Raw genomic sequence first — 144,179 nt, 5'->3', positions numbered from 1 at the left:
TCACTCTTATTCCTCTGGCTTTCTTGAAGGCGTGCCTTCTGTATCAGTGGCACTAATGGAAACGGTTCCTCCTGAAAGGGTTGTTCTACTGTGGACACAAAAGACTGCTCGGAAGAACTAGTGCTTCTTTTGCCTTTTATTTCATTGCCAGTTACTAGTATACTGGTTTGGTTCTCACTGTAAGGCACATCCTCTGCTGGTGAAAGTTGGTTTGGGAGTGTTTTGAAGGCAAAATTTTCATTCTGATTATCAGTTCGTCTCTCATTTTCCTCACCTTGGAAACTTGGATTTTGCATTGGCTGCCCAGCTGTTGTATCTGCATTGTCTCTACTGTATGGTTTCAGTGTTGGATAGTACAGACTTTTTCTTAAATCAAGTTCTTTTGATTGATGTCTGAACAAGGGGAAGTTTTCATTACCTCTAGTGTTTTTAACAAGATCTTCATGTTTTGAATCATCTTGCTGCAAATTGTCTCTGGTTTGGTAAAACAAAGGATCTGCTGTTGTCTGGGGTGAACTCAAAGTCAGATAATTATCCATGAAGGATCCAATTAAATCAGCTTTATTGTCCTTTTCATGAACATTGTCAGATAATACAGAAGGTATGTCACTTGTTTCATCTTTTTCTGCAATCTTTTTGTTACTGTCTTCTTGCAAAGTCGACAGCAAGTCATTCAGTTTTACATTCTCCTGTGTAATATTTTCCTTAGTCTTATTTCTATCCTCCAAGGCCCTTAACAGAGGAGAAGGGGTATAGATGCTTTTAACACGTTTACGGACATCCTTCAAGTTGAATAACAAACTTGTTGCTTTAGATTTGTAACTATCCCGAGATTGGTAATCAACAAACCCACTTCCCTCGGGTTCTATCCCTGCCACACTCTCAGCAGGAGGAGGCGTCACTGGGATCAGCTCACTTTCCGTGGGGTCTGCCTCTTGTTTTGGTGGTATGATGGGTGTTAAGAGTTCAGTGATGTTGAAAGAGGGACTGCTCGATCCCGGGGAGTTTACCTGTTTAGTCCAAGGAGTTGTGTCCAGGAAAGGTTCAGCCACACCAGCCTTTTCAGACAGCAAGCATGCCTTGCTATTGGGCATGAACATCTCCTTTGAAGTCTGTCTCCTCTCTGCTGCACCTTTTGTAATCCTCTGTCTCCTCCACGGCGGACAGGTACTACCTAGCTGGGAACTGAGGGCCTCCTCCTCAGTCAGTGCAGCCGGGGGTCCTGGGGCAGGCAGGCCAGGTGCCTGGGATGGGGGCGATGGAGAAATGGTCCTGTAGGACACAGACTGGGGTGAGACGGAGGCCTGGGATACAACAGGGGGGGGAACCAGGGCTGGAGGCACAAGAGGGGCTTCAGGGACAGGGGGTTTTGGAGGAGGGCCCTGGTGTGTGTGGATCCTAGAGGGTGGTGGAGGAGGAAGAGCAGCATGAAATTTGGTTCCTGACAGGACCGGAAGAGGACCCTGAGGTACATATACAGTTGGGAGAGGGACACTGAAAGCAGTTTCTGGTGGAGTTGGCTCAATTTGAAAATCTTTCTCCTGCTTTCTAGCAATAGTGGTCTTGACAGGTGGTAATTTATGTTCATGTGTGAGGGATCCTTTAATAAATGGTGCTTCTTCAAGGTACATAAGAGCTTCTTTTTTTGTTATTTTATCAACAAATTCCTCTTTTTCAGTCAGTTTTTTATGATGGACATTCCATGATTCAAAAGCACTGTTCTCACTGTGAAGAAAATTACCTTTTTTTGTTGGCTCATTAACTTTCACACTTCTGTTTTTGACAGCCTTTTTAGAAAAACGGGAGAAATTTGACTTGGCTACTTTTGACATCTCAATCAGCACAGGATAATAACTATCGGGATCACAATAGCTCTGATCTGTTTTATTAGGCCTTTTCTGTGACTCATTTTTGCCACTGAGATGGTGGCTATCTTGAGAAGCATCAGAAAATTCGGAAAGTTCCTTCTGGATGCTTAAAATGGCTGTGTCATCCCAGCAAGCCATATCATTTCCATGATTTACTTTACATTTTTGAAAGCTATTTTTAATGGGCTGCTTAATGGCTACCAGAGAACTTCCTGACCCTTGGTTTTCAGTCTTATCAAACGTCTTAATCAGAGAGGACACTTTTGAAACATGTTTATTGTTCCTTGGCCCAGGGGCTGGCAAATTCAGCTTTCTCCTTTCTGTGCCAAGGGTGCTAATTTTAGCAGTCTTTTTCTCTTCCTGAGCACACTTTGGTAACTGCTGGAATGTCGAAGCCCATATTGTTTGTTCATTGTTTCTTGCTGTTAGCTTGTTGCAGACATTGCTCTTCTTGATGGCATGGTTTAACGTCCCTGGGTGAAATTTAGCAGAGAACTGGCGAGTGAAGTCAGGTGAAATGGCAAGATCTGGTTCATTGCAAGAGTCTTCAAGTTCTGCCACACACAAACTTTTGAAAGCCCGGGCTGTGAGGCTGCTCACCTCTCTGTCTGTGTCATCCAGGAGACTCCCAATACTCGAGGAGTCACTGTGTCCTTCTGTATGTTTCTTATTTCCCTGCATTGTTTATGTGAGTCATGAATGAATGATCCAAATGGTTATTTTCAGGTGTCAAATAAGCAGATGACTGTGTTGGGTAGTTCCAGCTGTCTGCAATTCACAAGCATAAAGTGATTCCTCCAGACAGTGGGGCTAAACGTTGGTTCATCTTATGGAATAGCTGAAGGAAACTTTCTTCTCTGAAAAGCCAAAAATTACAAATTATTATTTTTACATATTAACTCTATTAGACAAAGAGCATTTTCCAGATATATCAGTCATCGGCTAATTTGATCCTACATGTATTCTGAACACAATGCTAGCAACACAATAAACAACACGAAAAGCAGTTGTTATTCTGGTCAGTTCAAGTAGTTATCAGTAGATAGTAGTAGGAAAGTGCCATTAAAAAAGTGTTCTCACCTCAGATTCTTTATTTGGGCTCTTAAACAAGGATTTAAGAGCCAAATTTCAAGTACTTCTGTTTATATACCTCCAACCATAAACACTTCCAAGTGCTGTGGATTTGTTTGGCTAGCAAGGTTAGCCATTGTTGGCCAGGAAGAATTAGCTGTAATAAAAAGGAAGCAAACTGATTTAAAAAAAGAATGTTGCCAAGTACTTTATAGCACACCATCTCCTACTGTTTAAAATGAAAGAAAAGGTGGCAAAACATACTTGGCAACACATCATAACTATAATTAAAACACTGTGTGAAAATTAAAGTTGCTAAAGAAGATTCTATTCTCACTCTTCTGTTAGCTCATGACTATGGGAAATGAAGTCCGTCATGATGAACCTGCTTGTCTCGGGCTGGAACTTGCCTGTGACGATTACCCTAAGCAGGACTCTTGCCTGAGAAAGCACAATGGCCCGGCAGGTAAGGATGGTCTACTGCGCATTAGCATCTTCCAGACAAATATTGCTGGGGTAAAATCTTTCAGCCGCCCATATCCAGATACAGTTGGGCTGGTATATTGAAACTGAAGAGGCTGCTAATATCAACTTAGCCAGCAGAAGGCAGGAGTGCCTAGGGGACTCTAGCAGACCCACTAAAGGAGCATTTGGTTTCAGTTCCAGAAGTGATGAGAGCAAAAGGCAACACTTTCAACACAACTATAAAATATCACAGCCTTCCATTAATCCCTGGGCACGATGCAAAGGCAGAGCTCATAGCACTGCAGTTTTTGTCTCTCTGCATCAGTCTGAACAAAGGATGTGAGGTCCTTGAATGGAATGAGTCTTTACAAGCAAAATAAACCTTCAGCTATACTTGAAATGTATACCCTACGACTCCTCAGTGTTTACTCTGTAAAATCTTTAGATGCTTATTCTGGCACTCAAAGGCTTGAGCAGGCTATTGACTGAACTGCAGTGAGACTCAGTTTAAAAGTGTATTCAAAAGCCAGCTAAAACCTACTGCATAAATAAAGTCTGATCTGTATCTCTATTTCCTAGTAGACTTGCACCATTAACTTCTGATGTGCCCAAACTCCAGAGTTCACATCTACAACAGGTGGGGGTTGTCCCCATCTAGAATTTGAATCCACACTAGGGCTCAGCACTGAAATCTAGATCCAGATTTCAGCCCCTCCAGTGTCCACATCCACGATTCCACTTTGGCCTGTCTCAGACTTTCGGAAAGGGCATGTTTTTTCCCCATGATGACTCAGTGCTGGCCAAAGTATGAAATGTCAGAGGAATTGGGCTTACTCAGCTGAGTTACTCAGACAGTTCTTTCTTCAAATGAAAACACTTCTGACCTTCCTTTTCTATTTAGAAACCCTACCAACCTATTTTTAGATTCAAGTTATCATAGTGAATCTTGATTCTGTTCTCACAGCCATATAATTCCAATGACTTATACAGAAATATGGCAGATTTACACCTGAAATAAAACAAGCCTAATTAATAGAGTTTTTCTATTTTACTTTGCATGGAGATTTTTCAAGAACACAAATCCATACCCCCACATACACACTCTGAATATAATCCAGCAAGAAAAAAAAAAGAGAATATAAGTGAAAGGCCATCCCAGTCTTGGTGGGATTCTTAACTGTTATATGAGGAGGTAGTACTGGTGCATACCTGGCATGTAATCTTGCTTCTCATCTTTAGAACTTTTCTTCATACTGTATTTCGCTTCATTTCTGACCATCTTTAGTGAGGAGGTAAAAATAGTCCAAGGATGTGGATTCGGCTGAAGTAGTGTCCTGGGACATTTCTGATCTTCAGCATTTTTGACATGAAGCAAGCTCTGCAATTTGAAAATAAAGGCATTTGTTCGTATGAGCGGAAGATCAGCTCACATGCTGTATTTATTCATTCACATTTTACAATCATTTTAGGAGTGATTTACATTATTTCTCACCAAGAGACACAGGTATCCAGTGCAGAGTGATAATAATCAGATAATTTGAGGGCTTGGTAGATTGTGGAGTTCAGTCAGGTTTCTAGCAGACCACTGTCACAAACCCCCCAGCACTCTGCAGTAGTCCCAGCAGAGACTAACAGCTGAGTGAGCAATGGTTTCCCAGCAGCCTTCCCACCCGAATGGCGGGTGACACCTCCAGGTTAAAAAGAGCGGTTTTGCTGGATGACTTCTTCCCTGCCGCTGTCTACCTCCATGCTGTGCCACCCTTCTAGCAGAACCACAAAGGAAAATGCATGCCTCCCCTCCAGCTGCATAGGACTTCCTACTGTCAATGAAGATAGACAGACGTCAATATGCTAGACTGTGAGCTAAACTGGCTGAGGTGTGAAAAATATTTTTTACTGTCCCTGTTATAAAGGAGAGGAAAGGTAGACAGCTCGGATGGTGATGGGCAGTAAACAAAACAACTTTTTTATCAAAGAATCAGAGCCAGAAGATACTGAAAAAAAGCTCCACTACGGTGGACATACGTTGCTGCTGCCCTTCTGCTGTGGAGAATTCCAAGGATTTCAGGCTAGTTTATGTGTCCTGGTGAGACAGTATCTATTTCCTGGAGTTAGAACTGCCTTGTACTGAGACAACGTAAACAGAACGTAGGAACAGATATGGTAGATTTTCCCGGACCAAGAGACTCCTCCGAGAAAACTTGTCATCATCCTGCAGTATCCAAAGCACACTGGCAAAAGCAGCAACAAGGGCTCACCCACTGGGATGGTCTCTACTTCTCGTCTGGGGATGGATGGGTGTTAGCAAGCTGGTTGTGAGTGCTAGTTTAGAGAAAGCCTGTATCACTCAGAGCTTTTTGTGGTCTTTTAAAGATTTCTGACTAAAAAAAGGTAAAAGCAAAGAAACAAGGAAAAACTCTATTATTGTAGCCAGGAAGTAAGTATATAAAAAGGGCATCTTCATTGCACAGAGCCGTTCTCAGTTTTCTCCTTGCTCAGAGGTTAAATTAAGATTTTAATGCTTCTGTGGTACACTGAACTGTGCAAAGCCAGCCCCGCTGTGGGAGACTGTGCTGATTATGTTTTGGCTCAGTCATCAACGGAGCTGTTGACTAAATTCCAACAGCACAATGCTTATCACTATTTATTGGTGATGATGCCTGAACCAGGAGGAAGCTTGGCTTTCAAATCTCACGGACAGAGGTCTGAAGAAACATCTTGTCCCTTGTAAACTGAGAACATTCGCTGAAAAGTGAGTAGGGTAACAATAAGCATGGAGATCATGATGTAATCTCAGCAGTTATTTTCCTAGATGGAGTCACTATTATAAAAACAACTCAGCATAACTGATTAAAGAAGAATAGTGACTGTCACTGTCTCTGAAATCCCTGTGAAGATCCTTGTCTCGCCTGGCCATAATACTAATACTTGGATAGTGTAATGTTTCAAGCTGGAAAAGCTGTATCTGTACATGTGTTCAAGGGTCAAATCACTACAAGGACTGGAGGAAAACAGGAGCACTTTACTGATCTGCCTATCCCTTGTACAGGCATGATGGCAGCTCCTGAACTGCTGGGCAAAGAAGCTGTTCATAACTAGCTGATGGAAAAGTCACATTTCTCTACCTTTTTGGACAAGAAAGCAAGGTGCGAGGTTCAAGCTTAGCTCAGGATTTAGCTAGTTCTACAATGTAGGGGAAGTGAGTTTAGTCTATTTTCCAGGTAGACAAAAGCAAGGCTGAGCATTTGGAACTGCTTGAGAAATGCTGAGAAACACAAGGTGTTTGCGATAGGTATGATCTGATCTGAGTTACTGAAAAAGCTTGCACAAATGTACAGATTTCAAGGAGCTTAACCAGAAAGCAACTTCCCCTCTCTTTAAAATAGGAGGGTTTTTTCAGTGGCTCTCTTAAGTGCCTAGCAAGTTGTGATGAGGAGGTTAAGTTACAGAGACTATTTCTGGCCTGGCACAAACTGAATGTCAACTTTCTTCACTAGACGGGAGCTACACAAACCAGCAAACTTGGCTGGAGTGTGTGACATCACTGCTGCTGCAATATATAAAGGGCTGGTTGGTTCCCCCACCTCCCTTGGGCTGGTATTTGGCTGAAATGTTGTGCCATGAGACATCACTGGGGCATTTTGGCAGCACCTCTGGGAGTTGCATTGCAGTCTCAAGTCAACAGCACTGCATTTCCCTTGGGGGTGAGAAGGGGGAGGATGGGAAGGATTTTTTTTTTTTTTTAATCTTTGCGAGCTGGTTTCTTCATGTGATGCTCACTACATGGCATTCTTCCACAAGGAAGCCCAGAACCAGGAGCCTTGTGGTGACTGCTGGCTGAGGTTTGTTTAGCAGTGTGCTTTACTCACCCACCCACCCCCCTGCTACTACGGCTTTGGGCTTTCAGGGACTCATTATTACAAAGCATAATTAATGCTGCTTACCCCAGGAAATAGGAAAATCCCTAATGGATTGTTGATTTTTGCATGTGCATGTGTGTTTGTCCGCAACATGCACATGCAGGCTCATAATGGAGCGAGAGGGCCGGCTGAAGTAGACCTGTTCAGCTGTGTGTTGTCCAGCTTAGACGAAGCTCACAGCCGACAGCAGCTCCCCCCAGCTCAAGCGGGCTATCTCAGAGTGCTCTCTTGGCTGTAGCTGGAAAGTCCTGCATGACAGCAGGGTTCAGTATGTGAACGGCTGATGTCAGTTAACAATTACGGCATCACTGTATTTCCCCAAACACATTTTGTATTTGGGGAAACTGAGGCGCAAAGGTCTCAGTGAGTTGAAGGTCACCCACTGAGTTCCTGTCAGAGCTGAGAAAAGGAGCCAGAGCTGCCTTACATGAGAAAGAAAAGATACCTGTATTCTGGGGTGGGAACATCCTGAACATCCCCATGCTGGGCTTCTTGGCCTGCAAGGAGCGTGTGGGCTGGTCATACCGGGCTGCATCAGAACTAAACACCTTGTGCACACCCTGAAGCACATAGATACAGGGGGGGATGAGAACACCCTCGCCAAGGAGGAGAACTGCCTGGGAAGGGCAACAGCTGTGCTCCAGCCAAATTTCCCTGAACTGTGAAGAAAGGTAATTTCTGGATTAAGATGATAATAAGGGGAAAACTATTAGCACGAGTCTCCATTTTCCTCATCCAACAGGATCACTTTCATCTACACTTTGCAGCCATAACGGGCAGCCAAAGTCAATTCTCCTGTTTGGGGGAAAGAGATCCACTCAAGTACAAATCCCTGCTCCAGCTGGTGGAGGATAGAGAACTGGGTCTGCCTAGCTTAGAATGAAGATCCCAAACGCTGACAGAAATGACTAGAATAGAATGAGGTGACTTTGACTATTCCAACATCAGACCTTTGATTACTGCATGGGGTAGCAAGCAACCATGTGTCCGATTCCCAGCCAGCATAGACTGGGGTCCATTCCCCTTGAGAATTTGGTCCAGCAATTGTGTCTCGGACAACTTGTCCTGGGCCAGAGAAGAGGAGAGACTGTTCTTGACTTTGGGCCAAATTCTGTTCTCAGTTACACTGGTATAAATCTAGAGCCATTTTATTGACGTCAGCAGAATAACTGAGAACAGAATTGGTGACTCAAAATACATCTACTTCCTAAGCCAACACTGGTGCTTTATCCAGGCTACATAAGTAACTGTAACCATAGTAAAGCGAAATCCAACATCTCTGCAGAGCCAAACCTCACACCCATATGGCATTGGGACCAACATGTGAAGGAAAGAGATTTGGAACCTACATAGCATTGCTATGCCACCAAATTGTGTTCCCCAGACAATTCTGATTTTCTAGCCTGCATCACTCACCACTGAAAATGGTAGTGCATTTGGGATAAAATAATTTTACTCTTTTCTACAACTGTCACGAGAATATCTAGACCTAAGAGCCGTGTGGTACATATTGCATAGTCGCAGCCTGAACCAGTAGGGCTGGTTGGAAATCTGAATTGTCATTCTGTCAACAATATTGCCATTTGGAAATAGGTTTGTATGCATGTGTGCATGATGGGAGGATGTTCTGATTCTGATGGTTTTTGAAATTTCACGTGGAATAAAAATTCTGAAGAGAAATTCAATTCAGCAAACTTTTCCCCCAAGAAATCTTCAGAACCTTGTTCTGATTTTCAAAATTTCATTCAGCATTTTACACAATTTATTTTAATTTTAGATTTTTTTTAAACTACTTTTACATTAAGGTCATGAAAAGTAGTGCATACCAAATAATAGTTAGAATAGTCTCTTATTATCTTTAAATCAGAAAGGGCACATGCTATTTAACCTAACCGGAACTTTTCATTTTATTTTCTATGTCAAACAACACTTTGATGGCATTGTAATAGAGAGCGTGAGGCTGTTTTGAAATTTCTGTAAGTAAATATTTCAAATGATTAAAAAAAAAAATTCTGAATGATCTTTTGAGGGGAAATGTTGTCAAAATCAATATGATAGTGATTTTTTGTTTAATCAAAACAGTTTTTTCCTGAAGAAAAGATAGTTGAAGTCATTTTCTCCCAGGGAGCTCTACTGAAGTTGGCATGTGTGTTGCTGGGAGCTGGATCTGAGGCTCATCAGACTCATAACTCAAGGAAGGTCAGTGCAGCTTGGTGAAGTATCTAGCTGATGACTGCGTGTTATGCATCTTGCTCTGTGTCTTCTCCCCAAAGGACATGAATCTCTTCCAGGCACCAGCTGGAATGCTTACCTCTTCAGCTCAGACCACAAAGCTTCAAGCACTGGAAGATGAAGACCTCACATGAGGAAAAGTAGAAGGGAGACTGCTTGCGACAGTTATGGAGAACCATGGTCAGTCCCTCTACCTTTCCCTTTCTGGTTCAACGGCAAAGACCCAATTGTTATTTCCAGCTGCTCTCCAGACTGCCTTTCCCAATGTCCTCCAAACGCCCCATCCTGCCAAGAGGCCTGTCAAGTCTGAAAGAAGGAGATGTCTCTCAGAAAGGGTTGTATCTAGACTAAGGCTTTCTTGCAACTCCTATTTACCCCTGCCATTACCTTAGCCCTACCCACTGCCTTTGAAGAGTCAGTAACATGCAAAAACGATGGAGGAAGTCAAAGGCATAAAGAACATTAGTAACACAGGCAAAGGGCAGGTGCAGCACATGAGAAACAGTAAAACTCTATGAGAATCATGGGGCAAAGACCTGAAGTCAGCAAACACAAGTGACATTTAAGCAACCGAACCCAAACAGCGCTTTTCTTGGCATTAAATAACTGACTAGAATAGACCACCGTCTATAACTAGGTCAGTTATTATACACCGAGATATTTATACAGCTTCCCACTAGTATGGTACATGAGCACCTCATGGCTATTTATGCTTACAAACTCTCCTGCTGCAAGCAGGATTTCTGTCTCATTTACAGATGGGTAGCTAAGGCCCAGCTACAGCTGACTGACTTGCCCAAGATCAAACAAGGCATCTATGGCAGCACAGGTAACCAAGATGACAGGTATGTCTTCTGAGTCCCACAAGAAGAGCTTAACCTTTGGCAGTTAAGGCAAAATGTGCCTTCCCACTTCTCCACAGGGCATGGTACTTTATCATGAGCCCCTGCAAGAGCAGGGAAGAAGTTTTATGCCATAAAACCCTTCAACTGAGTATAGTGGTGGACTTTGGCATTACATTATATAATGAAATCCATACAGATTTCCAGGTGACTTATTGCAAAGACTTCCGCTCCTCCTCAGGTTCCTGATACCTCTCTTTGAGATCATGAAGGTTCAAACCTTCCTCACCATGCTGAGGTGACAACTGGCATTGCATTGGTACAGCTCCTCCGCTGAGCACTGACAGGATTTTGGCTTACAAGATGGGTTTTCATCTCCTTTCACTCGGTCTGGAGCAAGTCCTAGAGGATGAAAGTTTCTGAGCTTCTGCTTCCTGAGTGGAAGAAAGGAAATTATCTCACAGTAGAGGGGGAGTTGTAGAGTACTGAAGCATCACAATGGCTAGAGACAAGAGATCACATGGAGGAAAGGGAAGAAAAAAGCATGGACAGAAAAACAAATGTAGTGGCCTGGACGCCTTGCGAAGCAACACCCCAGATAGTCCCTGCCCTAGTCCCTGCCCTAGTCCCTGCCCTAGTCACAAGAAAACTGTAATGATACCAGCAAGTATGCTAGACAAGAGAGAGACCCTAGGGTACTCTCCTCTGTGATCTACACAAGGAAATGTGCAGCTAACATCCAGCCATGTTGCACTTCTCTTTCCAAGCTGGGGAATCTGAAACTGTCCCCCACTTATGCTGGCCCTCCTTGTTGAATGCTGGGGCATTGGCATCATTGGCATACCCAGTATGCCAACACCCTCTGCGCTGTCAAGTCCACGCTTGGACCATTCAAGCTTCTTGACAAGGAAAGTCTGACTCACAGTCACTCACACAGGACACAGCCTTAGGAACTAACAGGCTTGCAGAAAACAAGTATTATTCTTTTACTGGTAGTCTCACCTGCTCCTTTCCTTTATATCTTCTGCATCTTTTTAGAGGTTTGGGCAAGGATTTTGCTGATTCTGTTTTCCATAAAAAACAAAAATGAAAAAACTCAAGTCACTTCTAGGTGGTAGGTTCAAAATTGTTTCAAGTTCTAAGTGGTTTTATCACCCACTGAAGTCCATGAGATTTAGGGACATGCAATATCCTGAAAGACTTGTCTGATGTTACCATAGAAACCTTTCAGATATGTTCATCATGACTTGTGAAACATGCAGAACTTTCTAAAGATCCTGCAGGACACAGAACATCACAGGCTTTTATAAAACAAAACTTCTAACTCAAAATGGACATCAAGATTTGCAGCTGGTGTTTCAAGATTTCATCCACAATAATATGTAACACATTAAGGAATCCTTCCCCTTACCCCAGAGTCCAGTGCAGCTAGTAATATCCCTGTGAAACACATATTCAAAAGACAAGCCTAAAGACACAAGACAGTATCAGAGGATATAGAACGATGCTTTGAGGAGCATATCAGCACACAAAAGTCTGTGACAGGCACAGTGCCTGCAGGTTGCATCCTGTGCCTTGCTGCCCAGGGCCAGTCTGCCTTGACTTGCAGCTAAAGCAGTCCCTCCAGACGCCAGGGTGCAAGTCAGTGAAGAAATCGTCTGTAACTGGACGACAAGAACTCACCCAATCTTAGTTCTTCACCCAATCTTCACATGATCATGCAGCAAAGTCTGAGGATCATACCCAGTGAGGTTGTCTAACGGCATTAAAATCAAGCCCCAGTTTAATTCTCTTTACTCCAAATTTGCACCTGAATGAATTCATCAGCTCTAGTTAACCTCCATCAGGTTTACAGGAGATTAAGCCACGGCTGGACATGACACAGAAGGAGGGCCTCATTAGCATGACCTGTTAATAATATCCAAAATGATGCAAAACAAATCTAGAAAAACAGATTTTAGGGGAGACTCTTTACTCTGAATTTCCAGGCTGTACTCTGCTCTAGTAATACCCCTGCAAACATAATCAAACCCCAAGAGCTGTCATGGCAAACAGCTCCAGCCAGCAGATAGGGATATGCACCAGAGCAGGGAAGAGAAGGTGAAGGATTTAGTTTTAAAGGTTTTCCGACTCAGGCTGCAGGAATACAGTTATTTCTTACCTATGCCTTGCTGTAGTTTTCAAGTGCAGCCAAGAGAGCTCAAGTTCTACCCACCAAGCTGCGCAGCAGGGAGGGAAACACACATTTATATACATGCCAGAGCATATGACTCAAACACAGAGTGATCCATTTGCTTAACATCTTTCCCCTGATGACAAAGTGCTCCTCAACCATTTGTGATGATAACAGAGCTGTTCCAGCTGAAGGACAAAAGCTGTGGCTTGCCATACTCCTGCCTGTCATCCAGAAGATGGCCATGGGACAGTTACCCACCCATGGGAGGACATTAAGAGGGTAGGAAGGGGGGCTCCCCTCTTTTGCCCCCCTCCCCCTCTCCCCCCGTTATTATCGCTGAAGGCCACATGACTTTCTTTGTGAGAAGTAAAACCCAGCCAGCAGTCTCCTGAGTGAGATGGAAGCTCCTTCCAGCCCCCTCTTCAGTGTGTATCAGGGTTCATTTTTTTTCCTGGGAAATGAAGACTTCTTGTTCCTATTCAGGGATTGATTCATGGCTATGATTAAATGGTGTGTCCCTGAGGCACTTCCTCATTCTTGTACAGTTAATGCATATGCTAAGGCTTTTCCTGTGATTGTCTGGTAAAGGATATACATAAAAGAGAGAAAGAAAGAAAGAATACAGGATTCTCAGTAGAATTTGCATCGGTTCCCAAAGAGAGAGGCACTGACCCTGGCTGAATTCAGGGTACCCCAGGGTAGCCCTCTCAGTGCCCTCTGCTACCTCAATGTTACTGTCACCACAGTGCTTTTCCAGACCTGACAGGCCCTCTGCAGAGCCCTGCAGACAGGCAATAGCACAGCCCAGAGCCCAGTGCTGTCACAAGCCACTTCATCTTGCCCTCGCCCTTATCCTCATTCTCCCCTACACCCCAAGCAGTGAGTCTACCTACCTGTCTACGGCTTCATGCAATTCCCAGGCCTGGTCACAAACTCCTGTAGCTCAATGAATCATTTCTCAGTTTTGGAGAAACAGATCAAGTCCTAATGGCCCTACTTCAAAGTAGATCAAGCAAAACAATGAGTCTCAGTGAGCCACAATTTCGCAATTAGGAATGCTGCCCTGTTGCTCCAGCATAAAGCCCAGACACAGCTTGCAGGCAGCGGACGCTCTGAGCATGCCACAGAGCTCACGTGTGCTGCCTCTGCACAGACGTCCCACACAGATCCTGGGGCACTTGCTCCAATTTCTGTATAGTGGAGCCCCATGATGCCAAACATGTAAAGGATGGGGACAGAGACACACACAGAATACACCTTGACCCATCAGAAGTCATCCAAAGTGGGCTAAATTGCACAAGGGCCTAAAATAAAGCTGACAGACAAGCTGAGTTGACCTTAAGGTATGACAGCTTATGCATGATCCAGCTAAAGCTGACAGACAGAGGCACATCTGAGACTGGGGATCTACAGTAGCTGTAAACTGCCAGATACTGCTGTTTGCTAACTCCACATGTGAAAATGTAGCCAACTGTTAATCACACACACCTTTTTTAAACACTTTTCCAAAAATTGCATGGATTTTCACCTCTGTCTTGTTCAAGTAGAAAATTAGAGTTAGGTGGCGTTCACATACCTATCTCTGTCAAAATTCTAGCACACGTCCCAAAACAGCTTCAGACATAATGTGCAAGTAACAGGGAAAGCATCTCTGAAGCTACCAGGAGGTAGCTAAGTGAGACCTCAAAATAAAGATGCATCACTATTGGACTGGCTTTGTTTGTGGGGAGGTTGGTCTAACTCTGTTACTAAATGATTTACATTAATCATTACTTGTTAATGCCTTCATGTACGTCATTATTTGCAAGCACAGGAGATGGAGAATAGAGGATAATTAAATATCTACTTTCTGTGCCTCTCTAAAGAGAATCATTTGGGAGGGGAATCCGAGGGAGAAGGAAACCTTGATTTTGGGGAAAGGCTGTCCTCTGATGGCTTCAGCGCTGCCTCAGTTTCCCCGAGACTGCCAAGGGCCTCAGTGGCAGTCTCTGACCATACAGACCTGAGAGCCATAAAAACCTGGCAAGCAGCAACATAATCACAAAGCACTAGGCTTAATACACACAAATATATGTATATATCTATAGATATTTATGTATAGGTAATCACTGACCAACCCAAAACCCACCCACCCAAAAACACATGCAGTCTAGATTCAAGAGGTACATATGCCCAAGGGTAAGATTTCCCTATCAGGACACACATACAGCCCCCACCATACTCCCTTTCACTGCACACCTGTCAGCTAGTTCACAGACTGCTGGTCCCAAAATGAGACCCTGCCTCAAGCCACGTACACTAGCTCTAAAAGCCATGAACTCCCCCAATTGCTCAGAGCAGCCAAAGCTGCGTGTGATCTGGCACCCTGGCCGCACACAGTCTAGCGCAGTGGAGCCTACAGCTAAAAACCACTTGCAGAATTTGCCTCTGCCAGCAACTTTCTGTATGCATAAATTCAGCTAGACTGGAGAAAGGGAAGATTAATGCAGCCGAGTGACATTTTCTTCCATTCTGGCTTGCAGGGTTAGTTTGCTTTTTTCCAGGTCTTGATGGGATTTGACTTTCTATTGCCTTTTACACAGCTCTAGTAACACAAGCACAGACATTATCAAACCCTGAGCACATATAAGAAACATTTTAGGGAAGCGGAGAGGAATAAAAGGCTACAAGATGAAATTTCCGTGTTTTTGGTTGGTGATGCAGGGATGCAGTTAATATCTTACCTCCTTCTGGCCTTGGCCTTCAAGTTCGCTGGAGAGTGCCTGTTATAACTGTTTTGCTAAGTTGGGAATGTATATGTAATTTAAATACTCTTTCAGTGACAAGCATTGGAGGATGAAGAGATTTAGTCGTTTGTGGGTCCAAATAGAGTAGGAATCTTTCATTTGTTAGTATTTCCCCCAGGCCTTATCTGTCAGGCATTTAACTAAGGGCATTTGCTTTTTACATGGTCACTTCTCCAAAAAACTGAGGGAAAAGAGTTCCATGGCTTTGATCCTGTTTGGAAAGCTTATTTCTCCTTTTTACTTCTTCTCACTTTTCCTTCTCTCCAGCCTTTCTCTCAAGCAACGGCAGAAGATCAGTGAGGAACCCTCTAACTGATACTGTTACAGAGTCAGCAGAAATAGGTCATTCAGCCTGGTGCTAGAATGTTTTTCCCTATCCAGATCAAATCGGATTGCCTGTTCATAGACCATTTGAGAAAAGCATACACAGTTTGGATTCTCAAGCACCATTTCAATTATTTCTGTGTTTTTATTTTGCTGTTGAGTTTTGCAGCTGGGGTAATAAAACATAGTTCCTTGGGATGGCAGATTAAGAAGCCCTGCAACAACTGGACTCAGAAAAGCTTATGCCATTTAAGAAATTTTCCAGTGATTAAAATTGGATACAAGTCATAGTCACAGTCATTTATACTGGTCTCTTAGCACTGCCTAGGTATTTGAACTATTTTACTTTTTCAGGCTCTATAGCATACTAATTGCTGCCTATAAAATATTTAAATTGTTTTCTTCCTATTTGTTCCAAAAAAAGAAATAAAAATGCCTTCAAACTCCTACACAAATCACTAAAGTTTTTAGAAGTATCTTATCTGTAGGCAGTAATCGTCTAGAAAATAAAATCAATGTATATTTGCTTAAAGTTGCTTACAGCACAATGTGCAGGACAATTAAATGGAACTTCATAGCAATTTAATGAGCTTTTAAAAAGATTATACTCCTTCACCAAATAATATAACATTACATGTGTCATAAGCAGTATTTACTACATACTAATCTCTATGTATGTCTCTTTCTACATACAGACTTTCAGAAATAATCCTGCATTTTTCAGAGTGGAAAAAGTTGGACAAAACGAAAGGACTTTCCACCTCTACTCACTGAAGAAAAAATAAAAATTCTGTTTGATTTCTCTCATCCGATCAATTACACAGTTGATCCCTGGGTGCAAACACATTCACTTACTTAGACACCACCGTTCTTAACCATTTCCCTGTTTAAAAATGCCCATACACTTCCCCCTTACCTTCTATGTTCCAGTTTCCTGATCAGAGACAGTACAGTGCTGTGCTTTCTTCCCTTAAGTCAAAGCCCCAGCACATTTTACAGCAGCCTGCTTACTATTAACAATTCCCATTATTCATGTGTTTCCGACTCTCCTTCTGAACATGGTTATCTTAATAGAAACAATCACTGAAAAACAAGCAAACAAAAAACAAAGTGGAGGAGCTAACCCCGGAGCCCTCGCAGACCTGCCCAGCCAGGTGAAGTGCAGTGAGCAAGGAATCCAAAGTTAGTAAAATGTATTTAAATAGTTATCAGGCAAGGGGAAACCGAACGGAGATCACGGTGGGGAAGAGGCAAACATACGTATTGGAATAACCATGCGGTGTCAAGTAACAGACAGATGAAACAAACAGTCATCAGCTATTTTTACATTCAGATTCGCCATTGGTAATGCTTCAGAGATAACTAACACAGAAAGTCATGTTGCGTGATTGGCTCGCTACTGCCAGTGATTCAAACCTTAAAGCACTGCATTTTTGTAACTGCAGGTGGGAGTGAAAATGTGTATTAAGGTCACCATTAAAAACACTGTGTAAAAAGTATGTTCATGAGTAACACATTGCTTTCCTAACGAAGCCTTTTCATAAATAGCTCATTTCATCATCAAGCCTGGACAAATGTATCCAGTGTTGTTAGAGTAAGGACCCCATTCCAGCGTCCTTCCAAAGCAAACAACACCCGCAGCATCCTGGGAGGCACATGCCAGCATTGGGTTTCACTGGGTGAACTGCAATAGGATATTCAATAATAGGGGAAATATGCCCTGAAGTCAGCAAGCTAAGCTTTTGCACAGCAAATAGAAACAATGGATTGCATCCTGTGCAATGCTGAGGGCACACAGCCCCTTACTGAAGTCACAGGGATCTCTCGGGGCTCAGCGTCATGCTGGACTTGAGTTACAGACCGCAGCAAAATTAAGAGTAGAATCTCTTGTGATTATGGCCCAAATCCTGCTTCCATGGCAGAGCCAGGCTCGGGGTGAGCCCAGGGCTCAATCACATTTTAAACAGAGTTGTTAAGTATATTGTTACAGCATGAGCGGAGTAACAACCCTGCAGTATCCTCTGTGGAGAAGCCCCAGGCACCGGGAGGACTGGGATGAACTAATCCTCCCAGCGACCCAGGAGCAGCCTGAGCTCGCATCCTCAGAGAGCAACGGCTTATATTCTCCAAAGCAGCCTTTGGCATTGGAGTCCCCTTTGGGGTAGGTGCATCGCTTGCCTCAGCAGGAAGATTTTGCAAAGCCTACTCTCCTAGACTCCAGGTTTGGGCTTCAGATGATCAGCTGCTTCTTCTAACTTATCCCAAACCAAAGCCTGGTCTCACCAAAGGCCAAGGCACGTCTGTAGGGTTCTGGCCCACAACTGCACACCTCTAGCAGCCACTTGCCTCCTGCACCCAGGAGAGCGCATTCGCACTAACACCTGGTGCATGTGTGAGTCACAGTACCTATGATTCGAGGCACCTGTGAGAATTGGTGTGTGCTGCAAAAAAAAAAAAAAGAAAAAAAAAAGACTTTGGGTTAAACAGACAGTGGAAAAGTTGTTTTCAGGCACCCACTGACACTAATGTAGGCAAAACTGTCTGTATATGCATGTCTGTCTCTCCCACATATTTCTGAAGAGGGGTGGAATGTATTTCTGGAATACTTGTGCTAAAAATAAACCCATCCCTGCTGTCTATGAAGAGAGGCAGGTATAGCCTGGTTTCTGTAAGCCCATGAACTTCTGAACTACTAAGAGGCTGAATCACAACTAAAAGGACCCCTAGGGAAATGGTTATGACTACTAGTGTGGGAAGGGTGGCTGATTGCTTCAAAAATCCAAAACAGGCCTCTCCCACAAAAGCAGCTGGAGTTACTGCTACAACTAATAATGAATATGCTTTTCAGACTCAGCTTTGAAAGGGCTCAGACCTTGGGATAAGCTTTTTACTTGTTCAAACATGCTGATAATAAATACTTATATTTGCAGATTCAGTGCTCAGATGAGACTCTGGGATCAGATGGCCTGTCATTAAAATAAAACTACTTCTGGGGGAAATTATTGAATAATACACAGCAAACGCAACCCAGTGGCACACAGATGTTGTTATCCTTCTCCCAAGAAAGTTAAAGTAACTGCTTCCTGCTGCTTCCTTTCAGTGAATGTGGAGCAGTAACAGATCATGTTGAACTTTTGTAGACAGGGATTTGGACTGAAATTCTAAGTTTATATGAAAAGAGCATACAACTTACACAAATATGCCAATGGAAAATGAAAATATGTAAGTATAAAGAACTGTAGCTTTTGCAGACACACATTTGAAGATTTAAGTTCTTGGCGAGGCTGGGAATACAGATTTATGCAAGAGCAATAGTTTTCAGCCTTTTTTGACTTGTACCCCATTTCGTAACACTTTCTCCAGGGCAATAAATGGAGTTCAGTCCTATGAAGAGAGCCATTTTTCCTTTGTTACCTTAGCTGCAAATCCCAGAGAAGTAGTATGCAGACCCTGAGAGGTCAATGGATCACATGCAAAAAAGCACTGCTACCTGGAAGCCAGAAAGCAGAATTTATCATAAACAGAAAGGAAAACAGGCCACCTTAGACCATCAGGCAAATGAACGAAAACGCAAGCAAACTGCTTTGGTTGTAGAAAATAAATGGTTTATAACTCTCTTGGCATTAATAAGCAAAGGGCCTATTTAATAACCCATGAGAGCGATATGGCTGTATTGAGTTTTCAGCACTCCTTTGCCCAGCAGAGCAATGCAGGTTCAGTTCTTACCTGGCAGCCACAGACTGAATGATTTGTTGACTGCTACCGCAGTCAGCGCAATAACTTGATTGCTGGGTACCAGACAAGCGCAGAGCATCACTGGACAGGGCAGCCCCAAGGCCATATCAGCTGAACATATGCTACAAAAGCAGTGAACCAAGGATGAGAACATGTCCCACACAGCAGGACATAGCACCTCAGTCTGGTCTACATGTCAGTCCCCAAACCCACATGTAGATGATGCTCAGCCGCACATAAAATCTTGCAGGCCTTCCGTTTCTCTGGGAAAGTTTTCTAGTACCTGCACATCTGCTCCTAGACGTGCTCAGGAGTGCAGCAGCACTACAGTGCAGGGCAAGGAGTCACAGCGCAAACGAGGCACTACCCCCCATCTCCCCTGGAGAGCCCAGGCCCCTGAGCTTGTTTGCTAGCAAGGGGGCTTCACCTCCATGTGTCTGGATGGGGAGATGGAAGCGCCAGTCCCATCCCATTCCTGCAGCATGTCAGCAGCCTGGATCCAAATCCCTTCCATGATCAAGCTGATCTGAACACGCACTACATCTGATGATGGAAATGCTTCCAGTTTCTGGAGAAGGGATGCTACACTTATTCCTCCTGTTGCAGTCACTGCATTTCAAACCTTGCCAGAGGAAAGAGAATGCCGGAAAATGAGTTTCTGTCTTAAGTTTGGTGTTCTCCTCTAGGAGGCAGTGGATGAGCGTGAGCATCTGCATGTTTTCTACTAAGTATGAAAGCATCACCACTTCCTCCTGCAGCTGGACCTTGTGCAATAGTTCTGGTCAGACCTACCCACCCCCCCAACTCCAGGAGACAGCAGAGACCTGAGGGAGGAAGATGCCTCACTATTGCATTAGGTGTTTTCTCACCCAAAGAAGAACAATATCAAAGATTCATATTCTGCGGAGCACCTTCTGTGAGCCAGCACAGGCCATGCCACACTTGCTATGGGAGGAATGACAAGTAGATTGCTGTCATATTCCTCTCTGCCTGTATCCTCTTTTGCATCCAGACTTGAATGAGTGATAAAAGCCATCCACGTCCAGGTTCAAACCAACTTATGTCCTGACAGACTGAGTAGAGCAGATGCAGGTGATGACGGAAGGAACCCCACTTCCTTTGGGGCCATTTCTCTGCCTTGCTGGACAGGCTGCTCATCCACACCCTCTCTGCAGACCCTGAGCAACTGGACAAGTTCAGGACTCACCCCACGGCCTCGCTCCAGGGCTACTGCTCTGGATTCACTCCTTGACAGTAACTAAGGTTTATTGGTCCCAGCTCCAGGGACTCCTGGAGCTCTGATGAGAGAAATTCTAATTTATGAAGCTCTTAGAGGTTTCTCTGTTTGTCCTTATTCTCACTTGGAAGGAAGCCTGGCAAAGGGAAAATTCTCCACAGGAGAAAGCTCTGGAAGAAATTGCAGCATGGATCAAGCAAAAAGAAATATTTCCTTGATTTCATCTTTCAGAATTTTATAACACAGTATTTAATATAACAACAAAATTATTTTCAGCCTGTCCTCTGAAAATAATAAAAGATACTCTTTTCCCACAAATGAAATCCTATGGTTCTTCTCTGAAATAAGACTTCTCATGAAACCACTGAGCTCTCTACATTTCAGCTTTGACTGCATTTGTGATCCATGGCAGACTATTTCCACCACCGTCTTTCTTCTCAGCTCTACAGATACAACCTTACATGCAATTTTAAAAGAATTTCAACAGCCTGACATGCTCTCTCTGCTGCTGCCCTGTCAATATCACCCAGGCTCGGCTGACCCAGAAATGATTCTTCTGGAGTCCAGCCCTGAACACTCATCCTAAAGCTTGGGGAGGTGCCTACTGGCTGCTCTGCAGGTGGGACCTTAGCAGTGCTTTTACAGCTTTCAGATGCAGAACTTACACTAGAAGGACTCTGAAGTCGCAGCTGGAGCGACAATTTTGGCAAGGATCAGTCACAGCCACATCCTATCTATTTCCCCCAAACTACACTGACTCTGCAGTTAGGAGCTAAGCCTTGCTTTTTTCAATAAATAGCAGCCTTTGATGATGATCAGCATACCTTGATCATATCTGCAGAACCCCAAAAAGGTATTTTTGCATAGCTGTTTCACTACTGAACACTACCAAGAGCAGAAGGCACACGTGGCAGAAAAGAAACTTACTACAGGAAATGTTTATACACCAAGAAGATGGCTAACTTATTCTGCAACTAAGGGTTCAATCCTGCAAAGTGCTAAACTTCCTGGGCCAAGTTTTCGAAGGGTTTATGCTATATTAAATAGCAGAAAAATGCATTAGGTACCTATTTTCCAGTTTACCTTGGAAATCTAGCCCTTCAAAGCCATCATAAATCATCAGTGAGATCAGCAGGAACTGACAGCACTTTGCATTTTGCAGGAGAGGTTCAACCTATTCCAGGATTAGGAGATGAAGCAGCCTTTCAATTAAAAATTAAGAAATGAGCACACTTGTGACAGATCAGATGAGGGAAAAATGCCTGTGAATAGCATGAGTGATCTAAAAGACAGTCCTCTTTAAAAATGTTATTTAGGAGCCAGTGACATTTAGAGATGTTAAAAAAAAAATGCATTTGGCATTTTATAAACATAACTCTAATCCATCTGAGTTAAGAAAAGAGTCTGGAGGAATGCAGAGTTACTGGCCTAGCGTAAATATTTCCTATTTACAAATCACAAAGCAAAAGGGGAGACCACAGGCTAATTAAAATAGCTGGATAGCAATGATGGGAAACATAAGGCACTATTTTTAGGGAATCATATGAGAGCCTGACCAGCTAGAAGTCTAGTCAACTTGGAGGTGTCACATGGCTGCTCTCAGAGTCCTCTGCATGGTATCACTCCACCGAGACAAGGTGAAATAGCTAATATGCTTTTTGTTCCAGTCACCCATGTCCCCCACCCAGATTTCATGCAGTACTTTGCCTTTTACGCAACATGGTAGATGAATTTCCAAGGAAGTTTCCACAAGACCATTGCCCTGTCCTGTGCCCAGATTCCTTTGCAACTGAGAGACGAGTTTGGGGCAGTGCTTGTAGAGCCGACTGTCCCCAGCCTTTGGGGAATGCCAATGCTTTACTACAGGAAATTGTGTTATACTGCAGTACAACTGGTACTGCAGAGGTATTCGCAGTTCAAATGCAAGGCTTACCTCCAGGTGGGGAGGAGTCAAGATGAAAAAGATAAAACAGGAGAACTTGTTATAGGCTAATGGGTTTGCCTGAAGCACATGGTTTTTCATTTTGTGGTTTGCAGAATATGCTTGCTGTGGGCCAGGAAGAGGAAATGGTGAAGCACAGCAGAGCAAAAGATGAGTTTTGTTCCCCAGCACATACTGCAGCTCCAAAACATCTCTTCCTTCCTCCAAAGCTCATAGCATTGCAGGATGCTTGCGGGAAATGCAAGGGTGCAAAATGTCTGTCTGTGTGGATTTGTGCTGGAGCACTGGCAAACAGTAAGGGAAAGGCCAGTTTGGTTTAGGGGAGAGATTTCATCCCAGATGAGATTCAGACAGGGAAGGAATTTAAATTTGCACTTCCTCCTTTCCAAACCAACTCTTTCTCTACATCAAAACTTTTCCCAGAAAAGGACTACTGTAAACCACCAGAGTTTTTGAAGATTATTTCAGCTTTACATTCCTTGGTGACATTTCATTGTATGAAAAATACTCCAAGCTACTTTACTGCAGGATTTCAGTCCAGCAAACATGAACAAACACCAACCCCCCCCCCCAAACATGCCCATGCCATCAGTGCTTACAGCTCTGCTAATACCCAGTGGGCCTGAGAAAAGACTGTGTCTTGTCCTCCCTAGAGCCTGCCCCTCTATGCCTGGCACTTCTGCCACATTCACTGCCAGGACAGGATGCTGCAGGGCCAGTAAAATGGGAACTGCTAGTATGCAAGCCACAGCAAAGGAAATTGCCTGTTTCCAGTCCACTAGCAGAATGGTGCACATCAGGTAAAGAGTGACAACTGGGAAAAACAACATAGCTTTTTGCCTTTTTCCCATTACATTAATATGAGGAATTATAATACTGTATTTCTAAAATTATATGACTTTAAATCCTGTTAAAGAAGAGTAAGTAATCTAAATTTGGCATTCAGTAAAAAAGGAAACACCAGTGAGATGACTAGAACTTTATGCCCAGCCTTTTAGAAAAAGCCAATGTGTAATTGTTCAGGGTTTCGCTGAATGTCATGAATGGAAGATTAACAGGCAAACAGATGGTGACACAGTGAGATTATCACTGTTAAAGAGGGGAATTCAGACAAACATAGAAAAGCCAACAACAGCTAAAAACCTGGTCTGAAAGACAGCAAATGTTCTTCTCTGCAGAACAGCGCTAAATAATGACTGAGAAGAAAGGAGCCAAATGAGGAACAGAGAGAGACTGCTGCAGAAAAGCGAGAAAATAGAAGTGCTTTTTACTACACAAGTCAGCCGCAGCCCCTCTGGCTGCTGCACACCTGGGTTGCTTGACACAGTCCCGGACTTGGCTGTAACACCCCTGAGACAGCCTAACTAGGAAACTAGGGATCATCAAACTTTCTCTGCAGCTGAATTTGGAGAGCAAAGTCAGTGTGGGTATGCAGTCAGACTCCATCAGAGAACCTCCTAATTCCCAGGCCTAAATACTATGTCACAGACCCTTAATGGGGATGGCCCAGAAGGGTCCCAGGTAATCAAAGATTACTCTTAGCAGTAAAGTGATTCCTGGAACTGAAACTTCCTGTACCCAATGTGCTAAAATGGCTAGAGTTAATAAACTGACAAAGGCAAATAAAAGATTTTTTCTTTAATATCATTACAGTAAGGAAAGGGCATGAGATTTGAATTATGATGATATAAACCACTCACTTCAAGCACTCAATTGCGGATTTTTGAAGGGCTGTAGTCCGCAAAATTTATTAGAAAATTTGTGCTGTCAAATCTTTGAACAAAAATATACTAGAAATAAAGAAATAAATATTGACTTTTTTTTTTTTTTTTATGTCACAGTTGGTTTCCTTTAAATTTTGCAAAGGCTTTTTAAGCCAAAAGGATAAACATAAACACATAATAGAATGATTACCGTTGAAAGCTCCAATCATGCAAACATGCATGTGATTAATTATCTTCCTACAGAGCTCAATGGCCCTTCTCTTAGGAACAAAACTAGGCATGCTTGCAGGATCATGGCCATAAGCAAATCCGTAACTTCACTCATACAGATATTGATTCAGTAGAAGTGTTTACACACTTAATGTAAAGCACAGACTGAAGCATTCAAGCACTGCAAGCTCAAAGTGCATTTTTATTGCAAACTTTTTTGTTAGTGGCATAAAGCATTCCTCTTTCAAAATACAGCAGTAATTCTCAAATCCAAGGTGCATCTCCAACCCATTAACAAAATATCTGTGTATGCAGACAGGCCAAAATGAGGGGGTGAAGTTTGATATTTCCACCGATGACATTTTCAACAACATCATGTCATTTGGGAGCACAAGTCCCATTGACTGCAGTATTCCAGCCCTGCTGAAGGACAATAGTCCCTCAGACATTTCAGCTTCCTTGATGTGTGGAAGCTGAATATTTTGTGAACTGATACTGACTGCAAGAACAGCCTGGCAGATATGGCTGAGCCAGCTTCAGGCAACAGAAACCCTTCCAGAGACAAGAGTGGGAGCTAGAACATGCTCTGTTTGCTTATTGCTTTAGAGGTGGAATTTGTGCTGTTCTCACAGAAAGGATATTAATGAGACCTTGGGCTTGTCTTTTCCCAGCCTAGTTGAGCATGACAAGTATGAAACATCTCAGCAGAAAAAAAAAACACTCTAAGTCTAAAACTCTACCAACTTTTAGGAAAACAATTCAAGAAACAATTTCAAAGTTATTAATTCAAGACCAGAACATAGGAAGAAAGCAAGAAACTGGTGGTGTAAATAGAAAAGAGTAAAAATTAAACAACATTATTTAAACAACATTAGATGCTCTGCCGTATGGTTAATTCCAGTGTCCAGATTCACATTTAGCTTTGTACCTTCCATGGCTCAACTACTGATGTTGGCATCAATGTCAAAAGTGATACTCACCAAACTCTCTTAGTCTCCTTCAAAAATCATCTGCAAATTCACTATTTCCACAAAATACTTCAGCTATAATCACACAGTCCATATGTTCGCTATTTGAGTTATATTAGTTTGCAAAGTCTCTTATCCATTCACTAGATTTTAATAATAGCTATTATGTATCTCAGAGGTTTCCACAGTGGCAAATACCAGAGTAAGGAAGCACCTAAACTAGCACTCGGAATAGAAGACCTTTAAATTCAGGCCCCCGTACACCTTGTCCTTAGCTTAAGGCAAAAAGAAACAATGGTCAGCTTGAATTAAGTCATTCTGCAAAACAGATTTACACCAGGCAGTTCTATCAAAATGATTTACAAATCTCACCTTCAGTTAAACAGATAAAAGATTCTTGTGTAGATATGTTGTCAGAGTTAGAGTTAGAGCAACTAAACTATATGCTCAAGGTCACACAGGAAATCTATGGAAAAGCCAGGAAAAAAATCCATCTCTCTCTTCTTCCAGCATTATGGACTATTCATCAGATTATGCTGAGTCTTAGATGGGAAAATCTCCAAGGAAGGATTTTCATTAGCACATTCTGCCTTCTCCAAATTACTATGGTATGATCATAATGCTTTTGTGCTTTTGTCTACCTACTGGTAGTATTTAGAAAGTGCCTATTGCTCTTGAGTTTAGAGCTGCATAAACAATAATAATTAATAACTTTTGCAATTATCTTCTGCCAACTGAAATCTCATCTTTAGTTTCAAATGGATACATTCATCTGTTTTAAGTTGTTGTCTAGGGTTGCTGTGCACTATCTAACAGTTGGTATGTTCCATCCCAAAGGTGGCTCTTCGGGAAGCTTTGACACTCTATAAATAGAAGATACTATTATTATTATTATTATTATTATTATTTCTATTATTGGGAGGGAGCAGGACTGCAACAATTCACCCTCAGGGAGAGAGACACTCAAGAACTCTTGTTTCAGCATTTGAGTACATGGATAGTTTGAAATCGGTGACGTGAGGGAGAGAAAAGCTGTAACAAAAAAAATCCCATAAGAGCAAGAAGATGAGATTCAGTGGATGGAATTAATCACACCCAGCAGTGGCTGTTTACAAGTTAAAACTGATCATCTAGGCTCCCTTTATCATCCATAGAGGGTAGTACTTCTCTGGGAATGAGTCAGTTCATCTGTTTTAAATGCCTCTCTTCAAACAGGAGGAATTGCAATCTCATGGTGCCAGGTTTTCTCCACGGATGGGAGAAGAAGGATTCCTGACCAGCTTAGCCTGGGCACCTGGTGCCAGGACAGCTGCAGAGCGGTGGCAGGACTCTAGCCCCATGAAAGAGGACTAAAACCCAGCAGTGGCTGAGATCCCTGGAAGGAGGAAATAGAAGTGAAGTACACACAAGAGGACAGATGTAAATAAGGGGGAGGATATCAGGGATCTCCTGCAAAAATAAAGAACAAAGGTGAAACTAAGAGCAACAAAATCCTCCCAAAATTGCCCTTCTGGCTTCCAAGCTTTGTGTGTCTGATCCTATTTCTGCTGATTCCTTGGGAATTCTCTGGCAGAAAATATGAATTGCTTAAGATTTTATAGGATCGGATCAAAGGCGCCTAAGTGAATTAAGCATTCTTCTCTACATTCCTTCATTTCAGACTTCCAACGTCTGACTTGAATGACTTCCTAAGCAAAACACACCAAGCTTTCAGTTTACCTGAGCGGCCCTGTGAGCCGTCCTGCTGTGCTCTCGCCGGTTGCCCTGCTAGCGCAGGACAAACACGGCACCAGCGGGCTGCTTTGCCTAAGTTCCTGCTTTCATAGGGAAGTGTCATTCTTGACCACTCCAACTAAATAGAATTTTAGAGCAAAGCTAAAAAGCAAGGGAGGATGGGGCAATTGAAACCCCTGGCAGGTTTGAACCAGACAGGGCGTGACCGAATAGCAACAAGTTTACATGAACAAAGTGTGTTACATCTCCCTTCCAATACAGGCAGGAAATGCTATTTCACCCAGAAAGATGAACTGAAGAGATACGTACCCAGTCCTCCTCACAGAGGAAATCTGCTTGTGTTGATGCTCTCCTTCCCCAGCGTGGCTAGGAGAAGGGCTGCAGGAAACGCTGCACCGCTGCCCAGCGCCCCGCATTGCGAGGGGTGCCGGGCAGCGCTTGCGAGCGATACCCCTGAGGACTGATACTTAACCCGCCTCCCCTCACCCCATGGCCTGCCAGCACTTTGCTGCGGGTGTCAGAGCGTGGGAACAGCACTCCCTCCTACATAATCAGGTGCCTAAAGGGCCTTGCAGGCAGAGCCCATGCTGCTGACCAGAGTGACAAGCAAACACTGCTTTCTCTTAAAAAGACAGCTGCTGTTTTCCAGTTAACTGAGCCTTTGAGTCTGCTTCCTTTCACTGTCCATTTGAAAGAGCCCTGGAAAGAGTACACATCCTTGGCTCTCATGGCTGAGCACAAGGGCTGGAGGATGAAGCAGAGGGTGGCAGCGTCTTTGCCCCACTTTGGTTGCTCCCTGTGTCTGGAAGCAGCGAGGGGACTCAGTAGTTACAGTGCAACCCCTCTGGCTGCCCCATCTTAGTGCATGGGCACTTCTTTGCTACTGAATGGCTGCAACAGGCGTAAAATATTAATATCTTCCCCAAAAGCTGGCAATCAACCTCAGCTGAAGGTTGCTGCCTGCACAGTAGCACTGGCAGGGCAGAACAAGTGCTCCTCCATGCTGCCGGCAGCTTGGACTACTGGTGATGGTGGGGTTCATGCTGACCTGCTTGGGAAGTGCTCTTCTGTCTTGTTCCCCTGTCTCTGATGCAGAGGCAGTACCTGCAGAAGGCAGGCAAACATTTCTCAAGACTGCTGTGGTGAGAGCTTGAGAGTGTAGCTGGCCACGTACTTGCATTTCACCACAGCAGCTAGGGTGTCTGAACTTTGCCCCCTCCCTGTCCATTTCACTTCCCAAACATGCTTCCATAAACACACCATGTGGCAACTTCTCAGCATCACCTGCAGAGCCTCACCATGCCTCAGGTACTCCCCAAAGGCTGATTCTGACTCCCCCAAACCAACATAAACAATTTGGTTTAACTATACCTCATTCCTCTTCAGGAGAAATCCAACAAATCCAGCAATGCAACCTGCCTCTGCCCAGCCATCAGCAACGAGAAGACCAACAATCTCCGCTCCTGCTTGTGCCAAGAGTCAGGGAGCTCAGCTGTCAGGCACACGCTTACACAGCCAGCACTAGGGCTAACAGTCTGACCAGCAAGGCCTGAATAGAGGGTGAAAAATTAATAACTCTAAGAATTGTCCATTAGCAATTTGGCTTCTAAGCAATGCTAGTAGTTAGAAAATCTTTGGTTAATACTACTAAACCCTATTACTCAGTGTCTCTTAAGAACATCATAAAAATGGACTAGACTGCATCAAATATCCTGTCTCTGACTGTGACGAGAATTATCTTTCCTCTGGTATTCATTGCATGGCTTGCAGTTCCTGGATTGTGAGAACTAATAAAAAAATCATTCCCTACAAGTTGCCTCTCTTCTAGGCTGAAGAATCCTATTTACTTAATCTCTCCTCCTGGAAAAAGATATTCTGTACTCATCTGGACTTCTGTTGCCCTCCCTCTGCACCTTCTCCAGTCTACTATTAAATCCTTTGTGAGATGAAGGTGATTACCACCATACAGCATTCAGCATGGATTTGCACAGGGACACAATACTACTCTTGATTCCTTTCCCAGTCTTCTCTTTGCCTTTTTGACCGCTGAGCGCTAAGCAGATATTTTGGAGGGATGAATCTAGCCCTACCAGCACAGAGGCAGACATCAAAGCTAACACAGCAATACAGTTCAGAAAACTGTATTTGAAAACCTGACTCGTCCTAGTTCTCTGCCAAGACAGTCTCTCCAGGGTACTGCATGAGTGCGTTGCATCCACAGCAGAGTCGAGGCCTCAGTAACCCCAATGCCTTGTGTGGAACACACCTCCCAGCTTAGCATGTCCATGATCTTCTTAACTGCACACATTCCCAGAGCCTAATACTAACCCTGGCACTAATCCAAGCATTAATAAAAAACCTTTTTCTTTTTCCCATGTATTTGCCATTCATTGTCAAGGCCCCACAGATAGGGAGGACTGAACTTGTGCCTAGTAAACTGCATTCAGTGGAAACTGTGCCGTGGTTGTGGGACCAGTCCTACAAATACATAAGCACAGGGATAAAGGAATAAGTCACATATGGAAAGTTATTTTGGAAGTACCTGCAACCTAGCCTGGCACTAGTGATTTAAGGCCTTGATCCTACAAACACTTCAGGGTGCAGCCCTCAGTATACTGTACCTCATAGGTACAACATGAAGCAGGGGCTTAGGTGTTTCTTAGTCCTGGAACCATTCGCAGAGTTAGAATATTTGGTCTAAATTGCATTGAACTGAATCTAATCCTGCTGAATGCTTTTCAGCTACCTGCCACTGGGTTCTGGGTCACCCAGACAGGTAACATCCAGGTCATTTAAGAGCTGAGGTGCCACTTTACCAAGTGACTTCTGCCAATGTACTTTGCACTGCTGGATGTGCTGCAGAGACCTTAGCCTGGTACCTCACATGCTCGCTCCTGGACAGGAGGGCATCCAGGTGCACTAGTAGCAGTGTTGGTCAGAGCGAATTAGCTGTGTCAAGTGCCTGTGTCCCAGGGGTTGAACCAGCTCAGCTGGTGGTGTCCGCAGGTCTCTGCACCATGTGCTGCACAGAGGAGACATGCTGCTGAGAGCTGGAGGCCCACAGGCTCACGAGACCTAAGGCCACACATCATGCTAAGACACCTGGGAAAACTTTTGCCTAAAAGTTCTTGCATATCTGTCATGTTGCTAATCATTTTAATCAAAGCATGATCTGTTTGCCTTGAACTCTGAAATGCCTTCCATTTGTGGACTTAATTCACAGTCTTAACAACACTAGAAGGCAGGTTTTTGTGGTCAAATATATTGCCACATTAATAACTTCAGAACATTACATGAAGCACAAAAAGAAAAGAAAAGAATAAATTAACAGAAGAGGCCTGCATGGCACACTGGAGAATTAAAGTGCCATTTTATTACACACACCTCAGAGTTAAAGTTTTAATTTTCTTTTAAAAGACAGTAATATATCATTTTCATCCTCCACATTCAAAAAATACTTAGGGAGGATGATTTGTTCTTTGCTGTAATCTATGGGAAAAACAAAACTGTAGTCAAGTGACATTGACCAAATCCCTACAATTTCACAGTGATAATGGAATTATTATTATTGATCTTATTCATTACTGCTCTAATAAAGGACTTTCCTCCAAGGATCCTGGCGTACTTTAAATACAAATAAATGAATCTTCCCTAGTCTCTTGTGATCTGTTATATAGCCCCATTTTACAAAGGGTTTATGAAGGGGAAAACTGAGGCACAGAGGGGCTACTGGTCTTATTTTCCCAGGAACTGACTTTGAAACAGTTCCTAGTTAGCAGTTTGACTCAGGTCAAAGCTCCAGTCAGAGGCAGCTCCAGGAATAATTCCCAGGCCCTGCCTGGGGCATGCATTCCTGTCTAGATGTATGGCCACATATGTTCATACAGTACAAGTACAGTGAAGGTTGTCAACTTGTGGGTTTCACTTGCTCTGCTGAGCCGGCACCTCAGAGCCTTTAAAAGTGGAAAGGCATTCAGAGGCATCTTTTTCTTTTACAAGCTGCAGACATTTGCCTCTTAGGAAAGAAGGTCACCACCTTCAGGCAAAGAGATCTTGGTGGATATCACCCCAGCACAGCCTCCAAATGGCTCCTTGGTCCAGCAGCTCTCCCCACTGCCTTATATTGCAGGCCGGCAGGGCTATATTTGGAGACAGACTGGGGGATATGTTCCCAAGAGCCTCGTGTGGAGTAAGTTCAGAGCATGTTGTCATGATGGACATGCACACGTGTGCCCTAGTGGAGCAGAGGTCAGCCATCATTCATGAATACGCAGAGGCCACTTACAGTCTTCTTACAGCATATACTAGTGACACGCGTTCCCCACCCACGCTGCTTTCTCCCAGTAAGCCGCTACATTTTTAATGCCTGCATTAGCTCTCGCAACAATTGACAGCTCCAAGTCTTTCCCTGCAAAGGGCTTCAACGTGGAAATGCCACGCCATGCAGCTTTCAATCAAATGCCAAATGGCTAAAGATTTTGAGGCAATATTTCAATTCCAGATGAGGAAGCCTGCCCAGTCAACCCTACACCTTTAATATAATTATTAATTATTTATAGACAACTATAAATGCACCCGGCTCCTGCAGTGCCATTCGTCTTTGGAAAATGCACTTGGTGAAATTGCAGGTCTCTGGGTTTTTCTCTTTCAGTACATCTACATCTAAGGCAAGGTTGCCGGCCATAATGCTTTTATTGAGAGTCACAAAATTCAGTGTTTAATGCAGAAACACCACCATGCTAATTTTTACATTTCTTTTAGCACAATAAATGACTCTCTTATTTAAGGAGATGACAGTGCAGTTAAATGGTTTCTACACAAAGCAGTCAGATCCCACTCCCAAAAAAGTCACATAAGTTGCTTGCGTTCACAGTTGCAAAGGAAAAACTTTGAGCTGGCTGTGTTGCAAAAGTTCAAAACACCAAGGAAAATGGAAAAAAAATACGCTTTTCCTAAAATCTTGTGTTTTTAAAGAGACACTGCTGATTTGGAGCATTTGGGGCTGGCAATGAAGGATGTGCTCTGTTATGAGATATGTTTCTTTAAGTGGCACGTGATTTAGTCTGGAAGCAGAAAGTCTCCCAAGGCTCTTAACTGAAACATCACTGACAATTATGGATTTGTTATCAAAAGTTGACTCAGTTTGGTGAAAATGCCCAGATATGGAGAGACTCGAGGCTGGCCCCTCTCAGGCGGTTCAACTCTGCAGAGCTACCAGGAATCAGAAGAGGTACAATCATACCTCTGCCACCGAAGGAAGCCATGCACACAGTTTGAACACCAATTTAAATCAATTTAAAAAACAATTTTGTTAAATCAGATCCCTCCCTTGGTATAGTTACTTTGATTTGAGCTTGACAGCACTATTTTGGCTAAGGGGCTGACTGAAGGAAGAGCAAAGCAGGTCACTCTGAAGCTGCAGTTACACATGTTGTGCTGCTTGCTGCTGAGCCAGTCAGGAAGATAGAGCCCAGCAGTTTTCCGGCTTAATCTTAGTGCCCCATCTTCCCCCTCTGGATCTTACTGGCCCTTTTGGATTCCCCAGCCTGATTCTGCAAAAAAACAGCATAGGTTGAGAGACCTCCTAGTAAGAATTTAAATTTTATCTTTCTGATAGAAATAGGTTAGGGAGAGATCACAACTCCCTGGTAAATAAGTAGTGATATGTGGTAACCCATAAGCTATAGGAACTCAGACCTTGGTCTGAGTCCTAAGTTATACTGCTTAAAATTTTGTGTGTAGCTTGCATTGGTTCAATCTCCTGCCACAAGCCTTAGTATGTCACACTAAACCTTCAGTGGCAAACGAGTTTATCACCACCACCGTCACCACATATCAATTAAATCACACCAGCTAACCTGCTCATTTGTAGCTTACAGCAAACATGAGGTAAAATGTGTTAGCTTAAATTCCAGTGAAATAAGTCGTGTTAAACTCATTTAAGTTAAGCCAAGTTGACCTTGAGGATGGACATATTTGCATTAGTTTAAACCTTGCTGGCATGCTCAACCATAAATACAAGTGGAGCTAGAATGTGACAGGTTCAGCTGCAGCTAGCAGGCACCCGCAGTGCACTTGTTCGTTCTGGTGAACTGTTAACTTGAGCTCTTGGGAGGCACCAGAGGGTTCCCAGAGGTGAAAAGAGACATTTTCTCATAGGAAAAGGCAGCACAGTAAGAGATGTGTGGTGAGCTGTGGCTAGCTGGATGTGATAAGAGAGCTTAATAAAAAGAATTTTAGTATTAAATGACAGTTGCATTTGGAATAAGAAATGTGTCTGAACTGCTCATTTCCACGCTGTGGTTCTGTGAAGCCTAGCAAGGCACTACAGGGAATTCTAGTTACACGAAGCCTTGGGAACTTACCTCCCTTTTGCTAATGCACTCCTTTCCTGATGTGGCCTGGCAGCGAGGCACGCTTCCAGGCTGGGGGACAGGACCTCCATCACACCACACGCCTGCGGGCGCAGGCTGCAGGGCTCCACTCCTGCTTGCATGGGCTGCTCAGCCTGGAGCGATGTCACCCAGTGTATTGGGTGTCGAGGCTACAGGCAAGGGAGAAAACACATCTACTAGGAGGGATTGGATTTGTCAGGGTAATTTACAAGCTCTGAGGCAAGTTTTATTGTGCGTCGGGACAAAAAAAAATTGCTTTTTGCTAGCTAATACTGTACTGCTGTAAGCACTTGTCCTACAGCCCTCCAGGGACAGTGCATGAGCTCTAAACCTGTCACGCTGGCAGGATACAGCCCTGGTACTGCTTGCAGCTCATGGAAGGCTTATCTCCACCTTTTTCAAAGGAGCAAAGAGATAGTGTCCTTTCTTTCCCTGTCTCCATCTCTTCCCCTTCCATGCTCACAGAATTGCTGAAGGGGTAACAAATGTTCTTGTTCTTTTCCACTTGGGAGCAAACAAATTGGTTATTTACAACTGCCCAGCAGGAGCACTTTGAACAATTATATTTCAAGTTGTGGGCTGTCTACTTTGGCATGTTACCATTTACTGTTGTCCTCCAGCACAACAACAGAATGATAAACTCTGAGAAAGGAAATCAGTAAGAAAAACAACACGAGAGCATTTCCAAAACCAGTTCACAGATATGAAACTTGAAGAAACTTCTGCTGTAAGGAAATGTTCTGGCAACCCCACCCCCTCCACCCCAGGCTGAAGTCTTTCCCCTGAAAGATCACAAAAGCTAAGAAAATGGATCATGAATAGCATCAGCCGAGATACTGACCTACTCTCTATTCAGTCAGCTGGGAAGATGGAAAGACCCTATGGCATTTAAATACAGACGGATGAAGGCAGGGAGTTTTACCTTTACAATCCCACACAGTCGGAGCGAGCCTTGGGACCACCAGGCGAATTTCAGCTGTCGGTACCCAATCTTTTCCCTGGGTAATTCTCCCAGCTCCAAGAGTACCTGGGGTGTTAGACAGTGATCACAGAACTCCTTGCCTGCACATACCTAATCATTCTGATTTTCAAGTAAGTCTCCAGTAACACAAATGCTTGATTTAGGCATAACGGTATGGAAGCAGGCAGATGTTTAGCACACAGCTGGCTGGATAACATTATAAGGGAAGATGCGCTGTGAGGACACTCCTCTTCAAGAAGGGGTGAGTTGGGGATAGCGCACAAGGAAGGATTGTCTATCTCAGTCTGCCAAAGCAGGAGTCCTGAATAGGGCACTTCTGGCTCCTAGCTGCCTGGGTCATGGGGCTGGCGCTCTGCAATCCAGTCACTCATTGCTCTCTTGAACTTATACCCTGAAGGCAGCACCAATGCAAGCAATCAGACCTCAGCCCTTAATCTTAATGCACACACTCCAAAGTCCTATTTTCAAAAATGATGTGAGCACTCAGAGTAAACCTCAATGAAAATGAACCTTTGAAAGTGGCACTAAATCTTTTTGGCATTTTCAACACTGTACCTTGACCTCTGTTTGTGTAACAGGCCAGGTAAAATCCCTTTATCCAGCTGCTGACAGCCTGTGCGAAGCACAGCTCCTTGGGCTCCTAGAAGAGGTTCATTTCTGAGCCAGAAAAAACCATAACTGACTTGGTCTAGTGTTGGGAATAGTCTGGCTCCAAGGAGAAAGTTAGGCAAGAGACTTCTGGTGGTTCTTCACTACCAATTTTCCTATGATTTGTATGGCTTAGGAAGAAAGCACTGGCAATGACTCCATCTCAATCCTTTAGCACAGGAGAGCACAGTCTTCTCTAGCATCCTTCAGCACGAAGATCCCCAGACTATCTACAACCTACTTTATTTCAGTCTCTACAAATCATGATGAGTCCAGGATCTAAAATGCACCAGAAGGTGACAAAAAGACTGTTCTCTCCAAGTCTTCCCTATCAGGCATTTCAGAAGGAACTGTGGGATGCTCCTAAGTCTATTGTGGTAGGACAAGACTTTAAGAGGTGTATTCTCTAGACCTATGCTGGAAAGGGCAAGGCATACCCTTCTCACGGAGAAAAAGGAGAGAAAGAAGGTATTGTCGATAATGACTAACAGCTTAGACATTTCTGTTGTATTACCAAGGAGTTCAAGAGATATTATGCATGTGCTCAGAGGAATAAGCAAATCTTTGTAAATGCTGATACACTGTAAATAAATAAATGAAGTATTAATCATCACTGTCAAACAGAGAGATCTATCTTTGTATTATTTGGATGAGACTCTGATTAGTTCAACCCTGCCATTTTTAGAAATTATTAGAGTTTTATAGCAGGTCTGAAACTCTATGCCAGTGAGACTGTGATTTTAATGCATATTAATGGAACGAAGGGGGGAGGGGAAAGGAAGTTGGTGCGATTCCCTTATAGAGCAGAATGCTAAATAAGAAGATTCCAGCTGTGCAACAGGAAAGTCAAAACGGTTTGTTTGGATCATTAATATTGCAATGAAAACTAATTAAACCTAGAACTATAAGGAGGAGCTCATTAGAGATTTGAACAGAGGCAGCACAGTACTCAGCAGCCTCTAGTTTTAGCAGTTTCTTTTATCACACCAAGTGGGATAGCAAGAGTTCATTGAACAGAGGTAGGGATAGTCTGAAGAGCCATTGAGATGTGGATGCCCAGTCCAGAGAATACAACAGCAAGCAGGTACTCGACTGCTGCAGGCCCCCTTTGGAAAACTCTGCGCAAGTTTTGTAGCTCTCTAGACTGAGACAAGCCTTTTCACTGGGTCTCTGCTCAGATGAAAACCAGTGTGCTCTCTGCTTTCACCTTCAACTCCAGTCTTGCCTCCTGCAGTGTTATGTCTTTGTCCCCTTGTCTGACCTGACACTCAAAACTTGGGACTTTGTCTAAAATTTCCTTAGCCAAAGAGCCCCAAAGGCTGCATCACAAGAAACATCTACTACATATCATTTACTACTAGCATATCCCTGCTCCTGTTGTGACCCCCCTTTCCATGGGACTTCACGGTCCATACTTTCAGTGTTACCCTCAGCTTCATGTTTCCTTTTTTATACCACATCATGCTGCTTTTTGCTATAGCCACAGAGGGTGTCCCCATCTTTGCTCTGGAACACCAGCATCCTCCTACAGCTATTTAGCTCTTCTCACCTCCAATACTGCCTTTCCCTCCCCCTTGGCCTCCCAACACCCCAGGCCACCCAAAACCCTTCTCACCGCTCCCCACGGAAGTCCAGCAGTACAGGGCTATACCAGCTTCTTCCTTAGACACTTGCCTTGGGAGTGGATACTGATTAGATTGGGCTTCCCTAAATCTGCCTTGAACCGTCAAAGGATTACTGCAGCCCCAGCAAGACTGTTGCTTATCCTGGCTAAGTATTGGTAACAGTGGCTGTGTTTCAGCCCAATAAAGAGTACAAGGGTGAAAGGATGACCTCTTAATGCCATTCAAAAAGGACTTTGTGGGGATGGTCCTCACAAATGAAAGATAACGTACAACTGTAATAGTGTTGTCTAAATGCTGGGTTGGGCTTTTGCTGGTGACCTGGAAAAATTTTAAAATACTTAGGTCATAGAGGAAAAAATAAGACACTAAACCAGTGACACACTAAACTGTGCAAGTGTAACTTAGACTATAATTTTCCTTGGAGAGTTAGGTAACCAAAAGCCAATGAAACATGATCAGATATGAACCCTCACCTCCCTTAATCTCACTGTCAGACCATTTGAACAAGGGGATAACTGAAAATCCTGCCATTTTCATGTCAGAACCCTCCCACCACTATAGGAGGTGCTGACTCAGGGTTTTTATTAATTTCCTCCATCTTTGAGCTTCAGTAAATTTTGCACAAAATCTTCTGCTAGAAGTACGGTACAAAAGATGGTACATCCAAAGGAGTTGGCAGGAAAAAAGCTCAGAGAAGGAAAAAATGGTTAATTAATAGTGAAGAGCCCAAGAGATTAAAATGGACCCAGGCAAGTCTGCAACAGATCAATTCCAGACCAGCCTGCATTTCCAGGCAGGTGTTCAGCAAGGTGTGGACTTCCCTAGATAATCAAGGAGTAGAAAAATATAGAAAAAATGCTGTAGAAGGAAAAAAAGTCACTGGAGATGCAAAATTTGCTTTCAAATACGACATATAGACATCAATCTGATCCAGCTCTACCAGTGCAGACCTGCAGAAATGCCTCTGCAGCAGCATTTCACGGTGCGAGGCACACACAGGCTGTCGGACAATGAAGGATATTCCACACCTTGCAGAGTCAAATCCATTCCCAGTCTGTGCCGGCAGCCATGAGGAAAAGAGACTTCCATGGAGGCACTGAGGAGATGACAGATGTCACCTGTACATTTAGTACTGTGTAATGAAACAAGTTGAAATGCTTTGCAGAAAGGCTGCCAGGAAGAGCCCAGAGCTGTATGCTATGGGCAGAAAATAGCCCCAGGGCTGGAGGATTGGCGCCTCCATGAAGACCTTTACCCCTGGCATCCCAGGAGTGGATGGTGGCATTTTATGATGCTCATCTCCAAAGGGGGATAATTTTGATTTTCTGTGGCCAATGCTTACATAAGCAGAGGTGATCTCTTCCTCAGTCTTGCAGTCTCTTTGCTCTGCCCAACCCATTGAGAGGTTTGCTGTCCATAGGCAGGCTCAGGTTACAGCAAGCCCACAGATGGAGTAAGAGCCCAAATGAGGCAAGAGTATACTTCAGATGGCCCTTGGACACAGGAGCCCCAATCTAAATTTAGATGTTTGGATTTACACTGCACCAGGTTTATATGAACCCTGCAAAAATCACTCCAAGAGACCCAAGATAGTGTTACCTCTACTGTTTTCACTTCATCTTTGGGTGAGAAATAGGTTAGTTTGTGATGGTGGCATTTCTCCCTCTTAATAGGTTAGGAACCCGAGGACCTACATTCCACTTTCCATTTTCCCCTCTCTGCTGCTCTTCGCCAACCAAAGTCCTCAACAGCATAGTTTTGGGATGACAAATATCTGCCCAAGCGTGAGTGACTGCAGTAACCTCACATTCCCTTTTCTGCAGTAGCTTGCATAGTATGAATTCACATAGTTCAAAGTCAGCCCTTGAATGTTTCACATACTGGTTCTGCTCCTTCCTCCCCAGACATCAACACGTTTAAACGACCCCATATTGCCTCGGAACTGGTGTGTCTGATGTAGGCTTGATTGAAAAGAACAGTGACAAACAAGGGGAAGGAAAACAAGAAATGTGTTATGGCCATAGGCTTGTTTCCTGCAGAGCAATGAAGAACAGAGAACACATTTACCTTCACATAAATGATAACCAATGGCCAACTTGTGTCATATGGGAGATTTCTTGTGTATCACATACAGGCATTTAAGGACAATTTCTTCAAATTAATTTATTTCACAAGGTGCTCTGTATAAGGGGAAGTGGGGGAGCTGGGGACCCTCTGCAGGCTAGATACAGATGGACAATGCAGGAAAATGGTATCTACCTGAATTTGTGGGGATTCAAGGATTTTACAGGAAAGGCAATTTCTTCTCAGATCCCTCACAAAATTAATTTATGTTGCCATGCAGGCAGAAGTTAGTAATGTAGTCAAAGTTGAATACCTTGGCTGTCATTTAGTCATGCATAGTGATGATTTTACTAGCAAACTGACTATGCACTGAGATGCTGCTTGTACTAATTGCCCATCATTAACACTGCCTCCTTTGGAAAGACCTCAGGCTCAATCATTCAGAAAGAAACAGCACTGGTTAGATTTTGAAATCTATTTTAAGTATCTAAACCCTAATATAGGTGCTTAAATTCCTGCTGAAGAAATTAAAATATACGTTTACCTACATAAACCAACATAAATGCTGAACGAAAGCAGAGAGGTCAGTAGAAGCATGTTTGTCTCTCTCACTTTGGTCACCCAGATTTGGATTTTGGTGCCCTCCTTTCTCATCTGTCCATGAACATTCCTCCACTCACCCTGCATGGCATGCCAGGGTGAGGCAGGCATGGCACCACCATGCAAAGAGACACAGATTTTTGAGGAGCCTCTGGCAGGGGCTTAAAGCCTTCAGCATTCCCCAGCACTATGCCTGTGAGCAAAATGACTGTCTCCGCAGGCAGAGTATTGGGGAAACCTGCGTGGAAATGAATGATAAATGATTGTTTTATTTTAACTTGGTGTTTATGAAGATTGCCTAATGACTTCTAGTGCTTTTCAGTGTTCGTAAAAGGAGAAAAATCACATAATTCTAATCCCAAAGCAGGGCAATTGGCTTGTTTATGCCTATTAAATCCCATTAAAGATGCAATATCTGCTTCGTCTCAAGAGAAGCCCCAGCTTATTTATGCTTAGAGTTAGGGCAAATATTAGTTAGCATCAAAACAGGATGCAGTTAAGTCTAATGTGATGTCACCAGTATGGCTCAAATTATAAACAAAATAAGTGGCAATTACTTTGAGGCAGAACTGCATTGTTTGTTCAAGTGGCTCTGTTTTATGTGCATTCAAAATTTCCCCTTTAACAGGATTTTAAGAGGAAAGTGCAAAGTATTTATACTTTTCAGAAACAATATAAGCATGTTGGTTGGTTTGTAGGAGCTAGTTTCTCTGCTGTCTGCTAAGAATGGCTGCCCTTGACCAGCAGTCTGACATCAAATAATTCCCTTATTCTTTGATACGCAACCAAAGCTGCTCAAGATTTATTATTATTTTTATAATAAAAAAGGGGGAAAAATTCCAAGCTGAACATTTCTACTCAGAAACTTACCATGCTTCCTTGTGGAAGTTTCATCAGATGCTTCATGTCCACCTCCCTAACTCACTAGTTAGAAAAACATATCCAAGGATGCATCAAACTTTTGTTGTGCCAGTGCAATGCATCATACTATCCTCTGATTACAGTGCATCATGAGAATGCAATTCAGCTGGTGAACCAGCCAAGAGAGGATAACAGGGATATGAACTACCTGAATTACAAGTCCTATGAGGCACTGCATCTACATTCCCAGAAAGGAACGGCTGGTGTTTTTCAGGCATTCATTTCTGAAAAAACCTCAGCCTTTCCATGTTTTGGACATGTTTTGTAGAAAAATTTATTATATTGAAAACCCTATTTTATGTCAAAAAGCAGTAGAGACAGAAAAGTTTCATTCAGACCAATACCCATATTCCCTGGCAGGTCGCTTGGAAAAAGTGACCTGTAGATCTTTGGACATAAAGAGATTAACTTCTGTCCAGACCAAAAGCAACAGTAGACTCAAACCTCCATACATTGCCTAGCCACTAAAGCTACAAAGTGACTTTGGAAGAGCATCATATACCTATAGTGCTACATACACGTAGCAGCAGGTACTAGCTATGAGCAGTGTGCTATGATCTTATTTCCTGAAAGAACATATTACTGAATGCATCTGTCACTTTTATATTTAGTTATGGCCCTGAATTTCCTAGTCCATCACTGGTTATAGGTTGCCAAGTGGTCATGTCAGCCATGATGACTTACACTTATTCTTACCTTAGTGAAGTTCTGGGTTGAAGATGAGGTAGTCAGACAAACAACAGACAGTTTTCTTCCTAGTAAGCTAGAGAGGTATATGGGCAGCTTTGCTCTCTTACAGGTACATCAGTATTAAGGAGAACTGCTGTAAGCACAATTTTTATGAGAGAAATCGATAGTCTCTCATTGAAGGACATATTCACTTACAAAACCCTCTGCCTTCAGAGCCAGATGCCAGATAAATCTTCTGATGCCGTGCCTTTGCCACCATTATGCTTGAAATGGTAATTAACCATTTAATCACCACACCACAGAGTTGCTTCCCCCATGTTCAACAACCAGCACAGCAGATGACCTTTCTGCCACCTGCAGAGGCCAGTGAATGCAGATTCCCTCTGATCAACATGGGGAGAAGCCAAACAGGAAATCCTCGCCTCCTGCCCTCCCCTCCGAAACAACGAGGCCGTTCATTCAAGTGCCTCCCTAGGCAGCAGCTGCTGCAGGGGAAGAAATGGTCTCTCTGGCTGTGTCTTGATTAGCAAAAGTGATTAAACTAAGGCTGGGTTTATCACCACAGAACCTACACTCAGATTTTGTCCTGATTTAAAAATGCTGTAACAAAGGCAGCTTTCTGTCACTACAGTTACACAAGTCACTTCATTATGAAAACAGTTCTATCAGTGTAAAAATGCTTGATACCCATAAAGCCTCTTTCTTCTGCTTCAAAGGTATAAGATATATGTTTATAAGCACATTTATCCTGTATCAGTAGGACAGCTGCAGATTTTCGAGGGTAAGAGGGGGATATAGCCAGCCCAGGAGCTTCCGTTTCTTGCTTCCCTACACTGTCACTGGCAACGTTCACGTGCCCCTCTTCTCTCCGACTCTTTGATCTGCCAGTCACTAAAAGGCCTGCCACGTGATCAAACACAGCGCTCACTGCATACAATGCGACTCTGGCCATGAGTTGTGCACACCCTCTCCTGCATCCCAGTTCTCCCACCATCTCCAAAACTGCACCCTGCCCTAGGCAGGGCTCAGAGGACCTACTTCATTTTCACACCAGCATCATTAAAATAGGACAACACTTCTGTGCAGACTAGAGCAAAGCATCAAATCGCTTCTGCTATGGCAATCAACAGCAAGAGCAAATCAGTCAGCTCTGCCCCCTTCTGCTCCCATTCACATCCCTGGATTCTTCCCTTCAATGTCCAATTGATATATTAAAAATAAACATTGTTATAGGTGGGCAATATATTTTTCTTATCCTCTCATTGTTCACTTTTAAGAAAAAGGATGCTCTACAGGATCCTCTAAAAACTGTAACTATTCCCTAAACATTAAGAAGCTGCACAATTAAAAGTCAACCACATCAAGAAAAGGCAAAGCTTTTTTTCCACAGTTCACAGGAATTCCATCTACATTGGGTGACCTATCTTGCTCTTTTCATATCCTCCTTTAAATAAGGTAAGTGCTAATGTACTAAAACACAAGTGGTTTAGAAAAACAGTAACAGAACAACTGTTTTGGTACTGTCCCACAGTACCATTACTTTCATACTATTTAACTTTCTCACTTCTTTCCTAGACACCCTTAGCTTTACCATTAACACAGCTATTTATGTTTATATTGTAATTGCTAGCTAAAGATCATGCTCCATTATCTTAAGTTATACAGAATACAGGTGGGCAGGAGACACAAGAATACTGAATGGGAATTGGTCATACTTTATCCTTTCTGTCTCCTGCTCTGAATTTTCCTGAGCAGTGCATTTTGCCCCACCACCACACATGCCACCTGCAAAGAGTGAACACCCAGCCATTTTTGGAGGCTGCTTAGGAAGTTATCATCGTATACTTCAAAGGTATTTTAAGACACAGCTGGGTGTATCAGAATGTGCAACAATGACAAAGCCAGGCTGCCTGGGATGTTTTGTTCGTGTCATATGAAAATCTGCATAGGAAAAATTCCAGTAATGCTGCCTCAGTAAAGGAACTTATCAATACAGAGCCCTCCAGAGATGGAAAGACACTTGAAAATCAGAGGAGCAGACAACATCGCCCAGCGAGTACTGCAGCCTTTATTTAGGGTCACCCAACCCTAAACTCACTGCTCAGAGCAAACAGCCGAGCTCTCCCAGAACAACTTTCATTTGGAGGGGCTGCACAGCTCTGTGCGACTGTTGCTCCTTCCTGCATCCTCCCAGCTCCTGTAGCTCCATTTCCAAATGCTACAGCATCTTTACCGTGAGTTGTAGTGCTTCAAAGAATATATAGCACACAGAGCAACCTCCTCCACCAGATAGGTCCGAGCAATGAGACAAATGCAGTATAAAGAGGTTTTCCTACAGGATGCTGAATGTATGGAAACGCATGTGGTCCCCGAAGAGGGTCCCTTCTCCCCTGAGCACTGACTCTTAACTCTAGCCTGGAGCTCCCTTGTACAGGGATAAGCTGTCAGCCAAAGCTCACCAGTGAAAACGTACAGACACCCCCCACTTCCATGACCAAACCTAGTTTTCCGATGGAGTTGGACCAACTGGTGAAAGGCGCTGGCCTGTGACAGCAGGGGACTGGGCTCAGTGACGCAGAAGGGCCCCTCCAGCCCTGCTCCCTGCTGCGGGCTCACCCGCAGAGGGTGCTGCCTGCACTTGCTGGTCCTTGTCTGCCAAAGCACCTGCCTATGCAAGGTGCGGCTTTGCTGGGATTAGTACAAGCTTGTTCCGTGTTCAGCACAGGGGTTAGATGATAAATAAGGCATGGGCTCCATACTGAATGATAGGGATAAAGGAATATGTTGAACAACTGCCTCCTTTCTCTCCTCCATTTGTCACGTGTATCAGAGGAGGTGATGATTTGCTGTAGAAGACAGGCAGGAAAGGGACAGGGAAGAGGGGACACAGAGGACTGTATACCATGAGACCACATTACTAAGGTCTGTGCTGTCATGGATATACACACGAGGTTGAATTAAGACATCTTATATCTGAAATTTCACATGATAGCACAAAACAGCATTTACAGGAAGCTTATCTTTGTAATACAGAGTTCTTCTAATTTTATTTTTGTTAGAGTTTCCTGGGTTATTTTTGGTTTTTAATAAAGGCAAAAAAATCCAGATCTGCTTCTTTGCCTTTGTAACAGCATTTATTCAGGTAACAGCAGCACTGGACTATTGAATTTTCCATACTGTAATTGATATCTTCTACTCAACACAAGAAATCTGTCCAGGCAGTAGAGAAGGACAGACAGTCAAAAAGAATCTAATAGGTTATCAACACAGGAGTAGACATATTCCTCAGAATGACCAAGCCAAAAGTACTGCATGATATTTCCAAGAGACAGTGTGGGTGAGTGGCAGGGACAGAGGTTCTTTATAGCATATTTCCCTACAGTGACGAGGCTCAGATGATTGTGGTGTTTCTGTGTATGCATCCATTTCTCAGTCCTTCGTAAAGTATCTGAACTCACTGAACAATTTCAGCTAAATTTGAGAGAGGGGTAAGATTTTTTCCAGTTGGTATAGTTTTGTATTAGCCCTCATTATTTTTCCATTTATTTGTGACTGATTTTTTATAAGAAACTTCCCATCCCCTGGCCCTCTGAAAGGTATTAAATATAGGAATAATAATTCTTTCAGCAGAAAAAGCAAGTCAGATCAGATGGTCCCAGGCTGCTACTGGTTCTACTGAAAACAAAACAAGATCAAGCTACAAAAACAGATCAGAAAAGAAGAGGCAAGACAAACTGCAGCCTCATTGACTATTATTCGCAACCTTGCTGTTAGAAAAACACAAGTCTAATTCCTGGTCTCATCTGTTCCTCCAATTTGGTAAATTTGTGCTCCGTGTGTTCCCAAACTAATCCTTCCCAGTGACCCATGGACCCTATATCTAAGGCAGGATCCTGACCCCTTTCCTTTCTCCTTAGCTAACTAAAATACTTCCCAGTCATCTCAAGCATGAACACATCCTCCTACTTCTAGGCTTGCGCAGCTAACCAACAGGCCAGCTGGTGGCTTTATGAGAAGCCTGGAAGACTCGATATTCTTAATCTTTTAACCTAAATAAACTACTTGATACTGGACACTGTCTCCAGCTTTTATAAACTTTTTATACAAGAGGCTACAGATCGGACTACTTCTGTCTAGAGATAAGTAAGACTACAAGTTTCTGTAAAACTATTTCTTTGACCTGCAGGCAACAAATACTTACGAGGCTATGTACTATATTTAAGGGTCAGCAAAGGTAATCCTAAGAACATGCCTATAGGTTTAAGTGTACTATCCAGAGGTTGATACCTCCCCCAGAAAATTTTTAGTTCTTCAAAACCAGAAAGGAATTGAAATCCTCTGCTCTAAAGCAGAAGCTGGACAGTGGGAGATGGGAAAAATCACTGCCATCAATGGCGGTATTCGCTGCCATTCCAGCTGGAATCCCAGCCCTGTAGGAAACGATGATGAGACACTAGGAGGGGTGAGGCAAGAAAAATGCCAGGGCCTCTTGCTGCAATGGCTGTATACCACAAGGTTCAGATGGGGGAGAGGTTTTCAACTGCTAGTAACACAGCTAGCCCAAAACAGATCTTTCTCTTCACACAGGAACAGAAGAAAAAAAAAAAAAGCTACCTCCCTGACCACCGGATCCCCTCACTGAAAGCCCTGCTACATTATGGGTAGATGCCAAAGCTCTTTAGAAAATCTTTCTCATCCAGCTGAAGGGCATCACAGCATGGGAAAGCATAAGGGAGAAGAGGCACCATGAGCACTCCTGTCCTCTGCACCCAGTCCTGAGCTGCAGAACTGCATCTGCAGGGAACAACACCAGCAGGTCCCCAGGATCTCAAAGCATGCCTATGGCACAGCAGCACGAGTCTGAAACACATCCTAGAGTGAATTTGACAGTTTTCGTGCAAAAGAGAGATATACACCTTTCAACCAGAAACATTAGCCATGTGGTTTCCTACAAAAAAGCTTCATTTTTCATATCAAATTTGCATACCTACCTGTGCCTCATCCCAGCACGTAATGTGCTAGTTGCTGTGTGATAATCTCAAAGACATACAGCTTCCCAAAATGATGGGCAGACACTTTCCTTCACCATGGAATAAATTGCTTTCTGTTATTATTCCTTTTTCCTGAAGCAACAGAACACAGAATCAGTCTGGTTTAGAAATGCAAAAAAAGCTTTCTCTTCACTGGGGAAAAAGGAATAATGGCACATAGATGTAGACCAAATGAATGTATAACCCAAATCCACCTGGTATGGAAGAAATTAAGAGATGTACCAAATCTCAGTAAGTTATAGCTTCTGTGAGGGACCCCACAAAATTTGATAAATCTTGTGAGACCAGAGAAAGATCTGGGGTGGGACCTCTGCCAATTGAAAAGACTGCTCAGCTGAGACATGCACTGCTTTGGCATTTTTTTCCTGATGTTGCATGAAAGGGACTTGAATATCTGTGTCCCAAGGCTTTTTTCTTTGTCTCCTTGCACCTCTCTGGTTTGGTGATAGCAGTGAGCTATAGCATCCCTCAAGTAAAAATCAAGAAAATGCATTTTTTTTAAATGAACAAACATCTCTGTAACATAGCATGTTCCTTCATATTGAAAAGGAAAGAGATGGAGAAAAGAAGAAATGAGTAAGACTAAGATGTTGAATGGTTTCCCATAGTATTCCTCAATGTCAAGGGAAGAAAGCACTAAATAGCTGGGATGGGTGTGTTTCCCTTTGTCAACACACCCGACACCTGTGATTCTGTTGCCCTGCTAAAACATGGTCTCTCTCCCAGTTGTCCCAGCAGCTCAGAATCTCTGACAGAGGAGGAGATTGAGAAAATAGCAAAGGAAGAGCAGCTGTGAGTTTTCAAACATAGTTGCAATTTGTTCCGGATGCCCATAGCAAAAGAACCTTGATTTTTGGCAGTAACCAGCCTGAACATGTTTTCTTCAATTTGTTCTGTGATGTGACGTGACAGATTAATGGAAGGCAGCACATCCACACACACCAAATCACCCTGAGATTGCCTAAGCTGCATTAATATCCATCAAACTGAGTGCACAAGTATTTCATCTTTTCCTTCCTACAGTGACTCCAAGCCTCACTTGGCCACACTCTGACGGCAGGCTTTCAGCCTGAGGCCCGGATCGGTGAGATGCTGAGCGCTCGCTGACAGCTGCTAATGGACTCAGGAAATGGCCCTTTGCATCAGATCAATGAACCATCTCACCCCATTTTCTGCCTGCAGTGGCCAATGCAAGCCTCTCCAGAGGATGCTATCAATGGTTACCTGGAGCGGTCAATCACAGAATCCTCTGACCAGCCTGGAAGTTTCTTTTTAACTTCTCACGTTGGGATTGACACACATCCCATTGCATGGGAGTTTCCTCTGGTGTTCTCTTCAACTGGGTTGGACTTCCATTATTTAAAGAGCATTTTTTTGGCTGGTTTGTCTTACTGAAATTCTTCATTTCACAGCACTTGCTACCTCTCCCCTTTCAGTCTAGACATATTCTCTCTTTTATTCATGTTGTCTATGGCTCTGCTATGGTTCCTTATATTGCCTCTATGCTGAAAGAGAATATTTGTATTTCCTCTCCTCTAACTCTTCAGTTTGTTACTATCTCATGGCCTAAGTCCATGCTAGTAATTTAGCTCTTTAAAGGACCCAGTCTCACAATATTAAGCAGATAGTCCTCATTCAAGCAACTAATCCCAGCAAGAAAACAGGCACTGCTATACAGGTAAAGCTTTGGAGGATATGGTCCTAAAGGCATAATACCTTTTAGAGTTAAGCAGTATAAATCAGGGCATCTCCACAGACATGAACCATGTTACAACAATTAAAACAAAAGGGGAACAAGCACTTGTACATCCTGTCTTTCCAAATCTTTTAAGAGGATCCCATTTCTGAACCCGCTCCAACTACCCCAGAACCTCACACAAATATAAGCTGTTGCACCAGTCTTTACTTTGTCCCATTCTGTGCAGATTGACTCCATTTTTTGCATAGAGGGACAAATTCCACAGAGAAACAAAGTTTGCCAGAAGGACAGATTTCTTTCAAACCTCAGATGGACAGGAAGAAGTGGCGCTTTAGTGTGCCTCTAATTACAGCCACCATGACAGTTCATATGTGCAGCGATAAAAATAACCATAAACCTACCTAATCATTACAGTAAGGCAAACAACTCCTCTCTGTATCATCATACACAGGTACTGGAGTTGCTAATAAACCAGGAAGAGCACTGAGGCACCGGAGGAGCATCTTTCCTATCTCCACAGTTTCTTAAACAACTTTAGAGGCATATTTTTATTAAGTATATGCAAGGCAGATGATCTTAAACCTCAAAAAGAGTCTGTATAATAATTGTGTGTTCTTCTAATGCTCTCCAAAGACCTATTCAGAGTCCATTCTGAAAGACAATAATATATCAAGAACTTCTGCAAACTTCCTCCTAATGAACACATGCCAATTTGAGACCAAGAATTTTGGTCTCGGAGGACAAAATAACCACTGCTCTTAGTCTCTGGGTGTTTTGCTACTTTATTTCAGAGTGATTCAAAATCTAATTAAATTTCTAAACTCTAATGAAATTACAGAAGAAAAATCATTTAGGATTATATTATATACAATTACTCACAGCTGAAAATTACAGTTAGCCCCTATCACCAGGATATGGTCTCCAGAGAAATCCTTGTTATTCATATAATATATAAATCTGACACTACTCCCACTATTTACAGGTCGAAGGTAAAAGCAGAATTAATTAAACATATATATCCTGCCCAGTGGCCAGATGGTGGGGAGTGGGTAATGGAGGGAAGGCTGATAATGATGACTATGCATGAAGCTACATTTCCCAATTTGGTCAAGAATCAGAATAAAACCTCCTACAAAGTAGGAGTTTATGAAGCCTGGCTTATTCTGATCACTGCTCTTCCTCAGTGATGGTATGCTGTGAATGAGCATAGTGAAGATCCATAGTCAACAGTGCACAGTCAGCTAGCTGAGCCGCCTCAAGCATTTTGGGAAGAAATAGTAACAGAATAAACCAAGCAGCTTTAGAGAGTTCAGCCAAATACTCAGATATTTAAATGCTTAGTTGCTTCTCTGAAGCACGAGAACCCCCTGAGACCACAGAGTTGAGACAGGAAAAAAAAAAAAAAAAAAAAAAAGAGTTGACATTCATGTTATTGCTTCCAACACAGGTTCTCAGGAACCTTGGAGCATGGATTCATTTGCCTATGAATCACATGAGATATGAAAGCACTGGGGTTTCTTACAGGAAGCCTAATATCTTTTCCCCCCAGCTGGTCCAGAGATTTTTTTTTTTTTGGCATTTTCAATTCTGACATTGGAACAGTGAAAGAGAAGCAACAAATTATACATATTATATATATATATAATGGGTCAAAGCATTAACAAATACTTTGTCACATCTATCACATTCCATCAGTTCTACCTGTGCTCCATATAGCAAAATGACCCTGAAATTAAGGTCACCTTGGAGGGTTGATAGGTCTTTATTTGTATTTTATTGCTCCAAGAGCCTTACTTGCAGGATAACACCCTATTTTGCTTATTCCTCAAAAAAAAAAAAAAAAAAAGACATAAAGATGTTTTCACTCACAGCTTGTCAGAGCAACTAAACTTTTGTGAACAGCTTGCTCGTCAGTAGCCATTTTTCAGTCAAGATGGCCATACACATGCAGTCACCAACAACCTTTAAGGTCTACAATGGTCCCATTTAAAATAGGCTTCTGGAAGGATGACTTTACAGCTATAATTTACTCAACAAGACATGTTTCATCCAGCCTTAAGATGCAAGATTCTTTGGAGACCAGATTGCTCATACATGCCCTTGCCAACAGGAGGAGAAAGAAGTACACAAGAGTTTTTTCTCATAAAACTTCTCATTTGGAATGTGTGTAAGATTATTTTGACTGGAATATATAAGCATCTACATGAGATGAAAATACCGAGCAGCAAAGGGCTCTTTAAAGGTGGAAGGCACATCAAGAGCCAACAAGTAAATGTGAAACAGGGACCCTCCAGAGGCCTCTACTGCATAAATGGGGCTCACATTCTCAAGTTTACCGTCCCTGATGGATGGACCTGAAATGATTTGGGAGGGAGGGATTCATTTAGGGAGAAGCATTAATATTTACTTATATGTTTTGCTGTCATTTAATTTTAAAACAGGTGAACCTGTTTGAAAGTGAATTTTCCTGAAGAACAGAAAAATCTGTTTTTCGCTCTGGTCCAAACAATGAGCCTGACTCTTATTAGAGCCATCATTTGCCAGTAAGGTCCTGCTTTTTAAAAAACCTCCTACTAAGTCTGGACATTTCTCTAAGGTAGAAGTTGGAAAACGTGGCTTTCTTTTCCAGGGACTGGCTTGCAATGGTTTGGCAGTCCATGGCGAGTTTCTTTCAATGTCCTCCTGAAAGGACTAGTTGTGATAAAGAAGTGTTTAGCCAAGTACTCCTTCTTGTAATTGAGAAATGCCACTCGTATCTCTCTAGATACAGGAGACTTCAGCAGAGACCAATTCACTAAAGTAGGGCTTTTTCAACTTTGTAAAAACAAACGCTGGCATTTAAAGTTATATCTATAAAAAATAGCTAAATAGCTGACTGTTGGCTGTCCATCTCCACAGAACACTTTTGAGCACGGAGTTTATTTCTACATTGAACTTAACTTAAACCCAAAAAAGGGAACTGCTGTTTGCAGAGCAACTACTCAGGATGTGACTGTTGTTTCCTAATATAGCCACGTGACCTGGCTTTTTTTTTTTTTTTTAAAAAGACACTGCAAAAGAGCTAAATCCAGAGAACTTCAGTGAAATCACTCCATTGCCAAAACCTCAAAATGATCTCACTAACAAGCTGGATATCAGTCCTAACAACATTTCTTCTTTTCTTACGTAAGTGATCTATTTTATTGCTTTTCCATTTTATTGCTTTCCATCTATTTAGAGGACTTACTTTTTTGATCTCCTGAAGTTGGTGAAATTATTTATTTCTCAGTCAGATTGCATGTATGTTGTTTTAAACTTTATTTTGAACACCGTTCCTTGGAGAAGGAACATTTGTTGAGACAGTGGGGTATTCTGCTGAGCTTTCTAGCCAGTATTTCTTAGCTTTAGTGCTAAAAGACCAGCTCTGTGCAGTCCAAAAGACACCATGAAGTTAAATATCTGCATCTTTACTGGTGAGATGGCAAAGGCTGCTGAGCATCCTCTTTGGCACTGTGTGGGAAATACTACTTTGGTACAGCATAAGGAAAATGTTGGTCTGCATGTCACTTTTGGTTTCCGTGACTCTCACCTAGATGCTCTTGACTCAAGCTGCTTTTAATGCTTCCTGTCAGCCCAAAGCAGGGCTTTCTCATCTGCACAACTTGCCTCTTACTTCACGGTTACTCACCTCCAGTTCACGCAGGGAATGAGTGGGACACACAGACAGCAAGGGCCAGCAGGAGTCATATTAACATGGGGACTGAAGGAGAGAACAGACGTGGCAGTAGATGCAAACACAGGAGTTTTACATCCGTTACTGTGGTCTCTGAGAGGTTAGGTAATGGGGGCACCCTCTGGTGGTAAGAACCTAATTTTTACCAAATGGACAGCTCCCACACCCACTATTTCATGCAAAAATTCATAGAAAATCCTTGTTTATTTTTGGGGAATTGCACAAGGGCAGTTTGCCCCACCTGAGGCAGGTAGACCAGCTGTTCCAGCTTGCATCTACTGGATATTTGCTCCTGTCTTGGCTTCTGAAAGCCAAGCTCTCTGTAGGTCTACAGCAGTGCTCTATCCTCTTTACCCTGCTGTCTTTGAGAAGGACAAAAGGACCCTAACAGGTCCTTGTCTTCCCCCTCACAAAGTATACATGGAAATTTATTTGTCCCTCTCTCTCTCCTTCTCTTGGTATGTCAAGACCTCTGCACCTTTCCATAGGCACTTCCAACAGTCCAGAGGAGTGGAGACTGTTCCCCACACAGGACAGGGACATGGGTAACCAGCTCCAGTTATTACAGATGCGAAGAGAAAGTCAGCAACAATTGCACGCTAGGTCCTGATTCTTGTTATTGCATAGGGAATGAATAGCACAAGTCCCATTAATGCAATAGCATTTGCCCAGAGCAAACAGATGGATGCAGATTGAAGAGCAGCAAGACATGTTCTACAGCAAAGGCATTTGCAAAGAAAACAAGCAAACTGCACTAACATAGCCTGTAAGTGTCACATCAAAAGGTTCAAGCAATGCCAAATCTGTGGACTTTTGATGAAGGAGAGCCTGGCAATCAACAGAGCTCAACAAATTCCTGTCTCCATGTGGGAGTGACTCCTATCCTCATATATTACTACAGAGAAGGATTTTGCCTTTAATTTGATGACTTAAAAAGGACCCCATTTACCTGAATGCTAACACTGCCTATCTTACAAAAAACTTATGAGTAGCTGAGGATTTTGCTGCACTAAATACTGACCAAAAAACCTTTCCTTTTTCTAATGACGACTTTCAGGAATGGTTTCCAACAGAATCATTTCCTGTAACCTCTTTATTATCATTGGCACTCCATATTTGACTCTTGAGTTGCCCAAATACTCACTGTCAGCCATCTCCTTTTTCCACCTTGCCTCTGGGCTTCCCAGATATTTGCTTCTTTCCCCATCTACTGCCCCCAAGACAAATGGCACAGAACCCCTGGCTACTGCAATGCCACAAGACCTGCCACTGTCTGCTGTAATGAGAGGGCAGAGGGAGAAATCTGAGAAAATGAAGGGGGAAAAAATATATTTTTATACATATAAATGTACATATTTTATATGTATATATGTACCAGAGAGAAGGCAGAAGAAAAGGGACTAAGGTAAGTGCTGAGCACTGACAAACACAAGGTACGCATGTCGCTTTATCTCTGCAGGTCAGGGCTAGGAATTGTTCACAACGCTTTTTAAATAAGACGGGGAAAGTGAGCTATTCCTGCTCCCTGCAGAGCTGAGCCTATACCTAAGATGTACTCCATACCACATTTCTCATTGTCTTGACCCAAGGACAGGACCCCGCATTAACACACTTACACAGCACGAGGCGCAAGCAGAGCAGGACACTCCTCAGTGCGGCAGTTCCTGGTGCAGGATACTTAGCTCAGAAGCTATTTTCCATATAACCCTTCTCTGTACACAGAGGGCCTGAGGCGGACTAGGGCTGCTCAGGGATTCACAAAAACTACAAACCAAGTACTCTCAGTCTAGTCACAGCCTAACGTATTTACATACCTGCTGATCATCCGCTCAGCTGCTCCTGCCTTGGGGGAGGTACCCACACTGGCAGAGGATTGCGGTGGGCCCAGAGGAGCAAACGCTTCCTCAGCTGCACACTTGGATCCAATACACCTGACAAAGCCTGATTCCTCAGGCATGCTGTCATGGAAAATTTACATTTACTCTTTCCCTGTTCTCTTGCTGACTCTAATGTGAGACCTGGCAGCTCATCTCTCTGCCAGTGACGCGCATGGAAAACATTTCCCAGGCCAGGTGGAGGCACACCCTGGCACTGACAGCCCTTAAGCGCCCTGACTGGCCTCACCTGGGGTCTCCCTACCTGGGGCAGGGACTGATGGCCCCAGGCTGGCCTGAGATGGGGCCAGGGCCACCAAATCCTATTAGTGCCTTCGGGCCCTGACAAATTCACAGAAAAACTCACCCCACGGGTGGAGGGCCCGAAGCCCTGCAATGCCAGCCGGACGCGCCAGGGTGCCGTCACCGCTCTCGGCCCTGTCTTCACCAGGCAGCCCGGTTCAGATACGTACCAAGGCTCCTTGTTAATCCCCAATACACACAGCAAGGACAACGCCATCCCTTTGCGCTACTGTGCAAACTGTGTGTTACGCGTGAGTCAGGCATACTGGAGAGGTGAGAAAGCACCATCAGCTGCCTCGGGACTGTTCAAAAATAATCCACAAGTCACTCAAATACCAATATCGAATTCATCTGCAAAATTCTTTGACCCAGAAGCAAATATTCTCCAAATTCAGAGAGTTTATTTAGGAGGTAGGATTTAGTCTAAACCCAGTATACAGAGAAAAGAGCCAGTCAGAAAGCTGGAACAGGGGTAGGAGTGCTAAGGATATTAGCCATCATTTGTAATGGCCCTGTGCTGTGATGCTTGTATATCTCCCCAAGAGATCTAAACTGAAGATGTGGTCTAGATTAAACAGTGACATGTGTGTCCTATCTCTGACCACGTCCATCCTCTTCTTTCCACCTAAGGAGAAAACAAAACAAACAGAAGCTGGCTATTCAACACTCAGTCCTCAGAAGCAATTGGTATTTAAGCAGCATGCAGTATATGGTATTAAACCTTAATTAAAACCATATTGAAACTATGAATTGAAAACATTCTCTCTACTCTTGTGGGCTTCCAGAGATTTTCCTCCCTTCCTTTTTAAAAAGAAACTAATGATTAAATCCCAATATATTAAACTGACCTACATAAAATATTCCATGTAAAATATTATTTCTGCCATAAAACACATAATCTGTCACTGGTTTAATTCCATTAGAAAGCATACATTAAGGTCTATGTATTATGATCATTAGGATAATAAAAGTAATACAATATCACTTTTATTATGTTTGAATTTAAAACATTCTTCATATGAGCACAAAGAATAATTAAGGGGATGGAAGAAAGAGTATTTTTTAAAATTTATAATGAAATAAATTCATAGGCAATAGCTAAGAAACCGTTTTTTAATCTGGAAAATCCGGAGCTATGCTTCCACACCCACTGTGTAGTCTTAGACTTTTTTATTATTTCCTTTTCTTGTAACTTTGATTTTGATCCTGTAGAGTAGTCAGCTCTTGGGATCATATCTGTGATTGGATTCCCCTCCCTCATGCTCCAGATTCCCATCTCTGAGTGTCATGTGATGGAATACATTTCTGCTTGTATAAAATACATTTCCAGGTATTTTGATTATGAAGAAAGTTTGGGAAAAAAAGACTTTTAGCTCAGAATTATAGATCCCAAAATACATTTGGTTTAAAACTCATGATTAGAAATGTGACTAAGGCCAGGAAATAAAAAGAAGTCTCTTCTGAGCCACCCAATATGTCAAATTTTTCTGACGTAATGGCAGAAGGCTTAGAGCCCACACTCAGTTTAAGAGAGATTTTCAGCAATCTGAAAATCAGACTCAAGATGGATTTCTGAAAGGGTACCCCAAAAAGGCTATTTTGTAGCTTTTAGGATTGAAACAGTTATGCTTTAGATTTAAAAACGATCATGTTTCTAGCATTCATATTAATGGTAAAACAAGTGAAAACATAGCCCCCCCAAAGCCTTAAGAAGACAGAATTACTTCTCAGAAAGAAGTGAAGGAGAGACAGAAGAGGGGAGCTAAGAGGGACAAAATTTGACTTACGATGTCTGACAGGCTAGCATTGGGAAAAATGGATGCATTTAAGGCTTTAAAATCCCACCTGAGCTTTAAACAGATAATACTCCTTCATAGTTCCCCACCAGAGAGTAAAAAGCATATGAAAAGATCACGTTGTCTGCAGAACACTCCTCAGGGACGGACAGGTGCAGAGCTGGCACAGCAGCACAGGAGCAGATCACCCAGCTCCAGCCAAGATAGGTTTATTAGGCTCTTGCACTGCAAAAGCGCAGCATGGGCCTTTCTCCACACTAGGGCAACAAGACCCCTAGTGTGGAGGGACAAATTCCACCAGTGTCAATATGACACAGACTTGGATGTGGAAATTATTTCTTTGCTGTCAGCCCAGCAATCGGTGTGGGAAAGAACTTCACATTCTGCCTGAAGCATATGCAGGAGACAGCAATTTTGTAGCATGCTGTTTTAAAAAGCAGGGCCCATATCTGCATTTGAAGCCGTCTCATTCTCCAGGCACCTCATGCAGCAACACAAGTTACATCATATGAAGCTAACTGAAAAGACTGATAAAAATGTCCATGCCCATCACTGAAAAACATTTGAGCGTACATTTTCAGCAGTTTCCTACAATAAGTAGCTCTAAACTTAAACTTGAATTTCCTATCTTTTTTGACTGCTTTTTTTGTGTGGAAAATTTTGAATTGGTTTCCTTCAAAAAGTGTGTGAGCATTAATTTTTTCTTTCAAAGCCACTCCAATATGAGGGTCTGCCCACTCCAAGCAGAGGGCAGCACTGCTCAATGGCTTTGTGGGAAAGAGAAGGGCTGGGAGGGTGGCCTTCTGGTGAACTGGCACCTTGGCATGGGAGTCTCTGAAAAGGTCTCTTTCAGCCCATAACTTCTTCTTGCCTGCAAGAGGAAAAGACTCTGCCAGCAATAAACTACTTTTTGAAGACTGCAACTACAGTACAGGCAGGATTAGGGTTCATGTTTTCTGGAGAGGGGTGCTAGGGTGTGCCACATCCTCTCAGCATATTTTACTAGCTTTACTGCATCTATAATTTTTTTCTTGGTTTGTAGCAACTTTTCAGCTTCAGGTCCCTTCTGTGCAACTCACAGGCTTGCAGTAAGGAAACTCTAGAACGAAAACACTGCTGTCACAACATAAAATTATGTTTTTCACAATTGTCCAAAAATTGGCATGCAGTGCACTCTTCCACATTCCTAGGATTTCCTCATTAACTATACTGATAACATTCACTACTCTAGGGAGCCACAGATCTTTTTTAAGCTTTACCAGGATCAACCATTCACCTTGGAATAGCCTGATACAACACACTCAGTTTTAGACCAGGTAAAAACAGGGCATTCTATGTGATATCCTAACTGACTGCAACATTTCCATTTCAGATTTTTGGACAGCAAATGTCTATGCCTCTGGAAATTCAGAGGAGGAAATAGGTGAGTTCATGGTGAGATATTCGCTTCTAGATAGGAAGAGACATTAGGTGCAAAGAAAATATAACAAAAGTGAATGTACTTAGAATATACTTTTATGTATAGAAGATCATTTGCCCATTGTGTGTTTTTACTTTGCCTAGCACAGCAGAGTCCTTCCCTGTAGGCCCTTAAGTAGGGCCTTTAAATGACTTTTGAGTAAATATAATGAGCATAGGGATGGCAGAGGCTGGAACCGCACAGATCTTGAACAGAGGCACCCTTCGGTCTGACAGCTGAAAGTGGACCCTGGGTTGCACACAGTGATGCAGAAACACAATATGGTTTATAAGCTACACTTAAAAATTCTCCTGCTTTCTCCTAGCAAAGACTTAAGGGCAGACTAATCAGGCAGAGCAGGATGCTGAGGAGTGGGCTGTGAAGATAAAGTTGTGCACGTGTGGGTCCGGGAAGCAGGAAACACAGTTTGGGAGGATAGAGAGTGGCAAAGGAGTGGGGATGGAGCAATTCACTTTGGGGAATATGTAGAGCCCTTGCTCTGAAACTCAGCTGAGGCCTGTATGCACCAAGGGCTAAACCTGCTTATTAATTTCAAACTGCATTGAGCCCCACAGCCACCAGTTCATGTGGCAGTTTCACGGTGTGCAGGGGGTTGAGTGACTGGGGTGGTGTGTGAGTCTTCTCAGTTACCCAGTCTGGCTCTGTGTTAACAGCACCTTCTGAAGAATAGATGTGACCTTTCTTTTAAAAAAAGAAGGGGGGATCCATTTGAACTTTGGAATCTTGGTCTTATCACACCTGGAATACAAACAGCTGTATTTACTATTTAATGGTGTATATTCACTAGTTTGTTTTCAATTTTTTCAGATTTCACGTATGTTATCATAGGAGTTACTCTGGGAGCCTTTCTAGCAATTGCTTTTGTAGCAGTAATAATCTGTATGATCAGAAAACAAATGCTTGACAATGTCTTTGGAGGTAAGAAAAACATTCTCCTGATTTCTGGTCCAGAGATCTAGACCTCCTTGTGTTCTGAAACAGCAGATCTGAGCTTCACTGCTAGGAAATTTGTACGTTCTGCAACTCCAGTTTTCATATGGAGAACTGTTTTAAAAGCATCTGAGGTGCTGGAGTCCCTAGAACTGCAGATTCAAGTATTAATATAATCAGCTCAGCTCTTCAGCCTTACAAGAGAAATAGAATTCACTTCAGCTTACTGTCTGGGTATCCTTTTGAATAGTTCTTTTTTAAAACAAAATTCTATTTATTCAACATAAGTTAAAGATTCTATTGTACTTGCAGGATGGGTAAGGGGTTTGCTCACACTTCATGGCCAAATTACTATTTCTTTCCCTGATTTTGATCTTTCCCTTCTAATATGACTGTCTGACTTCAGGATATGGTACTTAATGAAGTTTCCATCAGAGTACACAGTGAAACTCTCTGTAACTTGCTAGTTGTGATTAGGTTCTCAGGTTGCCAGAGGAAAACATGTTTTTTATTTAAAACAGACGAAAGCTCTTTGATCTAGCATCATAACTGGTGGAAGCAACACCTCCCTTTGCCTCTGGACCACGGGTTTACAACCAACAGTTCTAGATTCAAACCCCAAATCTTAAAGTGAAACTGAAAAATGTCCTTCATTTCAGTGTACAGGAGTTAGTGAGAGGCAGAATTTGTCCCAGGGACCTCCGCAGAGGCAGCATTATTCAATGGTCCTACATCCTCTGCACAGAACTTCTCCCATCTGGCAGGACTCCAATGCACCTCACAAAACACTTTAAAGCAAATACTGTGACGGTTTCTTCCACTGCTGAAATACAACTGTTCTCTGTGGAATGAGGTAACACAGTAACACTCAACTGCAGTCAAGAGCTAGAAATAAAAAGCATGCCAAATACAATAGCAACAGATAGGGGTAAATGAGGAAACAGAGTACAAACCCTAACTGAGGTTTGACCAGAACATCAGAATAAACTGTTCCTTTTTGCAAGAAGAGTCCTGGGACCTTTACTAAAATCAAATCCCTGCAACCTAGGTTTTGCTTTTTGAGAGGTCTGTACTTCTGGTAACACATGAAAATTTGGATCTGAAGGAAATAATAGAACAAAATGGAGCAGCAAGGCAGTATAATGAAATATGAGGGGAAATTATCCCTACTGAAAGAAAAGGGACTATAATAGAGGAGAGAGTTAGAAGACCAAAAGCATTACTCTCTGTATGGCATTTCCATGGTGAATTTGAAAAAGCTGCTTTTCAGCTCCAGTTGCATGCAAAGTGCCAATTCTGTGCAGTCTGCCTTTAGAAAACAAAGGAATTCTCATAAATGTAGCCAGTTTCTAGCACAAAAAATGCGATAGAAATTAAACAAGGAAAATGCTGGGAGGGAACCATGCAGACAGGATGCGACAGCATAGGATTAGGAACTGTCTGGCCATCCACTGTATCCAGACACATTTGCTTCTGTGACTAGATCTGCATTAATCTTCATGTGACAAACGACAGGTGATTTCCCAGCATGCCAGAACTGTCTAACCCTACTAAGTCAGCAAAGCACCATGACACACAGCTTCAACAGCAGTCACAGACTTTTGCGCAGTAAAAAGGAGAGTAGAGTGGTCTTAACCATTAAGCTTGGTGTGAACTAGACTGCCTGAGCTCACCTGGTCCAGTACTGGAATGCAGGTCTTTCAAAGGATAATTTTGCAACTTGAACTCCTCAAGTACTTCATGAGGACACCAATGACGATGTAATGGCGCTTTCTGTAGGACAAGTGGCTGATGCTTGCTTTATTGTCACTGCACTGTGGTGCTAATGGGAGTCTGCTTCCTCCTAATTCTCATTAAGCATCTGTCCTCATAGTTTTTCCTCATGACACTCTGGGGATGTACCACACTCAAACTCAAAATAGCCAAAATATTAACAAAGTTACAGTCTTGAAAAAATTGATATCAGATATTCCAGTGGGAAGAATTAAGAAGGGCTTTAGGAAGGTTGCATGGCACCACTAATATCAAAGAGTTTGACCTCATAAAGGGTGGCTGGATCTTTACCCACTTTACTTATTGTAACTAAGTTCTCCTGGTTTCATCCTCACAACTTCTGAACAGGCTTATCACCGATCTGTTCCTGGTGTCTTAACTAACCACATTTTCCTATTCTCTCTTTAGAGTCAGATGGCAAAATGGATAGAAGGTAAGACTCCTTGCTCCTGGTGTTTTCTGAGGTGTAGTGGAACATACAAACTGCAATGTTTAATTGCTCTCTCTCTTTATGCATAATGCTTACCCACAACTGTGATTTCCATGGTATATAACATATATGCAAGATTCTGGAGAACCATGATACCTAGCGTAGCTACTGGAGCTGCATGGAAAAAGCAAGTTCCATATAACAGAGGATTTTGACATTTCAGAATTAGGAAAGAAATCTCAGCAGGCTGAGATTCTTTATAAAAAGAAAATCCCTTGAACACTTTTGATTTTGATGTTTTAGTTTGTGCTAAATATTATAATAGCAAGCTCACAAAAAACATTTTTGAGGGCTGCAAGCCAAAGGCCTTGTTTCAAAGGTGCTGAAGCTGGACCTTCTTTGATATTGCTAGAACTTTTCAACATTTTCTTCGAAACAAAGTTTTGACTATATTGACACATTTGACTATATTGACACTTTAGATTTCAACAAAAATGTGTAATTCAGATCAAATGGCTTCACCAAAATTTTCCCAAACACTGTGACTAGATCTCAGTTCTGGGAACTGCCTTTAACTGACCTTATAGAGCAAGGCCATGCAGCAGTCATTCCTGCTGGAAGGGATGCATTTTTGCCCTTCACCTTCCTCCCTCCTACCCAGGCATGGTGAGATCCCCCTCCACAGGCACAAGAGGCAGTGCTAGACTGCCTAGACAATTGCTGCTCCTCATCTCCTCTGAGGAGCAGGCAGTAGGGTGGAGATGTACAGAGGGGTCTGCAAGTTGTCCTTTGGATCATGGTAATTCACATGTATAGATATGTTCTGCTTCCCTGTAGGATATTTTATAAATGAGTAAAAAAGTAAGGAATTAATCAGCATTCTCATGAACTGAAGGCAACAGCTGTACTCAATGACCTGAAAAAAGGCTCTTGGCCTCTCTGGGGGAGGTGGACAGAAGCACTAATAGGCTTGTTCCCATCAGGGTCATTCTCCATAGAGGCTAAACAACATACGTAAACACTCAGCTGAAGATCAAAACAAGAGCTCTCTTTACAGCAAGTACTTCAGTGTTTTGCCTAACAGAGAAGGGCCCCAGCCATGGAGCATCTGTCATTTTCCCAGGGAGACTGTTCCACAGCCTAACACAGCTAACTCTCACAAAATGTTTTCTTTTAGTAACACATTGCGTTCAGTCTGTTCTCTTACAAAACACTCAAGTTTTCTGTGTATCAACCTACAATAAATTAGGACTTTCATGTGGCCAGAAGAAAGAAAAGACATATTTATACAATGCCCAGTAAGCTATTTCTGATGTATTAAGGAGCATATAAACACAGAAAGGAACAAAAACAACAACAAAAAAGACTAAAACAGAAAACTCAGAGATTAGAGTCCAGAGGGAAAAGGTCATAAAGGGAATAGAGGGACAAAGACAAGAAGAGACATAGAAGAAAGTGGATTTACCATCTGTATTTCATCCAGGCTTCCTGCTATGATCTATGAAACTGTCCCAGATTGGACTTTGCTTTTCTACCCCCCATGCTGTTTATTACGTGTGATATTTTCCATTACAGACATTCTGAGTATCTGTCATATCACCAACACAACACAACACACACAAACTCTTTCACTCAGAACCACCACCACAGGCAAAGGAGAGAAACTGCAATCCCACAATGTTTTGGGGCAAAACTATGTATGCTATTTTTTTTTTCTAAGTGGAAGACAATTCGAAATCCAACACCTCTTCTTTAATCAGTTGTACTTTTCAATTCTACTGTGACAGTGAGTAGTTTACTGACAAATCTTTGTTCTTGTTTACCTCAAGACATCTATGTATTACTCCTTGGTGAATCATTAAGGGATTCTGTAGTACAGATGCTAATCTGAGGAAACAATACAGCCTTCTACTGATTTTGAGGAAAACTGACGCTGACAGTAGAAATGTTACCAGGCCCATAGAAAATGAATTAAAAAAATGTGGCTATATCTTAATCCGTAGCAGGTTGGTTTGTAGTAAAAAAAAGAAGTGAATGTGTGATCTAATCTTCAGTAACCAAAAAATACACAGTCAATTCTTGTTTATCTGCTATAATAATGGGGTGGTTTAACCCTGATAAAGCAACACCACAGATGATGCAAACACATTAATTAGGATCTAAGAACTTACAAAGAGGGCATAATCGGGAAGGTTAATGATAATACTGACCATGAAGTGCAGATATCCTTGAGATAGCATCAGTTTTAGCACGGAAGTACATATGGTGTACTGTTTTATAAACAAAGCAATACTGTTTCACATCTCAGATAGCTGATGCAGAACGAGCTTCGTTGTTTTTGCATCATCATTCGTCTGTTCTGCAACCCAAGCAATCTACTCACAGAAAATGAAGGGGAGATAAAGCATGCAGGACCCCATGTAGTATTTCATCTTTTCTCCTAGCCCTCCTCAGAGCAGGACCTTTCCATATGGTAAAATTTGTGTTGCCATTATACTGGCCTATACCTGATTGGAATATCTTAAAGGTAGGAACTGGACCTTTAGAGTACAGGTAATAGCTGGAGTATGTGATAACTTTCCACGGGACTCTCAACGATGTCAGCATCTCGTCTTTGTAGGACCAAATTTGACACAAAGATATGGTCATATATGCTATGTTTTGGGTACTAACAGTCTTAATCTAACTTGTTGAGGATGTTTGTACATCTCTCAAAGGAGAGATGGGAAGTAGCCATTCTTCTTAAAATAACAAACAAACAAAAAAATCCCCAAACCAAACCCACTGATTCTCTGGAAACAGCATTGAAGTATTAATTGTACTGAGCATTACAATTGCTGCAGTATTACAAGTACTGAGGAGTCTCCTCAAGAACATCCAAGCTGTGCGTTCATTTTTGTCTGATTTATTCTTCCCCATAGGCCAGGGGAATAGTTTCCCATTTATTGAGGACACTGGAGAGACAAGTGATAATTAGGTCTAAACCGATTTTAACTACTTGCTTCAATTCTCTGGAGATTCTAATTCATAGCAATTTTAGGCCAGTGGCTAGTTCTGGAAATCCTTTGATGAAGCAAAGTCCACCATCTGAAATTACCCAGTCTTAGACTTACACCAGCCAATCATACAGGTAAATGAATACCTGAATCCTTCAGTGATATCTAATAATCAAGATATCACCCCTTTAGGACTGAAGAGCAGAACTAGCATATCATCTGCAGACAGTTTTCTGCTCAACTAGTGATAGTTATTAGTGTTTGTTCAGAAGAAAAGCTTAATCCAACTGATAAAGCACTCACTGAATTCATGTTCAGCCAAATTTTGCTTTAAATTCCACCCCATAATTCCCACAAGTGTCTCAAGCCTCCCAATAATTTCTCTCCCTAGCTGAGACGTATGCTGAGTGGGTGTCACCCAGCACAGCACCATCACAGTCAGTGGAGTCGCACAGACTCATACCAGTGAAAGGCCTCGATGCAGACAATCTTCACTTGTGTTAGAATCCTGATTAGCTGATATTGAACCTAACCAGCATATGGTAAGATCATGTTTACACTTAAATCAGGAAACATTCTGATCAGTCGCCACCTTGATGGTTTCCAAAATATTTAAAAGAGAAGTGTTTCTAGCCCTACATGACATTGGCAGCTCACTGTGAAGTAATTAACAGCATTTACCACTTTATTTACTCAGGTATATAACATTATGATTTAAACAATCAATTCATAATGGGATGCCCTTAAACTCAATGGGGTATTTACTAATACTTGAGAAGAGTAAGAGGTTTGAGGCAGGCTACTGTCAGCTAACAAAACAGTAATTTAGATGTCAACTGACAATTATTTAATGTCCTTTTTTTTTAATTAATAGCTCATGTCAGTCTCAAATGCCATCTTGGTGTAAGCTTGGTAAATTATAATGCCTAAATTTCATGCAAGTTTAATGTATTAATAAAAATGTCTGGGCACATTTAATGTTAGCAATATTTTGAGTTAACTACAGTGCATGGCAGCCAGATTTATTTTGACAGAAGGAGACAAAGAAAGAGGCATACAGAGACAGGGAGAAGTATGGAGAGACAGGGACATAGAAGTTTCCTAAAAAGGAAAAGGTACATATTTTAAACCTGCTGCAATAGCAAAAAAGAATCTGTTGCCTGAAAGCATCTTGAGCAACAACAAATACCAAAATTGCCCATGCAGCTTGCTGGGTTCCCCAGTCACCCATGTAAAACACTCGGCATGAGATCAGGTTTTAAATACAATACACAAGTCATTTTGATATTTGAGGGAGGCGAGAAGGAGCTTGGGAGCTGCATAGCCCAGGTGCCAAGAATATCAATGATTTTCCTTTGCTACCCATAGCATCTAGATATTCTTTTGTGTTTTCCCACTAGACTTCTTCCAAGGGACTGACTTCTCTTTCTTTTGCTAGACTATGCTGGTGAAACACAGGGTACTCTTGTGAGTCAGAGCTTCTTTAGACAAACAGAGGAGGGCTTGGAACTAAGCTAAGTGCATCTTTTATGCTGTTTTCTGCATGGAATCACAACTGCTCAACTGCATGTCACAGTCCTTGCACCGTTCTCAATTAATGGAGAACTTCCCTTGGGTTGGAGTAGGCTGTGCCTTTTGAAAGGAAAAGACCTCTTTTTTCCTCATTCTGATCACGGAATATCTATGCATTCCAGGCATGAGCAATGCACTGATCTTGTAATACCAAAGTTTTGTAACCAAGGGTAATGCCAGTGAGTAAGTTCTAGCCTGTAACATACTTCTTAAATTATTATAATTGAAAGCGGCTTCCATGGAAGGCAAGTCTCCTTTCTCCCTATGCCCCCATGAAACAGACACAAGAGATCATTCACCAGCAACAGATAATATAATGCTGCACACGATGACATTGTGAATTCCCATGTGCGTGAGGGTTCACCGCAGCTCCCAAGAACATGCAGTGAGTTCTGGTGTGCTGCCCACAACCACTTGCATCTCCAGCATAGAGATATTTCCCTGGGAGATCAGGTCCAGAACGGCACCCTTCCTTTTAGCCAGCTCAGTTCAGCAGATGGCGCATTTTAGCCTGGCCACTTCAGCGGATGGCGCATGCAATGATGGGCCTGTCATTCTCTCCCGCTGAGCCTCCCTGTTTAACAAAAGTGAATGACAATTGCAGAGTGCAAGAACCATTCTGCACAAATTGAGTGGGACTCTCAGGCTACCAGCAAACTGCAAAGGGCCTTCAGTTGAACTAAGCCTGGAAACCCATGTGAAATGATAACCTTTGAGGCTAAGACAGAGTTCAAAGTCATGGCTCATTTCTTCCACCTAACCTCCCCCTCAGAAGCCAAGGAGAAACAGTCATCCCATCCTGAAAGCCTCCAGTCTCCACATTGTCTAACTCTAAAAATAGCACTATGGATTAAATAGGAGGTGAAATCATCCACTTGGAAAATATAAGCATCAGTGATGGATGACACTGCAAAGACTAGGTTTGGACAAACAAGCACAAGTTTAAATGTTGAGCTACAGTTTCTTCCAATTAGCAGAGCTGTCTCAGCCTACATATCTGAGGCAAGAACCTTTTTCCTAGCATTTGGCCATGCCTGGGCCTATACCCAGCTGCACTGACAGGTAGAGATAATGAACATAACAGGATCTGATCTAACAATCTCAGCACCTTCAAGCAAGTTTAGAATGAGACAGAAAGAATATCCTCCTATTTTGGAGAGGAAAGCAGTTCTTAGTTTTGTTTTGATCTACATAACCCAAACTGGTGTATAATACTGTGGTTCGCAGAAGGCACCAGCTGCCAAAGAGCAAGCCAATCAAGTAGACATAAGTCATATCACTGATATTATTAGCTGCAAATGAGAGGTATAGCTTTTCTAATCACTGGAGTTTGAACTCACAAATAAATTTAAGTGGAGACCTAGTTTTGATACAAGGGTACCTGAGAGAGTCACAAGTGGGAGTCCTTTGGAAACCAGGGCCAATATTCATGAATTCAAATCCATAAGCAAATACTCATTTAAATAAAAGAGACCTTTCCCTTAGCTGAATGTGTCACAGGTAGAACAGTGCACAAGGAAAAAGGATCAGGATTTACAACACAGTCTATGCAGGACACAGGGCTTTGAAATGCATTGCATTGACTCAGATAGTGCCTAAACTATTCACATGTAACATTAAATGTTCCCTCTCTACCCAGTGAGGGAGACTGTCTCAGACACTCTACTCTCCATTGAAATCATATCTGCTTAAGATGCAAACACATACCGCCGCTGTACTATAGGCAAGTTCACAGGCAAAAGTACTTGAAATATCAGGATGCCAAAAATACATCTGCAAAAGAAATCACTTTTTATCAATTCCTAATCAGAGTAACTGAGATTTATTCTCCAGAGAAAATTTTTATACAAAAAGACTAGGAAACCATGAGTGGTATTGGTTGCTCTAACCCACGCTCTTCCAGACTCATGCAGCAGGCCAAACTGAGTTTCAGTGCTGCAGTTCCTCCCAGCAGGAGCTGCGACCAGTCCAAAGTAGCCTTCTCACACACTTTCTTAAAGCATCTGATAACAACAGAAGTGAAGCATCAAAGCGAAAAGGATTAGCAGTAACCTACATGCATGCCTGTTCTCTCTGAAATTTTAGCAATCCACAGCAATCCAGGCAGGCCAGCTTCCTGAGGGCCACTGAGTGCATCTGTCTTTGTTTTCCTAAAACAAACTTTTCTTTTTCTCCTCTCCCAGGACTACTCTTTTTAAAAAAACATGATGGTCAGTGACTTTTTCTGGGATCTGGAGAAAATCAGTCATTAGATTCATCAGAATCTTTGATACGTCTGGAGTCAAAGATTTTAATGTTTTCCCTTAACATCCCTCAGCTATATCCTGAATGATTTATCATGAGCTTTTCTTTTACTTGCCACTCATTTTTTTCCCAGCAACCTTTCACAAGGTCTTTCATTCTCCAACTAATATATTACACAAACACCCCAATCAACAGATCAACATACACTTTTCCTAACTTATTGCAGGTTTACAAGAAAGGGAAAGCAAAGCCAGCAAAAGCACTTAGCTTCTACACTCTAAATAACCACCGCAGAGAAGGCTTCTGCTTTGCCAAACCAATCAAAAATGGTTTCTCTGTGGCTGGCTTTGACAACAAAACTCCCTCTCTCCTTGTCACCATGACCAAACATCACAAACAAACAGCTATTTGGAGAGTGGAAGTGCAAGATAACTTGGAGAGCTGCAGAACACTTAGGTAGAAGCCCCAGAGTTTGTACTTCAGTAAGGAGCAGGTACCACCTGCATGAGATGACTCCAGCCCTGACAATACACTGGAGCAAGCCTGATTCCTCGCTGAACAATGTAGGCATTGGTGGGTTGCTGACAGACCACAGGCTCTATTCACTGCAGCCATGATTTGGTAATACAGGTTTTCTCAGGATGCATCCTGGGAACTGAGTTCAATCAAAAATCTTTAAAAGCTACCTAAATGCCATGCTAATACATGTCATTGCAAGTAAACGTATGTATGAACAGTCAGCAATGGCCTAAAGGACTCCACATGCATTTGTGTAAATGTAAAGAAATGAGCAAATGCCCTCAGAAATGACTGTCTCAACTCCTTGCACAGATACATTTGCAAAAACAAAGTGTAAATATCCATTCTGTGTTGAGGCAATAACCACCTGTGGACAGAGCAATAAACTGGCTTTTCTACCTGGTTCTGTCACTGTCCTGTCTAGCAGAACTTGTTCTTTTGACCAACCTTTGACATGTTACTTTGTCTCAGGTTACCCTTTTTGTAAAATGAAATTAATCTTTATATTCCATACTCAGAAACAAAGACACTAAAGCTTTGCACCATGCTAGGAACACAAGGCTTTAAAAGAACAGCACTAAGACAATCTGTGGGCACCTCTGGGCCTTGGTTTCTCTTAGCACCATTCCCGCATGGAGGGAAAACTTCACACACACACACACACACACACACACACACACACACACACAGAGGCAGTTTTATATACATACATATATATTGGCCAGACTGCTAGGGTGAAAGTAATTCATTATACCCTTTCCAGGATACAGCATACTTCACTCATGCTAGCTACCAGCCTGAAGGGCAGAGCCACGCTTCTAGCTATTTTTGCTCCTGCCTGGCCACTCTCCACATGCTCTGGGAAAGCATCTGGCCCAGGATTCCTCTGCTCTCTGGAGAGCTGGGGCTGCCTTTGCGGTTGACCTTTTCACAGCTGCCAAATGGAGAGGAATCTTTATTCCTTCCTACTCCTCTGCACAACTGTTTGAGGCTAGACTTGAATAGCTCTAAATCATTTGATTGTGAGAGTTGGTCCCAAGCTGCTGAGTCAGGAGAATGCATTCGTGGCAATATCCAGACACCTGTTGGAGGCAATTCCTTCCAGAGCCATCCTGGTCTCTGCTGGCCAGCATGCTGGTGCCACTGATTCCAGCAATAACTGAGTAACTCTACCTTTTCCTGGAGCTACTGCAAAACAGAAATGCTTCTGAAAGACTACCTACCCTCTTCACTCCTGCCAAGAGACACACAGGGTAACACCGATACCAGATGCCACTGAGCAGGTAGCCTCCCGCTCCCAAGGAGTGCCACTTTGCCATTCAGACAGAGCAGCTTCATGCTGACTTGGGCTGGTCAGGAGAAAGGAGAGGTGACAACATGGGGTTAGCTAGGAATGAAAGTGCTATCATCTCTATAAGATAAATATCTTTAAAAATAAAACAAAACAAGGCCTCCTGAAGCAAAAGACTAAGAGTGCCACAGGTCTTGACTAGAAAAAAGCGCCATCAAATCAGAGCTCCTGCATAGTCCAGCTCACAGAATTTCCTGCGTCCCATTTGAGTTTCTGGGTAAGTTCACACTAAACAAATGAAAAAGGGAATCTTTAATTTCAGATTCATTCTGAAGCTTTTTCCAGTGACTTCTCAGAAAGGAGGATTATTTATAAACCCTCTTTTAAGCTCATATATATAGTCTGTCAGATCATTTTCTTTCAGTTCTATGGTCTCTTACTTCCAAGGTTTATGCTCTGAAGGACCTGTACTAGGTATCAGCAAAGCTAATTTACTAGAGCAAATGGCAAGCTGAAAGAAATGAGCAAGTATCACAGAAAGTGATGCTGACCTTTACTCTGCGGGCTGCAAAAGCTTGGGGATCCCTGAACTATTTCTAAGGGTTTATAGAAGTTAATGAGTTTAAAAGCTCTCAATATGGATGTAAATTGAGTTTAAAGCCACTTCACAGAGCCCCACAGTTTAAATGAAAGATTTGTAAGGACATGTAAAAAGAAAAAGACTGAAAATCCCTGGCTGAAAAGTAGCAAGTTTTTTTTTTTTTTTTTTGTCCTTAAAAAAAAAACCCTGACACGCTGCCAAATCTGATTTACTGCAGTCATAGAAATGCTTGTGCTGTCACAGGAAAGGAGGAGGAGGGGGGTGGGAGCTGGAAACAAGAGGAGGAGTATAACTACCTCTTTAGGTGGCAATGCTGCTTTTAAAGTGTCTGTAAACTAGCGCCTTTGGGTGAGCTTTCACCCCTACCTGCAGGAGAGCTAAGTGTGAACGTTCCCAAGGATGGTGCCACCCCCAGAGCCGGTCCTGCTCTGTCCTGTCCCACCTGGAGCTTTCCCCTCCCTCCCAGCCCAGCCGCATGTTCTCATCAGGCAGCCACACAGCTCAATGGCCTTGGGAAATGGCCCTGCTGAAACTCTACATGGCATAAATAAAGATGATTTTTAGAGAAATCAGGCTATTTGAGAGCAGCCAGCACAAGGGAAGTGGTGACATTTTACAGCCAATGTGGCAGGGAAGGCTGAACCATCCTTTTCTGCAGCGGCTGACATCACTGTAAATTGTGGAACGGCAGCCTGACAATATGAGCAAGAAAGCCATTGTCTTTAAGTGACTTACATGATTACATTGGGCTGCATGGAAGAGAGCATCAGCTTCCAAAATACTCTATTTTTACTCCTTTGTATGCACAGAATTAGAGTTACTTAAGATCAGGCCAGAGGCACACAGGCGCTTGGAAGGGCAGCAACACCGAGAGACAGCAGATCTCTGCCACTTTCTCCTGCCCCAGCATAGGCAGGGGAAGGTGTCAAGTGAGCATCCTTGAACCTGCTTCATTGCCGATTCACTCTAGCTAGCTCAGATCAGCTTGCACTGGGCTAGTTCTTTCTTCCAAACTCATTCAGCAGTGGACTGGCTGCATGTCCAGTTTAAACTAGAAAAGTAAGAATCAGGTCTTAACTGTTTCTTAAGGACACTAATGGTTGGTGCAGTGAATTTCACATTAACAGAAAATTTCAGTATAGCTTTCAAAAAAACATGTGACAAAGTTTCTCTCAGAGAAGGAAATCAGATTGAGGCAAATTACAAGAAACTTGTCCCTGCTTGCCAAATCTCCTAAGAATTCCCTTTTTAGCAAAGTCATCAGAAAACGCTTTAGTAGTATTGAAGGAAGGGAATTACGATGAATACAAATTCCCAGTTGAGTCACGAGATCTAAGGATATAAACAAGTTGAGGGCTGTAAGGCACAGAAAGGTCTTACTTCCAGGCACTGACACTAGATGGAGTAAAGCTGAATAAAAGATTCAAGAGCAGTGAAGAAAAGAAGAAAAATTCCTGTATTTTGCCAGCTTCTAACCTAGTGATGTTCTGAATGTTCATTTTTGATTACTGCTCCTAAAGTCACAATTAATGTCTCACTCTCTATATTTTGCAGGTCAAATATGGGATCAAGTCAGAACAGGTATGTTCCAGAGAAAGGGTGAGTCTGATGGAGCAGGAAGGGTGGAGTGACAGTGTTAGGCAGACACACAGAGTCGGAGAGTATTTGCAAAGCCACATTGACCAGGATAACATAGAGAGACAAACAGAGAAAATTCAGCCAGCAATAAGGGCTGTGGGGTTACCTGAGTTCCTACAGGTGCCCAGAGCACCCCGATCTGCCTGCAGCTATACCACAGACACTCCACACGGCCTGAGGCAAGTCATTTAGGGACCTTGTTCTCCAGCTTCCCAGCTGTAAACCTGGAATACCATAACGTAAGGCCCAGGCGTATTGCAAGGCTCTCTGCTTTATGGCATGGCTGTGCTGCAATGCCGCTACCCCCGCATTAGCAGCTGCTCCAAGGAGTAACCTCTTGCAGAGATGCAGCCACGGGATGGATCCAGGAGCTGCTGAGCTGCTCCCTTCCTGCGTGACAGGGCAGTACCAGGGGAGCAGGGGAAATGGTGATGCATCCTGAGTCTGTAACACTGCTGTAGGATACAAGGAGCCCTCTAGAGGTGCTTCTCTCCACTGATTACTGAGGAGTCCTAGATAAAATCTAGGCACCTACATTTTAGACAGCCAAAGTTCGATGAAGCAAATCCCTTCGTATTTCTAAAGCATTGTACAAATGTTAACTAACCTTCACAACCTTCAGAGGAAAGTAGATCAGCTAGTACTGTCAGCTGCTGGCTGCTGGAGAAATGGAAACCCAGAGGCGAAACCACACAGCAAAGCCACACATGGAGGAAGCTTCAAAGAGGCAGTCAGGCTACATGACTTCCCATTTTCTCCCTCCGCAGTATGAGCAGTCCTCCGAGCAGGATGCTGCCTTAAAATGCATTGCTTGCTGCAGGTGGACTCCTATGTGATAGTGAAGAGGGCAGCTGGAAGTCACCACCATAGCCAGAATTATACTTTGTTCTGTTAGTTCACTTAGGAAAAACAAATACTCCAAAGATACAAAGAAACACATAGGAAAAAAAGTTAAATGGAAGGAATTTCATGAATGTAACTACAATGGCTCCAATAACAATTTTGTAGATTTTCTGTGAATTTTATCTCTCTGTCTCCCAATTCTACTTTTACAACAGTGTTATAGATCATTCCAGGCAAAAAAAAAAAAAAAAAGTCAGAAGTTGCTGTTAGCTTGCAATGTTTTTTTCTTTACAGAGAAGACGTCAACATATCAGGGCAAAAAAGTACAAACGATCAATAATCCTTTTCCAATCGACAGTTACCTGGTCTGAGGATCAATGGAAACCTCTTGTCCACAGGCAGGAATCTCACCAATAATAATTCCTTTGCTTGTTCTGTAATTGAAAGACTGACTGATTGATTACAGGAAGAGTTTACAGTGTATGCTAACTTCAATCATCTGCACACAAAAAGCCTGCAATCCCCAATACCATGGATATGAACAAAATGTATGAGGAAAATAGAAAAGATGAGGTCTTCTCATTAATAGGCCCTGTTTAGCCTGGTATAAGTATATGATTGATTTCTAAAATCAGTTAAATCCAGAGTAATCAAAAAGCTAGCAATACATTTCAGCAGCAGAATTCATAACCACACTTGTACTTCCAGTAAGGCAAATAATGAATGAAGTGACTCAGAAAAGCAGTCATCTGACGTCAAGCAAAACAAGATTTCTCAAGTTTTTCAGGAAAAATATTTTGTGTTGATCTAAAAATATTTTGTTTATGCTAAAGTGATATCTCTTTTTAACTTTAGGATTGGCTTCTTTTGTTTAACTTTAGGCCGTGACGCTAATTTCAGTAATTTTAAGTGAACTGGGGTCATTTAAAATAAAAAATACCACTTTGAAATAAAGTTTTAATGTTTTGGTTTTAGAACCTTGAAATCAAAACAGTTTTTTATACCCAAAATAAAAAGTTTCTGGACATCTGAAATGAAACATTTCATCTCAACATTCTACAAACAAGCTAAGCTGACATTTCCAAAATCCCCCTATCCTTATTTTTAATATAAAACAATTCACTAAATTCAATCAGAATTTGTGACTAAATCCAGTCTCCCACCCCTCCATTTTTGTTTTAGCTTTGTATATTCTGTTGAGTCTGTATTCATCAAAATTGCTTTGCCCAGTTCCAGTTACAAGCCTCTTACAGGACGAGTAACAAGAAGAAAAATGAGAGCTTTGTCTCAGAACATCTTAAATAGTTTAAATAACTTTAAATTGATTAAACCCACGTTATTTTGTAAACACACCCCAACTTTTACAAAAAGGCTATGGTTTAGTCTCAATTAAGAAAATAACTCTGTAGATGCAGATTCTTCCTATTCTGTTTGTTCTAAGACACTTTTTTCAAAAGTTCAGCAATTCACATAAATGCTTCCATGACTTCAAAGGGGACATGCTATTTTATTGAATTTCTAGCCAGATCTGAAGACCACAAACTGTAAATAAATCTAAACTTTTAGCTCAAGTTGATGTCTGTGGGCATGTGGATTTTTTAATCTGTCATCTAGCATCCATTCCTAAAGTTAACTTGTGAGTCAGTTTCTGCTCTCAGTTACACTAGTCTAAAATCAAAATAAATTTTTTCCAGTTCTTTGCCACCATAATATGGCAGAAGTTATTCAACTTTAAAAAAAAAAAAGTGAATGTTAAACTGAAGTCCAACCTGGAAGTTGTGTGTGTTATGAAGAAATATGACTTGAAATAAATGTGGAAACCCGGGCCCCCATCCAGTAATCAACTTTCAGACTGTGAACAGCTGCAGTTAGCCCCGCATGCTAGAGGCAGAGCTGATGTGCTGAGCCAGGGCTTAGGGTCAGCGCACTGTCAGATCGTAACAGCAGATATCTCAGGATTTTGTTTCTATGAAGTATAAGCTACTGTACTAACTTGTTATTATAACTGAAAGGATTTTTTTTTTCTGAGCTTAGCAAACCAGGTAATTTTCCAAATGTGAAAAGGAAGGTATAGTATTTATTTGGATTGTAATTTTCCCCCATATTCTAGATAACAAAATGTAAAGTTTATTTCACAGAAAAGTGATATATTGGAATAATTTGCCTGTATTCCCTAGGTGTCTGTTACCCAGTTCAGTAACACTGCAGTTCATTAGCAGCATTTGCTAACAGATAAACTAAAGCTGTAATGTGATACTTGTAAGTAATTGTGTATGTGTACATGTGTAAGTGAATAAACCATCTTGTAAGGTATCTGTTAATTGATTTGCTTCCTTTAGTACCATTTTAATTAAGACTTGGAACAGAAGACAGCATGTGGTCAGGGAGGGAAGCTATTACCTTCACTTATTTGTGTGAACAAATGTTTCTTTCACATCATTTCAGTATACTACAGGAAATAAAGATGGAAATAAATAAAAAATGGTAAGTTACAAGCAGTGGAAGGGCAAGAACTGGAGAATTAAGGTTAATAATATTGATCAGGCAAATACAGTAGGCTGGGGAAGAGATTATGAGTTCCCAAAACCTTTCTCTGTGTGCCGTGGCTCCACGGGTATGGGAAAAGGACGGGCAGAGATGAGGCACAGAGCTGGGGGCAGGGGGCCTGGAGCATCCGTGCTGCTGCTTTTGCAGCCACTGAGCGGTTTGGGCACGCTTGGCAATTGCCAGTGCTGCAAGGGGCTGCCGTGCCAGCAGCAATTAGTGCCCCATAAAGCTTAACCCATGACTGCACAACTGTAGCAGCCAGCCTGGCTCTGCACAGCCAAAACATACCTCAGCCATTCTGCCACCTCACAGAAGTGCCAGTTTTGCCTGCCCCTACAACTGGCTTTATTAGTACCACTCGCAGCATCAGCAGCTCTTGGCTTTGGGCCAAGCCCCACAGCACCCTTTGGAAATAATCAGTGAAGGAAAACTAGATAAAAGGGGAGCATTTTGGAGGCATTCAGTCAAAAGACAAAAGACATTGTTGGAGGGCTCCACTAAGTCCTTATGGAGGATATAGCCTGGGCGCTCCACAGCGAGCATCCAGGACAGCTCTGCGCTCACCCTGCCTGCCTGTCCAACGTGGGCTACCTCTGCCTGGCTTCCCAGCAGCACTGGGGACCCTCAGCAAATCATGACTAACTGCTGGAATCACACAGCTTTGTTCAGCACTCACTCACGCGGGGATAAATTGGGCAAAAGCCCACTGACCTCCGTGGAACTGCATGTGTAGAAAAGCAGTGTCTGTGGGGCGACGAGCATGTCCTGCAAATCAGACCTCACTGATGTACATCTGCTCTGAGAGAGGTGTGAGTGACACAAGAGTCTGGTTTGGCTTCTCCCTAACAGAAAGGATGGCAAATCTCGTAACAGTCAAAACATTCTCAGCCTGAATCTTTCCTGGCTTCTCTCTTGTCTGTAAGTGAAGAATCAGATCACTTTAATCAAGAGTATTATTTTTCATTTTCTTACAACTACTCTTAATCATATGCAAGAGAAAAAGACCATAAAATGCTTTCACCCACCAACCAAAGATGGGAAAACAGAAGCAAAGGAGAACATACACCTAACAAACCTGGTAACAAAGGGATATTTGTACTCACCTACAAAGAGAAATATAAATAGAGAGTGAAATAAACAAAGGACAAATGAGTATAACACTGTATGATGGCGTAGCACCAGGCTGGAACTACAGAGTGCCTGTAATTGCGAAAGGAACAAACAGGACCTACGGAGGTGCCAGACTTTTGAAAATTGCATTCATTACACGCATACATACAGTGGACATAGAATAGCCAAGCTAGGACAGACCAGAAGTCTATCTGCCCCAATAGCCATTTTGCAACAGCAGCTAATAACAAATGTCTAGAGGAAATCCAGGAACATTGCAAGCACATGCTGATACGTGCCCAGAAGATCCTTCTGGCCTCCAGCAGACTTTTGCCTAGCACCACTAACCTTGCTGGCACTATGAATTTGCACAGTCCCTACTGACACAGCATGAGAGCAATTCACATACTTCTTCTCTACTGCCACAGTATGAGAACAATTCACATACTCCTGAGTGGTAGAAAAGGTTTTTCCAAAATTTATAGAGAGGGGAAATGAGATATGGAGCAGCCAAAGGGCTGTGTCAAAGGCCATACAGGAAATCTTCGGCAGAGCAGAGAATACAGACAATGTTTTCCAATTCCAGCGTGGATGACTTTATTATTATTATTAGACCATCATTCTTCTTTAATGCTACCTCCAAAAATAATGCTGCTTTGAAATGGTTAGGTGTTCTGTATTTCACCCTATTGAATATATGTGCTCTTTATTCTCGTATTTCAGCTTTTAAACCCTGAACGAACCCTGTACTTTTGCTCACAACTAGATCAAACAGGAGTCCCAGCTAAGTCCACGACATTACACTGGGGTTGACCACTCTGTGGAATAATAACACTCCCAAACCTTTCACAGGCAAGTGGGCACCATGCACAGATTTTGTCCTCTGCATTCAATTAAAAAATACATTCCCTCCTACAAGTCACACAGCACTCATAGGAGGCTGGTGATGTTTCATTTGTATCCCTCACACCACAGCTGCCTGGGGACTGTCCTGATTCAGGAAATCCACAAGGCCTTTCACTTTACAGATTAGATTCTACTCATTGCTGTCAGAAATCTTCCTGAGTCAATGGGCAATTAAAATAATTATCTTTAACCATATTCTTCAATTACTCCACAATACTGAGAGAAGACTCACAGGACTGGGACTAGATGTGAACATATTCTGTTGTGATTAAAACTGGATCAGATGTGCAAATGAATATAAAACATTGAGTGTTCACCTCATTTGGGAACAACCCTGGTATTTTTTAAGCTGCTCAATTTTTAAACTCATTAGAGTATTGCAAGGGAACAAATGAAAACCTGTGGAGAACATACAAGGGCTCATATGGGAACCCCCTCAAAAGAACTGCCTCCTTGAAATAGATATAAAACACGAAATCACTGCTTCAAGGACAGGCTGCTGCATGCTGGCAGGGCAAGAAGCACCAACAGCAACCAACCAAACTGGTGGCCCACAGCTGGGCAGGCTGCTTGGCCAACTTGGCCCTCCCACACACCACGTACCTCTGACAGCTCGCCACCACTGGGACCTTGCTACCTGCCCGGGCCTCTCTCTGGGAGATAACTGGCATCTTTTATACCACGGGAGAGCCCCAGACCTCAAGTCTCTAAGGTTACGGGTTTCCAGCAGTTTCCCTGGGGGCTGTCCCTGCAGGAGGTCACTGCCCCTCTCCTGCCAGCGGGCCTAAAGCGCAGCTGGAGCAACTTTGCGGTGCCTTAAGGGGTCCTGGAATAAGAAACCGATTTCACATGTTTGGTACGGTGCTTGGGGTAGCAGCAGGTATGCAGAGGGGACAAGGGACTTGGCTTGGGGATGCCGGGGGAACTGCGTTTTCAAACAAGCAAACTAATGATATAAAGGAGAACTAAATATACAAGAGAACTAACTGATGCTGGGAAGGGGGAAAAGGTGATTGCATGGGAAAAGACAGGATATGTGAGCTTAGTCTCCTCAAATCAGTGCTTTAGCTGAGCCTGGAAAAATAGAGAAAGCAGAGTGCTGCCAATAATCATTATTTAATCTGAAGTTTTGTGCTAATTGATACTTTACTTGAGACACTAGGTCTTCAAATCATGTAGCTGTGGAACCCTCATTGTAATTTAAAATACTGCTTGTCCTCGAGACTGTAGAGAATAGTTAGAAGCTCTGTCTCTGCCACATCATAAAGGCTCAGGAACCAGGAAGTCAATAACAATAATTGAAAAAGAAACACTTTAAAATGTCAGGATTATTTTGGGCCTGCTTATGGATTTTGAATGCCAATATTACAAGCACAAGCTCAGTAAACAATAGGACCATATCTGCCTACTCCTGGAGAGGCAGTGCCTTTGCTGTGACTGACACCGAGCCCACGCAGTTACCATCTTTCAAAGGGCACGGATCTAGCCCCGCATCTCCTCTCAAAATCACTCCAAGACGTAGGTCAAGAAAACCCCACTGCCAGCACTGTTGTATACTGGTGGGGATTCACGCGCAAATGATCTTCATTAGAGACTGGCAGAGGTGAGTTAGGGGTGTACGGTAAGTGAAAAGTATACACTGACTTTTAAATGCAAATGTCAGGTATATATCCAAATATGAGATGGTGCCAATAGTAATGAGTTTGTCCATTCCCTTTCCCTTATCCCCCCCCTATATTCTGAGACCTGTCTTAAACTTACCCGACAAGATCATTGCCTCAATCCTGCATCCTCTTACAGAAATGATTTCTATGTTGGGTTTCCCTGAGTACTATCACTGTCATCCAATGCAGCATATGAATAAATAATATAGATCAAATTCAAAACATTTTCCAAATACTGTTAATGGGACAATAACTGAAATCAAGTTCCTGTTAACACAGAATCCTGCATGATCTATACATATAAGGGGATGCAAATGGAAAAATTTTCTGAAACCCAAATGATATAACATTGACAAAGCCAATAAATTAGTGTGTTTTAATTCATTTTGACCACCTACCAGGCTTTTGAAGCAAGATGATGAAAGCAGGTAACATTATACACAGAGCTCGAACATTAAGACCAAAATTTTAAACTTGGGCCCTATGCTTGTCATGGATCAAACTGAAAGATGGACAGCTCAGATACAAACTTTGGGGAAAGGCTTTAAATCCAGATCTAAATGAGGAATAGAACATTTTGCACTGAAGAACCCACCCCTGCTTATAACACCCTATAAATGATCAAGTTTCCCAACTGGGATGAGCTGCTTCTTGCTCCTACTGTAAAAACGCTTGTGAAGAACCCATGCCCTCAGTATCTAAACATGTATTTGTCTGTCACAAACTAAGACACAATGCCTGCAGTCTCTAAGTCCCTTTAGAGACTGGCACCCAAGCAGCAGCTGTTGAGACACCCATACATTGAAGGCTATGTCCACACTGTGTCCACAGCTCAGAGGAGGTGAGAGAGGTTTGTGCCTATTCCTCACGCAACAGTCCTCAGAAGCCCTTTAGCGACGTTATGTTGCAGAGGTTAGACAGGCTTCGCGTTCAGAGCCAGGCATGGCTACAACTGATTTTAATTTTTCCATTGAGTTTAATTGAAAACAAGATCAAGCCATGACAGGACCTTCTGTGTGAGCCATAAATGCCTTCCTATGACTAAGGAGAAATCAAAAATTAATCTCATGTCCTTGATTATTCAGTAACTGAAAAACAGTCATTGGCCTAGAGGCACGTGGCCTTTTCAGGCATCTTTCCTGGGGAAGTGATGCTATTGCTCCGAAACAGATAGAGGCTCAGGGAGTAGAGGGGAAAGAACCTAATGGTGGGCTGCTGCTGCTGGATGTCTTAACCACAGTAGGATCAGGGAACCACACACAGGTCAGGGTGAGTCCAGAAGCAGTACCAGGCCTCAGAGCAAACAACAGCTGCTAGATCTCTGCTCCCCGGCCTTCCTACTGACTTATTTATTATCTCCTCCTGTGTAATTTGTCATAATCTCTGACTCGTCAGGCCAATTAATCATGCTTCAGAAAAAATGAGATTTCTCACAAGGAGATTATCTGTCTCTGACAAACAAGGGATAATTCAATTATCTTCCTTTTCTAAACATTTATTAACTGGTTTTGGTAAATTAGTCCATTTTGTAATTTAGCTATAATTTAGGAAGATTTAATATGTCATTAGGCACACCAAATTCTGTGTTAATATAATATTATGGCTGTGATCTTAATTGCCCCAGAGTCAGGAACTGTACACATAAATGGCCTGATTCCCGCATGGAAGCAGCTGATAGGAAGTACTCAGGACTCTAGAGAAACTTTCCTTAAAATCCCTTCTTTCTTGAGTTAAGCACATGCTTAAAGACTCTGCAAAGTAGGATACTTTTTCTGACTTGGGTAAGAACTTGAAGAATTCAGTCAGAAATAGAAATATGCACATATTTGTATGCAGAATTTCTACATTCTACAGTATTGTGTTGTATAGATGGGTTTACCTCTTCTCAGAGTTCTCAGCCTTCCTATTTTCCATACTGCAGTTCCCAAGGAAAATCCTAGTACCTAACAATAACACCTGATTGTGACCTATCAGCTGAGAATCCCTTCTCTGTTTCATTCTGGAGGAAAACCTAAAAAGGGATTATGCCTTTTAGTCCTTTAGGACAGTGCCAATTGATACTAATGTAATGGCAATAATGAAATCAATACAACTTTACACTGAGGGTAAAAATTAGCCTCTTTCATGCTGAGGAAAATCAAGAGCAAATTAAGCCAACTGAGTTGTGTGGATGTTAAAAGGCATGAGGACACACTACACTGAAAGTGAAGGGTAGACTTGAGCAGAATAATCCCTATGACTTCATGTGCTTTCCATACATGTTGCTGGCTGCAGCCCCACTATAGCTTGGATTCAGAGCATCTTCGTTGTTCTTTGGAACAGCTGAACTCAGGATATTTCCTGGTACACTAGGCAGTAATCTGCCTATGGCAGATCATTCTACACTTCCTGAATGAAAGCAGGGAGCCACCATAAAGTGCTGGAGCTTTTTGGAATCTCTTCTTACAGGGAATTTTGGAGCTCAGGCCAAGGCAGCCTCCTCCCACCAACTTTCAAATAGATTGGCCAGTTTCAGTCAGGATTTGACAGAACGGCAGAAGCCTCCAAGACAGTTATGCTCCACTAAGTTTCATGAAGACAGACAGCTAGAAAAAGACCATATTAGTGCCATCACTGGTTGAAAGAATATTGTGAGCATCACCATATTAGACAACAGTGTATCCAAACAGGAGATCCTAAAGAACTTGCAGGAGGCACTTCAGCCAGGTGCTGACCGCTCTTAGACACTGGGGAGCCCACCTCTCAGCCGGACCACCCTACAGCGTGGATCCTGGTGTCTAAGAAAGACTAAAATTCCATTTGAGGCTTTTCCCAAGGCTGGGGCATTCTCCTAACCTCTCTCACTTACAGATTATCTGATACCTAGCTGCAGCCTTACTTAGCTAAAAAGTCAATCAAGCACATGATGCAAATTGGTTGGGACCAGCAGTTCTGCTGCTCACAAGACATATTTGTTTACGCTTAAAACACACATCTCCTAGCATATGTAGTAGTAAAGCAGCCACAGTTTAAGACAAGCAAGTACAGCCCATCAGACTGGTGCAGCCAATATATGCCAATTCTGTGGTAAACCACATTTAAGAAAATGTAAAGATTTTTATCACATGCAGCTGCTTTTCTGACCCCCCAGCTGGAATGACTGGTATCCATTTACGGCTGGGTTGACTAAGAAAAGCCTTGAAGAAGCAAGATCTGATTCTGTACCTAGGTTGAAAACACTCATCAAGGGAACTCACACCTCTGGTGAAAAGCCAAGTGTTGTAACCACTCTGCCATCACATCCTCATTTAGGGAAAAAAAAGTTTCCCTAATTTTATTTTATGGTTCAGATACTCCAGGAGTCATTAGATGCCATGCTGTTCACTAGTTTAAGCCATAAATTTCTATTTGAAGTAAATTGTATAAAATGGAGACTTTTTCATGAGTTATTTCAAGCAGTAACAGAAGGGATGATTCTGCATTCAGCTATACCAGCAAAGACTAGGAGTAACCTGGTGGAATTACTGCAGGAAAACGTGATGCAGATAGGAAGATAATACAGCCTATTTATTTTTTAATTTAAAATATTCTTATATTTAACTAGAAACACAAACTCAATAATTATTACCATTAAAGAATCTATTAGGCAAGGATTGCCCTGGAGAAAGCCCAGCTGACCTCAGTGGGAATTTTGCCTGAATAAACTTCCTATTGAAGTAAGCAAGACTACTCATATGCTCACACTCATGAGCATTATTAGCAGAGCCAAGACCCATCTCTAAAAACTCTTTAATTAACTCTCCAGGGTATCATTAGCTATAGAAGTGAAGCTTTAAAAACTACTGGGACAGATTCCCTCTGTCCCTTCGTGGTCTGTACAGTGTCCATTAACACTCTGCAGGCACCTGGAGGAATACTGTACCCTTGGGCTATGGGATAGAGTAAGCTCTCTGCATTTTTCTCATCCATCCCAATGTGGGGCATAGGAAAGGGGGATGGAAAGGTAAATGTCTTGGGCAAAAAGGAGTGTTCACAGCATGTATGGAGCTGTGCCTTTAAAAAGTTCTGGTACAAGGCACGTAGAACAAAATGTTCAGTTCAACAGCTCCATGCAGAGTAATGCTGGCGAGTCTGGATGTCACAAGTAGAGACTCCCAGATTTGGCGTGACCTGAGAACAAAATATGGTATCGGGAGGGAATCAAATCAGAAAATTATTCTGAAAGAATGAAGAATGAAGCAGGTCAACTCCCCACTAGTGAAAAAACTTAGAGAGATCTACACAGTGCTTCACTCTACAGCTACAAATAACGCATGCTATCAGAAGGATATTAGGCAGAAAGTCAATTTATTTCTGATAAAAGTTGGATCTGAAACACTTCAGGTTTTTAATTGTTTTCAATTAACCCAGCCAAGAGCCTAACTATGAAAATGGATTGCAGAAACCCAAGGAATACTGTTCCATGCAAAAATGGAATGTATGAACAAGATTTTTTAATGCAGAGGGAATAAGAAGATTAAAATACTAAAGAATTTGCAACTGATTTAGGACTTGAAAGTAAGACACTTTTTTTTGGAGGCAGCAGAAAGGGAGTTCGGAAGGATGGGAGTGGACTAATCAAGCCCCTGATAAGAGAACAGTTCTCCGCTGGCATCTAAGACATACACACACACACGTGTGTGTGCGTGCACATACACACATCAGAGACAGACTAATGGAAGACTCAGAAATAAACTCTGGCAAAACATCTGGAATCTGCCAAGCAAAGGAAGTCAGGCAGACTAGGCTGAAGCTTACAGAGTGCAGGACTGCTCTGATACTGTGGCCATGATGGGAAATAAAAAATACTGCAACTGAAATCAGGATGTGCTGCTCAGAGTCCAAAACATCAGTACGTGACCCGGCACACAAGCCAAAACCATGCCCAGAGTTTAAAAAGACGTGAGAGCCACAATTCTTCACAAGTTTGCAGTTAAGGCCTGGCAAGTTCAATGATGGTAACAGAAACACTACAACTTCTGCAGAAGTCTGGACAGCATGGCTACAAAACATGTTTTGGCTGCCAGCTGTGGGATGCTTACTAATTTTGTCTCTGAGGCACAAGTCAATGTAATGCCAGAAACAGTTATATTACCACTACATTGAGGACAAAATAGGCCAAAGGCAAGGCCCATTGAAGAACTGTATGAATTAGATGTGTGGACAGTTAACAAACTGGAAACAAGACAATTTTCTAAGACTTGGGGAAGAAGGAAAAATTTATTGCTGATCTTAATATGGCAAGTCTGCTGAAGACAGAGCACCCATCAGAAAAGGATTGACCAAAAAACCTGAGGAAGCTTTGAGGACACCTTTCAGGAAATAAGGAAGCTCTCAAAAGTGCTCAACAGAGCAGGACACAATTATTCCAAGATACAGGCTCCCAGGAAAGCCATCCTTGCTCTAAAGGAGAGGCTAGCTTAGGCCAATTTCCCTGGGAACAGAGAGCAAGTGGAAGAACCAGTCCAGCTGGTGAATACCCATCCTGGTTGCTGTACAGGGGGAAAAGAGACAGAACTTATAGAAAGCTCCTGACAGTGCACACTGATATATGTGAAATCATAATATGGCTCAGGGTATTATCACTTTTAAGTACCTTCACACATTTTATTAAGCCACAGAATGCGCAGCATTTAAAAATGGAAATAGCATAGCTGGAAAGAACTACAGATGTTAGCAATTAGTGGCACTTTACTCACATTTCATCATAAAACAGATGTGTGTATTATTTTAATTATAATGACTAATAGAACATATGCCTCAGACATACATAAAAGCATAATGTTTTCTGTGAGTCAGTGCTTTAAGTATGGTTTTGATTTTATTTACTTTCCTAAGTTTAACATTGGAGAAGGAAAGTATAGTTGTTACATGCGAATAGATCAAAAGAAACAGAGAAAGTCTACATGTATTATCAGAAACATGTGTTTTGACGGTAGGCATTTGCTGCTGGCAAGTGGAATGTTATGATCTCCATCTTTACTCAAATTGCTCCTTCTGAATGATAGTATTTCCTTGCCCTTGGGCTATACCACATATAATTATGGAATATTTTGGAGCCTGCACTATGTGCTATTACTTTTAAAAGATAGCTTCTTGCTCTCCCTTTTTTCTCTACAATCTTTTTTCTTTAGAACAGTGTTCAAATACACTTCTTCTTGAAAATGTCTTGCATATGCCGCAGCTTGCATTATGGTTATTTAGTAGTGGTCATTTTACAGTATGGTTTGCTTTCCTTTTCAGTCAAATTGTTGACTGCCTTTGCACTGACAGTCAGAGAGGAATTTGTATAAAAAAACATGAAGCTACAAGAGCTGAATGACTGGCAGACATTGAACAAGCCACTGATATACCTAAGGTGACATTCAGGCAGAATTTAGATGCTTTCCTCCACCTAATCTGCTTAATGTTTGAGGTTCCCTAGGCTCATACAGTTTCAGTAACAGACTTTCCTAAAAGATCAGCATGTGTATTGCGAATCCTAGAGAAGGAGCCAAGTTCTCCCCCTTTCCATTTGTGCATCTGCGCACGCACGGAGATGCACACAAACCTCTGAGCCCCTCCATTGGTGAAGTCCAACCCCAGAGTGGGACACCTAGCTCACACCCGGCACCAACAACCCTCCCAGCTGGAAGGCTTTCACTCAGCACCTACTCTGGATGCATACATTTTGATATAATCGTTACTTCCAGTAACAGCATTGCTTTTCTAAACATAATCCCACAGATCCATAAAACACAACAGAAAGGCCAAATGCCTACAGAGTGATTCTTCTCCTCACCAAAGGAGGATTGTTTCAGAGGGCATGAAATGCTTCACCTAAAAGTGCTGTAATGAACTGGCGATTACAAGTTTCACCCTCTGACATCCCCCCTTTCCCTTTTCTCCTGCCATATTCACGAAATAAAAAGTAGATGAAGAACTTCTGTGGACCATCTTCTCAAGGCTGCAGTAAATCACTGCGGTGGTAAATCGGAACATGACAACCTTCTTTCTCAACTGCTGCCCAGCAAATCACAACGTGGCAGGAGAAATCCCTGTCCTGCTGCAATTATCAACAGTCAGCAGAGACATGAAGCCAGGGATAACCAGCTCAACAGTATAAGCTGGCTAGTGTCAACACTGCTGCTGCTCTCAGCATTGCTGTCATAACCTTTGCTGGCAATCTCCCCAAAGTTCTTCAAAATTAACCTTTTTTAGAGTCATGCTCACATTGCCACATCACCTCTGCCATTGCTCTCAGCCATTGCCTAACCATTCCCCATCATAACCTTTCACTCCTATTACTAATTATCTTTTACAGACTTTAATCACAGGAGTAGAAATGGGCTCTCCACCAGGAGTTATTTATTTTTTTAAAGGCTGAGCAAATATTAGTCAGCTGTTTGAAAAACAGGGAGTTTTGCCAGCAAAAGACTTAAAATCAAAACATTAGACTTTTAGTGTCTTCATAGGTGGGAAAGATCACTTGCCATGTTTCCAGGGAGTTCAAAGTTGTCTTGTGCAGTCCTAGAGAATCATTCATACAGGTTTTCTGTCATTTAGAAAATACAGAGAAAAAAAACCACTTTTTTGTACTTGCAGAAGGGAATTTCAGGGATGCTTATTTGTAATTCTGCTCACGTCCCGACTGCCTGCACATACTATTGTTCCACGTAGTCATGGAGCCAGCAAATTAGACGAGACACAGGCAGAATGGATCATGCTGTTGCTTTATATCAAAGTCACTATATTTAATAGGTCAGGATCTCCCCTCTTCCACCAAACTGTGTAAACAATTCTGCACACTTCCAAGGTCTCCTGTTGAAGCAGTCACACTCTCCCTGCTCTAGGAGATACGCGAGCAACTTTGTCTATTGCCTTGTCATATGAGCAGTGGAATGCAGGAAAAAAAGATCAGACTGGTTATTTTTTTAAATATGTAGTGTGAATTTGAGAGTTTATACAAGGTTACTTTTGAGACAGAAGAAATACAACCTAGTTTTGTGATATGGAAACCCTACATCTCATTTATGTAGCAAAAAAAACACTGCTAAGAAAAATGTCTATGTTTGGTTACAGGCTGTATCCAAGCATACGGTATGTACAGTATGCAAAATGTGGCTTCTCATACTCTCTGCAAAGAATCATTTAACAAATAGCACCTGAACTTCTGTTCTTTAAAAAATAAAACAGATAAAATGTTTCTTTTTTTCCTTATTTTTACCTTTAAAGGTATGAAAAAACACACACAATATTCTGCACCCAATAGTCGTCTTAAGGAGATGCCTTTAACTTGCTACACTATCAGCCTATTTTTCTCTGAAAGGCAGGTACTTACACATCCTCATCTACAACATGCTACAGAATACATCCTAAAATAATCATGAATTATGAATGACATGAAAGTCAAATATTTTGTTTATTCAAAGCTGTGCCAAAAATTCTTCAGAGAGATTATCTTAGAAACAGAAGAGAAGTAACTTTTTAAGGAGGTCAGGGACTGGCATATCTGCTGCTGCTGCTTCTTCCTCCAGACCCATCCAGACCACGGAGTCCTGCACTATGGCACCAAGCCTGCCTGGGCTCCCATGTTCTACAGAACGCAGATTTGAGAGTTTACCATGTAGATGGTGGGTGGATTTAATTTTAAGAGTGGACTCAGATTCACATTTAACTGATAGCATAGCCATACGAAGAAGGACTGAGCAAGAAGGAAGAATAAAGGAGAGAGAGGATTTTCTTAGATTAATAAAAAGATTTTAACCTCAAGTGATAAACTGAACCAAAGAAAAATTACCTTCCCTTCCATTCCCTTCCAAATACCCTTAAATTAATTTTGAAGTTGGGACTTGACCAACACTAGTCACCACTAAGTTGAATTGAGTGAAGTCTAAGTACCTTGTTTGAGATCTCCTAGCCAACCAAAGACCTATGACAGCATTACTGTAGAAGCTGTTGTGGAAGAGAGCAGCATCAGTGAGGAATCCAGAAGTATGAGCAGAGCAGACCATTTAAACCATGTGCTTGCAATCACAAGGAGCTAGTAGCCTCCATGCTCGACAGCTCTGCAGTCTTCAGCTGAAAAGGTCAGAACATTGTACTCATCCAAAGTATAACCCACACAAATGAATATACACTGTGAAAATTCATACAACATGCACAACATACATCTGAAGTAGAAAATTCCTTAGCGCCTGTGCCATTTATTTTTAATTAACCAATAAAAATGGTTTCACTCCACTGCTGCAGACCTCAAAATATTTTATTAGCACTAACCAATTGGCTTTCATAACAAACCAGCCTAGGAGGTGGGTAAAGGACAAGCAGGGATTTTATCACCTACTGCCAAGTTGCAGCCAGTTGGGTAGAGCAACATGCTATACATTGGCTGCATTACTAAGCACTGAGCAATCTTTCTGTGCGCTGTTACCTAAGGAGACCTTTGCAGAATAAGTTTCAGGAGTTGTAAAAAGAATATAATTATCTCAGTAGTATGCTGTTAAAGGCCTTGGTCTTAAAGAAATTAACATATGAATTTTTATGATCATAAACAGTCAACATTTAAAATCTGATACAAAAACAAGGCATATCTGCTAACACTGTGTATGATATTAGTTCATTACTTCACTGTTCAACAGCAAACATAACCATTTGTCTCATCCATAACTCTTCCCGAAGCTCAGAGGTCCAACTTCTACCCCTTCTGAATCCAATATAGCATGCAAAATTTGACTGGAGCTTGCTGATTAAGCTGTCTCTGGTAAAGATCTTTACTGTAAGAATTTTTTAAGAACCAGCAGGTTTTTACTTCTGTTTTAGAGTTTTAAGGATCTGTTTTAAAGTTAATGGCTGCTGAAGTGTAGCAGTACCATTCCTTGCTGACAACAGAGCAAATGCTCTTCCAGGGACATTCCTGAGGTTAGGGAAGGATTCCCTCCTTTTCTGACAACAAATTCTGTGCTGCACACTGTGCGGGTACTTTGTTTCCAGTCTGGAATGTTCTAAAAAATGCAAAACACAGAGATGTAGGATTTTTTATCCAAATTTAAGAACAGCAGGAAGAGCAAAAGGTCTTGGGGGAGATGGTAGAAAATGGAGATGGGGAGCAAGATGTTTTCTATGTCTGAATGGGACAAAGTAGGTCAGAAACAAAATGTTATTCCTTGGGATGTGAAGAGCTTAAATGTCTTTCCTATGACGTGTTCAAGGATTTAGTAATTCTACTAAGGGAGACAGCATAGAGATAGCATAAAATATCACAGAAAATAAGGCTAGAAGGGCTCTTCAGATCTCATTTAGTCCAACATCCTTCTGAAAAGTTGATCAACCATACTTAAATCCATTCCTAACAGATGCTTGTCCTATCTATTCTTAAAAACCTCCCTATTCAAGCCCTTAACTACCCTCATGGTTTGAAAACATTTCCTAATATCTAAATCTTGCTTCCTGCAGTTTAGATCCACAGCTTCTCATTCTACTGTCAGTGGACATGGCTAGTTGTTTATTCCCTCTTTTGCAAGAGTCTTATAATACTTGAAGATTTATTTTGCCTCCCTATCTTGACTGAGAAATCCCAGCTTTCCTTTGTTTCCTCATAGACTATGTTTTCTAGAGCTCTGATCATCCTTGTTGGGCTCTTCTCTGCCTTTCTTCAGTTAGTCCATGTGTTTTTTTCAAGTTTTGAGATGCTCAGAACTCTACTCTGCTGGATGTCAATCCGGCAATTACACATATAATGTGTATATAATTATAATCACAATTGTCTTGAGTGGAGCAAAATATCACTTCACTCATCTTCCAGAGATGCTGCCAGTTCTATATCCTGGTATGATGTGTGGTTTTTTTCCCAATATGGCTAGCACATGTGTCCCAACTGTGAAGTTCAGCTCTTTCAAAGATGAATTAGCAACTTCCAAAACCCAAATAGGAATTCAGGCCCACTTGTTAGATAACAGAATTAGTATGAGTTTCACAGTCAGTTTTCCAGACAGACTTCCTTGAAAAGGCAGAAACTAAATGTATCATAGCTCTGTAGCTAGGAGGAATGATAACTAATGCATAGGAAGAAGTAAATTATACCAGTTAGAAGCAATACCTGAGCAGTTTTGGATCATATCTTATTCACCTTTTTACCTTAATCTTCATTCAAAACCTGAATTCCACAACCATTCATCTTCCTGCTCAGACACCGTCTCCATCTTTCTGCTCAATCTGTGTGGCTGGGTAAGGTCAGATCAGAAATACAGGGGGCAAGGAAGGAAGACTGAAGATCTGGAGACAAACTAATGGACTCCAAGTTTCAAATATGCTGCCAACACAGGGTTTGCAGAAAGCACGGGCTGAATGCCACAAGGCAGGAGACTTCACAGATAAACCATGTCTCTGCAGACTTCAAGAGAGAAGGTTCCCCTCCCCCACTCCAAATTTGGCTGCAACACTTATTTGGGGATGGCAGATAAGCTAAAACAGGGGATAGCACAATGCAGTGTCAGGGCAGCTCACACTGACCATGTGATCCCAGAGTCAATACCCTTTCTAGCCGAGCGTAGTGGGATCAGCAGGCTTACAGTGGAGTAGCTCAGAGCAAAGTATTGTCAGCAATATTTCAACTGGGAAGTGCGCCTAATGAGAATGCATAGCCAGGACATAATGCACTGAACAGGCTTTGAAATCCACCTTAGCGTGACATTTGCTCACCTACTGCCAGACATGAGGACAGCTAAAAGCCACATTTTAGTATCTTCAGAGAGCAGAACTGGAACTGCAATGGACTTTTTAATGGGCCTCAAATGACATTACTATGTACCATTATAGGAAACTAAGACTATGACTTTGTGCATGACAATGCCACATACAGTAAGACTTCATCAGGTTTCAACATCCTGTACACATCAAAGTATGTAGAAAGTACAGAGGATGTATCACATGACTGAGGCTCTAAATAGTCTTGCAAAACATCTTAAAATCTCCTTTTTCAGGATTAACAGTGTCCTACAAACTGGAACCACCAAACTTGAAGCAAGGGCTAAGAAAAACAAAATAAATTCCCTGTCCTTTTATGCAGTCCCTGATATAATCATAAAAGTGGTAACAAAAGCAAGTTCCCTGGACTAAAAATGTGCTCTCATTTGAAGAAAGAGAAAATGGAAAAATACATGTTACAGCATTAATTTTAAGGATTTCACCTCTCCAGGGAATACAGTTGTGCCATACAAAACACCAGATCCTACCCAGATACATCAATATCATTCATAACTCTGAAAGGAAAAGAGAGAGAGAAAGGAGGAAGGACACAACAATGGGAGAAAGGAAAACTTCAGTAACAACATCAGACTGTCTAGCAACTTGCCAATCAATCAGAAATAAATGGTAACAAGTAAATCAGCATCAAAGCCCCAAATACAGTGAAAAGCCTTGTACAAACCTTCAGAGACCTGAAGAGCATGATGCTGACAGTTTGGAAGCTCTTGTATAGCCTGTTTTGTTGATGCAAGGCTGGATTAACAAAACAGTATTTCCCACACACCAGTCCACAAAGTGTCCAGGGAAAAAAAAACTGGGTAAGTGTTTATTTCAAGCCATATTATTCAGAAGTTCTAGACTGTTATAGTTCAAAGTTAATTTGGCCCATTCAAGGTACAGGAAAATTTGGATACAGATCCAAACTCCTTCCATGCTTGGCAACACTGTTTCAGTTGGGATTTTAGCCATCTCTAATCACTAAACATTGGTTTATAATTAGGATTTCCTTGGCCAGGGGAGCTATCAGCTGCTGGATTCTTAAGAAAATCTGGCCATACTTGTCTCCATGACAAGGTTCAGGCAGGCAAGTGGCATCTCTGCACTCTGCCCCAATGAGGTGTGGGGACAAGCTGTAGCTGCCCCAATCTGTCCAGGTGAAGAACAGAAGTTCAGAGAGAGACAGCTTATTGCTGCAGATGGTTAGCAATCTCCCACTCATCACTGCGAACAAGCACAGCTCTCCATAGCAATGTATCGCACATAAAAAAAGAGCAATCAGTCGTCTTACCCAGCCTTACACTCGGTGAGAGCTGCAGCCTCACAGAGCCATTTCTCCTGGTGCTACAGTGCAGCCAAAACACCCCATGTGAGCTGTAGCGGAAGCTACTCTGTGCTCCCACTGTACTGCAATTTTGTTATAAGGGCAATTCTGCTCACATCAATAATTCAGAAGTTTTTGGAGACAGATTTGGGGGTGTTAATAGGATCTCCCAACAGAAGACAGGTTAAGAATAACAGCCAGGGAGGGAGGATGTGACCACTAAGAGGCTGTGGTTACCTCTCTCCACAGATGTGACCTTGTAAGGAGGCAAAAGGGATTTGCCCATGGGGCCTCACCTGGAGTGTCTGAGGCATTTCAGTAACAGGAGCAAGGGGCTCCAAACTCTGCGCGAAAAGGCCATCTGAGCTGTGTCAGCTGTACCGGGGAATGCTGAGTAGGCACTTTCCACATCAGAGCAGACCCGTTCTGACAGGAAATGGGGCCACGTAGGTGCTGCCAAAGCTGCGAAAGCCATATCCTGTGGGTCAGACACTCAGCTAGCGTGCATCAGCTAAGGGAGCTGCACTGCCTTACAGACCCATGCGACTGGCGTGTGGGGGAAAGAGAAAAAGAAACTGTACTGCACACCCATTTGGACCTCTGAGATTTTTGATGCATGGACAAACTGTGACCATCTCAGGTAAGAGGCACAGACGAAGTGGGATAAACATTTAAAAAAAGCAAAAAAGCCTCCACTGCTACAAATGAAGGAGGGAACAATTTTCACAGTGAAATAATGAAAAACATATAATTCATCCAGGTTGCTGAAGTATTTCCAGTCCCATTAGCAAACCCTGCCAATCCAGGCACAAAGGAAGTTTATGGATGACCCAGCTGCAGCACAGAGCTTGGAACCGATTTGCATAAAATCATCCAACAACTCAGCAGCAAATCTGGGAGGTCAGCAGTATGTGTTTCGCCACAGCTCACTAGCCTGACTAGTGCTGTCTGGTCCACGAGTATTTCCCAAAACATTGGCAAAATACAGAATTATTCAGATAATTTAGGTGCTGTGTTGCATAGTGAATGCAGCTGGCAGTGGAGGTCAGTGGCAAGGGAGAGGCCTGTGCACAGAAGTTCACAGGGTCTGCTCCTAGCTGTGCACAGAAAAAAATCTAAAAGGGCAGTGTCACCCGAGCATGTTTATTTAGTGACAAATCTAAAAGAATTTCAGCCTAAAGCACTTTTAAAACCACTTCCTGAAATTTAAAAGAAATGTCCCTTTAAAAATTAGGAACACTATTGCATTATGTTAATAAAGGTCTTCTCATCAGGATAGAAACCAACTAAATAATTTTATAGGAAACAGAGAGTCCACAGCACACAGGAAACTGTCAAAGGTGCAGAGATCACAAGCTGCAAAACGGGAAGAATACTTTCTCAGTGAATTGTTAGGCACATACAACTGGAGGAGTCCACCTGGGCCACTGACTGTAGTCTCCTATCACAGGCAAAAACATCATATTAAGCCTCCCCATCAGTTGATCAAGCCCTGTCCCCAAACTCCTTGGGATTGCCAATGCAATTAAAGGAACTGTTAATGTCATTGGTAACTAGAGTGGCTACAAAGACACAAATATTAATTCTGTTTCTCATGGTACATCTTTAAGCTCTATAGGGCCCAGGCACTCACCGAAGAGATTAGGCAGTCCTTACTGATACCTTTACATCAGTATTTTGTGCATACCATTAAAAGATTAGTAGACTGAAGGAATTCATAAGAAAGACATGAGGTGAGGCATGACTGGACCTAACAGAATTATGTAAGAAGGGCTAAGAAGTCCATCCATGCAAAAACAGTCATCCTTGGTTTACCTCTCAGGCAGCACAAGGATTTCCTGACCTAGAACTTCCACCATGCATGTTCTATGCATAATACAGACCCATAATTCTCTTACGAGGAATGTTTGTTTGCTCTACTGACACAAAAGTCTGTCCCTGATGTAAAAGAATAGCACAATGGCCCAAACAAACCATGCAGCCATGAGGTCCTGTTCCGAGCACCTTTGTTCCCGTCCCTGTCTATCAATGGCAGTGCTCAGTTTCATAAGGTTCAGACTAAGGATATGATAAATTTTCTGTGACATATAAAAACAGACATGTATTATCCTGCCTCAGGGATTACTGGGAGAGGCGTGGAGCAGCTAGATCAGTACTAATTGCCCTATCCAGGGAAGCAAGAATGCCAATGAGTTTGTATCATCCATACTTCAGGCAAGATGAGCACTAAAATCAAGCATAATCCCACATAATTGTTAGTAAAAGCATTAAGCCCATGTCTCTGGAGATTGGTGGGTTTCAAATGATAAACTCCAGGAGGAGCAAAGGGGAAGGGCAGCAGTAGGCTCCCAGGTAGGATGATCCCCCTTCCCCATGAGAAATTTTAGCCGAACCGCTTATGCTGTGGAGAGGCAGTGTTCAGAAACCCCACGGGATGATGGTTCTGGATTAGGAGGGTTAGTAAAGTGGTGATTATGGTGAGGGTGACTGTCGGTGGCCAGTAGTTGTGAAGTCACAGTACAGAGGGCAAAATCCTCCCAAAACCAGAGCATTGCATGTAACGTCCCAGCACAGGTGCCTGAATAGCCTGCAGCATCCATCCCTACAACCACCGAGGGGTCACTCCTGTCTCCTTGTCCCCAGGCTGCCTCCGGAAAAGCCCACGGAAACAGAGATGGCCATTAACAAGAACTGCATGGAAATGGCAATCCTGCTCCAGTTAAGGAGTGGGACGAGGGGAACAGGCATGGGCACATGAAGAATTTCAAACATCTCCAGGAAAGGGGACGGAAGCATGACACAGCCTTCCCATCCCACCACCACGACCAGACAGCCCTGGCTGCAGGCCTCTCTGCCACCCATAAAGGGACTTTCCACGCCTAGAGAGGGAAGCATCCTCTTACGATCCTCACAGACCGGTGTCCTTTGGGCAGCGTGAGCGGTGCACAGGGGGAGTTAGAGCAGCTACAGACAGAGCAATCCCCAGCCCTGGCGCCACCCTGGCCACCCGGGCCCTCTGCGGGGAAGGGGCCACAGGCCTGAGCACAGTGGGGAGAAAAAAAAGGGGAAGAAGGCGAGAAAAAGAGGAGGAGAGTGGAATAGGGGGCAGGACGGTGGGAAGAGCAGGGAGGGAAGGAAGAAAGCAGAAAAAAAAAGGAGGAGAAAGGGGAGGAGATGAAAGGCGAGGGGAGAAGGGAGGATCGGGCGGGAGGAGGAGAGAGGCCGGGGGAGGAGAGGACGGAGGCAGCTCGGCAGAGGGACGGGACGGGACGGGACGGGACGGGACGGGACCCCCCGGGCCATGCGCCTCCTGGCCGCGACGCTGGCCGCCCTCCTGGCCACGGCCCCGGCCCCAGGTAAGCGGCGCCGCGGGCAGCCCCGTCCCGGCCGCCGGGCGGCCCCCCTTCCCCTTCCCCTTCCCCTTCCCCGTCCCCTGTGCCTTGCACCGCGCCGCTTTGGCTGCCGGCTCCCCGGGCCCCGCGGTGTGCTGCAGCCCGCCGCCCCGCGCCTCGCCTCGCCTCGGAGCAGGCTCGGGGCTGCTCGCCGCCTTCGCTCCGCGGCCGCGCAGGGCGGGCGGGGGGACTCCGCAGGGCTCCGCGCTGGCGGCGAGCCGGGACTGCGGGGCTCCGCCGCGCCCGCGCCGCGACCAGCCGCTCCCGCCCCGCCGGCCCCCGGGCCGTGTCGGCAGCGCTTGCAACACACCCTTCCCTTCAGGAGCCGGGGGAAACCTTTCCTCCACGTCCCTCCTTCACCCCGCGGGACAATGCTTAGCTGCTCCGTGCAACTGCTAGCGAAGTTGAGGCAAAGGGGGATTGGGCATAATTTCTTCACGGGTGCCTAGATCCCATAGGCATCTCGTGGATGCCTAGGTCACCTGCAAATCCCCCCCCCACTAAGACCTTTATGTTTCCAAAATATCAAAGGCCCATTGGCCAGTGTTGTGTTCTGCAGCTTCAAAACGGACACAGAGTCCAGATCTGAACATCAAGGCACAGTGAGGGTTGGGGTGTGTGTGAGGGGGTGCCTGTTCATTCATGGTTAATAGAAGAATTGGATCTGGCTCTCTCCATCAAAGGGGCAGGAGGTGGTGGAGGCAGAGGTCTGGTTCAAGCCCATCTTCAGTGAACGGAGAAGCTTTCTCAGAGAAGGAGCCTATGACTGTGAAAGTTGCAGACACATCCATTCAGCTGAAAACAGCTGGCTGCTTTTGGTGATCTTTCTAGCCAGCTCCTAATTATTTTCATTTAAACAAAGAGTTTTGCTTCTTCCTGGCTCATCTGCTCTTCTTACTTTTTAACTGCTGGAAAGTCATAATAAAGCAGGCCTTGACAGTAACATTGTTCCACAGAACAAACTACACACAGATAAAAGCCACCCCCCATATGCTTCTGGTCATGCAAATCCAAGATTAGAAGATAACTACACTGATGGCATGTCTCTCCCATCCCTTAGCTATCACAGCAGGGGCTGAGAATAAAAGTCCTCTCTGCAACTCAAAAGCTGGCTTGAAGACCCTGCCTGGCAGTCTCCATGGAGGAAGAGGGGCCTATAAGCCTGAACCCAGATTGCAAGCAGTAGGGCACAAGAGCAACTCTCCTCATGTGTGTATCCCCACTGAAATAGCTGTGGTTCATGCACATGAACACAGTGACCCCAAAACTTCCAGTCGAACCTAAGGACCCAGCAATAACTGTTGGGTAACTGCTGCTGTTCCAGCACAGACAGTGGGGATAGCCCTGGTGCAGACAGGTTTCTGGCTGCGGAAAATGGAAGGCTTTAACTCCTGACAGTTGCAGTGAAACAGTTTTGCAATGTAATATGGCAGACAACAGGGTCCAGACCTAGCTAATATATGAAATTGAACCAGTATAAGCAGAAGTTGACTATTTTCACAATAGGATTTTTCAAAACAGGGTTTAGTTTTAGCACTTCCTCTGATACCCTTCCCTAACTTCCAACAGCATGGCAGGTACCACAGAAACAAACAGCTAAAACCCTGGGATGAAGACAATTAAATGAGTTGGTTGCAAATATGAGAGAGACGCATGTTTGATGATTAAGCACACTGCAAAGGAATCCTCAAGTCTTTGACTCACTCTCCTCCCCTTTTCTATAAATAGCTTCCCTTTTCAAGCAGAAGCAAGACTAAACTCTTGTGGTGAGCTCCACCTGAACTGCAACGTCATCCATGCTATCCTGGGAAGGCAGGAGAATAAAAACAGTGATTCCTTGCTTGAGGCAGCAGTCTGAAGTCTAGAAATTCAGTGCTGTGTTGGCACATAAGCCTGTTCTCAAGTTGTGGAGGAGTCTCCTGTCTTGGCAAGAAGCCCATTACATGATTAAACCTCATGTTGGGGCTGAGCCAAAGGCAGCTAAAGACAGAAGAAACATTTCCACTAGTGTCCAGGAACCCTCACTGAGGCTCTTCCTTTCCACATAAGAGGTAGAAGACCTGTTCCTCCACCACTGTTACTGTCCAAAGGCAGTAGTGGGAGGATAGAGTCAAACGGACACCGTTTTTCTGTTTTATACAAAGCATCACCCGACCCTGCTCAGCATAAGATGGGATGAGATAGTGGTAAAAGCATCAGGAAATATCCAAAGCTGCACTCATACAGCTGCACTGATGGGGACCACAGAAGGAAGACAGCACATGCATTTCTCCTGATGAGACAGACCTTCAAGCAACTGGCCCTCTGGAATAAATGGGTTTCCCTACATGAAGGATGCAGAATTTGGTATTTTCTTACAAAAAGGCACATCCCTGGAAGAAAAGTAGAAGTCCTAGGTATAAGATAGCAATGTTTATATGAGTGTAAACAACGCCAAAGGGATCAGATACTCCACAAACCATGCTTCTCTACCGTCTTGCAGAAGCTTCCATCATCAATGTGTCTGAACTCCTCTGTATGTTCTCTTGGGTACTTTTTGGCAAAATGTTCTGCCTAGGTTTGAATTAAGCAATGGTGCTTTTGTCTTTTATTTTGGGATACTGTTCCACTATCAGTCCTAGCCAGCTTTTTCAAACAAGAAGTTTGCATGTCAAGAAAATGACATAATTGTTTTTCTTGAAAGTTTTCATGACATGTTCAGAATTTCAGTAGAAAAACTTGTGTTTTTCATTTACTCAAACCACATTTTTATAAAAGATTTATTAAACATTTATAACAAAAAAATCATGAGAATCCCCAAAGTTTTAAAATCCTAAATGAAACTTATTTCTTATTTTCTGACCAGTACAGCTTCAAAATTCAATCTTATTTTGATGGCAGAGGCAGCCACCTTATCTTCACATCTGCCTGTAAAGCATCAAGGTCATGTAACTCCAGCAAGTAATAACTGAAGTCTCAGGGCTGGGAAGCTTTTGGTGATATTCAGCCTTAACTTTTAATTTCAACATCCTGTTCTACTTGTGTGCTTTCTACAATCCAAAATAATCTTCTGCTTTGGGACTCACACGAATTGTACACAGAAACACACACCATGCACAGATAATTACATCAATAATCTAGACCATTCCTACCAGTGTTTTCTTGAGGAAATTTTAAAAAGAAAACCATTCCTCATAAAACATATTTCATTTTTTCCTTCATAAAAAAAAATAGTGATTACTTGGAAAAAGTACACCAATGAGTAGAGTTTTCTATTGAAGTGACCCAAAATAATTACTATAGTATTAATTTTTAGAGGGTTCTTCTCTCAAAGAACTGCAATGTAACTTCTTTAATTTAGTGCACTTACTTTAAGTAAAGTGATGCAATTTATCACTCCATTGCACAGCTTCACTGGAGCCATAAAACCAGCACCTCTGCCTCCAATACTCCTTCAGAAATGCATGGAAATATTTTACTTGCTTATTTTGAAGATAAGTATATGTTTGTGTTTCAGGAGCTGACGTCAGACAAGAGTTTCTGCCAAAATGCTCATCCCCTTTGTTAACATGTTCCTAGCTGATGTACTGGAAAAGCATTCAGAAATGAAAAATCTGTTCTCCCAGATTTGTAATTCTCATTAGTATTTGAGCACAGTGTACTCACATAACAGGAAGCTTAATATTCACATTTTAGAGGGCATTTCATGCTTTGCAGAGTGTATTGTGGGGAGCCCTTGGTCACTGTTGAAATACGGTTCTCTCTAGTGCATGCCAGCAGACCGTAGATTACACATTACAAGCAATTTAGGGAACACATTGCCACAATATACCATTGGTCAAAAATAGATCAGTCTTTGATATGACTAATAAGAACACTCTTAATGTACATTAGGTAGGAAATAAAAGAGTGTTGATTCTCATACCTCAGAAAATCAGTCAAGCATAAATCAGCTAGGTCAGGAAAGAAAAATCTTTCTGTAACACACAGATATAGACTTCTTTCAGCCTTCATCTATACTGGCTATTGTTAGAAATATAGCAGAGAGACAAACAACTGATCTAAGATAGCTTCATGATGCAGAACAGAAAAAAAAGTCAGAAATGAATGGAAAAATGGGATAACCATTTAGTCCGATATAATCTCATGTCATATTTTGTCAGGTGCACAATGTCAGATTAAATTGAATTTGTAGTCAGAAGGACTAATCTGACAGATTTAATCCAGGCTTCAGATAATCCTTTGATTATAACAAGGAGAATATTACTTGAAACAGATGAAACAGGGAACTGTAAAGTAAGGAGTTGATTTGGGAGAGATAGGGAGGTTAGTAGAGAAAACCATCCTTCAGGGATCCATCTGGGGAACAGTATCATTTAAGGTTTGCACTAATGAAAATAAACATGAGCATGCACACTGAAGGTAGGTGACCTTATCAGGTCACCCTAAAATTGGAATAGCATGTAGGAAAAACTGAGGACCAAGTAACAAAAGTGGAAAGGAACTTAGTAAGGCTAAGTCATGCACCTGGGGGATTAGTAAGAATTTCTTTGATAAACCAGGAACTGAACCATAAATGACAAAGGAGGAAAAACACCCAAGTATATTATTTAATTATAAACTGACATGCAATTCCATACGAAAAAATCATGAAAAGGAAAACTTAACTCTGGGATATATCAGGCAAGGTATTTCTAGTCAAATCTAGGAAGTATCATGTCCATTTCACAGGACACTGAAGAGCTTATTTCTGTCTGTAATTCCTGCCACCCACATTAAAATAAATAAATAAACAAACAAAACTCAACCTGGAACCAATGCAGAAAAGGCCTATTAAGAAGAGTGGGGAAGTGGAGAGCCTAATTTACTGCAGGAGACTAACAGAGCTTGGCTTCTTTAACTCAGCAAAATGAAGGCTGAGAGACCAGATGATTTTTTTCTATATGGAGTCAGGAAGCAAGTGCCAAAGAGAAAAACACTATTTAAACTTAAAGGATAAAGTTGGCACAGGAACAAATGGGCATAAACTGGCTATTAAAACAATTCAGACAGGAAATTATTACAAAGATTCAAGTCACTAGCAGAGTCGGATCACGGAAGAACCTTCCAAAAGCCATTCTGGGCTCTGTTACTCCAAGCTAGTTTTAGACGAAGCTTGTTCAGACTGAGGAAAGATTATGTGATGTCAGGTCTATGACAGCAGGGACATGTTCATTTCAGTCCTATCTTAATAATTAGAGAAAGGATAGCAGAGCAGACTCCTTGAAGAAGGGCCTTACACAATCCTTACCATTCACAGAGGGGCAAAAGGTGTCAGGTTCTAACAGCTTATTAAATTGTCACGCAACGCACTGATGCGGCCAGTTTATCTGTCGTGGACTTACATGCTGGGACAGATTACCATGCTTTTGTGCTGGCATGGAGGATTCTCATGATCCCTATTCTTTCCTTTGCAGATATTTGTGAGGCTTTAAATGTGACGGTCTCTCCAGGACCAACAGTGCGATATGCTGAGGGAGATAATGCTACCCTTTACTGTCACATTTCTCAGAAGAGAAAGACAGACAATTTGCTGGCTGTGCGGTGGGTCTTCGCTGTATCACCTACCCAGGAGTACCTGATGATCAAAATGACTAAGTTTGGGTCTGTCCAGTATTATGGAAATTACAGCCACCATTTTCACAAGCAAAGACTTCGTCTTCTTAAAGAAAAACATGGAACTATGTACAAATTTCTTATTCTAAGCCTTCAGCAAACAGATCAAGGACATTACATATGCAAAGTCCAGGAAATTGGCAAGCACAGGAATAAGTGGACAGCATGGTCAAACGGCACAGCAGCTACCGAAATAAAAGGTGAGAAATCACTGATTTCAATTCAAAATTTTTCTTTTCCCATGACCTCTTTTTTTCCCTCTGTGTCAAGTTCACCCATAAGACACTTGAAGTCAGGTTATTTTTAACTGTTATCTGTGAATCTGAGAAGAAAATCAAATACTCAGCTTCTTTATACACATTACAATTTAAACATTATTCAGTCCCTAATAAAAAGTAAAGAAGTGACAAGACTAGTAGATTTCTAGAAGATAGCCTATTTCTCTTGCCTTTTACCAGAAAGGCAGTAATTAGTACTCTTATATTCAACTACAGGTCTCCAGAATGATGCTAGTGGGAATATGAGTAAAAACTTCTTCACTGTGAGGGTGACAGAGTCCTGGAACAGGTTGCCCAGAGAGGTTGTGGAGTCTCCTTCTCTGGAGATATTCAAAACCCGCCTGGATGCAATCCTGTGCAATGTGCTCTAGGTGACCCTGCTTGAGCAGGGGGGTTGGCCTAGATGATCTCCAGAGGTCCCTTCCAACCTCAGCGATTCTGTGATTCTGTGAATCTATGTAATAAACAAATGTCATTACTATTTAAATACAAAGCGACAGAAGCAGAGAGAAATTAACTTATTTTCCAAAGAATATGCAGTGGGTCATCCAGAAATAGAAGCTTTATATTTTAGATCTATGTTTTGCCTCTCAGTATGCTCATTGCTTTTACTTCTAGTCTAGAAGTAATTTGTGAGTAGCATTCCTAGTATCACTTCTGTACTTTTGTTTGTACCACTGTAGTCAGAAAGCAGAGCTGGAAAAGCAGTCACCAGCCTGTTTGTTTTGAACTTTAGATAAACAAATGACCAGAGAAGAATGAGGGCTTCTAAACCATAAATCCCAACTTGGAAATGCGCCTTCTCTTTGAGATGGGTCAGCTCAAATCTAATGCTACCACATCCACACGTTCAGAGATAGCTAAAACTGGATTTTAGAGAACAGACTCCTTTGAAGAGATAGCTGTGCTCAGCATCTGTACTGTTAGCACTAGCTGGCAAACAAGCCTTCTGCTTGTGATTTTATAAACAGAAGAGTTGGTTTCCCACAGGGCCTACTCTAAAGATAATGCAGGAAAGCAAGTGTGACCGCTTGGTCTGTGGATCTGGAAATTCAGAGGTCATTCAAATTGAAATTCAAATATTCAGAGGTTCATCCAGCAATCACAGAAAAACTTGTGGGAGGAAACTGTACTTCACTTCATGAAGTTTCCTCCATTGGTTTTGATGCTAAATTTATTGCTGAGTTTAGAACACAAAGGTTATTCCAAATGCTGGAAGATCCTGTTTATCTAACTTATGTTTTGGGGTAAATGGCCCTAGCTCCACTGACTGCAGGCCTTTTCAAGATAAATTCAGACACATATTTATGCAGTCTAAAATCAAAGCACATTCCCTCAAGTGCTAACTTCACTGGTGTCATTAGGGTTTTTGTATCCCTTTTGGATTATATACACATCAGGGAGACACAGGTTACTGTAAAAGATGACCTTTGAGAATGAATGATCTACTCTGGATAGCTCTCAGATGTCACAAGCTTTTGCTTTGATCTATCAGAGATGCAGGAGTATATGAAAAACAGAATATAACAAAAGATAAATAGCAGCTTCATTTTGACCAGCAATGTTTAAAACTGCCTTGATAAATCATGGCATTAACATAACGTAATTAGCTGCTTATTAGTAGTGATGATGAAAGATACTAATAATAGAGAGCTGAAGTTCAGTTTGGATTAGTAGCAAAGAGCATGGATCAGCTATAAACAACAACAACAAAAAATCCTAATCTAAACTATTTGATTTTATTGTGTCTGCAAAACTTGTCTGGGAAGCCTCTGAGACATTCAAACAGGATTTCCTCTGCTTCCTGTTTGCAGACAGCCAGAAATTATGCAATAAAGCTCTGTCCCCCCCTGCCTGCCTCCCCCAGAAAAGAGTCCATCCCTCTGGCACCCAGACAACAGCTCTGTATCAGCTACGCTTCTTTGCACAGAAGATCAGGGAAGTGGGACTTTACTGAAAACTTCATCAAATTTCATTAGACTCCTAAATACAAATCACCGGAGCATTCAGTACCATGGATCAGAAATGTAATCGGGCAGTAGAATCTCATCAATAATCCATAACCTGGTATCCTAAAAAACTAAAGCCTACCTGATCACACTACCAATTAGTCCCCACCCTTCTGAATCCATGGGCCGATTTTAAGCAGATGTGACAGAAGCATAAAGGTCTTAAAGATGCTAAATTTGTACAAGTCATGTGAAATTGGCTCATGGGGGAGGGAAAGGGAGATAAGATTCCCATTAACTCCCTCACTGGGGGAAAGCTGTGAGCAAAGCAGGTAACTGTTGTTCTTGATCTGCCATGTGACAGGTGACCTCCCATGTCACAGTCAGTACTTAGGGCTCCTTGACATGTCACAAGAGGAGAAGGCCAGTACTAAGGTTACTGTGGAGGGGGGAAGTCACTAGGATATGGGACACAGTATTCATTAGCTTCACATTTCAAAGAACAATTTCTGGTTAGATTTTTGTTGTTGTTTTCACTCTTGTTTTTAAAGGGGGAGGAGTAAGAGCACTAGAGCTCAATATCTCCTGAACTCAGCCATTTTCCATCTCTGGAGAGCATTAAGTTTTACAAGCACTGACCCCATGTTGGGTGGCTGGAGCCAAGACACTGTGGTTAGTCTCTTAACCACATAGGGATATGAAATGAAACTTTATTGTACACATGATTTAGACCTGCAGACTTTGGGCATTAGCCTGCTTGATGCTCAGCAGAAGTTCTTCCCTGCTGTTCATGCTCTTAGCCAGGAACTGGCTCCTCTCCCTATCTCTTTCCCTTTCTCCTCTCTGCATTTGGCCAACTGGAGAGATACAGGAAAGTCAGGAAGGAACTGGGAAGAAGGAGGACTGATCAGTCCATCTGCCTCAGCTTCACATCTTTGGGAAGGGGCAAAATGGCAGCTGATGAAGGGGAGGAAAGCTGGGGCTGTAGTCTCAATCCCCAAAGAACTAGTGGTGCAAATGCAATGCTGGAGGGAAAAGGGGAAGAGAGGCTGAGCCTAAGAGGTGGTGTTACTTCCTACGACATCTGGAACGGGTGAGCAGGGTTAAGTGCTTGGCGCACTGAAGCTTGCAGGCCTACCAGCAGGACTAGAAGGCCACCATACAATCCCAAAGTCTCCTCAGTGGTGGCCTACACATTCACCTCCATCCCAGGCTATCACCTCAGAGAGCACCTTGCTCCAAGCACTGACCTCCTCTCTTCTTCCAAGACCCAGGGCTTCTACTTCCCATGTTGAAGCACACTCGACACTCGCTTCTGTCCCCTCCAGAGGATGCAGTCCTAGCTTCTGTCCTCCCTTCACACACTGCTGGCTCTAGGCAACTGCCTGTTTTACCTGAAGCAACAGAATTCCCATTGGAAAGCCAGGCTCACCACTGCAACTACCCAACAAAAGAGAAGGCTGGATGCCACTGTAAGATGTCAGGAAAATAGACAAAGAGCACAGAGAAGTGAGATTTAAGTACCAGTTTGGGGAAAGAAATTCTGAAGATAACTTGAGGAAAGGGAGCCGAGAGAGGGCCAGATCTGGTGCTAGGAGACAGAGAGAAGCAGTGAAGAAGGAAAGGACTGCTTCATCTAGGGGCTTACACTTATTGACATTTCCCCTCATATCCTCTGCAGCAAACCAGGTAGCCATCTCCAAAAGTAGCACACCAAAAGATAAAGTGGATAACTAGCACATTTCTTGCATGAGGATTTGCAAAATAGACTGATAGATACACTGAAGGAGTGCAGAACAAGTAGCAGGCTCCAGGGGAAAAAAGAAAAAAAGAGAGCAAATCAGAAGCAGGGTCACATTTTATTCTTTATTCAGCCAATTTTGTGTTTTATTTTTTTTCCTGCTCATTTCATAAGCCAGATGAGCAATTTAAAGAGTTTTTTTTCATACACTGAACAACAGAATTTCCTAAATGCCTGTAGTGAAACATATGGATTTATCTAGAGTGCTTGGAAAAGGAATGACATGTTCCAGGTAAGTGGCAGCAGAATAAAAGGCGATCTAAAATTCCTTTCCTCCTTCCCTCCATTGCAAAAAGTCACTGCATCATTCATAGCTGCACAGGTTGATAGCTGGGGGGGGGGGGAGGGGGGGTGTTTCAAATCAATGGTTATTGCAAAGAAGAAAAATGGTAAGTCTACAGTTCAGCCCTTAAATACTTAATTATTTCTTGTTTTCCTGATTTTTAATGCTATTCATGAATACAGAATCAGGGTGGGGACTTGAGACTCATAAATTTGCCTTTCTGAAAGTGTCTGGACAGCTGCATTGCTTTCCTCTGCTTCAAACGTAACCCAAAGCCGAGCAGGAAACTTGAGATAAGAGAGGAAGGCAGGACCACCTGTAGACTAAACATACTGACGCAACACCCTGTGGCGATCTGAGGCAGACCTTCGTAAGAAGGGGTATTTCACCTGGATTTAGAATTAGAATAAAGATGCTAGAAGACATCTGAAAAATTACATATATTTAAAGGCCAAAGCAACTTTTTTACTGCTAAAAGGCACTCTATTGGAAACAAAGAACTGCCTTAGCTAGCAGTAAGTTAATGCACTATAAGTATAAAGGACTTACTATGCATGGGAGGGAAGGCAACTCTTTTCACAGTTGTGGTAAAGTCAACAGTTTCCTCAATGGTAATACTTGGGCTTTTCAAGGAAAATTTCCTCCACATTCTGTATTTTACATTATGATTATTGCACTCTTTATTGCAAAGGAATTTAGTTACATTACAGTTAGATCCAGGATTAAAAAAAAGGTGTAATATGACTTGCCTGAAGCATGTGGATACTTAAATTATATACTTCTGCTTTATCAAATAAGGTAACAGTGTTCTAAAACAACACAGATGCTGTCTTATCTAGCATTTTGTTTCAATTAATATGTCTGAAGTTACATCCAAAACCAAGATGGTATCTTTATGCTAAAGCACCAAACGAATTTCTTACAAGTTTGCACATCAAGTGGGTGCAGAAGTAGCATTTAGGTCCCTTTTTTGGTTCACACAGGAGGAGGAGATCACTGTAAGTTAGAAAATTCCAGAGGGAATGGAGAAGGAAGTGTCATTCTGCCTCTTCAAAATCTGAGTACTTGCATGGGAAAGAGAAAAAACTGGCGCAGGTCAGTATGTAGCCTTTGCCAACCACAAAGCATAGCACTATTCCAAGCAAAAGAACTTGCTAAATTATGGCTGGGTTTCTGCTATTTACCGCTGTTAGCTTATGTCCAGCTTTTGTTATTTGCTAGCAAGTTTGTTGGTGTGAATTTGTGTGGGCCATGAAGAAGTTGCAAATGCATTTTTTGCAACATATATAATTTTTTTCCACAACTCCTATATGTCTATCTATAAATAAGTAGAGATGATCGCAACAATCTGTTTATTGGGAAGTTTAAGCGTCAAGAGTTTTCCTGTAGAACAAATTCTGAATTCCATGAAATATTAGTAGCATGTGACAATCTCCAATGGTAAAAAAGTTGCAAAGTACAGGAATGCAAGTTTTTTTTCAAAATGAACAAATGCCTTTTTTTTGAGGGAAGGTATTCCAAAATGCTTGACAAAAATCTTCGTGCGATTTTTTTTGTAACAAACAAGTAGATTTGTTAAAATATTCAGGGTGAACTTCCCTTCACTACTAAATAGCTGATTTCATTATTCCTGAAAGTAGTTCTATATCCCCTGTGTTAAGTCCATACATCACATCCCTTCAGGACCCTCCTTAATTATTTCCCCTTCCAGTAAGACACTGGTTCTTTAGTGGTTTGCCATGTGAACATCTCTTGGAGGTTCAGACCTCATTGGCAAGCTGGAGAACATCGCCAGACTCCTATTCCACTGCAATGATTGCTAGCAAAAAAAGAGAAAAAGTCAGTGGGTAAACATAAGTCTAATCTGATGTCATCAAACAAGGTCAGCAGGCATAAACAATCTGACTGGGAAAAGCAGAGAGGGTTTTGAACAGTGATCTGGCAGTCACAGCATTTGGATCCCAATTCTAGGTTGCAAAACTGTTATGACATTGACATTCATCCATTTGCCTATAGCTCTGTCATCTGCTCCACTATGTAAAACAGAGAGGGCGACCCTGTGCAAAAAACTGCAGCTATTTTCTGTCTTTGAATGAGAATGCAGTCATTCAGTCAGCCATTCTTCTCAGCTATAAAGTTGAGCTGGTAGTACTTGAGGTTATGCAGTCTTTCTTCTAATACATTAGGGGAAAAAAAAAAGTCATAGCAAGAGGAATTACTCCAGCTGAGAACTTAAGCTATATAGCACACAACAGTCAATGGCCATTGATGCAGCAGTGACAGAGCAGTTGACATTAGTCAAGATGTTCAGCCTGGCCTGTTTAGATCCTAGGTCTTAACCAAGGACACTGAGCTTAAGTAGATGTGTTCTGTTTCCCAGCTTGAATATGCACTTCCTGAAGCATTTTTGACAAGCCATATTTTTCTTGCAGATAGGCAGGTATCACATCCACACATCTTTAAAAGGAGTGACATGAAAGGGCAGAACATATAAGCCAGCTTTTGAGGGAAGAAACAACAACAAAAAAACTCAGGAGCAGAACTCTCACTTCGATGTATTATATGGATACTACTGTGGGAACTACAGTTCAGTTCAACCTGTCAAGGGCCATCCACGAGAGCTTTGAAAGGAAGATAAGCTGGACAAAATTAGGGGCCTACAGAATCAGTCCTGAAGTTGGGGAAACACTATCATGATTGCAGGGACTACTTTAGTGCCAAACATAGCTAGAATGACTTCACTTTTAAAAAAACCTGTGCCTAGTGTGGTTGGCTCCAAGTCAGTTCTCAGGAAGCCTTCAGTCGGGTTACTGCTCTTCCACTTTTTTTCTCACCCCCTAAGAGTTTTAGAGAAATAGATTACAGTGCTAAAAAGCCTCTTTAATATGTGTAATTACAGGGAAAAATAAATTCCCGTTCTCTTGAGCAAGAGCTGTTCAGCCATTCTCTCAAAAGTAGTCCATTTTGTGATAGGGATGCAAATTACAGCCACAGAGCCAGAAGTTCTGGGTAACTGAGAACAGAGAGTCAGAATAAAAACAGTAACATACAGCATTAATGGCAGCTTCTTCCCTGTGATGCTCAGACTTTCCCCACAAAGCTGTTATAGACCTGAAAATCACACAGGCACCCTACTCTAAAGCCTTTACTCTTCTAAAGTGTGTTTCTATCCTCTTTTTGTATTTCACTGCATTTAACTTTCCAAGATTGAAGAGTCACACACTGCATCTTCCCAGAATAAGATGCCAACAGAAATGCAGTCTTGTGAGCTATATGGCACTCCTGGCCAAACCAGATGAGATTTGCTGGCAGACACTTCTATAATGACATTTTATAATCAAAGCGTTTTGCCGAAAGGTAATTACCCATGAGATAAAGTAAGATCTTGGTGCACTGAAGTCCAAGGCAGAGCTACCATTTACTTCAAGAGGTCCCAACATTTTATGCCATGTATTTTCTGTCATCATGTCTTCCTTGTTTTTTCTTTTTCCCAGTGATTTCACCAAGAGCTTCAGATGATCCCACTTTCAAGAAAAACCATGAAGCTTGGAAGTTTTTTGAAGGTAAAGATGTAAAGATCCACCTAGCATTACTGGTTGCACACAAGACAGATGTTAGTTCAGTCCAAAACTACAGTACAACTAAAGTGTCCCAATCAGGCCCAGTTTTGCTAGTTCCTGTACAAACTCAGGCCTTGCCTCAGAAAGCATTTGACAAAGTACAAAGAGTGTTGGAGAAAAAAGAATATAAGGCTTCCGCTGCAGTTTCTCATACATGCATTAAGGTCAATGGGGAAATAACCCTTGTCTGGCTAATAGTGCAATGCAGACCCTTATCCACAAAGGTGCTGAGCACGTCTGAAGCACTCCGTGCTCCCAGTAGCCTTAGAAACTGCTCACTGAACACAATCAGCACTGCAAGAGCATCTTTAAGCTCCCTTGAGTTTCAAGGCAAGCAGTATTTTTAGATTAGTGAACATCTGTTACAGGAGACTGAAATGCAGAACCTGCCCTCAGATGGGATTCCCTCCTCCCCCTGCCCCAATCTGAAGTGCCAGCACAGCTGGTTGCAGTCACCCCACTGCCCTGCTTGCCAGGTGGGAGAATTCACTTGTAGGCTTGCCTTGACTCTGTGGGAAGCCTGGCTGTTTAGACCACAGTTTACAAACTATATTGTTTTACTGTCGTAAAGAGAGAGAGGTTGTAAATAAAACACAGAACTGTAGGTCAGGGGTCTAGTTCCAGCATTGCTGTTTTCTACAACACCACTTGACCTCTGAGGCTTAGTTTCTTCTTCGTAAAGCAGGGAAGAAGCCAGTATACCTCCCTAAGGATATTTCAAGACATTAATGGGTAGAGCATCCTTAAACAGAGTACTCTATTTAGAGTTCTAGAAAAGACAGAAATAAGTCATTAAAAATTTCTTCTCCTTCTGTATAAAATATTCTCTCTTGATCTGCAGTGGTGAAACTGCTGTCAGCTTCAGGGGTAATGTGTTAGGCTCCTGACTGAAAGCCATAAAAGGAGGATACTGAGGCTGTAGGTTGAAAAAGGGAAGAAAAAAAAGGAAAAGGAAAAAAAAATCAAGCCAGTGCTGCTGCCAGAAGAAGCAGTCACAGCCTTCCTTTCTCCTTCCCCAGCCACTCAGCACTTCCAGATCTTCCCCCCGCCCTCCCTTTTTATTTTTTATAAAACAGCACAGCTGTTTGAACTGGGGAAATGATCCAGCTGAAGCTCTTTTGCTTTTTTGATAGCCCCACCAAAAAAACAAAGATCAGCTCTCCCCTCCCCACCAAGCTCCCCTGGAACTACACCTATTAGCATTTTTGAAGACTTTACCCAAATTTTAAACTGAGCAGGACAGCATATGAAAGTTTCAAGAGGGTTAAATGACTTTTGAAATGTTACCCTAAATCTTTTGGGCAGAGGTCTATTTAGGTCCTGCACACAAAACTTTTTCCTGTCCTGTAAGCATGAAGCATACAGCCACAACATTGAGTCTAATCTGTGCTTGGCTTTCAGATCTGTATGTGTATGCAGTGTTTGTGTGTTCAATAGGAATCATCAGCGTCCTCCTTTTTACACTTGTCATTCTCTGTCAATCACTTCTAAACAAGAGGAGATCCACAGGTAAGTGAAATGTAATTCTTGCTGACTGTGGGACTCTTGCCAGAGAGGGAGAAGGGGAAAAGGAGAACGCAGCAAATGCAGGAAGGAAAAATATCTCCTTGCCTCGATTTTAAATAAAAGCAACAAAATTATTGGTAGGAAAGATCATTTAATTTCTGCCAGGAAAATGGATTTTTTCCTCCACAGAATAATTAAACAAAGCACTTTGCTTCTTTTGAATAGCTATTTCATTTTCAAAACCTTTCAGCTTTTCATAAACGTAAACCCAAGATTGTTGGAACATTTTTCAAAGACAGGTGATGTATCATTAAATTGAATTCTGACCAGATATAGTTAACATTTTGCATGAGTGTCATATATTCTGCAGACATGTTTAGAGGGGCTTCAAAGAGGTTTGCTTCTATTATGTTTTCTTACTCCTTCTTGAATAGCTGTCAATATTCTGGGGGAAGTTGGGGGGGAGGGAGGGAGCTATTACCTCTCTCATTTATGGCATTCTTTGGGCCTAAAGTATCATCTCATGATTCAGATGTGCATTTTCATAATAATATTTCAAGATCAAGGATTACCATTTCAATCTTCTCTTCCTCAGAGAGGGTTTTTCAAAGAGGCTCAAACTGCATGGAAGCAGCCCTGTTCTAATCAAAAGTGTTATTTCAGACCCATGAAGTAACCAGCACAAACCCTACTTTCATTTCAGTTTAAGAGTGGTTCATGTGAAGACATCACATGTAATTAAACACTGTGAGGATAAGCTATCAGCATGCGTAGCAGCCAGCTTGTTCCAAGATGGTTCTTACAGAGATGGTACTTACATTTTCTCCTAACAGAAGGTTTGAAAAAGAGTTTGCTTAGTGATTTGTCATATTAATGACAGGAGAGAATCATGGCTTTGTTACCTCTTCATTGCTAACACGTGTGCCATGAAGGAATGTGTGACTCTCATACACAAGGGAGAAGGCATGTAAGACAAAACACAGATTTATACAGAAGTTTGTGCCTGACCACAACCATAATTCAGACTCCATTTTCCTGGTAGCACGCTCAGTAGAGTAACTCTCCTTCTAATTTAACCCAACAACTGTGCTTGCCAAGAGGAAGAAACAAAATCAGTGTTACTCTTCCTACCCTGTTAAGTGATGACAAAGGTTTTGTGCCAGGAGAGTACCCACATTTAAGTATGTTGGTCATGGTGAGTCACCCTGAAGCCACAAGCACTAGCCATGCTGATTTATTCTAGTTGTTCTTTAGCAGACATTGGGCTAGATTTTGCATCTGGCTATGTTCACTGGTGTAAGTGAATGAGCAGCTTGGAGAAAAACTCTCTTTAGGTTGAATTAACACAAGTTGAATATAGAAATAATACAGAATACAATATGGAATATGCATATACAATACAGAAAAAGTATTTTCTTCTGAGTTGCTAAATCCTTTCTTCACAGCCCTAACATCTGATTAATTGCAGGCTTAACCACATTTTTATTTAGATTTTGAACATCATCCAGTAAACACTGGCAACACAAAACTTACGAATTCAATGGAAAAATAACAGAGAAAAGCTTAGCCAAGAATCACTCAGCATGCAACTGATTAGATTTTAGGGAAAGACATTCAGTTAGGACCACCTAATCAAAGTACTTTTCTGAGCCCACGTTAGTTGGTTCAGCATTCAGTTAAGCAGCAGGGAATTAAATATTCCTGGAGCAGTCCAGGAAGCAGCCTCAGTGATGGGTGCAGTCTCCATCAGCCCTCTGCAGCTGGTTCTCCCCACAGCTGCTGGGCCAAGGCAGGAGGCTCAGCCCTGAAGCTCTACCTTAGGCAGCAGCAGTCCCTGGGAGCTACTGTCCCCACTCAGTGATACAGGCTCAGAGCACAATGTGCCCCCTCACTCCTCAGCACTTCTCTAACCCTCTCCAAAGCACCATCCAAGGATTAGAGTCTCAAGATACCTGGCCTGCCAGCCAACAGCAGCACTCTCTCATTGATATTGTTAGATTAAGGCATTGCTCCCCAAAACAGTACTTTCATGCAAGTGTTATCTTACCTTCTGTCTGTCCTTGGCACTCCGTATCTCCATCCTGGGCTGCAATAGATAGATCCTAGTACTTCATATTAAAAGAGTCTCCAGTGAAATCACAAAGCCCATCCTTCCTTGAGGAGGGGAGCAAAGAAAAAGCACAGCAAAGCAATCATCCCTCAGCCTCACTCTGGGCCTTCAGCCAGACTCCAGGTCCAGTCGTCTTCCACTTTCAGATCAGGTGATTATCATACCATCTTCCTTAGAGGGCCTCCAAGAGAAGCCTGGCATTGCTGTTCCCCTGGAGAGCAGGTCAGGAACCAAAGGCAACCAAAAATATCTCCTTGCTGGACAAATTTCTATCAAAGCTTCTTCCTGAACCTCTCCTGCCGCTCAAATCCCTGTCATAGGAACGCATCTGGAACAAAGCAAAGTGACACCAACAGCTTCTACTCTCTGCCCCCACCACTTCAGCACCCACCAGCCTTACATCACCACCTCTCAAGCTTCTTCCTGTTCTCTGCTCAGTCTCATCAGCCCTCAGCTTCCTCCCCCATTCCTCAGCCCTACCGCCACAAGGAGGATCACCTGTAACAACCCACCTTACACATAGGGAAGAGAGGCAAACACCCAAATAAGCACAGGGGAAGAGGGAAGGAGATCTCTGCCCAACCATCTACAAGGGTAGCCCAGCCTGGGAGAAAACACAACTTGTACATGAAACTAAAGGTTGGGATTTGCAGTAAATAAGATGGAGATGATCCCTCTGGAGCATATCTGACCAAACCTGGCTAACTCAGGGCTCTAATGTGAAAAGGGTGAAATGGTCCATTTCCTTGCTGATGAAACTCCTTTGGTTTGAGTGGAACTGCACTGTAGCTGGAGATGGCCCATAGCATAGGGCAGCTATGGGACACTAGAAAGCAACAATGGTTGCAGCTAGTAAACCCTCTGTGGTTTTGGTAGAAGCTTGTGCCCATGCTTTTGTTACAGGAGAGGTTGCTCTTCACAATCCCTGGTTCAAAGGCTTGAGGAATCCTCTCTAGGGCAGGGCCACATAATACATACCTAGAGATAGTCAAAAGTATTCCAACATTGTTCATGAGCATTTCCTTTGCATGAAAAATGACAATCTTTTGCTGAAAAACTAAAAGCCTGAAAACTGAAGTTCAATGCAAGATTGAAGTCTTTTGGATTAAAATCAAAATGGGAGCCAAAGCACCCGTGCCTTAAGTCTCCATTGTCAATGGGACAGGATATTGCAGCTGATTGTATTCCCCCAAGAAAGTATCCAGGGCTACTACCAGAAGAAAGCAGTATGCTGTAGAGAATACATCTGGACAAAGAGCCTGGCTTAAAGAAGAGAAAGGATGGAGCAATGGAATGACTACTCCTAAAGTGGTACTGTGGTGCCACTTTGAACAAAGGCAGTTCTGATTTTAGCTGAAATATTTCAACTCCTAATATTTTGCCATTAAAAGCAATGAGAATTTTGTGCCCAGAGAGCTCTGATTACATGATATAAAATATAAACAACAACTTTTGATAATTATTCACTTAGGCTTGAGATTTCTGTTATTTGAAGTTTCCCGGGAATGTCTTCTCTTCTCATCCAGATTTTTTCTTGCTGAACTTGAGGACATTGCCCATTTCTCCAGGATTTTAAGATGTTAACCACCTCGGCTGGAGTAGTCTCCAGTTGCCATAAACTCCAAGCCAATAGTTGGTACATGTGTAAAGAAACCACCCAGACAGAGAGATGGAAATCCTGCCTTGGCCAGCTTAGATATGGAGACCTGGCCATGGTGTATTAGCCTCAGTTCTTAGTGTTTTCTACTCCCTTTTTCAGTTAGGACTAAAATCCAGCCTTTGAGGAGCCTTAGAATTTCCTTAGAATGGGAGAACTTATGTAAGACCAGATGAGAACATTTTTTTGTACGGATGGGCACAATTACGCAAGTGCAGTGTTGTCTGTTTTTTGTGGTCTTTTAAGGAACAGAGAAAATTAAGAGAGGGGGTCTATGTTGCACTAGACTTTACATCATGGCCCAGGGATGCAGCCAGGTTTCCTTCTGAGAAATAAGTTGGCAGTAGGTTGATAAGAAGAGTCAGAGCCTCTCCTCCTCCCTGCATTTCTCCAAACTCGCCACACAGCAGGGCTTGGGCTGAACACAGAAGACACTAAGCCACAACAAGAGTATCATAATAACCCTGGCTCCTACAAGGCTGCAGGGGGGAAGCTGCCCTTGCTCAGGGCTACTGATTCAAAGCAGCATGAAGGATTTATACAGCTCACACTGAGAGACAGGACACTGGCCTGAGTGGACCTCTGATCTGATCCTGGGAGGCAATTCCTATATGCCTGAGGCCACAGCCTAGTCTACATTAGGAACAGCAGTGGCTCCTGTGGATGAATGGTTTATTTCAGGCTTCTGGAAATAAACAGAGGCACTACAAGGAAAACAAAAGTCTTTAAATTACTAGCCTGCTGTGCTTTTCCTTAGCAAGCTGTCTTTTGGCTGGCCTGACCACTGGAATGTGAGTTGCCCAGCACTTCCACAGCAGATTTTTGGTGTTGTTTGGTACATCCACCATTCCCAAGCTTAACTATCTCTTTGAGTTCGACTTTAATTCACAACATAATATACAGTTAGGATTAAAAGCTCTCCTACTGTAACAAGCTGGCATCTCCACAGTCTCAGGAGCACAGGTCCTGAGAGCAGTGTCCATTTGTAACTCATAAACTCTGTCGGTGTAAAGCCATATTTTCTGTTTTTTTTTTTTCTTTAACAGTGAAGCATTACCTGGTGAAATGCCCCCAGAACAGGTAGGAGATTACACTTCTCTTTATTCTAACCCAAGGCACCAGTTCCGTTTTGGTTTTGCTATGTACAATGAAAAAGATGAGTGAAGTTTTCCAAAATGCCTACATAGAGTCCCAGGTTCATTACTCATGCCTGAAAGCCAACACCTTAGCCTACACCTTCTGTGCGTGATAAGGAGGATCCACTCAGACTATCTAGCTGTAGGTCCTGCAGATGGGTCAGTGACAAACCTTGCCTTGATGCTCTGAATTGCTTTTTGGAGAAGCCTGCTTTCATTCTGTGTGACTTCCTAAGGTTTTCCAACACCTCACCAGATGGTAATGAGTGACCTAAATCATCCTCCTACATAGAATAAACCATATTGTTACTGAGTAATTCCTGCACCCAGGAACTGGGAGTGGGGCTAGAAAGCAGATTTTTTCTAGGTCTATTCCCAGCTGAAGATTCTAAGTGATGGGAAAGATACTACTTTTGTTGCAGTCATTAATCATTATTTCTGTTTCTACTGATGGCCAAAAGGTTTGATTTGTGTGGTCGTATTTAACTGGTTTCTAACTTACGAGCTTCTTGAGATACAAACTGTGCTGGAACTGCAATAAAAGAAAGATGACAGAGTATTTTACAAGCAAAAATGATTAAAGAGGGATGTCTCATAATAATGCAAAATAACAGCTGTTTCCCAGTTTGCAGTGACATAAAACATGTGTTTCTAGTCTTGTAGTTTAAATCCAGTATCGCTAGGTATCACAGATACTATTTCTCATAGTATCTTCTTAGCACAGATTCTAAGCCAAGTATAGCATGTCCTGAATCCTGAACTAATGTAATTTTTAGTGCATTCTCATGGGAAAATCGCTGTATTCATTCTAACTGACACTAGGGAGTAAGTGAAGTCACAATAAAGCAATAGAGAGTTCAGGAGAGGCCAGTACAAACTGAAACTTTGATGTTATTCATTGGAAGATCTTTGTTCTGTGACCCTGACCAGCCATTGCACCACACCACAAATTTACAGAGACAGCTCAGCAATTTTCATTTTCCCCTGAATGTTGTTTTTTTCTCCTTCTTTATTAGCTCCTGGGACAAAGCTGGTATTAGAAAACAAAAGAGGAAGGGGCAGGGGGAAGGAAATCAAAGTAGATTGATAGAGAACACAAGAAGAGAAAAATGAAACCAATTGAAAAGATGACTGTCAAAACAGTGAAAAAATGGAGAGTGGCAGTCAGATAAAAGGACTCGTTATATCACAGAATTTGCCTCTCTGGGAATACATGTTGTGATAGCGATACTACTGCAAACACTAAACACGGTAGGCTGAATAGAAGGAGGAAAACAACCCAACATGGTTTCTTCACTGTAAAATGGAATCTCAGGAAGCAAAAGTAATGCATGACCCTATATGGATAAAAATAAGATTTAATGGATTTCAGTGTGGCAAAATGTGCTAATGAAAGCCCTGATCCTACAAATGCATGTCTGAAGTGCATTTATTTCAGGGCTTTAAAATTAAATGACTCTCAACGCATTAGCAGTATCAAGATTTTTAGTTATGTTTCACAGTCGGTACCTTTTATTTTCCATCCTCTGCTCAAAACATGAACCATTAAGTCCTTTGAACTTTTTAGGATTGTTCCCATACTTAAAGTTAAGCATATGCCTAAGTACCTTGCTGATGCCCTAATGCAGTGTAAGCACATTTGATCTTAGATATATTATATGATCTATATTATGATCCACAGTTGAAGCAAAGCATTTTTTTCTATTCATTCCTAGCCAAGGATGTACTTCAAGGCATCACGAAAACAGACCCTGAATGACAAGTAAATCATATATTCTGGCTCAACCAGATGTGTGACTGCTATGAGTAATCCCACTGAAGGGAAGGAGATGCAGTTGTGTGAGGTGGTGCCACTTGTATGGGTGCAGGATATAGCCCACGTGAATTTGCTCTTCACTGCAGCCATAACACCGCACAGGACTGTGGCATCAGTCCCAGCCGAGTGTCAGCAGTGCCTCAGCAGTGCCATGGTCAGGCAATGACAACATTTAGAAGTTCAGTGGCAGTCTGAAGCATCAGAGGATATGAGAGGCATAAGATGAGTTCATTCACCTGCATAGCAAAACATGAAAAATCCTATCAGTGTCCCCAGATCGACCCAGAATCTCAGAAAGTTTCATCAGATCTCATTTATGCACTTGGCCAAATGGGGGATGCATTTCAAGCTAGCTTCTCTTCACCTGCCTGTTCTTACAAAAATATTTGTTAGTTTGTCATAGACCTTCAGCACATTCAGATGCAAAAGCCAGGGTCTAAATGTCCATTAGGTCAAACTGACGAACTAGTTTGTAGGAGATTCCTGCAACTCAAAATGACCATGCTGTGCAAAACTCAACCTTGATTAGAGAGGCTCAGCTCCAACTCCCTTAGTGATATTTCAAAATCAGAGCAGAATCCAGTTTCAAAATTACATTAATAGCCCCGTGTCTAAGAAATGTCTGTGCTCCCACTGCAGTAATACCTAGCCATCTTAAAATATTTCATGTCTTGACATCATGATGGTGTTTTTACTTAACTGGAATCTAAGACACAAAGTGCTAAGTGATTTGCCCCAGGTCTCACAGCATGGCCTTGGTAGAAAAGAAAATTAAATCCAAATTTCTTCAGTAGAACAAAGCAAATGGTTGAGTTTTGGTTTGCTACTTGACCAATAACAAATTAAAGGAAAAAATAAGTCAGCTGAAACCCATTTCTTTCCCACATTTTAAAAATAAATACCTAAATAAAAAATACAGTTATTTTGGGTTTTCCAAACCATTTAATTGTATTTTCTGGTATTTTTTTTTCCTTAAATATCCTCCTTGTTATTACCTCCCTTGTTATTAGATCATTCTGTCAGTTTTCAGAACCAAAAACCCCCAAAAGGTGTATCTTTGAAAATGGGACTTTTTTTCTGTCTTTTATTTATTTGTTTTGGCCTGAACTCTTTGGTCATTCAGCAGCTGCTTTTCTGGAGAAAAACAATTTGAGGCGAAAAAACCATTCCCCTCAGAAAGCTGTCCGTCTCAATGTCTTGTTTCCACAGTAGTCATCTAACATCATATAAGCAGATTCTGCCAGACTGAGACAGACACAAATACCCAGCCCTCCCTTGGCTCCTTTACACAGCTCCCCCATTTGGGAGATATCAATGCAGTTCTCATAACTTGGGTGAATTTTCTGTTATCCCCCTACAGACCCTTGAGGAAAGGGAATAACTGACCTAGCCAACCACAGGAAAAGTGCTGCATCCTTGACCCTAATAAGGATATTAAAGCCCCAAATTACAGTAGTTTGACAGCTCTTGGGACATGTCCCAGAAACACCAGTCGCTACCTCCAGGGAAACTGCTGTTAGCCACCTTCCACAGGTGTTTTTTTTCCCCAAATTCCTGCCTTTTTCTTGCTCTCTAAAAGCACATCAGATACTTCAAGAAATGCACAATGTGACACTGTTCAAATACAAGCCAGGAGGCTGGAGGAGGAGCTTGAGATAAAAAATTGACTTTCCTTTTAATCATAGAACAAGACAAGCTCACAAAGACACAGTGTGTCAGAGCCAAGGAGTCTTTTCTGAGCCTCCTTGTTTGGACTGAGGAACTCACTTCTGAGACTGCAAGTGTAGTTATTGTATCTCCCAGTGTCAGTTAACCCTGTATAGCCCTGGTATTTAAAAGAAAAGCGTAAGCCACAAATACATTTCTCTGTAGTTTCTCTTTCTCAGTGACAAAGCAGGAATAATAACTAATGCGGTGAATTGACACTAAGCCCTTTCATATACTGTGCTTAAAGAAGCAATGTCAGAATAATAATATCTTTAAGCCACACATCTGCCTTAATGACTTTGGATTATTAAAACTAAAAACATTAAAAAATCATTCTCATCCCCTTTTTGGTATTTTTTGTTCTTTGCAGTCTGCTGTGTTTGGGCAATGGAACTAGGCAGGACAGTTTCATTTCCTGCTGGTTTTAAACAATTTCACTTTCTGATTTTTTATAGTAACAAATGGTTGTTGTGGGATAGGTTCACAACAGTTCAGGCAGACTTTGAAATTATTTCTGTGCAACACAACATAGTTTACATAATTGACATGATTTATCTATAAATCATGAAAACATTTTACCTTTCAAACACTTAAAAAAATTTGGCAGCCAACTTATGTTTTTGACAGAATACATGGAACAGAACTAAGTAAAATCAGCAAACTGCCGTCTTTTCTAATCTATGCAAGTGTAAATCCAGAGTGATTTCACCAATGGCAGTGACATTCATTTTGACATAAAGCTGTGTAAAATGATAATGACTGTTATTTTGTCATTCTTGTGTGGGCAATAGCTGAGACATCTTAACTTTCATTAAGACTTTGGCCCACTACTTTGTTCTACTAAGGTAAAAAGAGTGTTTCACTATCTGAAGGAACCTGGAGAAAAACAACATCCTGGGACAAATGATTTAAAATTCACAGAATTCAGTTGTCAGTATTACTACGATAGAGACCCTGGTGGGATCCCATTGTATGATGTAACTCACCAGCACAGAACAGAAAGGTCTCCAAGCCCGTATTGCATTCATCTTTCTTGGGAAGAGCCCATAGTCAGATGCATCTGAGCAACAACTGCTTACAAAGCCACCTCCATCATTTGAGTTATCATAACTGACCACTATACACTCTCCTCCCACCTGAGCTGTAAGTTAAGATTTCTTTCATTACCACTTAAGCCAATACAATTTTACCTCACATTAGTTGCAAGCTAAGAGCACCTACACAATCAGTTACCACAGCTCAGCTGACAAATGGTCGCTAAATCAAATCACTGCAACTTGACTGCATATCCAAGCCCTTAAATACTCAAAGCAGGATATACTACCTTAGACTTTGGGAGATGCTAAGGATAAGAAAACTGTCATACTTAGAGGACAATTAACTATAATAATCCAAACACAGAAGCCCTCTTGGATAGGAGTGGGTTTATAATGTAAAACTGCTGTACTCTTTTCTCATACCTATTAGTGCTTTTTAGCACAGATGTCCTGGAGAATGTGAAATACAACAGTTAAGAAACTGGGACACTGTTTCTTCATTTTATATGCACTGAACACACTGGCATCTTTCTAAAAGGCCAGCTTTTTCAACTACAGATTTGCAAGCTATCTGAAGGACTGCATCTCACTCAAGGCATGCTGCACACTCTCCTGTCCTGCTGACCATTTGGCCAGTCTTAGCCCAGAAACTGTGTTGAAGATTTTGCTTTGCCATCTGCTTCCTGGGTGAGCTTATGCAAGTCACTTAAACTGTGTGTGCCTCTGGCCCTCAAGAAAGGAAGGGTACAACATCATTCTGCATGCAGCAATAGAGTTGTACATGTTTCTAAGGAGTAGGTGCTCTGAAATGAGTCCTATTTAAACCTATAAAGACATTTTGCCTTTTCTGTGCCAGGACAGATCAGACTTTTGAGTTTCTCAGCCACGCTGTATTGTTGAAAAAATGCAAGGCCTAGAACATTTCCAAGCCCCTGTAAGAGGCTTTTCAGTATATATATGTAAGAGGATTTCAGTATATCTCAGGGTCAAAAACCAAGTCACTGGCCAGGGACTCTCACAAGGGGAGGGTGATATGTTTGTGTGAACTCTCAGGGACAAACTCTCTTTCCTATCATTGCCTTCACTTTTTGCTCACACATGGATCTCTGCTTTCCAGTTCAGGGGAGACAGTTACCAGTGTGACAAGCATGTCCCCTCTACAGCCCAAGAAAGTAAAGAAAAAGAAAGAGAAGGAAAAAGTGGAGCAACCACCAGCCATCCCAGCAAAAGGTATGAAAACAGAGGTGCAGAAGTATTTCAAATCCAGAGCACAGCTGTGCAGGGACAGCAAACCATGGGATGTCAGGTCTCCTGCACTGTCACTGACTCTGCCCATGCAGCACCCTGCAGTCGCTCTTGTGGGGGAAGAAACGGCCAGCGTCTATTGCTGGGACCAGGCTCTTGCCTCCCATTAACTTCAGGTATTCAAAGGTTAGTCACCTAGTCCAAACAAGAGGTCTCAGCTCCCACTAAAATCAGTGGAGAGAGATAGAGGAACCTCCAGGACAATATTTACCCCACCCAAAGAGAAGATTAAAATTAAGCAAGATGAAATTTCATGTTGAGGATAGATTGATGGGGGAGGTCAGCACATTGCACCCTTAAAAAGTGCAGGTGCACTTGCAGAGGTTGTGCAAGTTGAGCAGCTAAAGATCAAGCTTTTGAGGACCTCATTTTCAAAGAGGATTTGCAATTGCCTTCAGGACAATCACACAAACTCTTGAGTATGCTTTCTGAGCGCTACTGCCAGGGCTGCCCAATGGGAGAGGGGAAGGAAAGGAACTAAAGTACTGTGCATTAGATCACAAGTGATCAGTTCTTAAGAGATGTATTTGCACCGGCTTCTGCACACAAACAGCCACGTTTTGCAGATCAGATTCCTTAGTCTTATGACTTCTAATTCATAAGCCCTATACTTCATTGTAAAAAAAAAATGTTATCTGGAATACAGTTAAACTCTGGGATAAATACATGTATTTATTTGCTCTTAATCTGCTCTTAATCTGTAATTTATAAATTGCTAATGCATATACTAAAAGTAACAGTGAATTATGATAATATGAAATGATCCCTTAATATTTATTTTCATAGCTCCGATAGCCAATAATTTTCCTAAGCCCAAGCTGTTGAAACCTCAGAGAAAATTGATCCTGGTAAGTAGTTTTCTATGACATTATTTTCTCCATATTTTCTCTCAATATAATTTCTTTAATGTTGCCAGAATTCTAGATTCAGAAACTATAAGTTGGCTTAAAAATCACACAAATCTTCTTTTTAAGTAATTCCTTTTAATGTGATGGATTGTCTTGGTCCTTTTAATTTTGAGCATTAGGTTACACTGGATTACGTTTGCCAGCTTTCTTGCAGTCACTGTGTCTACGAATTTAGTCTTTTCTTAAACGAAACCTGCCACTGATTCTCACATGCTTCTGGGATGTGGTGCTTTGGGAAAAGTATCAGTTACTGACAGAATCACAACTGTATTGGTCACACTCCTTTTGAGATTTTTCAAGCCAGAACTATGGGACCTGATTCTGCCCTACGGTGGTGTAAGTCAACAATAACTGAAGCTGCAGGCAAAATAGGCATGTGTATAGCTCATATAAGGAAAAGAAGAACTGGTACGACAGTTTCTGTTGGATATGAGTTTCTGTTTGAAGAAATCTTGGGATTTTTGCCGGACAAATCAAATAAATGGACAGACCTTTTTATGCCTTAGTAACAAATCAGCACTTGGCCAAGACATCCAGGGGGAATAGAGACAGTTTCATACCAACTAACTTTAGCTACCTATATAAAGAGGATGGGCTGCTAAGCTCCCTATATAGCCAATAGAGAGAGAGGTGAGTCAGAGCAGGAGCCAGAGCAAAAGCTCTAAATTGCCTTTGGGGACCCCTTTTCCCCTCACTGGCACAGAGAGAGCCCAGGCTGACTAACTTCCTAACTTAGGCACCTGAGTGAAGGTGGGTGCCTAAAGTTAGGCTGTGTGAATACCCCACGTGCCTCTGTGATGGCTTCATTGCAGATGAGGATTAGAATTGGGAACCTGCCCACCAATAGTCCATAAATATTCTCTGCCCTTTTAAGTATGGCCAGGGTATAAACCGGGATACCCAGGCACAATGCCAGGTGACTTGGGAACAGCTCAGCTTAAAATCTTATGCAATACGGCTGCGTGGGTACAGAGCTCACCTCTCCTCCCCCGGTCATGCAGGGATTGCGCCTTGGCCAGTCTCTCCTCACATAGGTCAGGTCTCACTAGAGAAAGAGGCAAAGTATTAAAAGTCCATGAAAAGAACCTATATCCACATAGGTAACTGTGTCAGACAACAGCTATGCTGAGATTAGAGCACTCACAGTCAGGAGGTGACAGTCACCCTTTGCTGGGTGTACACAGCATTAAGTGCCATGCCCAGGCATGTTGCTACACTAGAAATCATTTAGTCTTCAGCCCTCTCATCAGTTAAAGCATTCAGACTCTGCCTGCAGGTTAGTAAAGCACATCAACACATGCTGAACTTGAAACAAATTTGTTTCCAGATGCTTTTTTCTCTCTGGAGTAAATCCAGGGATGTGGCCACAAATAGCTATTTGCTTTTCCCTTCCTGCTATGCAACCTCAGGCAGGGTTCAAACTCTTTGGAGGGGAGCAGGAAAAAAGCCTTTTGAAACAATGAAATCTGCTTTGTTTCCTAATGCAACGATAATCCCCACGTTGTGTGCAGACAACAGACTCAGTTTTAATGCCTTGCTGTTGGACTCTAGTCTGGCAGCTGTTTCCCTAGCTCACTCTTTTCCCTTTCATGTTTCACCTCAGAGTGCACCTGAAGAGACATCGTAGCCTGCAGAAAACACATTATCTACAGATGTGTGTTAGTTTTTAGTCAGAAAATCACCCATCAAATATGATCCAAAGGATTTTCCCCAGACTCGCCTAGCAGTACTTAAAAGGACAAAGTAAACTAAACCCAAAGCAGTCAGTAAGGCACATTCAGGAGCTGGGCAGGACAATTCCCAGAGCTGTTTGTCATTTGTGTTCTTCTAGCCATTCTCAGAAAAAAATCCCATTTCTCTGCTTTTAAATGACCTTTCAGTGAGAACCTAAACTAGCTGAAGTAAAAGAAGTTTCAGCAGTGATACAAAATGGTAACAACTACAGAAAAAAAGACTTATCAAATTCATCTAAATGAAACATTCAATTGATTTTAAGTAAACTTGCCTCCCCATTTTTTTAACGGTCAAAAATTTCTCAGGTTTTAAATTTTCAGTCTGTTTGGAGGAAATACATGTAACATCATCCTGCCAAATTTCTGCAGGATAAAAAGAACTTATTCCTTCCAACTGTGATTATTATACAGCTGGTCTTTTTTTCACTGGTGGTGCATAGTTACTAGATAGTAGTCACTGGAGAGACAGACTTGGATTGTTGAGTTTCTGAACGCAGTCTACCACCCAAGGGCAACCCAAGGATGGTACCACACCATGGCACAAGGAGAATATTCTAGAAGACCTAAGCAAACAAACTAGAGTTTAAGGGAACATTACAAAATAATTTGGGTGTTTGGGGAAAATTTTTGTAATAACCTAAATACCAGCAAAATTATTTCCAGAGGACATGTGCTTCTGGTTTCTTGAAAGATGTTTATAATAAGCTAGAGAATTTCTTTTGTTGTTAACGTGCTGGAGTGGGTTGCAGTATAATTTTACAAGAATACAATAACCTGGATAAAATATGGACACAATCTCAATGAAAATTAAAAAAAAAAAAGAGAGAGAAAGCCTAATATCATGTTCAAATCCGCAGCTTTGAGTAAAGCCTTTTAAAAACTCTGCTCAAGTCATATTGCTTTTGCTTTAGCCAGAATAACAATTCTATGCTCCCCTTGTTGCAAAAATATTCCCCATCAGTGTCATTCTCTATTAGCATCAATGAAAAATGTGTACAGATCAAAGGAAATAGAGATGCTGAAATGCAAAAAGGGATGGTTTTTATGGCATACAAGAAGCACAAAGAGTCATTAAGAAGACAAAAATTCTAGGGGCCCACAAATTCTGCTCTCTAAGGGCTGTTCTGCTACAGTCATAAGTGCTTAGTTTAGCTGGTAGAAACAAAACTTACACTTCCTCAACCAAATTTTCTGGTAAGCCTTTCATTGCCTCCTACAGATTAGCTGGGGTGGCCCAAGAGTTTCAGCCTTAGAACATCTTCTAAATAAAAAGGTTTCAGTGTCTTTTCAAGGCCTCTCGTTACCCATTGCAGAATACTTACTAGACCTATGTGATTTCTGAAGCAGCGTGGTTTCAGTGACCATAGCTGGTCTATTTATGAGGAACATCCCACTCCCTACACCTCACACAGCATAGACAGCAGTGTTCATCTCCACATGGATCACTGGGCCTGGAGCCACATAATTCCAGAGATTTTCCTTTGATGATGCTAATGATATAAAAGCTGCTTGAGAAAGAGGAAGGGCTTACAGCTATCCAAGACTGAGGAAAATTTTTGGAAGCCTTTTTGGCAAAGTTTGAGTGAGTTCATGATCTTTCAGGCTCATTCTGCCTGCATGCCTCTTTCAGGCCCCACTTACATAATTTAGGCTGAGATTTGCAAAGCCGGCTCAGAGATCTGGTTTCCTAGTTCTCACAGACGTAACGGAAATGGGAAGCCCAAACTTCTTTTACAGCTTTGAAAATCCCATCCTTAACTATCATTATGGGCTAAGTGCTGCTAACGTGCCAAGTGCCAGACAGTGCCTGTCAACACAGTCCCTGCACTGAAAGTGCATGTTCTGTAATGAATAACGTGTCTGAAAGTCTGCAGTTTGCAACCATTCATTCAAAGGACAGCCTACCTGCTCCTGCCATGTTTGCAAGGCAGAAGTGTGTTGCTTTGAGCAGGCACCTAACATGTGTTTGACACCTGTGGAAGTATCTGAGAAGGTCTCATTATTTTCTACATGTATTTCAGCAAAATTAAGCTTTAAGCATTACACATTTAGCTCAATATCCTACATGAGCAGAATAGTCCTGAATTCATATTCCTGAACAAAGTAATGAAGGCAGAAGCTCCTAAATCTTCCCAGGAGCTTAGGTTTCCCTCACTTGAAAAATTCTTCCAACTTTTAGCTTTCAGGAGCGCACTTCCTATCATTCAATAAGCCAACCAGATCCACTGCATGACAGAACCAGTGACCTTGGAGTCCTTTTGGGAAGAGAGTTTAGAAGTGTGAGTGAATTATCTGCAGTCTGATTACTGCTTCAGAGAGTTGTGAAATGCAAAGGAGCTGCTATTGATTTTTGTTTGCTGGGGAGTTTGTGCGTTCTAAACTATGGCCTTGCCTGTTGTCCTGTATATTCAGCCTCACATGAACATGGGAGCAAATTTACCCATTGCAAGATCGTACTTCTGAGGTGATTTTTTTCCTGTCCTCTTTTTTAGTCTTATAATTAAGCACTATATCATTCAAGACAGTCTTATATCATACTCATCACTAACCTAGCTAGAAAAGGTAGGCCAGTCAGTTTTATGCATGATTAGTAGAATTTCCGATTATTCTGAACATGTAGGGGACACTAGCCCTTTCCTTAAAAAAGAGAAAGAAAGCAAAATACATCCATCTAGTATTTTGTGGGTTCTGGGTCCAGGAACACTCAGGTCTCCCTTCCTCATGGATGATATTAAATTAAAAGCTATGCCAGTCTCTGTTAAAAGACCTGTTTCCTCCAAAATATGTAACAATCTGTGATTTAAGTTCCCAATTTCTCGAGGCATTATTGATCTCCACAAACTTCAAGTAACATTGTACGTATGATATACAAATAAGAATTGAACATTTTTTCCTGGACTCCCTGTGATTTCTGACTATTTCCATCCAGGCAACACAAATTATCTCTCTGCCCAGACAAATAATCCTTTTTTGCAGTCTTTTCTTAGGATGTGAGATGTCCATAGGAATACTTCTTTATGAATATCATTTCCACATTCAGGTTGAAACTCAGAACACAACACATTAAACTCCTGCTGAGTTCTGTCTGCTTTCACATTCAGATCACAGATCACAATCTTTACCCCCAAGGAGGAATAGTTTGTGTAAACACAGAGAGTCTCTTGCTGGAATTGTGCTGAGACTTGTGTATTTACAAAAATGCACAGCAGATGATTTATGTGTAATGTCACGTTTGGAGTAACAGAAGTGTCACCAGAAAACTGAAAAACTTTGTTTGCTTCCTTGGGCCTTTTTTGAAGGATACAAAGAAATCAGCCTGATTTCCAGCAATGTTGGTTTAGTTTAGAATCTAGAAATAACTCTCCAACTGTAGGAGGAATAAAGCAGTAGAAAAGGTGAGGATATTTTTCCCCAAAAGCTGTCAAAGCAGGCTGGACAAACATCTGCCAGCTATATTTAATTCTGTTAATGAAGAAAGATGTATTAGATCACTCTTTATAGTCACTACCAGCCCTATTATTTCTGGGATTCAGTTTCTTTCTTTAAAACAAAATGATTCAATGGGACTCAGTGAATCATCTTTGCCCCTGACTTCATTGTCATAACTTCCATGGGATTCCATAGCAAAATTTAGCCTGAGAGAGGCTTCATAAATCATTACAGACATTGTTCCCAGTGATGAAGGCTTTCCTATAGAGTAAAAAATAGACATCTTAGTGGAAAGAAACTGGCCTTTTTTATTGATAGTGCCACCAACAATCGCACTTCCTACTCCAAGAATTTTCCCATGTCATATTTCTCAGCCTTGGCAGACAGAACACAATGGCTCCCTTGATATTTCAGAGCTCTCACTGGCCAGGAGTTGCATTTTGCTCTTCATTTCTAAGGGCTAATTCATCTTGCACAATCTAGCTTCATTTTTTCATGAAGGTCTGCAGAAGTCACTTTTGAAGTCCCTCTCTTGCAGGGGAATCTCCAACTTTCTGCCTCGTTAGCTGTCCTTCCACATGGCAAGTTGTTCTGTGGCTTGCACAGGTGAGGGGGAAATGGTACAGTCTCCTCCAGTCTTTGATCTTACAGACCCCTGCCTGCCCACCATGCTTTTGGGCAACACCTCTGACATGTCACCATTGACCTCTATTAGAGAAGAAAGCAAATCCTTTGATCCTACTTGGCAAACATAGAGGTCAATAAACAGACTTCCCGGTACTCACGTTAGACTCCCTAGGGCTGATTTAAGCCCATATAATTATCTAAAATGAGTTCCAGAGACAAGGCAGGAGCCACAGATGGAGAAAAGTGCTTTTGTTTTGTCATCTAGGTTTCTGTATTGGGCCCAGGTGTTTGGGAACCAGGTGGGCACCAAGCAGCACCAGACGTTTCTCACCATCCGGACACCATCAAAATGTTCTCTGTTCCCCAATGCTTCCCACCTGCTATATAAAGCTTTAGACCGGGGCAAAGGTCAGCCAAGCATTTCTCTCAAGGGTGGCTATGCTCACCACAGGGCTGGTCGAGAGCTGAGATCTCATTAGATCATGCTCCTGCCCCTTCCTTGGGAAGGGCATCCAGCAGGAGACCAAGAGTGGCTGCACCACTTCCCTCCAGCTATCCCATCCTGAGGGACTCAGTGCAGCTCCTTATTTCCCGCTACCGGTACAGAAAGGCCTGTCAAGTATCCTTTCCCTATTGACGTCCTTTCAAAGATACAGGTGCTCCTGTAATTGCAGTGCCACAGGTGAGCAGGAGCTGAGGCATGAGCTAACAACATTGGGTTCCTGGACACATGTCCCTTCTCCAGGCCTTGCTGGCAGGAAGGTGAATCTGTTGCAGCCCGTGCACCAAATATGCTGAGCCTTCATTTCAATACACTCTTGCCTTCATCTCTGTAGCTGACCCCCCAGCGTCGGCCAAGCTGGAAGCCTCTGACTCTGCCCCCTCCCGCAGATTCCAAAAAATGATGCTTGTGAAAAGAGATATGCAGAGGAAAAGATGAGATAGCCCCTTTCCCTTGGACTGCACACACTATGCAGTTTATTCCCATCTGTGCATTCATGCAGAGGGAAGCAATGGTCTGTCCCTTTGGCCAAAGCCCATCCAGTTGGCCTGGAGAGTCCTGTCTAGACACTTTTTGCTTCTGTGAGTGCTCAGGCAGTGACATAGGATGCTCCTGAGCCATGCCATCTGGACAGTATCGGCACTTTTCCTGTGGAGCTCTTTACAGAGCGTGAGTACAAAACAGGATGTTTCTCAAATATGAAGTGGAAAAGGCCCAAGATCTGTTTGGCCTGTGCAAGAGAAAGGGAGAGAAAAAGTGATAGTTCTGGCAAGCGCCTGCCAAAGAGAGCTACCTTGTGGCATTGAGTCATGGTTGCGTGCTTTGTGCTGTGGAATAACCTGGAGAGAAGTGCAATTCCTAGTGGCTGGACCAAACAAATATCACCACCACCTCTTGTCTCTGTACCTTTCCAATTAGCATTTCCTAGAGCATCCCCCTGGCTCCACAGTTTGCACCCAGCAGCACAGTGTGGTCCTCCTATAGGTGACCAAACCCCATGTATTGGCAATCAGGCCAGGAAATATATGCATAATAGGCACAGTTTTACTCTTGCTGATCTAATACATTCACCCACAAGCATGTGCCTGCCAGTGAGGGTACAGTTTCAGTTTTTAAGTGCTTCTGCAGGAAATATGAGTTAATAAAAATATTATAAAGCTCTGACTGGAACTTTCTTGGAACATGTATCTCTTAAATCCAGAAAATTCAGAGGTGACAATGCAATTTGGTCTATAAAAAATTTTCTAGCCTTGGTCCCTTGTTAAATTCATTCTGCATCATATCCCAAGCAACTTCTCTCACATGTGATCATGTATATGCTGAATTTCATGGCAAATGTCCGCAGCAAGAGTTGCTAAAACATTGAGATTAAACTGAACTGAGAATTGACCTTCTTTTTCTTAGTAAACTAGAATCAGGGGGAAAATACTTTTTTTTCCCCTAAATTTAAAAATTCACATTCATTTTGTCATCTTTATGATAACTGATGAGATCATGAAACAGTGAGTGTGCAACAATCCATAAGTGAAAGTTGGCATCAGGTACTTTTCCAGACAAGTTGAAATTCTGAGGTTATTATTTGCCTTTTTAGTTTATTATTATAATCCAAATTATGAATTTGGATAAAAGTGGCCTTAGTTAAAACTTTATGAACTTTCAGTCTGGCAGTGCTCATAGTAAACATCCTTAAGGCCTCCTAGAAATTACCCAGCTAATACTGGGAAGAGCATAATTGACATTCCTGGTAATTTTGACACAAAGATCAGAGTCATTTTCATTAAAATACAACCCTTACAGGTCTTTTCTAGCACTTATATATGAGACAAAGCCAATTAAAACAAAACTATGTATAACACAGTTTCTTTTTAATATTCATATGATAGATTTTGCAGACTGTTTATTGAGAAAATGTTGCTATTAGTGAACTCTTTCGAATAGTTGCCCATGGGAAGCCCTGTCACTGGAACAAAGTAAAATTAAACTGGAGGAGACCTGGAAGATGAATGATGTTTTTAATGGCCAGGAGACACACTGGAAAATGATGATTCTTCCTAATTTATGTTTCTGCAAAGTATATGATCCCAAAACAAGAAGAAAATAGATGTACAAGACAAAGAGTGCATCTAGAAGTGTCAGAACTGTATTTGAAGAAATCATTCAATACCATTTTGGGACAATGATCTAATTTTTCAAAAAGGATGTTGTAGCCATAGGAATCGGAATGAACTCCTAGGTGGATAGTCAGGATGGGAAGAGAGAGGTGAACAGCCAGTCACTCGCTGTCCTAGTCCTAGTATCTGTCCCACCTATAACATTAGTTATTAAAGTCATGCTATTGTTCCAAAAAGGAGGTGGTGGCAGGATTCCAGGTTTACATTGCCAAAATGCTATCCAAACCAAATGAGAAATGAAATCGCGGAATTAGTTTTCTTTCCCTGCCTGTTCAAAAAATTGTTTTTGGACAAACAAACTATCAAAATTAAATTAAACATATGGCTGATAAATGAAGTACAGAAGAGCAGCTGGAAAAAAAAACTGGCTACCATAGGTACTTTAAAGTAGTGTTGGCTTCCATGCACTGTTATTACACATCCTTTGCTGAAAACCGTATACCCTTCACAATTTTGAACCTCCTGTGTGTTTCCTCATATTTTCAATCAAATTATTACATACTAGAAATATGCATAAGGGAAATTATTCTACACATTTTATGGTGTGCTGTTGCTTGTAGCAGTAATTGAAGTACCTTTTCCACTTATGAAAGTACTAATTTTATTTGGTTTTATTGCTTTTCTAGATGCAATTATTTATTTAGTGTGTTTTGGCTTTATTAAATTATGTTTACTATAGGAACATCATAAAAATGTATGAAAGCAACACATCAGCCACTACTGCCCAATGACCTGTTTTGGGGAATCTAGTGTTATTTTTCATATCCAAACATAATAGAATAAAGTAAGAATAAAGAGATAATCTACACTGGAAAACAATGCAATTTTGAGATAATATAATAAAACACCTGGACAATATGATTTCATAAATCTTAGTTCTAAAATTTACATGAGCTGGGCGTTGGGGCGGCTATTTTAGGACATGCAGCATTTTCTAAATGGAAACATAACACAAAATGCAATTAAACAGCAAAGGGGAAAGCATACACAGATTTAGTTTGCCCTGAGCAACTGATTTCTACAAAGCAATGAAAATATTTCCACTTCAAAAGATGTACTGGCCTAGTTTTAGGAAATGTAGAGTTTTACTCTGGTAGTGACCAACAGCTTGTTTGTAAAGTTTCATAAGATTTGTTCTTAGTAGGCTTTTCACATATATCATTCTGTTTTCAGGGTCTGAGTTGACTCCCACTGAAGTTACCAGCAAAATTCCCAATAGCTTCAAATAGAGAATAGATTTGCTATTATATATTATGAATAAAATCCTGAATATTTTCAGGTATTATTGTGTTCAGCCTCAGCTTAGCTCCTCTATTTACGCTTTGTACTACCTACTAGATAGATGGGCACAGATAGTTATGAAATCTCAAAAGGAGTCTTTAACAAATCAAAAAAGGCAAAACAAGTTAAAAGCCTAGAAACTGAGGGTAGACACGTTCAGGCTAGAAAGAAGAGGGGAAAGCTTAATTAAGCATCAGAGCAGTTAACCAAGAGTTTTTTCTAACTCCTTAATCCAAAGCTGAGATGGGACAGATGTCTTTCTGAACATTGTATTTTAGTTCAATCTGAACATACAAAGAAAAGAAATACGTGTGATCTTCTTTCTGTGTTACAGATGAGATCAGGTTGTGTGATCCACAGCAAGTTCTTTTACATCATAAGGCCAGAGAATTCCTTGAAAACGAAAATTTTTGTCTAGTCAACATTGGAGAATTTGATAGTGAATGAGGACCAGAAGCTGAAATCAAATGGGCTTACCCATGCAAGGGGGGAAGAGCATGTGAATGATCAAAACCAAAGATTACAATTTTGCAGACACCTAGCCCTGAAAATGGCCTTTACTCACATGTACAGATCTAGTGACTTCAGCAATACCACTTGCATCAGCAGCTGCAAAAAGTCTTTCAGGATCAGATCTACAGAGGAGAAATAAGATTAAATTCATGCTTGAAAAGTGTAAACTGATCCACCCAGAGGGAAGCAATCTGAAATGCAGACTATGAGCAACTGTGAAGGCAAAATGAAGGGATTCCAGAACAGTGCAAAAGACAGGAAGCAGGGGCCAGGGACCGATTTCAGACGATATTAGATGTTTATGTTTTTAGCCAGAAGACAATGTAATAATTATTCAAACACATTTCAAGGTAACAGGAATCATTTATGTTAAATCAGAAAGGAATAAATAGCAGTAAATAAAACAAAATTGCATAAAGAAAACTCTTGGTGTTAGAAAATATTGTCATTTTCTTCATTATAACACTTAAGTACCTTATAGAAATCTTTGATGTTTACAAACTTTGAGTCAGTTTTCAATTCACGATTGGCAAAGTCTTTCTCGAGCATTAAGAGCTTGGTGCCAGAAACACCACCTTTTTGGTAAGGTATAGTCTTTTGACTGCAACAAATTATATGGCTGAAATCTTTTTTTTTAAGTGTGTCCTTTTTAGGCTTAAATCTGAGGACACAAGTTATATTCAGGTAGAACATGGCACCCAAGAAGATAAGAGAACAAATTTCCCAGTTCTTCACCTGCACAGAGCCTTATTACTTCACCCTTCTCCAGGGAGCACAGAGTTTAACCTTCTGCAGATGAACCGAAATCCATTTCAAGTACTAGGGCCCCACATACAATCCCAAAGCAACTCTGTTGCTAGGTTTTCTGAGGTGGGTTTGACACTAACAACTGACTCCAGCTGATAAGCCAGCACCCACAGAGGAACTTAAGACAGGACTCTCCTCCTCTAAGCCACTAGTCTGAGTCTGGATGAAGTCCCAAATAGCAGTAGCTTGCAACACTTGGCACCTGTTCCCTGACCCACATGAAATTTCTTCAGTAAAACCTCTTGGTAATGTCTCTGTTAGTTAGGTATAGTTTTCATTCTAAAACTCAACCAGCGTAATACATCAGATGGTGCTGATGGTATGGCCCTTGTTCTGAACTCAACTGACCTACACTGTAGCAAAAGTGATGAAATCCCATTGAGGTGATAGTAACTCAACTCCTCCCGTTTCTGCCTTGTTCTGCAGACCCTTAACACACTTTTTGATGCTGCTAAGAAACATAAAGGGAGGTACTGTGAGTGGGTGTGATTAAAGATGTAACTTTTCCAAGGTTTACATCTGAGAAGCAAATCTGTCATAAATGTTTGAAATTGTGAGATCTGCAATAACTAAAATTAAATTGGGAAATTTAGGATTAAATTAGAGGAACTGAACATTTTGCTAATATACTTCTTTCAAAATTGTAATATGTGAATTGTCAAATTAAAACTTTCAATGCATAATTTTGAAAAACAGAGAAAAATTGGAAGTGAAGCTAAAAATCCTACTATTGTTTTTCTTTTTTCTTTCATCTTCTATGAACCAACTCTAATACAGAATAAACTGATTAATACCAGAGTAGAATTATTATGTATGAGAGAAAAAATAAAGCCTATTCTATAGAATATGTAAGGTGTCTTTTACATTCAGCCATAACAACTTTATAACTGTAATTTGTTGGTTCTGTTTCCTAGCCGAAAATTGCAGAGGAGAACTTAACATATGCTGAACTTGAACTTATGAAGCCAATTCAGGAAGCCAAAGGCATTCCCAGTACAACAGTCTATGCACAGATACTCTTCGAGGAGAACAAGCTGTAATAGTTCATGCCTGTATAAATGTCCTTTGTCAGTGTTCTATTTAATTCTTTCTGTGCTGTTTATTTATAAAAATCATACAAATGTCCTTATTTTTTTACTTCCACTCATGCGCTTCTATATTTTTATGAGACTTTTAAACAAAATGCCATTGAAAGTAATCATAGAAAAAGCAACTGGTCTACAAGTGACATCCCAGAGACATCCTCTGTAGTGTTTGGTCTCCCCTTCTTAAGGGACTGAAGTTCCACCTGGCCAGGACTGATCAAATTACTGTTGTTTTCCCTATCAGAAAATATTAATTCAGTAAAGCTGAGAATTTTTCACAGCAAAGGAGAAACTAAAATTACTTTTTCTGCATTTTTTTTCAGAAATAGTTATCAAAGTTTGGTTTTCATATTTTCATTCCAAACTTCCCTTTCTAAATTATATATTTAAAAACTTAAGTTACTTTTAATAAAACTGCTTTTAAGTGCTTGAAATCAAACATTTTAAAATAATCCAAAGGAAACATTCCAAGTTAAACCAAATGGATTGCAGGAAGAATATTTAAAGCTTTGGAACATTTTCCAGCATTTGATTTAAAAAAAAAAAAATCTGATTAGGAATAGGAAAAAATTGATAGTGAGTAAAAAACTTCCACAGAACAAAGACACTGGTTTTGGCCTTGCTCGAGATTGGGGCTCCCAAACCTGCAAAAGCTTCCTCCTCCATAACGTCCTGCTCTCTTGCTTTGGAGTTATTTCTTTGGAAAGACCAGGGCTTGGGAGACAGAGAACTGAGCCTACTGTGAAAGCAGAAAATACTCCTTCCTCTTTCTTCCCCTCTTGATCTTCGAGAAGGGATTCTTCCTTTTCCTGTGACAAGTTTGTGAAAATGGGCTTTTCTCTGGTGTCCTGCTCATGTCCCTTGGGAAGGACAGCTGGACTGGTGCTTCCAAGCTCCAAAACTTCCAATGTCCAAGCCCACGAAGGGTCAGGGAGAGTTGGGCACCTGACTCCTTTCAGCCCTTGGAAAGCTTTAGGCCTTGAGTGACTACATCGCTGATGGGAACGTAAAAGCATAGGCTCTTTAGTTCACTATCAGGCCCTGATGTTTGGCAAGTGCCAAGTCCTCTCCAGGTCATTTTTTTGGTTTTGGACGGAGCCCCTGGGCAATTCAATCTATTTAGAAGTCAGGTCAGTCACTGGGCAGGAGTTAATGTGGATTTTGGAGTAGCGCTTGTAGGCCTGGGGCTTTGAAAGTCTGAACGAAGGTGACCCAAGTTGCTTCCTCCTTGGATGGTTGGAATGTTTTAGGGATATGGCAAAAGGGTGGCAGGGCTCAGTTCACAGCTGGGAACCGTCACAGGAATACCTAGTGTCCTTATCCCCAGTACTGAATGACAGTGGAGGAGAGAAGGGCAGTGGCGACAGCACAAAGACAAGCCACAAAGGGAGAGAGCACACCACTGCCCTTTTGAGGGTTTCACTGGAATGTGTTAGTTTGTACAAACTCATCTTTTACTTTTTCTTGAATGGGGGTAGAGATTACCTAGCATACATAAACCGTTATCTTGTAACCATGTTGTGTAAATGTAAAATGCAGCTGCCTATTTCCATGCTTGTATAAAGTTCCATTGTTGTATAAAAAAAAGAATTTAAGAAAAGTTTGGCAGGCTGACTGTTGTGTACAATACTAATTCCTACTGCTGTCCCTCTTCAAAGTAATTGTTTTCAAACTGGGCCCAGTTTCTATCAACAGGCTTGTTGCTAGAAATTATTTGCATTAATAATGCTTGGATTTGTGAGCTATCAAGAAAGTTTGTTTCACGTTCTCATTATCCCAGGAGTTTAATCATCCATCGAAATGTCATGATATTTTTCCTTGTTTTCTGATGAGGTGATGGCTTTCAACTGTAAGAGCAATCAATTCTTTGACCAAAAAGAAACTGCTGATGAGAGTTGTCAAACATTCAGGGATCAGTTTTGGAACAGCCAGAGTTTGAATATTCACAGAGAAGACAACATCCCCTCTTATGCAGACAGCTGTAATGAAGGACGTGAAAAGGTATAAAATATAATAGTTAATTCTTCCAAAACAAAAATACAACCCTAATACATTAAGTAGGTCACTACTACATTGAACTGGTCACTTAGTTGTGAGAACTTTCTGAAGTTTGGTATGTAATCATTCCTCTTACATATAATTGGGCAGTGTCCATCATTTAGAAAAATCCTCTACTGTATGTTTATGCCCAGCATTTTAATGAATACCCTTCTTTGTGTATTAATAGACTATGTATTCTTGTTTATGTTTGATATCTAATTCCCCAAAATAATAGTTAATAGAGCTAAATAAATTACCTTTTTGGTGAGAAAAGTCCTCTCAGTCTGTGCAGGATTTATTGCTTGCTAGAGAATTATATGAGGATATGTGTTAATCTCATACTAAGCACTTAAACAATCCAAATAGGTGGGAACTGAGTTTTCCATTCTGCAGAAAATTTCACGATTTTAAAATGTTTTCCATTTGTGATTGACCTCAGGCAACAGCATAATCCTGAAAGGCAAGAGACCAGCCGAGTGAAAGGAGGCCAGAACTACTACTTAGAAGAACACTACATCTTCCTGAGCAGATATTTCCTGAGCCTTTTCTCATGCAGTGTCCACCCAGATTTAATAATTTCAGATCGTATTACTGGAGGAAGAAAAACACCATGCTTTCCTTTTCAATGAACTGTACATCTTTAAATACCAAAGCAACTCACTGGAAAGACTACAGAGAAGAAAATTTCATTGAATATAATGTGCTTTGATGGGAGAAGGCAGAATATTTTGGGTTTAATGCCTTTTAATAGGAAACACCAAATTCATCTCTGTCCTAACTCCCTCTGGCTTCAGCAGAAGAGCAACAGAGCTGAACATGGCCCGCTGTTCTCTTATATGACAGAAGCTCCCATGAAGACTCTTAGTATGTTATTAAGCAGCACTTGGAGTCTGCAGAGTCATGTTATTTTGGTTACTCCTCCTGTTGTCATTGGTAAATCATGGCCTAGTGCTGAAACTTTAACAAATACAGCCCTATTAGCTTCACACCAATTTAGTGTCAGATTGTTAAATGTTAATATACTACACTCTATAGCTTTAAATAGAGTTAGAGATGTTTACAGCTTTGGTTAGATGCACCTTGTTCCTGCACATTAAATTTTATTACCAGAATTCTCCATCAGCAAATAGGAGTAAATCACATTAGTGTTGTGAGCTGTGCGGGGGTTGATTCTGCAGCCCAAGGAAGGGGTGTTTTATTACTCTTTATTACAACTTTCTAATTGGTAGGTGTGGTTGGAATGTCATTATCTCTGTACTTACAAGCAGATTATTTGTTTTAGGATAACTGTAACATAATTGTGGGGTTCTCTTCATTAAGAAGTTCAAACAACTTGTGTTTTTAGCTAGCGTTTGGCCAAGTTCTGGCATAGCAGGACTCAGACCAGATGAGGTCTCATTTGATGTACGATTTGTAGGTCAAATTCTGCTTTCTTGAGGACTCCTCTGAAACACTTCCAGTGAGTGACATCATAACAATCGTTCTCCTGTGTTTCTTGCACTAACCTGAAGCATACTCACCTGGTGTGTTTTGTTTCACCACCTTCTACAATTCCATTTCATCAGCTTGGTTGGGAGCTAGAGTGATGACTGCATGTCAATAGAAGACTTGCAGTTTGTATTACTCCTCTCAGAAAAAATAAAAATGGAGATGGAAGGGATTCTGAGATGTTAGCTAGTCCATCACCCCATCTCAAGGTTGGACTGACTCAGCCTGACTTAACATGACTCAGTCTGGCAGAGATTGGTCTAACCTGTTCTTAGAAACCTGCAGTGATAGGGTTCCATACTCTCCCCATGATCTATTTCCACAGCCCTCATTATTCAAAATGTCAAAGGACATTTCCCTTTCCTCTTAACAGCCTTTTCCATATCTGAAAACTGTTAAATCTAGTGAGGGGAAGGTTGAAGAGAGAATTAACCTCAATTCTGTCAGTCTTTCCTCTTGTAAAGATCAAACAATTGCTGAAAATACTTCCTTGGGAAAGATTTACAAGTTAATCCACAGAAAATGGATCCCTACACACTGGACCATGGGAATTCAGAGAATGGGAAGGGTGGTAGATGGTTTCCCAGATCCCATTTGGAGCCCAATCCACAGGGGGAAAATTCTACTGAAACACCTGCACAAAACATGTTATGGCTCCAACTTCTGGCTCTCAAACATCTCCTCCCTGTCTGCCCCAGCTCTGTCAGCCAATCTGGCAGCTGTTGTGTATTCCAACATTTCTGCTCAGCAGCTAAATGCTGAAGCAATGGGCTCTAATGACTGCAAAGCAATAGACTGGCCAAGAATCCTGTCTGTCCTGCCACAATATTATCTTAAGTCCCTCCTGTTCCTCACTAGCATTGCTGGGTTGTTTGAACCCCTAAGAGACTTTTCAGTCTTTGACCGCCTCAGTCAGAAATGCTCTGGAAGCCCTTGTCAAGTTTTCAGCTTAGCCCTGCTCAGGCTTTCCTTTTAATATATAACACAACTAGTCACTGCAACCACAGTTCTCCTTGTTGTGCAGAACCTGGGACTCTGCTGCTCCTAACAAAAGGGAAGCAGGCAGTTGTGCAGAGAGAGCATTAGGTAAGCTCACATGGTTTCTGCTCCTGGCTAAGGAAAAGCTTTGGTAAAGTCACTTCATATCTCTCTGTGCTTCTCTTCCCTGTGCCCTTCTTGAACACAAGCAGTTAAGTGAAACTTGGACCCTCCCTCTTGGACTTCAGTTAAAACAAGTTAAAATCCTATCTATCTTGTCTACAGAAATATTTTACCCTAAGTAAGGGAATGAGAGCTAAGAACCCAACAATGCTTTATGGTTCCGTACACTGAGAATCCTGCAGGACAGGACCACCTTTGGAGGCTTTTGCCTTTCTCTTCTGGGCCAGCATGGTCTTGGGCACAACTCAGAGCAGGTACAGTAGCTAGGTACCTACAGTATCACATAACAGCCTTACATTTTCCCTTGAGAAATTAGCTATTGATCCTATTGAGTTATCCGCAGGAAAGAGGAGGCCTCCAGTAACTTCTATGGCTGCTAACACGTCTCTTCTGATACCAGTGGGGAGACACAGCACAGAACAGGGCATCACATAAATATACAGGGCAAGCAAACGTGGGGATTGGCAAGGGTTGTCATATTCCAACAAGGCAATCAGACACACATCCTCCCCATGCCATACAAGCAGACGAGGATGCTGCTGGATGCTGTTCAGTGGTTCTACACCACTTCCCCCAGCTCCAGTTCTTCCTGCTATGAATAGGAACTAGAAGGGATATCGTACAGCACCATCTGTGAAAGGAGTTTTTACCCAGTCAGCTAAGCAGCTTTACAACCCTTATCCACCGCACTAGTCCTGGGAGAGAGAGGCGACTAGAGAATCCTGGACTAAGTTCTTGGATGAGAGATGATCAACAGGGCTGACAGTCAACCATGCTTATCCTATATGGCACCTTTATGACACAAACGGTCTTGCCTTTGCAGTAGGGCTCTGCTCTCACTGCAACACGTGTTCTTCAAATCCCTCACACGGATATAGCTACACTCACCTCTACCTCCAGTTCTTCCTTGCTTACTCTCTAAGAGCAGTCAGAGAATAGAAGAGCTCTGTTCTGTCAGGGAACTAACTCAAAAGCCAGAATGAGTAAATCACTGTGCACACGATGACAGCAAATGGCAAAGGCCACTTCTATGTATCACTATAAAAAATAACATTAATTGGGATGCTTTGCAATTTCCTGTACAACCCATAATTAGGTTAGATAAGAAACTAGCAGTGTCTAAGTGCTATAAATGTCTAAATTAAGTTATTTTGAAAGTGCCCGGCACTTTGACATTTGAGAGTTCAGAGTAATTGGGGTATTGAAATAAAATTGCTTCTGTTATTTAAAAGGTCATTATCTTCTTCGGGTAGATATATGAGGACTATTTTCCACTCTACTGAGCCGTTCCATTTGGTACAATTAGACCTGCTTGAGCAGATTTCTAGCGGGCCTCCTCCCACTTATCACAGTCCCAGCACTGCCTCAGAGAAGGGCCTGTAAATATACAGCCCAAATATGGAGTATATATTCTGCTCGTAATCGGGCACTGGAGATCTGAGAGCTACCCAGAGCTTCAATCAGACACCCACAATAAACACCACACTGTTACATCCAGCAAGGCTGCAACTGAGTCCTTAAACCACTCAGGTCAGCAAATACCAGGTTATGGGCACAGGCCAGTGTGCTAAGCAGACAAACAGTGCTGACAAAAGCTCTGGAGCAAATCAGGATTTCACCTTCCCCACTAAATTACCCGCGGCCTGGGTAGCAACTCTGGTGATTTCAATAGCACCACTGAAATCCCTTGTAACGTGACACAGGCCCAATGTCACAATAAAGACATGACTGTTCCTTACATACCAGATCTGCTGCTCTGTGAGTGTGATACTCAAAGCTGGCAACTTCAATACCTACATCTGGACTGCATTTTATTTCAGTTAGTCTGTCAGTGCTAGTAAAATAAGGGGGGGGTATAAAGACCTAGGAACTGGCTGAGGAGATTTAACCCATTACCATCCCTCCACTGGAGATGTCACATCCAGGAGACCCTGGGGAACGGACTGTGCACACGAGTGGCCAAGGAGCACTCTCACTATTTGTTCCAGTGGCTTTTTGGGGTGAAGGAAGAAGGGAGGCAACTGTAAGCTCCATTACAGGACTATTTTTTAGCTATTGCTGCTGTTGCAATCATCTGTGCATGCCCTGAGAGTGCATCTTCCTGCTTGTACATCAGCAAGACTGGTCCAAACAGTCCTTAGAGCCTTCACTGCTGGTGGGTGGAGGAAAAAGAAATAGCCCAGTCTGGCCTTTAGTGTCCAGAATGAGTTTGCTGGGCAGGCACCTGATGAAAGGAAAGCTTTTTGCTGCAATGTGAACACAGATCAGACAAAAGCCAAGACACCTGAACTGCCATTTTTCAGAGTCACTTTTCCATGCTAAATGGTGCCTTGCTACAGCAGTGACAGAGAATGCATCCATTTCCCCCTCAGAGTATTTGAGAGATAATACAGGTCTACAGCCCAGAGGGGACTGTTCTGGTCATTCACTCTGGACTAACAAAAGCCAGGAAAGTTTTCCTGCACTGATCCCATCACTTCCAGTGAACTAGAGCACCCCTTCCAGAAAGGCCCATATCTGAACTCACAAATGCCAAAGACAGAGATCCAAGTTGGCTCTGTATAAGCTGCTGGAATGATTGCTTATCCTCCCCGCCAGAGAGTTCTGCTTTATTTCCAGATGGAGTTTGTCTAGCTTCAGTTCCCACTAGCTTCTCTTCTGTTTTATATTTGAAAGACTGAAAGTTCTTTAGTACCAGGGTATTTGTAATAGCCAAGTTATTTGTAGTGGTAGGCACTCCTGACTACCCCCAAAATGCTGGAAAATCCCAGTCCTGCCCCCTGGCAAGGCACGATATATTACTGTCCTCACTGATGTGGCTGTGGTTCAGGGATGACCTATGCTGATGTTGCCAAGTTGGACACAGCTGTGGTTTGATGTTTTCCCAGGGCTCTCAGGGTTTTGGTGCAAGCACTTTCCGTAGCACTCAGCATGGACAAAGATAGCAGAACAGTGTCTGCAAGGCATGTACATGGTGCTCATACCAGAAGGTTTTGATGAGCTTTCCCACCATCGGAGCTGAAATGCGGAAGCTTCCCAGCAGTGCAAACCCCTGCCTCACTAGGATGACTGGGTTGGATCTGTTTTTTCAGCTTTCCTTAGCAAGCCAGCTGAATCCCCATAGCTGTTTTGAAAGGGCCTCTGCAGAAGGCCCCAAATTCTCTTCCCTGCTTGTGGGCAAAGGGGATTTGCACACGGGGGGACAGGAGAGGGTAGCTGATCCTGCAGCTTTCCCTCTCCACCAAATAGTACTGCCTGTGCCCTAAGGAGCAGGAGAGGGCTGAACTGCAGGTATGGGAGAGAGGGAAACCATTTTCTACTGCATCATTTTTCTCCCAGTCATTTCACGTAGGAGATACTAGACATGGTGACTGCCAGCACCTTAACGCACATGCTCCACCACAGGGTCTGAGCATCCCAACAAAACTGAAGTAACTATGGTATCACAGAATCACAGAATGGTTGAGGTTGGAAGGGACCTCTGGAGATCATCTAGTCCAACCCCCCTGCTCAAGCAGGGACACCTAGAGTACGTTGCACAGGATCGTGTCCAGGCGGGTTTTGAATATCTCCAGAGAAGAAGACTCCACTACCTCTCTGGGCAACCTGTTCCAGGACTCTGTCACCCTCACAGTGAAAAAGTTTTTCCTCATGTTCAGATAGAACTGTCTGTGTTTCAGTTTGTGCCTGTTGCCTTGCGTCCTGTTGCTGGGCACCACTGAAAAGAGTCTGGCCCCATCCTCTTGACACCCTCCCTTCAGATACTTGTACACGTTGATAAGATCTCCTCTCAGCCTTCTCTTCTCTAGGCTAAACAGGCCCAGCTCTCGCAGCCTTTCCTCATAAGAGAGATGCTCCAGTCCCCTAATCATCTTTGTAGCCCTTCGCTGGACTTGCTCCAGTAGTGCCACATCCCTCTTGTCCTGGGGAGCCCAGAACTGGACGCAGTACTCCAGATGTGGCCTCACCAGGGCTGAGGAGAGGGGGAGGATCACCTCCCTCGACCTGCTGGCAACACTCTTCCTGATGCAGCCCAGGATACCATTGGCCTTCTTGGACACAAGGGCACACTGCTGCCTCATGCTCAACTTGGTGTCCACCAGCACTCCCAGGTCCTTCTCTGCAGAGCTGCTTTCCAGCAGGTCAACCCCCAACCTCTACTGCTGCATGGGGTTATTCCTCCCCAGGTGCAGGACCCTGCACTTGCCTTTGTTGAACTTCATGAGGTTCCTCTCCGCCCACCTCTCCAGCCTGTCCAGGTCTCTCTGAATGGCAGCACAGCCCTCTGGTGTATTGGCCACTCCTCCCAGTTTTGTATCATCGGCAAACTTGCTGAGGGTGCATGACTCCTCCTTGTTCCTTCCGCTCATGGGACAAACGCATGAGGGAGAAGTGCAGTCCTTAGAGCCTCCTGCCCAAACAAACGAAACAAGGAGACAACTTCTGACCTGGAACAGGGAAAGTTCCCATGCCCCTCTGGCAGTCACCCACACAGAGACTGCTTCTCTTCCACTTTGTACACCACAGTTAGGAGCTCACGATGTTCTCCTCACAGCAGAGACTCATCCGGCATCCTCAGCTCCACCCATCCAGCCAGCACACAGCTCACCCTTGGCCCCTCAAATGACTACCCTTCACCAACAATCCTCCACATGCAGAGGGCCAGCGTGATGTTTAGATATGAAACATACTGAGTGACCACTGAACACAGGCCCAGCTTTCCCCATCACGAGGCCCACACTTGAACTCAGTGTTCATTGCAGCAAGTATTACTCATAGTCCCCAAGACCCTGACGTATTGCTGAAGCCTGCCTGGTTCCAAAGCATTTAACTATGGTGTAGGGTATGAGGAGGTTCCTTTTTAAAAACTTAATGTAGCAAATTTCTAGGAGCATCCTGAAGCTTGGGAAGAGCTCTGATGACCTGTCATTTAAGGCAAAAAGCACAGGGAAAGTTGTCAGTCCTCCATCAGCCCTGTCCCCTTTCACACCTCCCCATCAGCCTGGCTGACTTCAATGACAGTAATTATGGTGCGCACACGCCTGAAGACTGACAGTGATAAGGCAGCAATTAGTCTGAGCCCTGCATGATGTGTGTCTGAGTGTATGCAAACAAATCACTCCAGTTATCCGGCTCAGGGCTGCTTTCAGGCGGATGAGAGAGCTGTGGCAGCCCTGTCTCCCAAGAGCACTGAGCAACAGCTATGGTTGGTACAGGTGCCACCCACCATCCAACACTTGTAACCTTCTCAGTGATGGCATTCAGAGCTTCCAGACAAAAAAACGCCCAAGACTGGAGATAAGGTTCTAGGCTTTCCTACCTCATTGTTTTCCAAAAGGAATGAGCTTGTATAAGCAACTGACCCAAAAGGCAAAGAATATCTTGCAGGATCAGGGAGACAGCCAGGACTTTGTAGCACTGTCCATTTCTCCCCACCATGCCCTGGATGATCTTCCTGCTGCCAGACAGCTCCAAGAGGTTGGGATTAGAATGACACTACCTATTTCTTTGAGGTCCTCAAGGTCCCTGTGTTTCACCAGTTTCTCAAGTCCCCTCTGAAGAGCCTAAATAGCAAAGTCAGTTTGTGAAGAGCAGACTGGATCAACACTCCTGAAAACCTGGCTCTTCCTGTGACTAACTACCAAGCAAGAGGAGACAAGAGGGCCAGGATCAAGTCCATAGCTTTTCTGGGCTTCTTTCTGAACTCTCTTGGGGCATCCCTCACCAGAAATGAGAGACAGGTAAGACAGGCTGCATTTTCATGCAGAAGGGAGCACATCCCTGCTAATGGTTTTAGCTGACAAGGCCTTCGGATACTTCCCTCATGACAGCAACTTAAAATCCTGAATGAGATGATCTGGTTACCAATTCCTCCTTGTAACAAGCTTTGAGATCCATGTACAAAAAGGGCTTAGGAGCAGTCATAGTAACAATCACAAGGGAACTTTCCTGTGGGAGTTACAGATCTGTTTGCATGGATTTTTCAAAGAAGGCTTGAGCAA

General features: G+C 42.3%; 3 protein-coding genes across 6 annotated transcripts in view; 2 read left to right on the top strand and 1 right to left on the bottom strand.

Annotated features, from left to right (window-relative positions):
- Positions 1-2,549, bottom strand: part of C7H10orf71 (chromosome 7 C10orf71 homolog) — a 5,761-nt gene extending 3,212 nt beyond the window's left edge. Inside the window, exon 1 of the mRNA XM_067299522.1 lies at positions 1-2,549. This exon is cut by the window's left edge and continues 3,212 nt beyond it. Within this exon, the coding sequence (XP_067155623.1) occupies positions 1-2,549 (2,549 nt within the window).
- Positions 2,550-50,990: 48,441 nt separating this feature from the next.
- TMEM273 (transmembrane protein 273) lies at positions 50,991-72,838 on the top strand. The gene is made up of 6 exons (XM_013958792.2): positions 50,991-51,074; positions 56,967-57,017; positions 57,882-57,992; positions 60,186-60,210; positions 70,985-71,011; positions 72,206-72,838. Exons 1-6 carry the CDS (start codon positions 51,020-51,022, stop codon positions 72,249-72,251), a joined length of 315 nt encoding a protein of 104 aa, XP_013814246.2. The 5' UTR covers positions 50,991-51,019; the 3' UTR covers positions 72,252-72,838.
- A 21,634-nt stretch (positions 72,839-94,472) lies between these two features.
- VSTM4 (V-set and transmembrane domain containing 4) lies at positions 94,473-135,804 on the top strand. 4 transcript variants are annotated; one of them, XM_067300022.1, is made up of 9 exons: positions 94,473-94,557; positions 100,029-100,427; positions 108,033-108,101; positions 109,560-109,667; positions 114,478-114,511; positions 119,686-119,814; positions 120,245-120,357; positions 121,219-121,280; positions 133,318-135,804. In XM_067300022.1, exons 1-9 carry the CDS (start codon positions 94,503-94,505, stop codon positions 133,441-133,443), a joined length of 1,095 nt encoding a protein of 364 aa, XP_067156123.1. In that variant the 5' UTR covers positions 94,473-94,502; the 3' UTR covers positions 133,444-135,804. The 4 variants fall into 4 exon arrangements, with proteins under 4 accessions (XP_067156123.1, XP_067156124.1, XP_067156125.1 ...); XM_067300023.1 differs by lacking the exon at positions 109,560-109,667; XM_067300024.1 differs by lacking the exon at positions 119,686-119,814.
- The last annotated feature ends 8,375 nt before the right edge of the window (positions 135,805-144,179 follow it).

This window comes from Apteryx mantelli, chromosome 7, assembly GCF_036417845.1.
Source record: "Apteryx mantelli isolate bAptMan1 chromosome 7, bAptMan1.hap1, whole genome shotgun sequence".
In the NCBI taxonomy this organism is placed as follows: Eukaryota; Metazoa; Chordata; class Aves; order Apterygiformes; family Apterygidae; genus Apteryx; species Apteryx mantelli.
Note: the sequence above shows the minus strand (reverse complement) of the source record. Positions and strands in the feature narration are given on the sequence as shown.

Coding starts and splice junctions, on each gene's coding strand:
- TMEM273 (XM_013958792.2), top strand. CDS start 51,020: ATGATCTCACTAACAAGCTGGATATCAGTCCTAACAACATTTCTTCTT. Junction 51,075..56,966: donor AACATTTCTTCTTTTCTTAC/GTAAGTGATCTA, acceptor TTTCCATTTCAG/ATTTTTGGACAGCAAATGTC. Junction 60,211..70,984: donor GATGGCAAAATGGATAGAAG/GTAAGACTCCTT, acceptor TATATTTTGCAG/GTCAAATATGGGATCAAGTC.
- VSTM4 (XM_067300022.1), top strand. CDS start 94,503: ATGCGCCTCCTGGCCGCGACGCTGGCCGCCCTCCTGGCCACGGCCCCG. Junction 108,102..109,559: donor AGCTTGGAAGTTTTTTGAAG/GTAAAGATGTAA, acceptor CTTGGCTTTCAG/ATCTGTATGTGTATGCAGTG. Junction 109,668..114,477: donor AAACAAGAGGAGATCCACAG/GTAAGTGAAATG, acceptor TTTCTTTAACAG/TGAAGCATTACCTGGTGAAA.